Source organism: Thermobia domestica, chromosome 9, assembly GCF_964235325.1.
Source record: "Thermobia domestica chromosome 9, izTheDome1.hap1.1, whole genome shotgun sequence".
Lineage (NCBI taxonomy): Eukaryota > Metazoa > Arthropoda > Insecta > Zygentoma > Lepismatidae > Thermobia > Thermobia domestica.
The window spans coordinates 123,318,124-123,462,302 of NC_137462.1; the positions used below are offsets into that span (position 1 = coordinate 123,318,124).

Consider the following 144,179-nt stretch of genomic DNA (forward strand, 5'->3'; position numbering starts at 1 on the left):
AATGTGTCTACAAACTGAATATATGTGGTCTATGATCTATAAACATGTTCGCATGTGTGTACATTGAAAAAAAAAGGAACTGCGTGGACACCAAGAAGGTGTGTTCCTAATACTTGTGGTATTATAGCTCGTCTCAAAGTACGAGAGAGGACTCGTGGCATTAATTAATTTTTCTTTGCATATATGAGATACAGACTCATTATAACCCTCACTTCAAGATTTTTTGTTTCTCAGAATATTGTAGAATGTAACAATATTTACTGACTTACATCATATTTTACCAGAAGTTAATTATATATATATATATATATATATATATATATATATATATATATATATATATATATATATATATATATATATATATACTATCCCCGGAAAGTTTCCGTACAAAGTAGGTTTATGTATACTTTACGTGTATTCGAGAAAAAGCAAAGACATATCATTGGAATTTATTTTTATCTGGAACCTACCATATGTATTTGAAAGGAAAATACAGAAATTTAAAGAAATGGACCATTGTTTTATCAAAAAAAACTTAAAACTTTGATTCATCAAAGTAGCCTCTACGTGCTGTCATAACAGCTTTACAGACTTTGCGCATTCGGCGTATTAGTTTCTGTAGAGTTTCGTGCTTGATTGCTGTCCAGACTTTGCGAAGACACTCAAAGAAGTGTTTCTCGCTAGAGGGACGCATCTTTCGAACTGCCCTATCAAGCTCATCCCACAGTAGCTCAATTGGATTACAATCCGGTGATTTTGGGGGCCACACCATATTCTTGAGATCTCCCTGTTGGTATTTTGCTGACAAATACCCTCTACAAAGTCGGGATGTGTGTTTTGGGTCATTGTCTTGCTGCATGTTGAATCCATGACCAATAAGCCTCTTCCCAGATGACACTGCGTGTCTGATCAAAATCTGATGGTACTGTTCTTTCTGCATTGTACCCTGTATTTACAATAAATCACCCATTTGATTGTTACCAAAGCAACCACACACCATCACAGAACAACCTCCGTGCTTTACCGTTGGCAAAATACACGATGGGAGCAGTCTTTCGCCCTTGGAGCGACGCACGAAAACCCTGCGTCTATGACTGAAGAGTTCAAAGTTTGATTCATCAGTAAATAAGCAGTTGTTCCACTGCTCTGGCCCCCAGCTTGCAAATTTTCTTGCCCATAGCAATCTATCCTTTTTGTTTTGAGGGTGCGAAAGTGGTTTCCTAGTTGCCACGCGACCGTTTAGTTCCGCATTAACTAACCGCGTCCAGACAGTTTCATAGCTGATCTGCTTTTCGCGAGTTTTGTTAACTTCAGCTTGTATTTGGGGCACTATTTTCAACCTGTTGTGTTTGCTTGTCAGTATAGTGTACTTGTCCTCCTTTGTAGTAGTAGCTCTAGGACTTCCAGATCTTGCTAGAGAGCGATTTTTTTCTGTTTTAGCAAATCGTTTTAAGGTATCATGCACTGTAGTATGGGGAATTTTCACTTTTGCGGCTATTTCCCGTATTGTATAGCCTTCTTCACGTAAAGTAACTATTTTTGCTCTCGTTTCAATGCCCAATTCCCTTCTCGTACGGGGCATTATACTGACTAATAGGGAACACTTTACACCTCACTTCAACACACACACACAACAACAACAACTAGCGTGCAATAGACAACTCCCAACAGTGAGATCTGAGAGAGAAGTAGACAGAGCAGCTTCAGAGACACCTATGAGGCATTTATTGTGTGATCGACCTTCAATTTGCAGTGTAATGGCCGTTTTGTATCGCATGCGTACGTAATGCACTATCACAACGACCCGATATTTAAGTTTATTTTTCTTAATTCATCCACAACAGGCCAAGCGTTTTCTCCCGTCGGCTTCTAAAATGTTTCACCTTTCATTTGTGAGCAAATTATAATGCATTCTTATGCTATATTTTGAAAAAGTCTTTATTTCGTGTTTGTCCGGAAACTTTTCGGGGGAGTAGCATATATATATATATATATATATATATATATATATATATGTGTGTGTGTGTGTGTGTGTGTGTGTGTAACGTTAATATTTATATTTATTCTTACGCTACATCCCAGCCCACAGTTCGTGTAATTTTCAAAATATGTCAACACGGTCGAATTACATAAAATCAGACACACCAGATTGAATCACTATTACCTTTTTATTGTCAAGACCCATTAATTATCTTTCCTTTTTCGGTTATCATAGCAACGTTTTAATAAACATCTCTTTGCTGTTATGGTAACTATGAGTACCAATTATGCATATAAAATCAACATATATTTCCAGCTACTAAGATTAAATCTTATTTCTTTCTATTTTGAATCAACAACATATTATCTCTTTTCTTCTTTTTCTACTCAATAGATTGTGTACTTTTACGCACCGTTGCCCAAAACCAAGATATAAAAAATAGAAGAAATTTATCGCATAGATATACAATATCGTATATATGGCCCTCGGACGATGACTTCTTGAATTGGTTACAATTTAAGAAAGAATCCTGGACCGTTACCTATCTTTACATATATGGTTACATTACTTTCCGAATAGCCCTTATATATATTATAATACATACATATATATATATATATATATATATATATATATATATATATATATATATATATATATATATATATATATATATATTAATTTCATTTTATCTCATATTCATTTAACAATTAATTCCATTTTATTTCTATAAAGTTACCAACAAAGAAGACTTATTCAAAAGCGATTAACTTCTTTAAATATTCAGGTCCTGAGGTATATTCTTTAATTCAATATTATGGGAGCTCATCGACGAATCAACAAAGTATATGTTGATATACTATATAACTTATTTCTTCCATTTGGGCCAAGTACAATACTGATAATATTTGTATCGTTGCATAGATGTAAATTGCATAGAATTCAAAAGAAGTACAAGTTACAAAGGAATTATAACAATATTCGAAATGAAACAAAATAATCAATATCATAACAAGATATTTAATATCTAACGTGTTTTCGAATTCACGAATATCATAGACATGAAGCTGGAGCTGGCAAGGAGGAAATTTACTACCAAGAGTCTCATCTTAAGAGAATGTGTCTGGAAAGAGACCAGTTTCTTAACTGCACAAGAAAATTGTTGACTGCAATAGCCCTATGTCAGCTTCGAGGATATCTTCACGTTGAGACCATAGATGTAATTCTGAAAATAACACTTAACTTTGCCTGCAGAAATCTAGAAGAGTTTGCTGTTGATGTACCTTGTATAGATATTTATGGAATGAAAGCTTTGTACCATGCAGCAGGAAGCATAGGACAACGTGAGATATCAGAAACCGAATGCAGGCACTTCTTGCGAAGTGTATCGTTATATTTTACCTTATTGGAAAGTCAACCACGTTGCAGACTCAATTTGGAGATGTTGCTAAAATGGCAAGAAATTCAGTATGTATGCATCTGTGGTGAACCTTGTCCCAAAAGACCAACAACTTCAGCCACTGCCACCTCTGTCCTTGTTATTATTTATTTTTATGGTTTATTGTTTTCATGGTGATTTTGAAACAATTCTCCTAAATCGATTTGTTGTCTATTGTTTTCATTCGATTCTACTTTTATCAGAATGTTGTAATTTAGTTAGAATACATGATTCGATATGTTAAAAATAAATAATAATAAGTGCAAGAAATTTTACAAAAAGTGAGGGAGCAGGTTTTTTTGAATGTGTCGAATGTGACGCGAAGTATCTTTGAAGTCTTCGAGATCATTTTTGTGAAATCTGTTTTTAATTTGGTTAATCGGTTGAAATGTTTTAATCGAAAATGTAGAATTCGGTTAGTGTGCTAACGTTAAATTTTTCAAAACTCCAACAATGAGCATTCTTTCAACGAAATATCTGTACCTTTATTGTTTCATATGGAAAATAATACTGTGATCTTATTTTCTTAATTGAATATAAAAACACAATACGATCTAATGGAATCATTAAGTGACGGTTCAAGTGTTCCATCGTTTGAATCAACCAAATCAGATAAAACTAATACCACTAGGAATGATTCAGTTGCCAACATTAGCAGGCCTAGTAATGGCCATTCATCTACTACTACTAAATTTACGAATGTGTTACCATGTCCTCACTGTGGAAAACATTATGCGAATTCCAGAGGATTAGCTATACACATAGGTAAAAAGCATCAGGTTATAAATGGGGACGAAGACTGTTGTCATGTCGATAATAATAGTTATCCTGATCATAAAACTACTTGTACTAACATCTCTAACCGCAATAAAGGCACACACAAATTATCGTTGTCTAACCTGGGCAAAATGTTAATATCATTAAGGTCCTCAACGCATATTTTAAGGCGTGTACCTCGAGGTGCTCGAGCTGCAGTTGCTGATGCACTTGCCGATGTGTTACTTAACCTGGCATCCAACAAAGATCAAGAAATCTCTTCCAAAACAGAATGTTTCCAATCTTAAGATTGTAGAAAACAAACTTGCAGATGGTGACATCCGTGGAGCAGTCCGTCTACTAATGTCAGATAATACTGTTGCAACCGCCGACATTTCTGTGTTTGAGACGCTATTGGAGAAGCATCCAGCCCACCCTGGTGTATTTATTTTACCGAATCTTTCTGATGACCCAAAGAGCTGTCAAGGAGTTTCGATTAATGAAGCTGAGGTAGCTATTAATTCTTTTGCATCTGGTAGCGCGGGAGGTCTCAATGGTCTTTGCCCTTCGATTCTCAAAGATCTCCTGTCCTCTCCAGTACTTGAATCGAAGGAAAAGCTCTTAAAATCATTATGCGATCTGTTCAATTTAATTATTGCACGAAAAGTCCCCTTGGAAGTTCGAGCAGTGTTTTTCGGAGCCAAACTTACTGCTTTTAAAAAGAAATGTGGTGGAATTAGACCTATCACAGTCGGTAATGTCTAGCGCAGAACATCAGCCAAAATTATATGCTTCAGAACACGAGAGCATTTTAAGAACTTTTTGTCTCCCCACCAACTTAGTGTTTGTATTCCCAACGGAGCCAAGCAGCTGTACATGCAACCCGAGTTTATTTTTCCTCCATTCACAATGCTCCTAAAGCTATCTTAAAGCTGGATTTTCACAACACATTTAACGAGCTTCGCCGGGACTCCATGCTCACTACAGTGTTGAATGAATTTCCTTCAATCTATCCATATGTTTACCAATGTTACGCTCAACCCAGTGATCTATTCTTAGGTGAAGACACTATTTCATCCCAGAGAGAAGTACAACAAGGCGATCCCCTGGGTCCAGCACTGTTTGCTATAACCATTCATTCCTTAGTTAAATCAATCAACACTGAATTAGACATTTGGTACTTGGATGATGGGACTATCGCTGATGAACCTGATGTAGTTCTTTCAACTCTAGCACAAATAAATGAGAAGGCATCTGCAGTTGGTCTACATTTGAATTTTTCACAGTGTGAAGTTTGATTTCTTGGGTCAGATGAAGCCAAGTTCGACCTATTATTTAAAAAAAATTGACGAAGCTGCTCCAGGAATACGTCTTCTAACTAACCATAATGCTTGTCTTCTAGGCGCCGCTCTCACAAAGGAAGCATTTACGAATGTCCTGTTAAGCAAAATATCGAAGTTAGAATATTTTTTGTCTCGTCTCGCCTCGATTTCTGTCCATGCAGCTTTCTTTCTTCTACGTGCCTCTTTATCGATCCCTCGTTTAAACTACTTCTTAAGGTGCTTTCCATCTTGGAATGAGACTCCACTACTGGAAAAATATGATCTTATCCTTAAAATGGGTCTGGAGTCAATTTTGAACTGTTCCTTGAGTGACGACTCTTGGATGCAAGCAGGGCCGCCCACAGGGGAGATGTATGGCGCAAGCTGCGCCATTGAGAAAAATTTTGGGGGGGATTTTACTCTACTTTCGAACTAGCAATTTTACTGTCGGAATAGCATTAAAACACGATTTTGAGAAGCTAATTTTCAAAAAAATTCCGGGGTGAACCCCCGTACCTCCTGCTTCGATACAAGATGAATGAAGTACCGCGCAAGTAGCGCGCAAGTAGATTTCAGTTCTTTTTAAGGCCACTCGTACTTGGCATTTTCTTTTGGTATCAAACATTTTCTTTTGGTATCAAACTCAATAACTTGTAACTTGCGTCTTACTTTTCATGGATAAGGGAATTATATCAATATTTTGTAAAGAAAAAATAATACTACTAATTGTAAAAAAAAGAATACCTGTGCCATACATAGTGTGTAGAAGTTTTTATACCCTTCAATATCCATATAGAACATATTTAGTATTTTACACTACCAAGACTACTAATAAAAGTAATGCCATTTTTATAATTACTACTGCCCCTACTACTACTACAAGCATTCTATAATACTACTACAGGAAATAAAAACAACAACAAAAATAACAATTACTAGTACTATAAAAACTACTGCTTCACTGGGCAATTGTTTTTAGAGGACTTAAGTTTTGGGGACGGAAGAGATTATTAGTTTTGGGGGGGAGTGCGCCATCAGCTTTGGGGGGGATGGGCACCCCTGGATGCAAGCATCCTTACCTGTTGGATTAGGAGGTCTTGGTATTCGACGAACCGTTGATATGGCGATTCCTACCTTTTTAGCGTCCAACCACGGATCTCTTCGTTTAATCGAGACTCTCCTTCCACAAGGTTACCACCTGGACCCAGATGAAATAGTTCAAGAAGGCTCACGTAAATTGATAAATATAACAGATACGGACCTTCCAGAAATCAGCAAAAGAGGTTTTCAGGCATCTTGGTACACAGCATGTAACGTTCCTCTTTGAGCGTTACATTTTCTCAAAGAGATTATTTTGTAGAGATATTTAATCAGCTCTTAGTTAATGTTCTTTTCTTTTATATTTTCTCAATTCTCGACCTTCGTGAAGGATTCAAGATGGTCGACAATTGGACTAGTATGTGTAATCTAAATATGCTACTTTTCTTTGTATGTCTATGGCTCGCGTCGAGCGGATATCTCTGTCTCGGTAGATGGCATTGACTGCTTGAAATAATTTGAAATTTTGTGTTTCGTTTAAATTGAGAAATTTGTTATGAACGTACGTATATAAATACTAACTTGTGTAATTTTTACTTCCATTCTGATATATATATTTTATTATTAACATTGTCGCTTTAGTTTTACGCTCTGTTGCGCAAAAGGGAGCGGCCAATCAGAGAACGAGCGGGATTTGTAAGCGCGCTCTCCTTTGTCTTAGCTCTTCGAACCGAAAAAATATGGTGAAGATGGAGAGGGGTTAGTGCTACGCTCTGTCTTTAAATATGGATTTATTGCATATTATGCTGTAAGATGATTGGTTTTCTATTATAAGTTCTTCGATGGGGAATGCCATGACAGGACAGTGATAAGAAAGTCAGTGTAATGTGTAATGAACTATAATAACTCGCCTGCAACATTCAACTTGTGCTTACTCCGGTTACTGTTGGGATCAGTTTGCTATTCACTAACAGTTCGTGTGTCGTGAGTGGAAATATGATATTTACACTAAGAACCATCTCTGGGATTAAGTTTTGATCCGGTCTGCTACCTCTTTCTGGAATATATATTTTTTCCTACAACGTTATCAACGGATACTCTCCGTAGCGACTCCTCGTCTTCCTTTCCCTAATTGGGGACTTAATCCTTTGTTATTTTGCCGAGTGATTCCACCTGCTTCTGTGGGACCCAAGCTTATCACTCAGTGAAATCTTCGTCCGTGGTCGTCGTTGTGAGTATAGGTGCTACAACGACTAATACGGCAAAACTCTTGTCTATCTGGTGAACGTTGATGAAGTGTCTCTAGTTGCTGCTAACGAAGAAGAAGGTCGCCATTTGGTCAACCTGTACCTATGGCTAGAAATTGTGATTACTACGTATCAAGCTGCCTGGGAGGTCATCGGAGACTGGTCGCCGCCCCGAAGATGCTGTCCGAAGCTGAGCTCTTTACACTGGCTTGTGGTGCCGGTATTGTCCACCAGTAAGCGTCGAAAGGTTGGGTGAGCTTTAGTCACCGTTCCAGGTAACTCTGTCTTTATTATCTCTATCTCGATCTATGGAAGGAGTAATTTCGTTCTGGAAATTGTAAAGGAACTCGTCTACAGTTCATACAGTTCATATTTATCAGCCATGTCAATACGCTGTCCTGTATGTATATGTGTGCGCGTGAATGAATGACACATTTAGTTTTTAAGTGGTAGCATTTAATATTGATTTACTATAATAGTGTTTGTAATAAATATGTTATAGCATGATAAATGTATTAGTGTATGACGGAGGTCATGAAAGATAATTAATTCTAAAGTAGTTTAAATCGGCTCTGGGAGAAAAGCCAAAATAACAGGATGAGCCTGAATAACGACAGACCTTTTCAGAAATCTCAAAACTTCTAGTTGTGAAGAATATATACATTACCTTAAATTTTTTTCTTGCTGATTCAGATGTGTGTTCGATCTTCATTACAAAAAGTCAATTACTGGATACGGGTTATTTAACATTTCTAAATAATAGACAAACAATTAAATTAAAACTTCTCATAACCTGGGCTGGGTTAGGGCAACTCCCACTTGTGCAGTTGCCTGGATCCAGATTGGGATAGTATGAAGGAACATGTGTCTCTATGGGATCACTTCGGAATTGATCTTCGAGTAATAACTTTCAAATATGAACCAATTTTTAATAACTATTCAAGTTTCTTTACCATATTTCCATAATTATCCAGCAATTCTCTATTCTTAGTTCCTTTTTCCTGTCTCCTTTTTTCCTTTTTCCTTCTCTCTCCTACCTCCTCTTCTTTCTCACTCTTTATTTTCCTCTTTCTAATAAAACTGAAGAGGAGTCGTGACTGGGACTTGTCGCTATAGACGTAGTCATTATATTGCTTTGATGTTTCTCTTCGGAAGTCCGATAATGATTTACCAATAACGGAATATACATATAACCAACATAAAATTACAAAATTCATTTATTTTTATATCATATTTACTAAATTACCAAATTAAAGATTTAAAATATAGCGACTCCCCGTCCCCACTCACGATCTTTTTCTTTCTCTTCAGGAAGTGTGTACATATGCAATAAGAATACATACACAATGCATAACTTCGAGAGTTTTGATAATTTCATATATTGGCAGACTTGTTTGAAAGTTGTATTCACTGTAGGATACCAGAACACCACGTATGTTCAAAAGAACGTAGTGTAATCGCACAATAGCAAAATTATTCCTTTGAAATATTTTCTATTATACCATGAATCAACATATCATAAAACCTTCTTGGAGGATTTTTCAGTAACTGGGAATCTGTCGTAATATAACGAATGAGAAAAAGCAATTAGAATAATTTATATCACTTCTTTTCGGTAGAAAAATATAACTGAACATTGATATAAAGTCATGTTTGTATTTCCATGCAAATGTTTGATTATGTACCTTGTGCAAACTATAAAACACGTTTTTTTCTGCCGCTATTTGGTGGCTCAAGATGAAATTTTCAGTTTAAGTTGAACATAAAATAGGACACGTAAATACATTTTATTATCCGCCTAACTTGCAGTGTTGTTACGTAATAAGTAAAAGAATCGCGAGAAGGGACATTATTTAGGGAAATTTTCTTAAATATCCTTCAATTATTTTTCCTTCGTACACAGAAATGTAACGTTCATAACGCAAACTGAAAACCTACACTCTTACAATCGATTGTGGTATAACTTGTTCCAGTGTTGCACTTATGTCTGATCTACGGGCATTTAAAAAGATCCCACGGACACGACTGACAGAAAGTTTGACGCGCCAGAAAATGTACATTTTTAAAAAAGTTTTTCCAAATTCGAAGTCCACATTTATTCAGAAATAGTAACTATAAGATTATAAGCTAACTATAAAATAGTAGTAACTATCTGGGAGTGTCAAGACACCTTACAATCAGCACAACTAAGATTATAAACAGGAATTAACGTTTTCATAATAAGGTTGAGAAAGTTACTAATACAAAATAAAAGAAAGATGAGAAGAAAATGATGTATATTTTTTGATTACGTGTTGTTTGCCACTACTCGATTTTGGTGTCGTTTGCCACGGTAATGTTCTCTCTGATTTATCTTATATCATAAATCGTGAAGATTTATAGAAAATCGACTCAGAAGTTGAGGGTTGCCACATGACTATATTATTAAAATCAAATCTGTTATATTTATAAACAGAATACATACAATACAAACGGTCACAAACACGTTCTTCGGTTTTGGGGGCGCGGTGGCTCAGTGGTAGAGCGTTCACCTCCGGTACTTGGGGTCACTGGTTCGATCCCAGCTCGCACCGTGTGGACTTTGTGGTGGACAAACACCGTGCTTATGGGTTTTCTCGTGGTTCTCTCGTTTCCTCCCACTTTCTTCATTCCACCAGTTCACTCATTTCTCATTATCACCGTCTCCTTTAGTCTAACCGGCATATCCGTGGGACGTTAAAGATTTCATTTCATTTTTACGTTATTGGGTTACTGCCAAGGGCGCCGATCCTGGGGGCGGGGGGGCCGGGTCCCCCAAAGCTCATGTGAGCCCCCTATTGTATTTATGAATATACAATTTTTGGCATAATTTGAATGCAATTTATCTTAAAATCCTCATATATAGGCTATACCTTCTGCATCTGAATGGCCCCCCCTCTAAATTTACAGAGAAATCGGTGCCCTTGGTTACTGCTCTTATTCCTAACCCTAGTTTTGAGTATTCATTAAACATTTCTCTCGAAAGGGATTTTAGAAGTGTTTTAGTTTATTCTCAAATTTAAATTATACTGAATTTTCCATTTCTGACTTTGAGTGTAAGCTATTTTAATAAATTTATATTTTTGGTTGTTTGACAATAGACAGCACTGGATTGCTTATTAATTTATGTTTTAATGAGTTTGTATAGGCTGATTCTATCGATATATAATTATATTTATGCATAGTTTGAAGAAAATCAGAAGGATAGACTACTGTTACGCGTTTATAGTCATGCCAGGAAATATCTCCATTTCATCAGTTTGAAGTGTGTTCTTCCGTTTACATTTGTCTTTTATTGAGGTTTTCTACATATATTTTCTTGCCGTTGTTTCATACTATCAGGCTCTCTGGCCACATTTCAGCTCGCGTGAAGTGGGCTTTGTGGTGGGCAAACACCATGTGCGTGAATTTTCTGGAGGTTCTTCTGTTTTGCTCCCACTTTCTTCAATACATTTTTTTTATTCATTCTCATCATCATCATCATCATCATCATCATCATCATCATCATCATCATCATTATCATCATCATATTCTTTAGCTTACACGGCATGATCGTGATACGTAAAACGGAAATATTTCAGTTCATTTTTCTTAAGTATATAACATCCGGTGCTTTAGTCGCGTAGCATAACGAAAAACTTAACATTATGTAACAGGAGATGATATTAAGAAATCCGTTAAAAGAGAAAATGCATTTATAGAACTATCAATTTACTAAGCTATTGTGATATTAATGACGTTTTGTGTTCATTTGTTTGGAGCTTAATGTTCTCTTTCAGCAGCAAGTCTAATGAAACCTCTTTCGTTCCAAAGGCGAGAACACTTAGTTACTTACCACTAGTCCCAGGGAATTAGAAACGAAAATGTCTGGCAACTCTTCCTTTCACTCTAAGTGTGTGTGTGTATCTTCACGATAATCACATCTGATAAGATCAGAATGCAAAGATTGTGGCAAAATCGTGGCAAAGAACCTATTTTTCTTCATTCCCTTGATGTAACTTAAACACTTTATTTCTAGATCGATTAGTTTATATTTCTAGGAAATTACTTGCTGTTTTACGCATGACACATAAATATGTTATAAACACTGAATGTACGTCCAACACATGTACTGATTTCATATTTCAAATGTATTGTTATTAGGCCTAAAAGGACTTGGAATGGTGTAATGTCATGCCTTTTATTCTGAGAAATAACTATTTGACCCTGATCCCATACATTCCAGGAAAGGTTCCAATTTTTTGATTTGTGTATATAATATGTACTTGACAGGCATATTTAATGAGTTTTCTTGAATCTTCGAGAGCATTGTGAAACGTAACTGTAGAACACTTTCGAACGCCTTATAAGAAAGATATGTGAAGAGTTTTTTAAGTTTCCGAAATAATTTTGTATTAGGTTAAAAATGTCGTTCTTTGGCAGTACGGAAAAATAAGGAGTACATTTCACTGATGACCAAGTAACAACACTGACTACTGTGTTTTGGCGTGCATCTTCATAACCGATTCTTGTCCAGTACCGCTGTGTTAACCTTTGAAGTTCACGCCATACGAACATCTTTCGCATATTTATTAATGAACGATGTTTTCTCTTTTCACAACTTTTACTTCTACTGCTGCTGAGTTACACAGAAACAACTTCAAACTCATTAAAACTACATACCTGTGCATGTGACGTTGTAGTACATGGAATTAATTTCTTTCCGATGACTCAATACCAATTGCGTTACTAGTTTTCTTTCATTAGTTTAAAAAAAGAAAGAAAGAGAAATTAGGCGAATAAACACAGAAGAAGAAGGAAAACGCCAATTTTTAAAGGGTACCCTCTTGTTTTTTAGCCATAAAATTTCAATATTTATTCATACGCAATATATTAATTATAAAGCGGTAAATGAGAACTCTGTAGAAAGTGGAGGAAGTTGCTCAAGGGAGTTAAAACGACAATAATCATTGGGTATACTGAAGAGTAGGTCGCCTTATTAACAAATACGTACGATGGTTTTATGTTTGCATGTTATCGAACCAATAGGTCACACACAAAAAAAATCTGCATTGTTATTTGCCGGTCACTCTCTTCTTCATTTTTAAAAAATAATTTATGCGATATACATATTTTTGCGTGTACCAAAGTATCAAATTAGTAGACCTAAATTAACCTTCGTGTTTTTTTTTTTTTTTGATTTTTTTAGATAATGAAAATTTGCTTGCAACCATTGGCATATTTTCATGTTATTTAATTTATATTCTCAAGTTTTTACTTTCAAGGAACGATATGAACGAGATCTTGTAACTGTGAAAATGGTTTATTTTGAAATTTCAGCGCGTTTATTCAACTCTTTTAACCTACATGGTATAACCATGGAATGCAAAACAAGGATTTTATTTCAGGAAACGTACGAATATAATTAGAAAAGTGAATACTTATGCACATCTTTAACGAAATGACAATGTGGAAGAAAACGGGAGTACTATTGGATACGATATTGTTCACTACAAACTAACATAACCTGGGATCGAACCTGGGAGTTCTTGCACTTGACGTGAGAACTTTATCACTGAGCTATTTTACTTACTTTATAAGTTTCATGACTACTACATGTCAATAAAGTAGTTTGTGAACATCCATGAGTCATTATATCCAGAGCCTTTGACATAAGATTTTGTTTACTTGAGTATCTCAAGGTGCGGATTTCGCATTTTCTTCCTAACCCACAAAATACTGTTTATAGAGGAAGAAACCTGTAAAAATCAACATTTCCCTGGAAACACTTTTAATTCATATTTCATAAATAAATCTTCATTAATAACTCTGGAATACGGCAAGAAACAATCCCCTCCAAACAAAAAATTCAAAGAATGACACTACTGGCGAGGATAAATATTATTCGAACACGGAATTAGAAATCTGTAGTTAGATCCTGTAATGTAAGTCATATAGATCGAAATGATGTGCTCAAGAAGGGCCTGTATGAGAGATAATCTTGAATGATGGTCTAGTGACGTCTTGTAAGTACGAAAAATTTGGGCTGGCGTTATTAGGAGACTAAATTAAATGTAAGGTCCTACTTTGTACTGTCTCGGTGTTGCATAAAAACGTGAAAACCGAAACCAATCAAGTGAAAACAGATCTAATAATTTTGGTCACATTTCATATTCTGAATGTTTCATTAACAGCCCCATTGGAAATTTAGGGCTTACATCAGCGGCGGATCTAGAAGGTAAAAAACTGGGGGTGCAGCCAGAACTCAGACTAAGATAGGTAAATCATGAGTTTACTATAAACTTTCAAAAATATATAAATAATAGCTTAAATTATTTTTGTCTCTCAAAAAAACTGGGGGCCTAGGCCCCCTGCCCTGGCCTAGATCCGCCACTGCTTTACATAGGTTTTAAAACTAGCATCTACTCCTACATGTTACCGTGGACAATATTTGTTACTACGTCCTCTCTCTCTCTGACCCATTTCCTTTCATCTTCGATATTGAATACGAGCAGGAATAATTATTTAATGCCTCTGCCCACAGTATGAGAAAAAATGGAGAGAGAACCACCATTTCCTTCTAAGGGACCGTATTTCGCAGAAATCCGTCTCATCTCAGGGTACAAGGAAAACATACATACATTTTAAGGTCATTCACTTGACAGTTTCGGAGATCTGGAGAGTGACAAAAGATCATGCAAGCTCCCTAAAATGGGTCCGCTGATCCCGCAGTGCAGGAAATCCCCGACTCTTTAGAGCCCCTCAAATGATTAGCTTCTTACAATGCATATTAGAGAACTTTTGTTCACTCATAATTTCTTAAGTGATATAGGGCTAGATAGGACTTAAAACCTTTGTTTCCATATTAAAAGCAGAAAATTCTATGCACTGTTTTTTTTTTTTTCTACGTGCAAATAAATAAACGAAAGAAAATAATAATGAAACATGATTTGCATCGTAACCAGTTTTAAGGAGCTTCCTCGTGGTTATTTGGATTGCATACGCGTCTTTGGCACGGATCATACGAGTTCAATTCCCGGTGGAAGCTCATGCAATTCGAATTCAACGTTAAGCTGAGATTCACGTATCATATTATAGCCTTGCTGCTGAAAGGGACATTAAACTCAAATTAAAGTAATATCAAACAGTTTTAAAACAAGGCATACTCGCTCCCAGACATACACATAAACATATGTCAAACGATCCTAGGAACATTTTATTTCAAGTTCTTATTTAAACTAAGCCATTAACAATATTTACACATTACTCGTATTTGTAATAACAGCGACAGAATTGCTAACGGATTTATTACCTACATTATTCTTCGAAAACTTATTTTATGTTTTACGGAAAAGAAAAATATTTTACAAGTGGTACAGGGGTAAAAATACAGGGTGCGGTACGTAAAACCGGCCCGTCGTAATATTCTGGTATATTGTGTTTTTGGCAACACTTAAATAATCTACCTTCCTACCAAGAGATGACGTGTCGAGGTCGGGTCGACTTACGTGACCTGCAGCAGTCACGTGCAGCCGCAGCCAGTGAAACTTGTCATTGTCCCTTGTGCATGAGATGTTTACACCAGAGAGGACAATCAGCAAAGGCTTGTGGCCTCCTCGGTCACCAGACTTGTCCACGTGTGACTTTTACTTATGGGGACTGGTAAAGGGAAGAGTATACGAAACAAATTCACACACAATTGAAGAACTCAAGACCAGGATCCAGGATGTCACCAATAGCATTACAACACAAGAACTGACAAGGGTATATATGAATCTCCTCAATCGTGCTCACATGTGTGTTGAAGTGGGCGGAGAACACTTTCAGCACCTGCTGTGAAGGTGAGTAGTCATATTCAATACATTACATTTCATTTATGTGTTGTAGTTAATCATATTCAATACATTACATTTCATTTTATGTGTTCACTTTATGGCGGTTTTACGTGCCGCACCCTGTAGATCTGAACTGGTTGGAGGACGCACGACCTCACGCCGTTCCTCGTGCTTATCTTTGCTCATTGTATTCTTTTTTTTTTTTTTTTTTTAAGGAAGTAAGGGACACCATAGTTATTTTTTTTTAAGTGGAGTAACGGCGTCCCCCCACGTCCCCCTTACTTTTACCCCTAATGTGACGTATTAGAAAAGATTTTAAATCCACTATACACTATTAAAGCAAGTAAAGATAAATAATAAAATAAAACATATTAAAAAACATTCTTTTTTTAAAAAAATGAAACACATTGTACTAAAAAGTAATAAGTAAAATACATCATTCCAAAAAGTACAAAGTAAGTCTAGTTTTAAGAAAATTATCTTTAAAAAAATCTATTTATGCATTAGCAAAAAGAAAAGCATAGGGAGTATTCTCAAATATAATCAATATATAATATATGAGAGCGCTCCTCATTTATTTCTTTCTCTTGATACATAAATATAGATTTTTTTTTTTTTAAAAAAAGTAATTTTCTTGAAAACAGAATTACTTTGTACTTTCTGGAACGATGTATTTTATTTTTTTATTTTTTTAGCCATAATTAAATACATTTTCTGTTTACATTTTACTCTTTTTCGTACATTTATTACTTACATTTTATTTCTCATACGGTCTATCTCGTACAGTTCAAGTTCAACTAAAAAATTACTCTTACTTAAAAAATATATAACTAAAAAATGAAAGTAAAGTCGCTGCGCAAATATTCATCATTGCATGATGTCGCAAAGTGAATTAAATTATGGATTGAGGACATGATTGAATCGTTGTAAATTAAAGAAAAGCATATAAAGTGAAGCAGCAATTGTCTGTACTGCCGAAAAATTACATTTCCTCATTTTCCTTAAAACCCATTCGGACGTTTTTTGAAGCCCAAGAAAGCAGATATGTTCGGGTAAAAGAGGACCTCTAGTAATACTAATTGCGACCAATTTAGTAAAGAGAGTATCTTTGAACAAATGCTTGAGCCCTTGCATTGAACTATAATTATTTACATTCTGCTTCTTTGTGTGGAGAGAGACAAAAGTAGGAACATTTAGTGGAGAAAAAGAACAAGTATCAAAATTAGGATCAAAGTTTCAACATTTTACATAATTTATCCATTCTTGGTGTTACTTCTTCTAGACAATATTTGTATGCATTCAATTAACTTGGAATCAGAATACAATTCCTATCAATGTGGAGACAGTTGTACAGAGTTTTACCAACATCTGATTCTAAAGCGATAGAGATTTAATATGGACTAATAAAAATTCTATTAGCAGCTGCTTATGAACGTTTTAGTTAAAAAGAAAAAAGAAAAAAAATTAGAAGATACTGTTAAGTAAGGTCATAAGGGGACCAAATTCTTCTTCCTGGAGACAGCTGGAGAAATCAAATGTCCACAGTCGTTGTTATTGTTACGAGTCAGTTGTTGGTTCACACTTGGAGAAGAGGACCCATTACATGTGAGGAATTTTCTTGTTACATGAACAGCAAGACTTCCTGCTGTTAATGGTACCAGTTTCACTGCTGTACACTGTTGACCTACTACGCATTGGCCTTTGTAGGTCGGTCGATATCCCTTTCTTTAAATGGTTACATACAGTTTTCAACACACGTAAACATAGTGTGACTTTATGAGGAGTATTTACTGGGATGTTTAATCATATACAAAGAATGATACCCTGATATTTCTGATACCCTAAGAGTTTGACGAAATATATGGTTAACGATATTTTAATTGACCTTCAAATCAAAATGTAATGAATGTCAAAATTTAATTATTGGTGATGTACATAGCCTTCTTCAAAGTCTAGTATATCTAAATCCGAACCTCTTCACAGAACTTTAGTACTTATTTCTAATAGCATAGCAAGGAAAATAGATCTTTGCATTCAGAACACATTAAGAAATACTTTAACTCGAGTTGAATTTTATGCACAGTAGATTTTAAACATTGATTATCTATGTATTTGAAATGTTTCTACCAAAGAGAGTAGAAGTGTGAATGAATTGAACCAGTTAGTGCATTCGATAGTGCTAATAGAATTGTATAACATATTGTAAAAGAAAAATTCATCTCGATAGGATTTTTGAGAAAATTACGCAAATATTTTCCGCGACTGTGATAGGACATGGTTATATTCCATTTCAAATCAGTTGCTAACTTTGGATTTACTTTCCGCTATGAAAATTGTATTAACAGTAATATCATTGCATTCATCCAACGTGCTTGGTGCAAAGACCAATTTTGTTATTCTCGTTTTTTAACCAATAGAAAACGGTTCTTATTACTGCAAATATGATGATGAATAAGATAATTTGAGAATCTGATAATAAGTCAACTGCTTATTTCCAAACATAGTCTACGCCATTTTAAGTTCATTTATTGCATTAACCGTCAGACGAATAGCAATGAAATTTCTGAGATTTAGCAACAGTTATAAGTGTGTCATTATACAATGTTTGAAATGTGTTTCCAAATTCTAGTTTTCAAGATTTGCAGAAAATGTTTCAAGATTTGCCCTAGCATAAAAAATATCGGATGAATGCAATGATATTCCAATTAATACAGTTTTCATAGCCAGAATGAAATCAAAAAGTTAATAAGTGATTCGAACGAAATATTGTAACAGTTGCGGAAAATATTTGAAAGCTATTTTTTAAAAAAAGTCCAATCGAATTGAGTTTTTCTTTTGCAACATATTATAGGCCTAGAGCTCAATTAGCTCCAATCAGTGCAACTCAGCTTCATAGCGAACTCACCTACTGTACTTGTAAATTTCTTCCAGTTCGGAGCTATTGCGAAGTGTATTGTAACTTATATCTTAGATCCGACCCTTCACCAAGCGGTAGAATGTACACTCATGTTTAAAATTATTGTCGCGTGTCTATAAGTATGTTGTTGTAGGAATATAATTTGATAACGAATTCGCCCGGTATTTCTTATAATGTTAGTATGTATATAATTGGCAAAGATATGTATGTGGCAAATTTCATGTCAAATGAACAATAAATAAGAACAATAAAACGAAAATAAAACCTTCTTGTACATTTAGCAACATTTTGTTTTACTCACTCTAATTTTCGTATTTATAATTCTTTTCCTATGAAATTTACCACAAATATGCATTTCCCGCAGTATTAAAAGTATCCTGCGAAATCATTTTCAAATTATATTCTTACATGAAGACAATTATAGATATGCGACAATAATTTTGGACATGAGTGTACATATCTTAGCATAGCGAAGGGGTGAGATTTCGAAATTCTTTAATTTTATTTGCACATCGTTTGAACGTATTGGTACTTTGAATTCAATAGAAAAAAAATTATGTCGTGAATTAGATCAAATACAGATTCTTGTTTATTTATATTCCGAATGTCAGAGAAGCCAAGATCATGATAAAATAGAATTACCTACAAGATTCTTCTTCCATAATAGGCTTATCAGTAAATTTACTAGTGGAGGATCATGTAACTTTGACACAAACAAAATAGGAAAAATATATTTTTTCAAGGTAGTGACCCGGGAGTCTGTGACGCAATGATAGAGCACTTACCTCAGAGGTAAAGATCTTTTTTATTTGATCCACCCAAAAGGATGGGAGAAAACAAGATCAACTTCCTTGTGTTGGAGTTCTGAAAGTAGTACATATATGTAGGATTTCAAAAGTAGAATATATTAATTATTAAGATAATCTTGGGATTAAATGTATATTTGTCTTTTCCTGAAGCTTATATAAATATCACCTTGCCAGCATTGTGACATTCAAATTCAACTTTCATATCTATAAATATTCAACTACATTTAGATATGAAAGTGAAGAAAGTTTCGTATAATATATATGCGTACATATCATCAAGAGAATTAGGTAATTTATAGTTCAAATGTCTCATACTTCAAGATTGTAGAGGCTGCGGTGCTCAGTGGTAGAGGTTCACCTCTGGTGCATGGGGTTCATGGTTCGATCCCAGCTTGTGCCAAGTGAGCTTTGTTGTAGACAAACACCGTGTGCGTGGGTTTTCTCGGGGTTATCCCGTTTCCTCCCATTTTCTTCATTTCTTACCATCATCGTCTCCTTTACCAAAGCCGGCATAACTGTAGGACGTAAAACTCAAAAGACTTCATATACAAACGTAACAGTCTGTGTTTCACGTTAAAATGCTGATAAGAAATAGTCACGCTGATAAATGTCCCTACGTGCTCTTTTTTCTATTAAACTCTACAAGGATTTGGCGATTTAAAACTACTGTGATGGTTTGATTACAAATATTTCAATTTTATTATTTGAAATTAGGACAAGTGCCGTATTCGTGTTTAGGTTCTAGCATTAATATGGTATACTGTTTGGCGTCTTTGGTGGCCAATCTCAATAATAATAATAATAATAATAATAATAATAATAATAATAATAATAATAATAATAATAATAATGTACAGCGGGCCAAGGGCTCGAGCAGATCAACCAATTCTAATAATGAACAGAAAACGTTTCAATCTGTTTATCACGCATATTCCTAATAATAAACTTGAGCAAGGGCCAAGGGGGTGATAACTCCTCCTCCCCTTAATCTCCTGAGAATCAAAAAATATATGTTGGTCAACATATAAGTGCAATACCTGGGTCCTGGGGCCTATGCTCATAAAAGGGAACGAGTTCACCCCTAAAAAGTGTTCATAAAAGGGAACGAATCTTATGTATTATCTGCTCTCCTATGTAATTTCAATTAGGGGTGGAAAAATGGTCATCAAAGAGAATGAATGAATACACCCTCTAAAATGATTATCTGTAGACCGTGGGGTGTTCGATTGTAATCTTTGCTCGTTATGTTAAAATAAGGGTTGGAATGAGTTATGTATTCTTATGTCATTTCTGTTATGTTAAAATAAGGGTTGGAATGAGTTATCTGCTATGTTACGTATTCTTATGTCATTTCTGTTATGTTAAAATAGGGGTTGAAAAATGTGCTCATAAAAGGGAACGAGTCCACCCTTGCTATGTTACGTAGTCTCTTCTATGTGTTCATAGTCTCAGTGTAATTTCTGCTATGGTAAAATAGGGGTTGGAAAATAAGCCATGTTCTTTTATTAGCTGTGCTATGTATTATCTGTTCTGCTGTGTGTTCATAGTCTCAGTGTAATTTCTGCTATGTTAAAATAAGGGTTGAAAAATATGCTCATAAAAGGGAATGATATGTAGTCTTATGTTCTGCTATGTGTTCATAGTCTCAGTGTAATTTCTGCTATGTTAAAATAAGGGTTGGAAAATAAGCCATGCTCTTTTATTAGCTCTGCTATGTTAAAATAGGGGTTGAACGAGTTCACCCTTGTTATGTTAGGTACTCTTATGTGTTATCTGCTCTGCTGTGTGTTACGTAGTGTTATGTGTTCGTAGGGGTTGAAAAATATGCTCATAAAAGGGAACGAGTTCACCCCTAAAATAGAGGTCGTAAAAGAGAACTAGTACACCCTTTAAAAAGTGCTCATAAAAGAGAATGAATACACCCTTGTGTGTTATGTATTATCTGTTCTGTTGTGTGTGTTCATAGTCTCCATGTATTCTATGCTATGTTAAAATAAGGGTTGAAAAATATGCTCATAAAAGGGAACGAGTTCACCCCTAAAAAGTGCTCGTAAAAGAGAACGAATACACCCCCTAAAATGTGGTCATAAAAGGGAATAAATTCACCCCTAAAATGGAGGTCGTAAAAGACCGTGGGCTCACGGTGTACGGTGGACAATTTCCCAGGGGCTCGTGAGTTGTCCTAGTATGAGCTAGGTTGGCCCAGATCGATCCATTTTCTACTACTTATGCAGATTTGTGCCTATGTCCAGCGCACATAATTGAGGAGTACAATGTAGAAATGTCAAGTTCTATCCGGGAAAAATATCTGATGTATGTTCAAGAAGACTACCTAGGCAGTGTTAATCAGGAATGCAAAATGTGTGGATTCAAGAAGTTGCAGAAGCATTTCCCACGTGCACTACAGTTTGTTATTTTATCAATTCGTCGAGGTGAAATTGTTTATGCAAGAAACATACCTAAATATAAATTTGTTGAGGATGGACCCTGTGCAGGTATGTCGGTATGTGTCTTGGTTACTGAAGCATCTCAGTTCTTTCGTGGCTGACCATGGCAAAATGGCTACATTCTAAGACCTTAAACTTAACTCATCTCCTTATTTAGTTTATATCTATTCTTTTAGCTGCAAGTAATACAGAGGTTTCTTCAGCTGTTTCGGGTGTACCATGGTTGATGTCAAAACAGATACTTCTAAGTATAATAGTCAGATGACTCACAAGCTGTACAGAATTAATAACTCTGCTCAACTGTACGGCTCAACCGTAATGTATGATTGTATTGTCGAAATTGGTGATGACCCCCATCCATCAGTCTTAAAAGATTCACCTTTTGATGGGATAATTTCCAAGGATTTGCGCATCACTTCCAGTTCAAAGAGTAAATATAAACTGCATGAGAAAATGAGGTAAATCTGAGCTCATAGAATAGCATTCCCGCCGTGTATGGCTACGAAGAAACTCACACCTGTCGATGGCGATTAAGAACAGCTCACAGTAACAGTAAAGCTGCTTCAATAACCAAAACACTTACTGACATACCTGCACTGAGTGTGCTTTCAACGAATTGATCTTTCGATGTGTTTCTCCTATGAACAATTTCAGCTCGACGATCTGATACAAGTTCTTGTCCCTCATTTCGGCTGCTATGAGATCAACTTGAGTCTTGAACAGCAATGATTCATCTTCCTTTCGAATAGGTGTTCCTTTAATGGTACGTTCACAAATTCTAGTGACACATGTCACTAGAGTTTCCCATGAAACATCTTTTCCCTTTTTTCGTGATCCCCATTTTAGCTCTATTTCTGGCAAAATACGCACTGTTCCTCGTTAAACGGAATGTCTGCCATATTGGCATGCAGCAGTACGCTCTAAATATGGCGAATTATCCACTAAGAGTGTATACAATTTTCTGCCATACATTATTCAGCAGACTGGCTTAGCAATCATGGTAATTTTGTAAACTTTGGTAGTCTCAGCGATAGACCGTGTTTGTTTGTGTCATCTCCTGTAGAAATTTGGACTGAAATTAATGTAAAGCGGTGCAGTTCTGCAGTGTCACTCTCTCGCCGCAGTTCTTGACCTGAAAGTTTTTATGGAAGCTTTTTTCGAATAAAAATTTCTCGTCCTCATGTCAGTTTCGTTTTATGAGTAGTATATTACACAGATTTTTCGATTTTTCACAACAGCAATCCCCTTCCTTGTTGCAATTGTCGTCTGTCTGACTGGCTTCTTTTGGTTTGCCATTCTTCTTCAGAATAACTGAGAACCCATGGATTTCAGAGCGAATATGCTACAATTATCAACTTACACACAGACAAGAACGCAAAGAATATAACAGATTGTTTAATATTGCTTGAATTTTTTTTTTTAAAAAGCTATATTAAGTGCGATTATGTGTGTGCAGATGCAATAAGAATACATGTATTATCCAATAACTGCGAGAGTTTTTTTTTATTTTTATTATTATTATTATTATTTTTTTATAAATTCACAAACCAGCAGGCATGTTTGGAAGTTGAAGTTGTATTCATTGTAGACCACCAGAACAAGTATTTTCAAATGAACATAATGTAACCGCACGACAGTAAAATTATTGCTTTGAAATATTTTCTTCTATACTATGGACCAAGAAATCATAAAACCTTCCTGGGGGATTTCTCGTTACTGGGAATTTGTCATAATATAACGAATGAGAAAACCAACCAGAATAATTTGTAACTCTTGTTTTCAATAGAAAAATAAAACGGAACTTTCACACAAAGTCACACTCGTACTTCCATGAAAATCGATTATCATGAACCCTGTGAAAACTATAAAATACATATTTCCTCTGCTGCTATTTGAAGGATCAAGACGAAATCCAAGGGATAATAGGTTCATGGAAACTATTAGAACCTCTCCTTCCCTTAGGATACCATAGGGATGAATTTGAACTTGAACGGCTTGAGGGTGACATTATTTATTTAGGAATATGGACACTACTATCATTTGTTTTTGATTGCTTTTACATTTCACCTATTTTCAACCTCATTTCCGTACCGAAGTGGGACGAATTTGGACATAAAGGGCATAAAGGGCATTTGACACTATTCATCTCAACAATCTCGAAAAGTGTAGATTGGACACTAACATAGGTCATTTCCGATTTTTTTTACACGTCATCCCCCTCTCTGCTCCTTATCAAAAATGTGCTAAAACCTGAGTGAGGCGAGGGTTCACTAATGCCAAAATTGTTGCAACGTTCTAGGAGGAGTTAAATGTCAAAAATCGTTACAGACGCTTTTACTTATATATGGATTTCTATTTATATACATGTTCATATTAGTTTCCAATTCAGTCATCTTAAAGAGTATGGTTTTCCAAATTTACTTTATACAGCGTTCAATTTAAAAGCGGCATTATTATTATTATTATTATTATTATTATTATTATTATTATTATTATTATTATTATTATTATTATTATTATTATTATTATTATTAAATTTAATTTTTTTAAGGTTGTTTTCTTGTTCTCCCTTTTAACTTTCCCTCTCTTTTCCTATCATCTTTTTTCTTTTATCTTTGCTTTTTTTTGGGATACTACACTTCTTTTTATTATTATTATTATCTCGGTTATGAGTTTCACATGCCATATGCTTATTTTGTATTATTTGGTAAATTTATCTTATTTTTATTTCTGTCTTTGTATGAGTGTACTTTAATTAAGGTGTCAATTGATTTGAAAATCATGCTTAAATTATTTTATGATTTTCATGTATGTTCATTTGTAACTTTGACTATATGTATGTTCCTTTTAATATGTTATATACTTTTTTTTCTACTGTATACTCATATCAATATGTTATTTTAGTCTCATGACAGGGTGTACTTGTTTGAGATGTACTTAAGATGATATTTCTGCTTATTTGTTTTCTCATTATGCTTTTCATTGTATTTCTATCTGTAATACCCATTACATGTATTTTTTTTTGCATGTTTCATTTTTATGTTATTTAAATGTAAGCGCCCTATATTTGTATAATCCTTCTTGGGGGCACTTTGTGGCTGTAGCTGTTTGTCCCTAATAAACATTTAAACATTTAAACGTTATTATTATTATTATTATTATTATTATTATTATTATTATTATTATTATTATTATTATTATTATTATTATTATTATTATTATTAAGCATTCTGCCTTTTGGCAGATCCTCGAACTAATGAGTTTTTTCTTCTTGATTTTAATTTTGGAGGTGGAAGTGTTTCTTCCATGTTTCTCAATTTTCAGCTTCCTCTTTTAACTTTTAACAATATTTTCCTCTATTTTCAAATTATCGATCAGTTGTGTTCTTCTTCTTAGTATTCATCGCTTTCCTTCCATCTGTCCTTCTATTACGGTATGAAGAAGAAAATTTCTTTGCAAGATATGTCCAATCCAATTGGCCTTCCTGTAAAGGATGGTAGCTAGAAGCGTCATCTTCTCTCCTATCCATTCTAACACATTTTTGTTTGTTACTCTCTTTGTCTATATTATCTTCTTCAACTTCCTCCCACACCACATTTCGAAACTCTAATTATTTCTTTTCTAGCTTCCGTAATATCCAAGTCTCTTAAAAGCTGTGTGGAGCACAAATATACAATATCCTAGTTCCCCTCCCTTCCCTCCCATTCTGCTGCAACAAATTTTTCCTGTAACAATGGGCACAACAACAACAAGAACAAGACTCAAATATACCTTATGTACCGCTTGAACAACAACAAACACATGATTTAAATGTAACTTACGTACCGCTTTTAAATTGAACGCACGTTTAGCCAATACTCTAAGTGCAAGGATTTTTGAAACTTCAGTGAGAATGAGTTTACATTTTTTTTTGTTATCATAGATATAGCTGTTGTTTTCATACACTTGTTTCTTCAGAAGCAAACGAGTTAGTAAATTATCATCTGTGTATATGTATATACTTGATAAAAGAACAATAAATAACAGCAGCACAAATATATATCATATTCTTTAAGTAAGCAAAATTACTCTAAAGCAGGAAGGAAATTTCAACACTGATATTTCTTTTTCCCTTTTCTTTTCTATTAAAAAACCTTTTAAAGTAAAGAGCAAGATAATAAGTCTTTTTCAATCAGTAGGAAGGAAGAATGTTATATTTTGTATTTCATATGGTTCACATACTGCCTTGGTTGTGTTCCTACTTTTTTCTTTCCTTCCTTGACCTTGTTAGACCAGTACCAGGTATTTTGCGGCGTGAAGGATACTTAGTGGTACTGTATTTGTTTTTTTTTTCCTGGACTACTGCGGAATTTAGAAATAATTGGTCAAATAAGATAAATGACCATAGTTATTGCCATACTGGTTTAAAGAACCTTAATAGCAGTAGTAGAGCTGGAATATTGGAAAATTATAGTCAGCCATTCGCCATGCATTCCTTGAAACGTTATATAATATGGAGAGAAACATTTATAGTTAGATAACTAATACGGGTATACAAACTTTTATATTGGGGGCCTAAGCAGCTTAGACCAATGGTTCCCAACTGGTATTGCGATTTTTTAAAAAAGTGAAATCTTCAGGTTTTACGTCCCACGAATATGTCGGGTAGGCTAAAGGAGACGGTGATGGTGTGGAATGAATGAAATGGTGGAATAAAGAAAGTGAGAGAAAATGGGAGTACCTCAAGAAAACCTATGGACACGATGTTCGTCCACCACAAAGTTTACTTGGCGCGAGCTGGGATCGAACCAAGGACCCCATGCGCCAGAGAAGCAGGACCCCCCCAAGCTCTAACACTGAGCCACCGCGGCCAGCGAAATTTTAGTTTTAAAATACAAATATTTAATCAGTACCTAAACTCAATTTTGAGACAGACTTTGCCAATCCAGCGTTAACAGCAATGCTCAATACTTCACTTTATTATAATTTATATGATTATTATTTTAAAAATCTAACAAACGTCGCGCAATTTTCTGGTGTTCAGTAAGGTATGTATATCGACAATGTAGAAGGTTGAGAACCACTAGTTTAGATCCTTGTTTAATAGATATTAAAAAAAAAAGACTTGCACGGGTCTTGGTATTTTGCAAGTTATCTACCTATTTAAGTTGATTAATTTTCCGTGAAATCAGTGTAGACAGGTTTCATCCTATGATCTAAAAGAAGTTTTAATCGACTTGATATATGTACGATAACACAAATAACTTTAGTTGATTTTAGTTTAGCGTCCCTTTCAGCAGCGAGGATATATGAGACGTGGACCTACTGATTAACATGCAATCCGAACCACATGAGCTCCCGCCAGAACGTAAATAAGTAAATGAATCAATAAAAATAAAATAATAAATAAATAAAAAAGGTGTATTTAATTTGAGAATCTAACCTAGTATCATTTGATAATTACATGATCCTCTTTTAAAAAATGTTGACATATTCGAAACAGCTACCTTTTAGATCGCGTGCGTAAAGATGACATGTCTAATATCCAGTTCGCATTAGCATCAGATTGATTTCTATTCAGTCATTTTGAAGTAGTGTGGTTTACCAAATCTAGAATAGAAATCAACCATTTCCAACCAAGAGAAACCAATAGTAGAAATCAACCATTTCCAACCAACAGAAACCAGTAGTAGAAATCAACTATTTCCTACCAATAGAAACCAATAGTAGAAATTAACCATTTCCAACCAATAGAAACCAATAGTAGAAATCAACCATTTCCAACCAACAGAAACCAGTAATAGAAATCAACTATTTCCTACCAATAGAAACCAATAGTAGATATCAACCATTTTCAACGAACAGAAACCAATAGTAGAAATCAACCACTTTCTACCGATAGAAACCAAAGTAGAAGCCAACCATTTACAACCAATAGAAACCAATAGTAGAAATTAACCATTTCCAACCAATAGAAACCAATAGTAGAAATAAACTATTTCCAACCAATAGAAACCAATAGTAGAAATCAAACATTCTGAAACAATAGAAACCAACACAGGCGTACGCAACGTGGGTGCCGTGGGTGCCTTGGCACCCCCATTAGACAAACTTTATTTTATGTAGAATTATTACAAACTGAGAAGAGATTACGTGTAAATTATTTCCCGTCTGTATGTGTGCCGTGCGTCGCCGACGCAGCGTCGGGTGCAATGACGCTATCTTTTCTTAAGGGAAAGTGTGGGAGGACGACATTCCATATGGTGGTACTTTAAATCTGGCACCCACATTCCCAATGTCCCGCGCACGCTAGTGGAAACCAATAGTAGAAATCAAACATTCTGAATCAATAGAAACCAATAGTAGAAATCAACCACTTCCGATTTTTACGTTGATTACTATAGAACTAAAACGACAATAGATAGCAAGAAGCGGTTTCCTGTAGTCGATTAAGTGCTTCAAGAATCCATTTAATGTCTATCTCTTTACTAAAACCGGAAGTAATAGAAATACACTACAACTTACAGTTTCAATGCTTGATCTACGTGGAACACAAACGATAAATGATAGCGAGAAATGGGTTTTCTTGAATGTATTAAGATTCTTAGAATAGCAACCATATTCTTACTTACAAGTTAGCTATTTATTCAAGCTGGAAGTGGTAGAAATCAATCACTTTCGGTTCTAACGTTAATTGCTATGGAGTAAATATGGTAATGGAAGCATATGATGATATGGTAATGGAGTGACAAGCATTTTTTGCAATCAGTTAAGCTTTAGGAATATATTCCATCTCTTCTGTAATCTCTTTAGCTGTACTAAAGCCGAAAGTGCTGGAAATGTACTACCACTCAGGGTTTCAATATTAATGGAGAAAATATCACGTCATATGAACCAAGTTCCATCACGTGGTGTACACGTGACAGTGCTTCTTTTTATTTTTTGAAAAATAATAATATATTGCGACTTATATTAGACCATTGAGAAATCCCGTTTTTTAGCACGGGAAGAATAAGATATATTGAATGCAATTCCGGAAATTTGAATATTGTAAACATGTCTCCGTTTTCTTCCTTTAGAACTGGAATTTTCGAAAATGCTGAAACACGTTTTATCTGAGTTTCAAAAGCTTAGAGTTTATATTCCGAACTTAAGCAAATTCTTATATTGGTCATTTTCTAATATATATATATATATATATATATATATATATATATATATATATATATATATATATATATATATATATAACCTGTCCCCCCTTTAAAAACAGAGCTTTAGGAGACGTTGAAACAGTCTGCTTTGTTTACAGGTAGTATGTGCATAAAGGATATCGTTATGGAAGACAAAAAAAAAAAAAAAGTGCTATAGAGGAGTCAGCAAAAGAAGGTCTCTATCAGCTTGCAGCGGCGTTGCCACTACTCACGTGTCAAGATTTTTTCGGTCCATCTATAATGCCAGTTTTCTTAATGGTGTAAAAAGTAGAGTGACCATGGTTGGTAACACTAGCACTAAAGTAGAGGCTGCATTTTCCTTCCGCACGTGGTAAGAAACTTCAGGGACCATCCCCTGATGGTTCCTCTATAGTTGACAATGTATTTTGTTACATATGAAGTAAACAACAATTTCTTCCAGCAAAATAAAAACTGTTTATTATTGCTGGGAACGCGAACGACTGAGTTTTGAGCGATACAAAAGTTGATGGTTTCGATTTTTTCCGCAAGAAACTTCACGAGGATTTATTGTTAAGTATATCAATTTATTCGACTCGAATGTGATCTATTGATTCATTGGTAAAAGTAAGGGGGAACGCGGGGGGATGTCGTTACCTCACTTCCAAAAAATATCCAAGGCGTCCCCCACTCCCCCCCAAAAAAATTGCAATGGGCAAAAATAGGCACGGAGGACGGCGTGACGTCATGCGTTCCCATACCTTTTCAGATTCATTTTTACCCCTGTATCCACTATGTGTTATCTTTGGGTAATATTTTATGCAAAGAGAAATTAAAACTTAAGAGTTAATAATAATTTTGGACTGTATCTCGTTAGTCATACTATGTATTGATTTCTAGCTCATAATAGAGTAAAGAGCTTAATGACGGTATATTGTATTATCAGTTTCACCTAAATAGGTATCATGCTTTTTGTACAGGATATTTTTTTTAAAATTTTTTCTCCATTTTCTTGGAAACTCTGCATGAGCTTAGGCTATATCATCTTCTTCCGCTTAACAGGTCTTATCAAGTAGTATTTGTGTCATGCTGTGACTTCGTTTCTGGTTAAACGCTGATAAACTATTGTAGAATATCCAGTGTTTCATTTCCTTACTTTCAAGGATTCCTGAAGTAACTTTAATCATGACAAGAATTTTGAATCTATCCTTAGAGTACACATTTCCAAATATTATTCCCTATCCCTTCCTTTCGTACCCAAACAAACTTTCTAAGTTTCACGTTTCTACTTATACCTGTAGTACTATGGCTTGGCCGTTAATGCGTGAGTCATATTTTCTCTTTTCCTTTCACTATAAGCATACCTGGAGCTTATAGTTTCACTCGGGGTGTATGTGTTTGTGTGTTTGTGGAATTTTATTTTTCGGTCACTACTGGCTGCATCTATACCAAATTTTGTGGGCAAGTATCCCATCGTCTAAGGTAGTGATTCTCAACCGATGTGTTGCGTAGCCCCATTGTGCGTGACGTGAACTTTAAGAATTAAAAAAAAATGTCGTCCAGAAGACCTCTAGAGTAGGGTTTTTCACTGGTTTATCATCAAAGCATATTCATTATTACTATCACCATAAGTCGTATACGTACCCGCGAGAGAGGCTTGCGAACCACAAGTGCTACGCATACAACAGGTAAAGAAACTCTGCTCTAGACTTCATAGGAGACATTTCGTCGCTTGCTTCGAAAAAAAGACTAAGCGACAATTTCGTCGAGAGTTATGATATGAATATTATGATATGAACTACAATATGAACATTTATATTCCTATTGTTTTCTCGTAAGAAGGAAACAAAAATGACATTTGTTAATAATGTGAATGATAAGAAAGCATGATTTTTTGTTATTTCTTGAAAGTTCCCATTTCTGGAGCGGTTTTTTGAAGTGCAGTGACGATTTTATTTCTTATTTATTTTTTTATAATTTTAATATTCAGTTAAATCAATTACAAGATAAATTAAATTATCAATTAAATTAAATTAATAAAATTTAATTAATTTGAAGATAGATTAGGTTAAGAGACACTGTCACCAGCAACACACAACTTGCAGGTACTTAAATGCTATTATATATATATATATATATATATATATATATATATATATATATATATATATATATATATATATATATATATATATATATAGAGAGAGAGAGAGAGAAGTTACAATCTTATGCTATTATAACTTATATTACCATTAATAAAAATCTAATAATCATGAGGGTTCTGTAAAGTGTGTTGTCAGTGGAAAAAGGCTGTTATCTAACGAACAAAAATTGCTATATTAGATAAAGAGCTCGGCTCGGTTAGGTTCGCCTTCAATGCAGACTAATACTTTATTTCTCAGTAACTACTGGTCGGATGTGAATGAAGTTGTTCGGCATGCAACCAATCGTCTAATAATTAAAGATCTCTATGTTTGGTGGCCAAGCTCGGTCAAGGACAGGTTCAGCTCGGCTCGCCTTGTACGTGATACTTTATTCCCACTTTCTGTGGGAATTAATGTGTAAAAATGAATTTAAGGGACAACAGAGGTTTTTCATGTCAGGAGCTTCTGAGTTTGGTTCACCGACTATCTTTCCTCTTGCTATATAATAGTGTAGATTTGGTTTCTTTAGCACAGAATGAACTTCAGTACTATTTTGTGATATGAAAAATGTAGGGAAGTTATGTGTTTCGCACAAAGTACTTTGTTAAATAGGTCGATATTGTAACGAGAATTGTGATATATAATTGAAAAATATATGATGCGGTATTCGTTATTGGTGTAAGTAATAAATATCTCTGAGGAATTGGCATAATTTTCAGTCACATTGTTCCCGCGTGGCCTATGGGTCTTTGGAGAATACTTGTAACGATCTATTAAATTGGCATACGGCAAGAGTTGTTGAATAAACTTGTAATAAGATTACTCCTTAATTTATTGCACACTATTATCAATCATCATCCACTATTACCACCCTTAATAAATACTTCCATATTTATTGGTAGTCTGTAATTCACGTAAATTTCTATAATTCTTTAAATATCCCAACTGCATCAGGTATGTGACAAGAAATGTAGCATTCGTTTGTTTTCTAGGATTTCTAGTGTTTTCTTCTCCTTTTCTTGTTCCATCATTCAGTTACTTACATTTATAATCAATTTCCAATTGATTTACTCAGCACAAACGCGTAACATTAAAACAAAAAGATTTAAAGGAAAAGCAGGATATTGAACATAATTGTCCTTAGCACTTTCTTAATATGTGTTTACCTTAAAGTTTTCTTCGTTTAATTCATTGATTTTAATTTCTGTCGGTAGAAAGTGCACACATATTAAGTGCAAGGTCTATTGATACTAGTCACATTTAATATCTGGGAAGAAAACAAAGTTTGAGTTTTGATTAATATTGTAATTTGTGTGTGTGTGTGTGTGTGTGTGTGTATGTGTATGTATGTATGTGTGTATGTATGTATGTATGTATGTACTAATAAATCAAATAAATTATTATTAATTTATGGAGAATGCGATTACATAACTATTGTTTTCAATCTTGCCTTAACTGGAGTAAATACCTGATGTGTTATGCTCACAGGGTAGAAACAATGTTGTGACTTTATGCGTTAATTTACTGGTATGTGTAACGATAACGCATATCCAAGGTTTAGGATTTTTATTAGCATTTATGTATTCTAGTGTAACGTTTTGTGTGTACCTCATTCAGAAGTATTTGATTCATAATTTTCTTCTTTTCCTTTTGTGAAACAAATATTTGAACAAAAAGTAATCGAACTTACAGTGATCTCTTGGAAACTTAGTCATTAACTTTAATATTGATATATGTAAATAAAAAACAACATTTAACAACATTGCTTGTTAGAGCCAAATCTTTCAACACAAATATTATGCAATTCCATATTAATTAAAGCTCTGAAATTTGTTAAATATACATAAATTCGATGACAATATAATATTTTCACATAATATTCGGTCTAGCTTATCGTTTTTGTTATAAAATTAATTAAGTTATTTTAGCACCAACACGAACGGTGTTCAAATTTCTGAACTGAGAACGAAAAGCCAGTACCATTCGTGTAATAACTAGTAACTTAAGTATTGTAATACATTAATAGTGAAGGGCTTAGATTTCGGTTTGACGTGACATTAAAAGATAATATTACATTTGATTACATTTGTTCTACGAAAGATAACATTATATTTGATATTATACATGTTCTATGGACATTATTTCACTTTACAGTCATTTATTCCTCTGCTAGAAGATCTTTAGTACCAGCTGCCTCACCAAGGAAAGCAGAAAGCATTGCAACTAGAATTACTAGATACTGAAAAAAAAAAAAAATACCAACATAAGAAATCAATGTAACATTAACCACTGAATATAAAAGTAGCATATACAACATGCTGTTTATTTATTTTGTTTGTCGCAAAACACTGATAGGGGGAGGGGCTGTATCTATATTCTTAACTTTGAAATTTATTCTGTAGAATTAATCACTTTCTTATAGGTGGAACCAGGCACGTAGCCAAGGGGGTCCGCCCCGCCGTTCGAGTTCAGAAATAAAAAAAATAATGAAGGAAGAAACAAAATGAAATGAGAAAAAAAAAAGGATCAGCGTTAAAAATAAAATAATAAAGAAACTACAGGAAGCTTTTGATTACTCTTTCTTATGTGGAGATTTGTATTACTTGCAACACATGGTGGCGTGAGGGGCCAAATATCCTGGAAGAGCCATTGAATTGAAAATTTCTACAAAAGTTACTTAATTCTCAGAATTTCTGCTACTAGTCAGGGAGATTTTAAGCTTCCGAAAGCATAGTGCCGTTGTTTAACAGCGTGGACATTTTTTATCATAATTTTTCGTCATCGCATCCTTGCAGTATCAAACATGATATTTCAAAAACAATTTTCTACTGCAACTCTAACCTGTCATTTGGAATAGACAATAGTTGACGGATTAAAAAAAACAATATATATATATGGAAACAAAGTTCTGTTAACATTTAATTCAACAGAGAAAGGAACGCAGATATTGTAAAATATTTTACTAAACATTATTAAGTTATGTACTTTTTATAATAGTGAATATGTACTTTTTATAATAGATGAGGTCATAATGAAAGGAAAATTGTTATATTTGAATGCACAGAGAAAGAACCTAAATACATTGTAAAATCTTTTTCAATAGTTTTTTTTTATTATTTTACTCGAAATTTCTTCATAGTTAGTTATTAAAATACTTACCAACATATCCTCATTTTATTGTCCTAACAAACCAATATATGTTGATAGTGAAGCAGTTTAGACTGATCAAGCTTCTGGGCCTTCAGAATTTCTTGTGCCCCCCCCCCCCCGTTACGAAATCCTGGCTAAACAAATCAACATATGTTCCGATAAAATAGTTTTGAATGGTCGAGCCCCTGGTGTGATGACCACAGTATTTCATAACACGGATCCCCCTTCACGAAATCCTGGCTACATGCCTGGGTGGAACGTATTATTTTTGTGAAATTTAAAATTCAAATTTTGATGCACAGTTGAAGGTAAAATCACATTTCATGTGGATATTCTTTCGTGTAGTTACGGCATCGCATATTTTTCTAGTCACCATTAGAAATGAATGCATCTTTACTACATGTTTCTTCCTGAATAACTTTTCTACCAGCTTTCCAATCTTAATTTGGTTCCTCATACAGGAATATACTCCTCTGTACTATTCGGGAAACGCACTCCAATTGGTCAACTCGCTGTTAAAAGAAACGTAGTGTGTTTATACTCACTTTTGAGGGTAATGGCACATGTTATACAAAGCCAGATTCAAGAGGTGTAGCTTCTGCCTCTTAAGTTAGAAACTTACACTGGATAAAATTGAGTTTATAATACTTGATCAAAATTTATAATAGTCAAAATTGCACATGAGAGTATACAGCTCACCCCTGAACCAAATCCTGGATTCACCATTTGCATAAACGGAAAAATGAAATCTTTAATTTTACGTCCCACGATTATGCCGGTTAGGCTAAAGGAGATGAATGAAATGGTGGAATGAAGAAGGTGGGAGGAAACGGGAGAACCCCGAAAAAACCCACGAGCACGGTGTTTGTCCACCACAAAGTCCACACGGCGCGAGCTGGGATCGAACCAAGCACCGGATGTGAACGCTCTACCACTGAACCACCGCGCCCCCTTTGCATAAATGGGTACGAACCCAATCCATATAATTTTATAAAATATTTTAGTGTTTCCCTTTGATCAAGAATATAGAATAAAAACCATAAAAATGGCGTTATCATTTTTTAAGACGGGCCGCGGTGGCTCATTGGTAGAGCGTTCACCTCTGGTGCTTGGGGTCCCGGGTTCAATCCCAGCCCCTGCCAGGTGAACTTTGTGGTGGATAAACACCATGTGCGTGGGTTTTCTTAGCGTTCTCTCGTTTCCTCCCACTTTCTTCATTCCACCATTTCATTCATTTCTCATCATCACCGTCTCCTTTAGCCTAGCCGGCATAACCGTGGGACGTAAAACTTAAATATTTCATTTCATTTTTTCATTTTTTAAGTCACATACAGTAACACCCAACAGTGAACACAGAGTGCAAAAGAGAACAAAAGTAGTTTCTGAGCACAACACTCGGATATGACAAACACGCCAAAGTGCTATTGAGGTCGTGGAATTGTGGATATAGGTGTGTGTGTGCATTATACCCTGAAATATTGTTCGTAAGCCGAGGAAATTGTTCACAAAATTCGTTCGTAATCAATTTGTTTGCGAAGCAAGGTGTTTGTAAAACCAGAGGTCCGCTGTACATGACATACATGTTTCACATTTCTTTTTAAGAATATTTGAATGCATCTTCTATACAATGAGGACTAATAAACGAAGACAACTGAACATATATTATTAAATGTGAATTACAAATAAGAACAATTACTGTAATTTAAACAAGTAATACTCGAGTTATTTATTTTTTATCTCTAATTACTGACCATTAACATTAGAAAGTAGATTAGCAGAATTTCTAATGAGAAAAGTATACTATACTATTTTGCTTTGGGCATTGTGTTTATTTTCTTGTGTGAACGAAATTCATGTTCAGTAAATGAACATAGTTTCCTTAAATGCAATGCTACATATTTCAGAGTTGTTGCTATACATACATTAATTTACGGCGCTGTTGAAGCTGGCAACTATCGCAGAGACTTAAAATCTAACTTGCAGAAATTACTGAATATTTATATGCGTATGATAAACAGACACAAAATTATATAGACATATATTTACAATAGTTGATGGAGAATAAATAATTTTTAGCCAGTATGTTCTGCATTTGATATGCATAGAGCTGTAATGATATCATATGTTGGGCTTTAGTTCCAAGTCATTGTGTTTGGACTATAACTTCCTGCATTGATTTCAGAGGATGTAGACAATCTACCAATGATTTTTTTTTTTTTAAAAAAAGCAGTGATCACTTTCTACGTACGTGACTCTTTATTACAAATAAAAATATAGAGATACTTTACGTACCAAAATCTGCATGCTGTTGTCTCGGACTGAATTTGTCCTCTCAATAATACGGTATATTTACCTTGAGGGTATTTATACAATAATGTCAGCGTTGAGTAATTTCTTTAATGATACGGAAGTTTCAGTTACCTACATTAATAAGTATTCTTTTAGAAAAAGAAAAACAGATGATTCAAATCTGTTTCAAAAGTTTTGACCTTCGTGACGAAAGACATTGTCGCTGTTTTCTCTTTATGTGGAAGTTTTCACAAGAGTTAAGTGTAGCGTATTATATTTAATAATAATAATAATAATAATAATAATAATAATAATAATAATAATAATAATAATAATAATAATAATAATGTGCGTGTGGACAGAATTTCACGTAGAAATGAAATGAAATGAAATATTTCAGTTTAAGGTCCCACTATTATGCCCTTTAGCCTAAGGGACGATGACTAAGGCATGTGAATAATGATGGAGTAATAGGTGGAATGAGAATATGGGAAGAAACAGGAGTACCACGAGACAATCTATGGACACGATATTGTTCACCACAAACTTACTTGGCCGCGTATCGTACGAGCAGGGATTCCATGTACCAAAGGTAAGCACTCTGCCACTGAGTCATCGTGTCCCCCCCCAGGATTTCACATGGAAAGAAGTTACCTCACGAAATTTAGTACACACAGATAAATCTTTACCAATCTAATCGCGTATGAAGCCTTTTCCCCTAATTTTTGACTCGAGGGAGGGTTGGGGGCTCAAAATTTATTATTGAGTATCTAACTTCAAAAAAAAAAAAAAATGATCCCGTGAAGTTACGAAGGTGTAACTTGGTGTATGAACTCATTAACAATAACAAGAAAGACACATTTTACAGCATTGTTTTAAAAAAAATCCTACTTTGAGGAAGGAAGGGATAGGACGAGGTATGAGGGGATGATATGTAAAAATAACCAAAAACGACGGTTAGTAATGTCGAATCCATAGTTTACGGGTCGCTGAGGTGAATAGTAACACCTTCGAAACTAAGTTTAGCTCTTATCATCATGTGGGGGGCTGTAAATAACGTCCAAAATGACCGGTATTAGTTTTGAGTCCATAGTTTACAGGCTCGTTAACCTGTTTAGTGACAGTCGAGATATCATTAAAGCCTAGTTTAGGAATTCGGCGTTACTTTTCATTATTTATTTATTTATTTATTTATTTATTCCTATTGACAGGGACTATGCCGAATGCGTTGCTCTTCGTTATGTATTTACTCATACTGACAGGGACTATGCCAATGCGTTGCTCTTGGTTATTTATTTTTTCATTCATACTGACAGGGTCTATGCCGAATGCGTTGCTTTTCGTTATTTATTTATAGTAAAATCAAAATTACATCAAAAACGGGCCAAAATTAGACATTTAGAAGAAAAAGATGGAACCTCCTGGAATTTGTTCGTGATCTCTTCCTCATTAACCTCCAGAAAATCCCCCCCCAAAAAAATATCCACTTGCGGGTTTTCCGCCATTTTGAATAAGTAGACTGCCATCTTGAATTTCTCACATGCACTTAGTTTATGCCACATAACTTCTATAACTTCTAAACTTATTGAGGATCATTCTTTCTTTATTATACTTCTAATATATATATATATATATATATATATATATATATATATATATATATTATAGGCAATGTGACAGATTATTAACACTTTTCTCCGAGTAACCATTTTTGCATAACTTTAGGATAAAGTGAAAAAATTGGGATCTGTAGTAGAGGACATATTCTTTTCATTGCCTCATACAACTTAACAGAGTAGAAATATGAAAAAAGTGCTCGAATAAAAGTTGGAAATTTCATAAGTTTTAAAACGATGTGTATATATTGTCACTATATACGATGTCAGAGATGCGCACTGCACATAATTTCTGTAGAAACAAATATCATTTAACATGTAGAAAAACATAATTATTGAGTTGAGACGGCTTTTCATCGCAATTTCCGGTAAGTATCAACAGGTTTGGAAGTCCGGTTAGTTTAATAAATAGTTCGTAAACAGTGGCGTCGGCAGGGGTGCGCAAGAACTCTGAAAGTATATTTTCGCGCTATCTTTCTGTGTGTAGGCCTATGTGTCCATTGAAATTAGTGTTTAAGATAAACGTTTTAAAAAGAAGATGAAATCTATTGAAATATGTTTTACTGATGTTGTTATCCCGCAAAAAATCCAGTTTCGAGTTTTGTACCTTTTTGAATAAATAGGTAATTCCAGTGTGTTGGAATTGAAGAGTGGCACAAAGTGCTTATTAATATTGCACTGACCGTTGCTAAGTTAAGAGGCGTTAGTATGTAAAAATGAAAAAGAAGAATGGTTGCGATTAAGACGATTGATTAATTCGTAATCAAGATTTCAGGGCTTTGTACGAAATGGAGTTAATGAGATTAAGTTATTGAGTTAGATTACAATAGTGAGTTTTGTGTCCAGTAAGATATGTTTGGTATAATGTTTACTTGGACTCTGTGTTACATAGTTACACGTTTCTTGTGGGAAAGACAAATAAAATAATTTGATTAGCATATAATTTTCATTAACAGCAAACACACAAATTAAAAATACGCTCATATACTGTAACGTAGTGTAAAAATAACACTTATAAAGTATTAGTGAATGGTTTCACTCGTCTGTATCATGCTCATCAAGTTAAATTTGGCATGGACCTGGAAAACCGGCAGAAATACAGGGAAGGTCCAAACGAAAGTATGAGAAATGACTTGTTGAGGTCAGGGAGCACTCCAATATATCCGACTCTCTGGCGACAATACAGTTCTCAATCAGTTTCACCAGGGGAAACACGAGACAATGAAGTGCTAGAAGATATCAGAAGATAGACAAGGATAAAGAGACCTCCAGTTCTATGGGGTTACACGTAAAAAGAAATTAAGATTTTTTTTTTCGTAAAGGGGAGAGAGTTGTTGGAATTGAAGAGTGGCACAAAGTGCTTATTAATATTGCACTGACCGTTGCTAAGTTAAGAGGCGTTAGTATGTAAAAATGAAAAAGAAGAATGGTTGCGATTAAGACGATTGATTAATTCGTAATCAAGATTTCAGGGCTTTGTACGAAATGGAGTTAATGAGATTAAGTTATTGAGTTAGATTACAATAGTGAGTTTTGTGTCCAGTAAGATATGTTTGGTATAATGTTTACTTGGACTCTGTGTTACATAGTTACACGTTTCTTGTGGGAAAGACAAATAAAATAATTTGATTAGCATATAATTTTGATTAACACAGTGTAATTACGATAAAAATCGATCAAACTTAAAGATTAAACCTGTTATAATATGTTATATGTGATATTATACTAAAACAGTCCCAAAACTCTAGTTGTTGGTTTTCCATAACTGTTGTGGCCAATTATATGAGCAATATGTGAGGTTTACTACAAAACGCTGTGGTAAATAATGTGCTATATTTGATGGTTATGATGGCGGACCTAGTGTAAAGGATCAAAACACTGGACATTAACAAAGAAACGATGAATACGCGTAATCGTTTAGGATAATATCCACGTTGTTCGTTTATCTCAACAGGAATTTCTTTCTAACACAAAGAAGAAATCCGAATTTATATAACTTCTGACGAAATATCTGGATAAATCTGGTTGTACCGTACATCAATCACCTAGAGATGCAGACACATTAGTTGTGTTAATTGCACAAATCTTGCAAAGTCTGGCTCGTCAGTAATAGTGGGATAAGATTAAGATATTTTGGTTCTGATGGTAGCACCCGCAATAGCTGAGACTTAAATATTTATTCCTGGCTCGAAGCTACCACATAAGATATACAGCAGTACCAAACTTCAGAGAGCATTGGGAGATATGGTGAACTGTATTTGTTTCTGCATGCCTTCACTGGTTGTGATACAACGTCTGCTCCATACAGTAAAAGGGAAGGAAGTTGCGTACAAAATACTGGGAAAAAATGAAGAACTGCGTCGAGAAATGGATGTTTTCAACAACCCAATATCGTCTGCTGATGATGTGGCAGCTGCTGGAGAGAAAATGTTATTAGTGTTATCTAGATGTGCAGGGAGAGCAAATCTGGATTGGATAAGATTCTGCATGTAGACCCTAGAAAAAGATTGTATCTAAACAAAGCATTAGTGACACTTTCAACTTAGTTTTTTGTTTAAGCGTTTGTTTAAGCGTTAGAATATTTTGTTTAAACGTTTGTGCAGTCTTCTACTGCTTTATTTGTTCGATTCCTGTGACTGCTACAATTCGAACTTTCCGGAGAAAATTTGGATTTTCCAGCTATTGCTCCGTAAAGTAATCATTGAAGACTTCGACTCTTCGTCTAATCGGACAACCTCCATGTTGATCAAGAAACCATCAGAAATATACTCTATGGGTACTAGTGCCAGTGTTGCACACATCCGGACGTGACTGCGAATCTCTTTAATCTTGAGATAGTCATCGATTAACCCTAGACTTTTTAGTTTCCGCCAGATTTTTACAAAAAAAAAGTCATATAAAATAAATAAATAAAATAAAATGTAAATAAATAAAATAAAATAATGATGATGATACTGATATTGTGTTTCTGTATGACGTTCACTTTCCTTAAGACTATGGTTGCGTGAATGTGTCACTGATTGCTGAACGCGAACCCATCGGGCCCAGACGGGCAAGCTGTCAACACTCACTGACCCATCCACTACACCAATCATCTCCGGAAAGTAGAACTCAAATCGTCCCAAAATGTGAAGATTTCTAAGCCTCCCTCATTCTCACTCGCAGTCCAGCATCCCGATCCGCAGGTCATAGCCTGAATCCCATCAAGAGATAAGGTTACAAACCACAACCCGACAGAACAAGACACTGACCCAAGAGTGAAACTGACGGTGAATGCTTCGAAAATCTAAATGTTTGTGTTTACTAACCCAGATAAAAAAAATCTCGAATCAAATCTAAATCGCGCAACGGGATGGAATTTCGAAAAAAAAACTGAATGCCAAAGTGAATTTAGTTGATCCTATTAACGAAGTGAAATTTCCTGGCAGGTCTGTGATTCCAACCCCGGTCACACTAAGTGAAATCGATTCTGTGAGTTTTCAAGACGCTATATTTACTTTCGTTACGTACTGCTTTAAACACTTTACTTTCTGAGTACCAACAATACTATTGAAGTTACTTTACTACATAGTTTTAAAATAATTAGCTTTGCACTGGACAATGAAAGATTTTGTTTCGACTCGCACACTTTATTACACTAACTTTCTGTATGATAAGAAATAACAGAAGAATACATTAAAAAAAAAAATCGCAAAGGTTGGAAATTGAGGAAAATTCTTGACATAGCTGAATGGGTAAGTCCATCATTGCATTACATACTCTCTTCACATATCATGAACAATTCTACATACGTTTAGTTTAGTCAAAACAATTTGAAAATAAAGACATTTACTACTATAACCACATGAGCCTTGTACTACACAGGTACCACTTATTACGGCTGTGTGCTACATACTATACTTTCTTTTCTTAGTATTTTCTCTTTTAGATACCGTTGTGAAAGTAGGGTCAGCGCGGAGGATTTATACCAACAAGGTGACCTCCCTTGTATGAGCTCAGACCTCATCCACTTTGATTCCACAACAAAACATTTTCTTTGAGACAATACATACACTAAATAAATCTACATGAAAAGAAAGTACACTTAACCTAGTCCCTAGCCTAACTATCTAACTAACTTAACCTAAAACATATAAAAATCACTTTATTCAACGGATTAATAATATAGCACACACTCTGCCATTCTACCGAGGACGTATGGGACGTCGACCATTCAGCTTTAATTTTGAATTGGAAAAAAAAAGTCTTAAATTATGTGCTTAATATTCGAATTTCCGGTCTCAGGTGAAAGGAATTTAAAATACATAACGAACGTGTTGTCACTGACGAGTATCTCCCATTACCAATAGTTATCCAAGCACCCTTGTTATCAATGTGAGCCGAAACTTTGTATACATTTTGTCTCATCGTATTCAAACTACAGTGAAGGTAAGCACAAACCAAAGAATGGATTAATTTTGTAATATAGCAGTACGGAAAAAATAATAAATAAAAAAAATATATATATGAGATTACATATTCAAAATATAATTTTGGGGTGAAATGTATGTACTCGAAAGTATACACATTTCATGGACTGTTGGTAACAAACGTCCACACTGAAACTCCAAAGAACAATTTTCCCCCCATTGAACGACTGATTTATGTCACATTACTAAGTTTGCATACTGTATAACTTAGGGAAAACTACGCAGTGTTTAGCACATTTTATAAGGCATCACAACACCAATAACATAACACATTTTTCCAATCCGGAAGAGGTTAGAATTTAGAGGTTCTCACGTGGCCAAAACAACAGAAAATTTTGATGCTATCTTCTATAACTTACTTGGATTCCATGGGAAAAATATAGAATACTTCTCTCCCACGTCTGATGGTTGTTGTTATTTTACACCAGCTCTCGAGGATGGAGAGCCTACCTCAGTGCACAAAAAAAAAAATAAAATCATCGGATCTGACATCCATGAGTCGACAGTGAAGATGGCTTTTCCCCCAAACCACTTTCGGTCTGACGTGAAAGATTTGCTCTCACTGCAGAAAATCCTATGTCCGTTGAGCACAGCAACCTACTCACTGCCTTCCATATTATGTCCACAGATATCACAGGTATCAATTATTTTGTGTCGAAACCTTTAACTACTTCTCTTTCAGTTTTTTTTTTTTTTTTTTTATGGACGGAGATTATCGTACGTCCATAACTTAACACTGCTTCCGGTAAAGACAATGACAATGGGAAGAAGATCCCTAATTGGAGGTTCATTGTGACGTAACTATACGATGATAGGTGTATCTATCAAGATCAAAGAAGCCGAAAAATCTCAACCACACCTGTGATTGCGGAAGATCCAATCACAGATAATTTAGGTTAAACAAAGAGATGCTTCAAGAAGCTACTATGGCTGACTTTGCAAATATAAAATTTTAAAGAAGATTTTTTGAAATAAAATTTTTGAATTCTTTTGAAGATTCCCTAAGCCAAGATATGAATGAAAATTGATTGGAAAAGACTAAAAACGACCAGAAATTACCTTATTCCACAAAATAATATTATATTTTAGCTAAATATACAAATAATTGTTCAATGTAAATATATTACCATATATTTCCCTCTAAATATACTAAAATCATTAGTTCAAGGAACTTAACGCAAATTTTGCGGTCTACTTCAAATCAAGGCATTGATTAATTACATATTAAAAATAAAATTTTAATAAATATTAAATTCATATATACACTGGTTGCCCAAAACTTCCGGGCCATGTTACATTATACGATGTATAAGGTAACATCCTCCGGGAGCTTCGGAAAAAAAAATCTAACTTAGAAGTCCTAAGTTAAGCTCCTTTTTTTTCTCTATCCTAACATTTTAATCATAAAATACACTAATGCAATGCAATCAATATAGGAAATGTTTTGACAATTTTTCAGTGACCTTAATACTAACAAAGAATTTATAACTACTCTATACGGAAAAAGGGAAAATTGGACACAAAATAGACACAAAACAAACAAAATTACCTTAATCTAAATTTAACCTACGATTCTCTTTTTTTTCTTTCTCGACTATGTTTTGTTTCCGTTCAATCTCTCAACAGCTCTCTCCTCTTTTCTTCAGAGCATCGAAATAATTTGATATTATCGAAACTCTGAGTACCAATATTCTCTCCTTTTAAACTTTGTAATCTCGCTGAATTTCTAGTTATAGCGGAAACAATATATGGTCCCACATAGGTATCCATAAACTTGGCAAATATTTTCTTTGGTATGGATGACACGTGATGAGTTTTAACCATTACCAATGAGCCTTCTGTAATGGTATCCTGATGTTTCTGCTGTTTACGTTCTTTCTTGGGCACCATTGCTGGACTAGATATGACGAGTTTCTTGTCTTCACTGACAGGAAGTGACTCTTTTGGCCAGATAAAGTTCTCCTTGAAGCTCTTGGACGCAGAGTAGCATAGGAAACGCTCTGCCGGTGTGCATCCAAGTGCATCACACCAGGAATGGTTACACAAATCTTGGGCGGCTTTTAGAAAGGTACTCCATTTGGATTGATTCTCGCTACAATAAAGGCGGAGAATGCGGTGGAGGTCACGATGTCTGCGTTCGATAATGCCATGGGAGGAAGGATGGTATGGCGTGGTAAGTATGTGCTTGATTCGATGTTTTTGACAAAATTCTCGCCAGACGCGCGACAAGAATTGCGGACCTTGGTCACTCACCAAATACTTAGGATAAGGTAGTTGATAGTAATATCTTTTCTCGAGGACAGCCACAATCTCCCTCGTGTGAGCCGTCCTAAGGGGGAAGAAACACACGAAGCGACTGTAGACGTCCAAGATAGACAAGATATACTTATAACCCTGACTCCTAGGAAGGGGCCCGACCAGGTCGAGGCATTGTTTCTCGAAGGAAGCAGAGGCCTCAACATGGCAGGGTTCCTTTCTGATCACCCTGTACGAGTACTTAGTTCGTGCACAAGGAAGGCATTCTTGAATATACTTAGTAAAAGTCGCACGCATACTTTTCCAGTGAAACATGGCCTTAGCGAACGACAAACATCGCTTCACACCAAAATGGCCTTTGTTGTGAATCGCCGAAACAATATTTTCCACCAAGCTGGCAGGAATGACCAGCAGCCAAACAGAATTTTGAGAATTTCTAATATAAACTAAATGATTCTCCACACGTATCCTGTCATTGTCTCGAGAATCCTTCCAAATTGCGTGTAGCTTTCTACAATACGGATCTTTCCGCTGTTCTCGCCTCAGTTCCGTGACATCCAAGAGGTCAGCGTCCTCCGCGGTCAAAAAATTTATAAAATGATCCTCTTCTGCCTCAGGAATTTCTGGAGGATAACGACTCAATAGGTCAGCGATTTCATTGTCAGAGCCTTTGATGTGAACAAATTGCAGATCGAATCGTTGCAGTTTGAGCAGAAGACGAGTAGTTCGAGCATCGAGATTTCTCAAACTAAAAGCATATGTGACTGCAGCATTGTCACAGTGGACCGTAGTCCGTCGCCCCAAAATGAAGTAGGAAAACTTCTCGCAGAGAAAAAGAACAGCTGCCAACTCTAACTGGAAGACTGATAAGGAGGCCTCATGCGGCTTTATTCGCCGACTCGCGTACGCAATAACTTCCGGGTCATCCTGTCCCGGGGGAAATTGAGCCACGTAGCCAGCCAATGACTCCGCAGAGGCATCACTGAACAGATGAAAATCCAAATTGAAATCCGGTTGAGCAAGAGCAGGAGGACTACTTAGAAGTTCTTTTAGGTGATTGAACTTTTCTAACAACTCCGAAGAGTATTCTATCTTCCGGTCCTTCTTAAGAAGATCGTAAAACGGAGCAGTTAAACCCGCGAAGTTTGGAAAATGTCGCTTTCGCCATCCCACGAGACCAAGAAATCTCCGTAGAGCCTTCTTAGTTCGTGGAAGGGGAAAGTGACGGATGGCCTCATTACTTTTAGGATTTATTTTTACAGAAGATCCTGAAACAAGATGACCCAGAAAAGGAATTTCGAATTTGAAGAAGTTGCATTTCCGAAAATTGAGAGAAAGATTAGCCGAACGAAGAGTGTTGAAGACCTTTTCTAAATGCTGAAAATGTTCGTCTATGGAAGATGAAAAACAAAGTACGTCGTCCAGGTAAACTATAAGAAAATTTTTGAAGGTTTCTAATCCAAAGAAGGTGTGCATGGCAGACTGGAAAACCGCTGGTGATGATTTCAAACCCATTGTTAAACGAGTCATTTGATACTGACGTCCTTTGTAAACAAAACTAACATATTTGTAAGAGTCTGGATGGATCGGGACACTATGATATGATTGCGTACAGTCCAACGAGGTGAAAATGGTTGCACCACTGACTCGCGCGATTAGATCGGAGATCGGCTCGACCTGAATCTTTGGTGTAATCACACGCTCGTTGATACCACGCAGATCAATCACGGGTCTTAGCTCTCCAGACGCCTTACGCACAATATGTACAGGGCATCTGTAAGGTGAAGGACCTTCAACGATAATCCCAAGTTTTACCCACTTATCTAAGACTTCCTCAAACTCTTTTTGAAGATGAATGGGTACAGGATACAACTTTCCTACCACCGGGACGTCGTCGGAAAGCTGTATTCTATACGGCTCGACCTTTATGATACGGGGATTCTCTGTGAAGAGACACCTGAATCGAACTAATAAAGAAAATAACCTCTCCTGAGAATCTGAATCGAGATCGGTTCTCTGAGAAACAAAGTCTCGAAGTTACTCCTTCGTGACCGATGGCTGAAACAAAGAGTCGTCCTCTTTATCTGAAGTTAATTCGGCGACAGTAACCTGGCAACAATGCTGCTGTTCCATGTCAATAGAAATGATCTGTCCCGAGTCTGATTGAAGCAAAATTTCTTTAGATTTACAATTTAGAGAAAGGTTGTACCGAACGAAAAATGGGAATCCTAAAATACAGTGTGCTTTTAATTTCTGAACAACATAGACTGGGACTTCAAACACACAACCTTGGATAGTGAAGTTTAAGATCTGGAAACCTTTAACTTGGAATGATTCGTCTCCTGCAAAACCTTTTAAAGAGATATTAGTTTTCGGTCGAAGTTTGGCAGAAGGATAGATCTCTTTTATTCGTCTCCAAGCATCTCCCGAGAGCAAATTCGTATCCGCTCCAGAATCTAGGATACAAACCAAGGATAACTCTCCTACCGAACAAGTTAGAGTGGGTGAGGGATAGGATAAGAGAACACTCCTTTCCGCACTGGAGTCACACTCCCTCTCGTCTATCACGAAACGAACCGAGAACAGAGGCGTGCCCGATTTGTTTCCCCGAATTCCGGAAGTTACCAAAACATCTAATTTTGAATTTTGAGGTTCGAAATTAACTTCTGGACAGGTTGATGCCAAACAAAAATTTTGATGTTCCGTTATCGGACTTTCTTCCTTTTGGGGAGTCGAGGAATTCATATCGCAGTCCACAGTCTCCCCTAATGAGGGCTGCGACATGCATTTCCCGAACTATTCCCATTCGCTTCAGATGACTGCGCCATCGGCGGCATGAACGTCGTATACGGTGAAGGCCAACCAGTGGACATAGCCATGTTCACCGCTGGGGAAGGAGTGGATGTGGGAGTTGCCACGCCTCCTCCAGGAGGCAAATTCGGCATGTATCCCGGATAGGCTTGCGCTCCCGGTATGTGGTTCGAACTCGGCGCGCACTGTTGGGATGCACCTCGATGACATCCAAAGTTCATTGCTCCCGATTGGTAGTTAGGGTTGGAAACATATGGAGCATTCTGGTTTCCGTTCCCCCAGTTTTGCCTTCGGTTGTTGAACCAGGGTCTTCTGGCCTGAAAATTTCTTCTTCGACCTCGGTTCCCCAAGAATCGATTGCCATTTTCATTTTTCTTGGCATCACCATTCTTCTTTACTTCGTCCTCCTCCGTCTGCGACGAAGTGTCTTTAGTCTGTTGCGCCTTTCCGTTCTTTTCGGTCTTTTTTCCTATCTTCGCCTGCCGAATGTGCAGACGCTTGAATTTCTTATCTGTCACAGGTTCCACAGGTTCCGGATGACCTTCTATTTCGGCTATCTTAACAATCAGATGCTGAATATTCTTGGGCTCCACGGCTCGCAACAATTTTGCATCTCCAGCTGGCAGACAATCTAGGACTATTTCAATGAGTTCTGTCTCATCTGGATGTTGTGCCACAGCATAGTATTTCGGCTATGACCTTCCAGGCAAAGTCAGTTAGCCGGTTATACTTGGACCGGTCAAATTTCATTCCTTGGATAAATTTCTTCTGCAGGCGTTCCATCCTGGCCGAGAAATAGTGCTCCTTAAATAGACGCACAAAGTCCGCATAACTGCTGATGTCTTTGCAGACCGTTTGGTACCAAGTCTTGGCCCCAGCCGACAAACAACACGGTACCAAAACCATGCGTTCGTATTCCGACGCAGAGATTATCTTAAACGCCTGTTCTAAACTTTCAAGAAAAGACCTGGCCAAACCATATTCTCCAGTGAAGTTTGGTAAGTGATTTAGTTCCGACAGCCTAAGATTCAACGCTCTATTTCCAGAACATCCCTCATATCTGCTGGGATTCAGGGGAGAGTTGCAGCCAATCACAGGGCTCTTTGCATTATTATGATTTTGTCCAAAATTCGAATAAGAGGTATAATTTGGGCCAAAAGGTAAGTTGCCTGGCATCGATACCACTGTGTGACTACATACTCCCTCCGGAATTCCAACAAACGAAGAAGTCCTGTCTGCGGCACTACTGGACACTACATGACTTAAGCTACATACATTGGAAGTCGAGACCGAAGCCTGAGACCACGTCAATAATGGGTTTAAAGTCCTAGAGGCAACCTGACCACTCATGATATCCCCACAGGTGGGACTGGAATTGTTCGTGACCAACGAATGTGAATTTAAGTCAAACGGCCAGACATTCTTAGTGTGAACGTCGGTCGGCTGACAGACAGAGACTGTCACCGTTGGGACAGTACGAGTCTCCCCAACCGAAGAGACTGGTACATCCACTCGGGTGTCAGAGTCTGTTCCGTCAGAGTCAACCCCCTCACAACCAACAAAGTCACGTGACCGCTTGCGACCGACCCGACCTGGTTTACTTTGCTCCTGATCCTTCACCAAAGTTTGGATCTTAGCCTCGAGTACGTCATAAGATTTCTGGGTGCTCGACTCGAGATGCGATAGTTCTTTAGCGAGCTGATCACATCTTCGATTTTGCTTTTCTACTGACAACCGGAGATTCTCCTCAACGGTGTCTACCCGCGCTGTTATCGTATCCTGAAATTCCCCCACCGAAGTGTACAAATCGCGAACTTCGTTACGGAGGTCCGATACGTCCTTGTTTACATTTTCCACCTTTTCATTTACAATTTGCACCATTTCCGACTTTAACAAATCAAATTTTTGATTCATCGCGTACAAATTATTATCTACTTTCTCAAATCTTTGGTTCATAATACTGTCAACCTTTTCAAATTTTTGGTCCAAAGTTAAAGTTAAAGTTTGACTAAAACGTTCTAACATTTTCACAAGGTCTGTCACGGATGCAGGTGAACCTGCAGTTCCGACACTCTCTCCACCGTTGTGTAAGAGTTTCTCTCCCGTGTCGTGCGTCGCGGTGTTCTGTTCACTTCCCCTTTCCTGTGACTTGGAAAGCGATTGCACAGTCAGCTGTTTGGCCACACACGTTTTACAAAACCAGGGCTCACTACACTTATTCAATTCTTCTACCTGCTCGTCGGTTATACCATAGCACTGTGCATGCACCCATCCAGAGCAACCGTCACAATAAACACTAAAGCCCTGTATTTCTTCACTACAACATACATATTCATCCGGACTACGGGATTCAGTACTCGACCTGCTACCAGCAGACATCTCCATTTCATATAAATTGTTTTCCCCAAGTTACACATATACAAACTTAAGAGTGACTACACATCGTTCAAGGAGTCGTTTGTCACAACAGTCCCCATTACATTACACTGCTCTTTCAATATGATTCACTTAGCACTCGCGAAAGGTTGGAATAACAGATCCTGGCTGTGGAACGCCAATTTTACAAAAAAAAAAGTCATATAAAATAAATAAATAAAATAAAATGTAAATAAATAAAATAAAATAATGATGATGATACTGATATTGTGTTTCTGTATGACGTTCACTTTCCTTAAGACTATGGTTGCGTGAATGTGTCACTGATTGCTGAACGCGAACCCATCGGGCCCAGACGGGCAAGCTGTCAACACTCACTGACCCATCCACTACACCAATCATCTCCGGAAAGTAGAACTCAAATCGTCCCAAAATGTGAAGATTTCTAAGCCTCCCTCATTCTCACTCGCAGTCCAGCATCTCGATCCGCAGGTCATAGCCTGAATCCCATCAAGAGATAAGGTTACAAACCACAACCCGACAGAACAAGACACTGACCCAAGAGTGAAACTGACGGTGAATGCTTCGAAAATCTAAATGTTTGTGTTTACTAACCCAGATAAAAAAAAATCTCGAATCAAATCTAAATCGCGCAACGGGATGGAATTTCGAAAAAAAAACTGAATGCCAAAGTGAATTTAGTTGATCCTATTAACGAAGTGAAATTTCCTGGCAGGTCTGTGATTCCAACCCCGGTCACACTAAGTGAAATCGATTCTGTGAGTTTTCAAGACGCTATATTTACTTTCGTTACGTACTGCTTTAAACACTTTACTTTCTGAGTACCAACAATACTATTGAAGTTACTTTACTACATAGTTTTAAAATAATTAGCTTTGCACTGGACAATGAAAGATTTTGTTTCGACTCGCACACTTTATTACACTAACTTTCTGTATGATAAGAAATAACAGAAGAATACATTAAAAAAAAAATCGCAAAGGTTGGAAATTGAGGAAAATTCTTGACATAGCTGAATGGGTAAGTCCATCATTGCATTACATACTCTCTTCACATATCATGAACAATTCTACATACGTTTAGTTTAGTCAAAACAATTTGAAAATAAAGACATTTACTACTATAACCACATGAGCCTTGTACTACACAGGTACCACTTATTACGGCTGTGTGCTACATACTATACTTTCTTTACTTAGTATTTTCTCTTTTAGATACCGTTGTGAAAGTAGGGTCAGCGCGGAGGATTTATACCAACAAGGTGACCTCCCTTGTATGAGCTCAGACCTCATCCACTTTGATTCCACAACAAAACATTTTCTTTGAGACAATACATACACTAAATAAATCTACATGAAAAGAAAGTACACTTAACCTAGTCCCTAGCCTAACTATCTAACTAACTTAACCTAAAACATATAAAAATCACTTTATTCAACGGATTAATAATATAGCACACACTCTGCCATTCTACCGAGGACGTATGGGACGTCGACCATTCAGCTTTAATTTTGAATTGGAAAAAAAAAAGTCTTAAATTATGTGCTTAATATTCGAATTTCCGGTCTCAGGTGAAAGGAATTTAAAATACATAACGAACGTGTTGTCACTGACGAGTATCTCCCATTACCAATAGTTATCCAAGCACCCTTGTTATCAATGTGAGCCGAAACTTTGTATACATTTTGTCTCATCGTATTCAAACTACAGTGAAGGTAAGCACAAACCAAAGAATGGATTAATTTTGTAATATAGCAGTACGGAAAAAATAATAAATAAAAAAAATATATATATGAGATTACATATTCAAAATATAATTTTGGGGTGAAATGTATGTACTCGAAAGTATACACATTTCATGGACTGTTGGTAACAAACGTCCACACTGAAACTCCAAAGAACAATTTTCCCCCCATTGAACGACTGATTTATGTCACATTACTAAGTTTGCATACTGTATAACTTAGGGAAAACTACGCAGTGTTTAGCACATTTTATAAGGCATCACAACACCAATAACATAACACATTTTTCCAATCCGGAAGAGGTTAGAATTTAGAGGTTCTCACGTGGCCAAAACAACAGAAAATTTTGATGCTATCTTCTATAACTTACTTGGATTCCATGGGAAAAATATAGAATACTTCTCTCCCACGTCTGATGGTTGTTGTTATTTTACACCAGCTCTCGAGGATGGAGAGCCTACCTCAGTGCACAAAAAAAATAAAATCATCGGATCTGACATCCATGAGTCGACAGTGAAGATGGCTTTTCCCCCAAACCACTTTCGGTCTGACGTGAAAGATTTGCTCTCACTGCAGAAAATCCTATGTCCGTTGAGCACAGCAACCTACTCACTGCCTTCCATATTATGTCCACAGATATCACAGGTATCAATTATTTTGTGTCGAAACCTTTAACTACTTCTCTTTCAGTTTTTTTTTTTTTTTTTTTATGGACGGAGATTATCGTACGTCCATAACTTAACACTGCTTCCGGTAAAGACAATGACAATGGGAAGAAGATCCCTAATTGGAGGTTCATTGTGACGTAACTATACGATGATAGGTGTATCTATCAAGATCAAAGAAGCCGAAAAATCTCAACCACACCTGTGATTGCGGAAGATCCAATCACAGATAATTTAGGTTAAACAAAGAGATGCTTCAAGAAGCTACTATGGCTGACTTTGCAAATATAAAATTTTAAAGAAGATTTTTTGAAATAAAATTTTTGAATTCTTTTGAAGATTCCCTAAGCCAAGATATGAATGAAAATTGATTGGAAAAGACTAAAAACGACCAGAAATTACCTTATTCCACAAAATAATATTATATTTTAGCTAAATATACAAATAATTGTTCAATGTAAATATATTACCATATATTTCCCTCTAAATATACTAAAATCATTAGTTCAAGGAACTTAACGCAAATTTTGCGGTCTACTTCAAATCAAGGCATTGATTAATTACATATTAAAAATAAAATTTTAATAAATATTAAATTCATATATACACTGGTTGCCCAAAACTTCCGGGCCATGTTACATTATACGATGTATAAGGTAACAAGATGTTCTGGTTGAAATGGTAGTTGTAGCCTGAAATTACTGCATTTGGAAACGTAAAGTGTAATGTACTATTTGCTGCAGTTTAAAAATCCATCTTCACAACTCCAAGTTTTCACAAGTGAAAATAGATGTCTGTAACTGTTCAAAGTTGGAGAAATGTCATGCGTCTTAACAGGCGCGCAACCAGAAGTTTTTGTTGGGAAGGGGTTCAAAGTTTGGGAGATCCAATATTACAAGACAAAGTGTGGGGGGTCTATGTAGTATTGAACTGGTGTTGTTCTACACCCAAAAAATCTATATGCGATTGTTAAGTACTGCCACCTATATTCTCAGAAAAAAACAAACGAAGTAGATTCTCTTATAAGCAAAAAAGGAGTATAGATGAAATGTAAGATCAAATGTTTCTCCTACATCTATCATTTTTCTGTCAGAAAATTATATTTTTGTTTTATAAAAGTGTACAAATGTATGTTGAGTTACGAAGTTTGGGAGAGTCCGGACCCGGTGGATCCTCCACATGGGTACGCCCCTGTATCTTTACTTCTGATAGCCAATGCACAACCTGCATTGCCTATTTAGCTTTATATATTTTGCAGTTTTAGTTACTTCTGATGGGTTGTCTGGCTTCATGGGATGGCTATAGGCTTCATTGCCTCAATGTATAATTCGCCTTATTTCAGAAAGGCTATGGAAAGAAGAAATTCCCCACCAGTGTTTTGTATTTTAATAATATTTGTAATAACTATATAAAATAGCCAAATAATAATACAGGTCACTAAATTATTGTATTGTCAACGGACTAACCTTCATTCTTATCACCAAAGGTTTTTAAAAGATTCTTAAAACCATATATTTAGTTTCGTTTAATTTAACCTCTAGGAAAGTAATGAAAAATTAAAAGAAGATAGAATTTTTATCATGCCCCCTCCCGAAAGTCTGGGTCCCCGACACATACCGGGATTGCCACTCTCTCTCTCTCTCTTACAGATTGCCCTAGTGATATGCTTAGATTTAATGTTGGGTGCAGGGGTAGAACGCTTACCTCTGGCGGGATCCCTGGTTCGATCTTCGACCAAGTTTATGGTGGACAACATAGTGTCCGTGGATTTTCTCGAGGTACTCCTGCTTCCTCCCACTTTCTCATTCCACCAATTCTTTCATTACCATTCACTTGCTTTAATCATCATATTCCTTAGCCTAAGGGACATAATCATGGACGTTAAATTGAAAGATTTCATTACATTTTTCAACATTGGATGCACATTCAAACGCACACAAGTTGAACGTCATATGAGATTTGAAACGCTTTTGGCAGGTTTCTAACAAAAGTAATGATTATCTCAAGAGCTTCAATTTAATTGGCATTTATAGCCGATAGCTCAATAATCTAATAACGTACTTGAGACCATTTGCATGTATTCTGTTAATAAACATAATGGGGTTTTCATTGTTATATCTTCACCCTGGCAACCCTAAACTTACGAGTCGATTTATGTAAATCTTTACGATTGTGATATAAGATAAATCAGGAAAAACAATACTGTGGGAAACGACACCGAAATCGAGTCGTGGAAAACCGCACGTAAGCGTTGTTGTGGGCAAGCATTCGGCTAAAATTGAGCTTCATTAAAGTTTCAAATACTGTATATAATAAATTCAGTTCTTATTTGGTTATCTCTTGAGTTTACCTACCAACCAACATGCGGTTATACAAATATTAATGCTCAAATCTACGCAAATATGGTTACAGCCCTTGTCTAAAAGTAAATAGCAAAGTACGTTCATGTTCAGTGTCATCACTATCTATTTTGAAATATTCAAATTCATTAAATACAGCTTAAGTTACAATTAAATCATCACAATATATCACTGTAGAAATACACAGTTGTTAATGCATAAGTGTAAATATGATTACATTACTTGCTGTCGCCTTATTTTGAAATTAAATTGAAATAATACAGTTCTTGAGTTGCAGTTAAATCGTTACAAAAGTTCTAAATCGGCAAACTGCCTCATGCTACCGACATCTGTTAACAATAAACGATAATGGAAGTAGATAGTTATTAGCTTGACTGTTTACTATAGGAATTCGTGTGATGCACTGAGATATTTACTGTTTATAAATAAGATTAAATTGAAAAGAATGACCTCGACTTCTACCTGGGGTACGTAAAGCTAAATCATCTTCTAAAATATTAAAACTTACAGACCTCTTTCATTATTGATAACTTTACCCTTTGAAAATCACGCGTGCTTTGAAGACATTGTAGACTTCATTTACTTGCAGTGAATCGCATTCAATATTTAGGTAGAAAAAAAATCCAACAACTTCGTAGGTCTCTTAGTAGTGGAGTGCATCACTGAGAGAATTCATGTTCTTCCTGTACTGTTAAACTACATTTGTTTCCATTTATAACCAGGCCTGTAGCCAGCCCCAAAATGTACGGGGGGCCCGGCTGAAGTTAGGGGGGGACCGATGCAACCATATAATAGTTTATTACTATAGTATACTTCATTTGTCAGTCTATCGTAAAAATTTTAGGGGGGGCAGTCAAAATTTAGGGGGGCCCTAGACCCCTCTGGATATGGGCCTGTTTATAACGTTATCATGCCTTTTGAAGTTATAATGACTGAACAAAATTGATCTAAAACTCAGGATACAAATGCAGCAAAAATGTAGATTTTATTAAGAGGCTAATGAGAACAAATACTGAAGGAACATGAACTATCATTCATAATTTTTGCATGTTAAATATTTTATGAAAAAAATATAACATTTTGTTCTATTGTCCCTCAAATGCCCCCACTTACAGTCCTGAATGGATTGTTTGTAATCCTTTTTTCTCCTTCATGTTAGAATGTGATCTAACTTTTTTTAAACCTCACATTCAAAGTATTGAATATGGGAGTACTAGTTCCAATTTCGCCTCGAACTTTTACGAGGGCTGACAAGAAAGTAATGAGAATTGTTGAAAAAAAAATAACTTTACTTACATTAAAAAAAAAAAAAAAAAAAACACAATGTGATTACCATCAAAGTACTCCCCTTGTGCCTCCACACACTTGCTCCATCGGCGTTTCCATTGTTGGTAGCATCTCTGGAAGTCATCTTTTGGGATGCCTGCCAAAGCCCGTGCTACCGTTGTTTGAATGTCTGTTTCTGCTTCAAAATGGTGTTTTTTAAGAACTGCTTTCATCTTTCGAAACAGAAAAAGATCACACGGGGCGATGCCCGGTGAATAAACAGGGTGTGGTAGCACTGTAATGGATTTTGATGCCAAATACTGCCGAACAGACAATGCAATATGGGCTGGTGCATTTTCGTGATGGAGAATCCAGGTGTCAGCAATCTCTGGACGAACGCGACAACACGACGGATGCGTTTTTTTTTTAAGTCTTTCGAGAATTTCTGTGTGGAAATGTTGATTTACTGTCTACCCGGGAGGTACCCACTCTTTATGGACAATTTCCCTCAAGTCAAAAAAGCACACAAGCATGCATTTCACCTTGAACTTCGACATGCGGGCTTTCTTTGGTCGTGGCGAATCTTTCCAACACCATTGCGCAGTTTGACGTTTCGTTTCGGGGTCATATTGAAAACACCAACTTTTATCACTAGTGATAATTTTAGTAAATCCGGGTTAGATTCCATTTGGTGCAACAAATCAGCCGCCACAGTCCTCGGGTCATCTTTTTGTTGCTGTGTGAGATTTTTCGGAATCAGTTTGGCACACAGTTTTCGCATTCCCAAATTTTCAGTTAATATCAGAGGCACTGTTTCTCGATTCATGTTCAGTTCATTCGCAATCATTTTCACGGTTAATCGTCCATCCGCTCGTACAAGTTCCTCACCCTGTCTGTATTCTCTTCCGTTCGTGTTGTTGTGGGTCGCCCACTGCGGTGTTCATCTTTGATTTTTGTTCTGCATTCCGCAAACATTTTGTGCCAACGATACGCCTGTGCCATTTATAACACTTCATTTCCAAAGGACTGCTGAAGCTTCCGGTACGTTACCGCGGCAGTCTCACCAAGTTTTACGCAGAAGGAGATTGCGTAGCGCTGCTCAATATTACGTGGTTCCATTGTTGTGACGGGGGTCCAACACACGACTGCACTTTTCAACCTCTAGAGTGTCACGTGCTGTTCTACTGGAGGCAAGTATTTGGCTCTTCCAGCAACGTCAGTTCCCGCAGAAAGAGTGTTCTCAACAGCTGGAATCAGTGCAAGTTCGCGGAGAAGTAGAATCACACCTGGACACGTTAATATGTTGTTTTTTTTTTCTTTTAAACAGGAACATGAAGAATGAGTGAGGTCGAAAAGTAGATTTCATGAAATCTCAAGAGTAGTCCTTGTATGAGGTGTATACTATTGGGCTTACTATTTTCAAATTAAACGGCGTGACAAACATCTTGGCATTTGAAGGCGGCGCTCCAAGTTCCCTTTAAATGCTGCTAGCAAGTGAGAGGCCAGCGATATTAACACATTTACTTTGTACACATTCACGTCTATCCCCTGCCATCTGATCGCGCTGTAGTTTGTCTGCTTAGCCATAGCCACACCCCTTTACCACTTGGCAACTTGGCCCCAGAACTTGCGTTTTATTCGTTTAGCTGAAATGCCAAGATGTTTGTCACAGGCTTTAGTCCTTGATGAACAATAATATTAATAATTTTAATTAATAGTTTTAATTTTTGATGTATAATTCTTGAAATTTAATTTTTCCAGCCCCGGGGTATAAGAAACGTGGATAATAGGATAAAGTATGTTCCGCACCATTGTAATTCTTTCAATATTCTCTCACTGATGATTGAACCCGGGCCCACGAGCACCAAAGGCACATATGCTAATCACAAAGCCAGAGGAAAGGGTTGAATTTTAATTGTTATGTGCATCTATATCACAAGTCACTATTCAGTGAAATCACATTAAAACTATGTATATATTTTTATAATTGATTTAAATTTTGTTTTAATACTTATTAGTAATTATTTATGAACAAATGTTGGAAACAGCAAAATCACAGTTATAAGCTCCCGAAAATGATAAGTAACTTTGGATTTTATGTAGTTCAAAAACCATGAACCTATAAAAGGTTGTCCAAGGACTTCCTTAGAAAGTAAAGTATGTGCTATCCATTTATCAGAATCCTACAAAACATGTATAACGAATATGGTTGAGGAAGTCTACTTGTGAACACTGCATTCCCATTTCTTCATTTGTTGCATAAAATGCATGTGCACGTGATGCAAGATTGTAAAACATGTACATTTATATGGAGTCCATATTAATTTTTAAGCTTCTTATTAGTTTGTATCAAAGGCTCTCGAACTACTTCGATAGGTACACTCATGTCCAAATGATTGTCGCATATCTATAACTGTCTTCTTGTAAGAATATAATTTGATAATGATTTTGCAGGATACTTTTAATACTGATACTATGTGTATAATCGGGAGATGTGTATTTATGGTAAATTTCTAGGAAAAGAATAATAAATACGAAAATTAGAGTGAGTAAAACAAAATGTTGCTAAATGGACAAGAAAGTTATATTTTTCGTTTTATTGTTCTCAATTACTGCTCTTTTGACATGAAATTTGCCACATACATGTCTTTCCCGATTATACACATACTAACATTATAAGAAATTCCGGGGAATTCGTTATCAAATTATATTTCTACAACATATTTATAGACATGCGACAATAATTTTGGACATGAGTGTACATGGTTTTAGAGCTACAACAGATCAAATTAATAACAATAGTGGTATTTACGATGTTCGTATGAGCTTTTTCTGTTCTTTCATTCCAAGTATTTCACTTGTGATTTTTGTATAAAATTAACACCCTATGTACAGATGGTGATCAGAAAAATGGAAACACCTGTAGTTGGCAACACGTCAGATGTATGGGTTGGCAGTGGTGTTGTGGCTCCCGCAGCGCCGGACCGCTGGTGGTGGTGTGTTAGGTCGGTCTCCATACTACGTCAGACGCAGTGGAACAGCAGTGTCCAGTGGCTGCAGCAGACGGAGGTGGTGTAAAATGGGAGACCTCTCAGATTTTCAAAGAGGGCAAATTGTTGGTGCGCGGTTATGTGGAGTGAGTGTGACGGCAGTGGCTACTGTGTTAGGTGTGTCGCGTGGACAGTGTCGAAGGTGATGACGGCCTACACAACACACGGGAAAACCACATCGGGGAAGCGGAACAGTGGGCGGAAGAAAATAATGAGTGACCGGTCACGCCGTGTATTAAAGCGCATTATTCACGCAGAACCGTCGTGCCACTGCGGAGCAAGTGACGGAGGAACTCAATCAGCACCTCCCCCACCCTGTTTCGACAATCACACTCCGCCGCGAATTACATGACATGAACTTACGGGGTCGTGTTGCACGGGCCAAACCGCTCATCAGGGACCATAACGCTTTCGCACGCTACAAATGGCGCCGCGAGCATGTAACTTGGACCGTTGAGGACTGGAAACGTGTGATATGGTCGGATGAGTCATCCTTCACCCTATTCCCAACCACGGGCCGTGTTTATGTGTGAAGAACGCCCAAAGAAGCTTATGATCTGCAGTGTCTCCGCCCAACTGTGAAACATGGCGGCGGGTCGGTGATGCTGTGGGCCGCCATATCATGGTTTTCATTGGGTCCTGTGGTCACACTTAGCGGACGAATCACTGCCAACGATTATGTCGCAATTTTAGGAGACCACTTGCATCCTTTGCCCGGATGTTGTTCCCGGACAATGACGCCATCTTCCAGGATGATAATGCACCGATTCACACAGCTGGCGTAGTTGCAGCGTGGTTTGAGGAACATCGGGATGAAGTTCAACACCTTCCCTGGCCCGCCCAATCCCCAGATCTCAACATAATTGAACGTATGTGGTCCGTCTTGGAAACACGACTCCGGCGACGATTTCCACCTCCATCCTCTCTCACAGAACTGGCCGATGCCCTGCACGAGGAATGGTGTAAAATTCCACTTGCTACCATTCACGACCTCTATGCCTATCACACTCAGCAGAAACCCAGTTAGAAGTCGGTTAGAAACTTCTAAATATTGGAGGCTGTGCTACAAGAAAAAAATCACGAGCGCGGACCGGGCTACGCTAATAATTTAGTATTCTACCTAAGTAGATGCCTAGTAAACAGACCTAAAAAAAATTATGTTGATAGATAGAAAAATATATTTCGCAACTTCTGCCATCTCATTTTCTGATATCTGTGGGGTGAGATATATATTATGTTGTCTGTGAATTATATGTCTGTAGGCAGGGACGTACGGAAGGGGGAGACACGGGGGTCCGGACCCCCCCCGAAATTTCGACTTTTTAAAAATTTAGCCTAATTTTAGGGGCAATTTTAGCAATTTTAATATAAAATAGCTTCATATTTAGTTTGAACCCCCCCCGAAATAAATTCCTGGGTACGCTACTGTCTGTAGGGAATCCTTTGCGTACACATTTCACATTGCTGAAACATTCCTTTCTGGATAGCGTATGTGACTTCCTTTATGTTGTTACGGGTTGACATTCCACGATTCCTCATATTCGAAACAACGCATGTTGCAATATGTATGTTCAATGCATTTAGATGACCCTAGCCCTGAAACTACGCACTTTTCCCCACAGGTCCGTAAGAACTTTAATTTTTCTTATTTGGTATTAGGGATCACCTCTTACGATTTGTTGGTATATAGACTAGTTTTGAACTTTCATATTGAACATATAATTAACAACAACAACAAAAAATAACCAAGTATGTAAATCCGCAACGGTAACTTCATATACTAAAAAGTAAATGTACTGTAAAACAGTCTGTGCCTAAAACAAAACTGTCAAAGGTATACTGAAACTGTTTCATTAGTGAACAGCTTCTCATGGGATGGGTGAGGCGCCTTAGGCCATACATTGCTTAGAGCCATAAGATGCCTAAAGCCACCATTGCATAATTCTATTTACAAAATACAACTTTACTTAGAGTCAGTAACACTTAATCTCGTAGTATTTCGAGTAAATCAAACATGTATTTCTATGGATATTTGCATTATCAGCGATTTTTTACCTATTAGTTTAAAAATTACAGAGGCGTTCAAAGATGTGTTCCATCAGTATGTAAGTATGATTATTGTTTCTTTTAGCTTTATAGGCAATGAATTACATACTGAATACATTATTAAATTAATTTCCGTCTGCTTTCTACGTGGTATCAATTATTTTTTTGCTCTTAGCAGTTATAATTGGAGAAATCGACTCCTAAGACATCCTGGAAAGCAGAACAGTTTTCAAGAACAAACACTAGTATAAAAGACAGCTCGGTTACCAAATATTATCATTCGATCATAATCGATATTGATAACAAATTACTTAACAATCATGAAGGTTTTGGTAAGTTAAATATATCTTATTAATATATCGTATTTTTGAATTAATACATTCAGTAACATCAGGAAATTTGATTCTCTAACAGCGCTGAATTCATAGAAGAGTTTGTAATTTTTTACGAGTAACTGAGTAATCTTCTATTTTTTAAGACTTACGATTGTTATTATATACTGTAATTATGAGCAATGGATTTTACTCTTTAATCCTTTTGTATACGTTTCAATGGATATATACGATGTAATTTATCATGTTATTTTTCTGTTTTATAATGGAACATTTCAGTTGAGAACATCTAATATCCTAGATGCGTACCAGGTGGTACTTTCAATAGGGTAGCTCGACTCATGTTTTTCACATTTCTTTTAACTACCTCAAATGTAGAAATATTTCTAGCTATTAAGAAAAAACGAAGGTAAAAGGTTGGGGAGTAATGTGTTCTACAAACAAAATCAATTTTAATGCGGCTAAAAGAATCATAAAAAGTCATAGCACTTTCAATGTAAAATATTGTAGAATACTTTTATAAAGCAATTCTTTTCAACTAGCAAAACTAGTTGGACATTTCAAATATGTATATAATCAAATATAGTAAACTTTTGATTTAAGTGACCTCGAATCGACAGACATCGAATTTTATGGATGGATTTCGACTGTATTTTTAAAAGAAGCAGCAGCAAATTAGATAATTGGTTATTGTGAAGCAACATTCGAAGAGAAAGCAACTGAAGCTTGAGATTTATTTCACAGTTTTAATACGCAGTTGTAGGAAGTTTTCTGTTAGTAATACGATATGTAAAGTACATGAGCTACTTTACATTTATATTATACGGCACAGTTCAAATGTAATATATTTTAGATATTGTTTAAACACAATTCGTGTTTCAACAACATTGCGCTTTGACGTACACAATTTCGTTCCAATTAGTACGTTAAACTCGCTGCCTTACTGTATATTTTATAAATGCCTTCCATTCAAAAAGAGAAACAAATTCTAGGTTAACAAACAAGACAAAATTACGAAGCATTTGTACTGATTTTTTTTTCTGACTGCAAGCAGAATCCAAAAATATTTTAGATATTCGTTAACGCACATTTGAACATGTTCACTTGTTCTGAACAGTTTTAGAAGCGAGAACTTCTGTTTAGATTGAGACATCTAGTAATTTTAGGAACCAGTATTTTCTTTCTCTACACGAAAAATGACATTAAAGAAAATATTGCATCTGGAATGAATACTATGAACATTATACAAAAATAGCTATGAATTTATTTTCTATGAGTTAAACATATTCTGTTCTGTAAACATAGTTATACAGAATATGTGAAAATTTGCTATTTACTTCATGTAGGGTAAAGTAAGGTGCATTATTGGTGTAAACAACTTCGTGAAAAAACGTTACTACCCATCACAAAGACATCTAACCTTCTGATGTTCCCATTTGTACTATGATGGACCTTACACCTAACTTCTTTCCTAACTTGGAAGCGATTCTGATATATTTTGTTACAGACTTGAAAGAAAACAGAGATACTTATATGATTACGGTGTAGGGACCATTGTTTTACTTATTTATTTCGAACGATCTATTTCATAATTGATATATTACTCTAATTTTCTGCTGTAGAACTTGCCTCCGTATTTTTCTTTTTAAAAATGAGCTGCTTAAGAAAACATACAGATTTTTAAATGGATATAATCAATTTTGCGCAAGTTTTCTATTACCTCGACGTCAGTGGTTAATATCTCTTAGGAAGGCAAACATTTATAATTACCGTGCTACCAGATATTAATTTAATGAATATTGTATATGATTATTAGTCTGCTTCTTGCGCAGAAGCTTTCATGAAATTAACTTACTGTTATAAAATTACCTCTGCTAACAACAGAAAACGAGCCGAGATAAACCGAAGCCAGAAGTTTCCGGCGCGCAAAGATGCGGAACACAGCTTCTGTTACCAAGCCGAGCCTGTCCTTAGGAGAGCTCGGCTACCAAGTGTAGCGATTTATATTCCTTGGACGATGAGCTACTTGACCGCCAAATTTGGTTTAGATCCAGTCACTAGTTGCTGAGAAATAAAGTACCAGACACATATGCATACACATGCACCTGGAATGAAACTATAAGCTCCCGTATGATTACTCCGAGAGCTAATAATACATATAAAACTTCTATTCATATTAAAAGTAACTGCGAAATAGACTGGAAACTGTACTTACATTTACTCTGTGAATAGAGCCTCAAAAGAGATGAAAATATCGTGGAGTACTTTTGAAAAAAAATCATCAAGAGCTTAGATCTAACTAATATTGGAAAATTTAACAATACTTATATTTTTGTGCTGAGAATTGGAAGACGACCTCTTACATTAATATTTAAATGGAAATAAAACTGTTTCACTTCATTATCGATAAGCAGAAAGGTAATTTCTGTATTCTGACAATTGGAATTCACAACGTGAAATTTCAGTTTCTTACTAAAACGCACTGTTTTTACGTTACTAGTATGTTTATCCACTGCAATATTATACTCTACTATACGATTTCTCATTTCAATAATAATAATAATAATAAAACTCTCTCCTGTTAAAAAATATGATAACTAAAATTTTTCTCTTACAAAAACAATAGGAATATAAATATTTTTTAAATTATTATTTTAGGCTCTTCTCGCTCTCTTCGCCCTCGTAGCTGTTTCTTTTGCTGAAGAATCTGCTAGAGACAAGAGAGCTATTGGTCTTGGTCTAGGAGGCATTGGATTAGGATATGGAGGATATGGTCTAGGCTATGGAGGATACGGACTTGGAGGTATTGGATACGGAGGTATTGGTGGATACGGACTTGGACGTATTGGATACGGAGGTATCGGCGGTTATGGACTTGGTGGATTCTATGGTTAAACCTGAAAAAGAATGTCAACGTATAGTCTCAAAAAACCTGTATCCAAATTATAGTTGATTAAATATTATTTGCAATATCAATATTTGTGAACGTTATTGTGTTTGTTAGTTTTAGTATTATTCACTTAAATGATATCTGTCTTACATCAAATTAACTGAAATGAAACTTTTGGACGTCCACTTTTCTTGTGGCTTTTCTTCGTGCAGCTAATCGAACGCAAGAAATATATATTACTGCAAACTTGTATTTTATCAATTTCAATCCCACACAACGGAAGTAAATTATACTTCCAGGAAAGCCTGTGCCACTTATATTTCTGAGCTAGAGCCATTGTTCGATACATTTAATTTCTGAGCTACATAAATCAAGTTATGAACCTGTCTCGAGAGCACTGATACAGTAGGAAAGGCAAGATACAGTACTTGCGGGGGATGCTGATATCTTGATTCTTCATAAAGTGCTAAATGTCATGTTAAATCGTTATTTTCTTCTTCCCACACTTAATTTACTGGTGCTCATTCTTGCTACACATAGTATGTACTTTAGTAATATATTCTGAGTTCCTAAACCTAGGCCTTCAATAACCCAAAGTTCGCTCGTTTATTGATGTATTGGTTTCCTACTGACTTCAAACAGACTGCCATCTGCCATAGAGGCATAGTTATTTTCAACCCTGAAAGATTTCGTAGTGCGCATTATTAAATTGTGTATGTTGTTATGTATATATACATGGTCGATTTAGTGCCTTAGCTAAGTAGACTGGGGCTTGGGATGGCACATTTGGCTCCCTGTTCCCCACCTTATATTATATATATTCCAGAATAAACTAATTTACTGTACTTGAGATTTCCCACATCAGCGTTTCTGCATTACAGATTATAATATGGAGTTTCTTTTTTTGAGCTGTCCTACCGTATAAATGTGTCCGCAAAACTGAGTGCTGGATCCATTATCGATGACGAAGTTTAGTAGTTCGATCAGAATATACAATTTTCTTCATATATTAAAACAGACTGGGCAATGGCAACATCAGCACCTTCAAATTCGATAAGTAAAAATATATATTTTATTTTATTTTTGAGAGGGTCTGTTCTGAAAGTGTAGCCTAGGGCGTAAAAGCGTTAATCCGGCCCTGTAGGGTGGTCCAGAAACATATAGCCAAAAACGAAATTTGTGCAGGATACCGCGGCACCCTCTAATTTTTTTCCTTCCAATGTTAGTATTATTTTGGTAGAATTTCAGTTTCCTATTCCCACTGGAAGATGGTGCTCAACCACCCTTTTCCTTAGAAATACAGTAGGACCTCGACTATCTGATAGTTTTCGGGCTATTTCTCAGCGCCTATTCTACCGATTTGCACCAAATTTAAAGGGCCAGCTTCTATTGCTATCTGGTTTTGTTCCTTAAAATGTAAAACATATCAGTTGAATAGAAACTGAGAAATAGCTTGGAAACTGTCGGATAATCGAGGTTTTACTGTATTTTTATAGGTATATAGAAATTTTAATTGCAAAGAAAGTTAACTTTTTACATGCTAACATTTTTATTTAAAAACGACATAAGTTAGAGAAGCATGTACGTACATTGTACACACAATTACATTTGTACAATTTACATAATATATTTAGATACATTTATACCGGTGTATACACACATGGAAAGTATAGCAAACACAAGTGGCGTCCTCCATGGTGGATTACGGTACAGAAAGACAAGGTCGATAGAATGAACTCAAAAGTGCAAAATATAAGTAAATTCGCAAAGTAATAAACGACAAAGAAAACAAACAAATATTTTATCTCTATCTTATCCTGATAAAACAGTGAATGCTTAACAGCTCCATAGTGTCCAATTCACAATTGCAAAGCATCTATGGTGGACTTTTTAGTTGTCTGTGTCGAAACTGCTTTCCGATTTACCTCAACAACTTGCAGGAGAAACTGTTTACCTTCTTCGTCGTTTGTTAAGAGATTACTAAACTCCACGAAAAGTTTGATCCCTCTTTTTGTGGTGTCATTCACGACTCGAAGTTGTTTCACTTGCTCTCTGCCTTCCAGATATTCATGGTTCTTCTTCCATTCACCCGTCGGAAGGTTACGAAATTCATCTCCAATCTGTGAACTGGAGAGAATCTTTGCCGTTCGGCTGGTTGCAAAATCTCCGAGACTTATTCCTTCTTTAAGTAAGGTTACATCATCTCTCACGTTCCTCTCTCTGAACTCAGGTGTCATTCCTTGGATAATTTTGTTTTTCTCTTCTGAGAACTTTGTCTGAGAACAAAGCGAGACCTACCAATTCATCGGAAAGGTACCATAAATGACGTCCGAGGACTTTTCTTGTGGCTATGCTGATCTCATAATTGATATCTTAATATTTCTACAACTGGATCCAGAAGTTCGTATCTCCGCCAAGAGCTTCAGTTGCTAGTGGAGCTTGTATCCATACCTTGGTGTAGAGAAGGGTTCCAAATAGCACGAAACATACAACTTGGGTTCCCTCCTCCTTCGGCAGCTTAAACACATCACGGTGATCTTGAAAAAGGAAGATTTTCATTACATAGATTAACTTTTCCATCCACCGAGCGTGCTGAACTGGCCCTGGAGCTTTTCAATGAATCTTGTTAGAGGAAGATCCTAGAACAAGCATCGCCAGCTCGATGAGTTCTTGATAATCGTCTCTGGGTTGCAATTCCCTTTCGATAGTTTTCTTCAGGAAGTCTTTAGTTGAGACCATGCAAATTTCACTTTCCTTCTTGATTTCCAATGGCCGAAAATTGTTTCTCTGAACCCGGCCCCAAACCACCTCCATCTCTTGAAGATAGGAATATCAGGTGAATTCAAGCAACCATAGCATAGGGTGATGACTATTTCCGAAATCAATTCCTTCACCTGGTGACGACAAGCTAACCACAGAAACTCTCGGCCAATCCTGTGTTCAAGAAGAATGCACACCCCATTGATATGACCTGTGTTCACAGGGATAGTATCGAAATTCATAGCCTGCACTTCTGTCGATTAAGTTCCAATGTGTGATAAGGTCATGTACAATCTTGGCTTGATTCTACCCTGTCCCTGAATACAATTTTGGCATACTAAGAAGCTTCTCGTGACCATCGCCAGAAACAAGTATTGTCAGACGGTCAACTTTTCCCTCACCGAAAATTTCAGGTAGAATTTTCCCATCCAGTGGATCACGAGATGATATTCCGGAGAAAATTTTCTCTTCAGGGAATCTGCTCTCTTTTCTCTGAATTTCTCTCGCTCCCTAAGGACTGTGCTTCGTGAAAGTGGAAGGGATCTATTGTCGCAACCAAGAGCTGTTGCTATCGGGACCATTAACCGGACTGCTTGGCGATCAGATGTTTTGTTTCAATCCAGAGTCTGTTGCTAACTGGGTGAAAATCTCGGGTGTTGTGACTTTTTCCGCCCGTTTCTGTCGTTTCCGGCTTAGACATCAAGCTGGTTCAAATTCCTCATCCGAACTGGAAGAATTTTCGGAGTTTTCTTCTTCATCTGTAAAGCAACAGTGGAAGCTGCTGCTGATGATGATGTTAAAGCAATTGCTCTTTTTCTGCGTTCTTCTTTGTTTCGTCGCTGAAGAGGTCTTTCCTGCTTTCGTACAAGGGCCTTGTCTCCTGCAGCCATAAACATCTTACGATTTCCCCTTTGGTCTAGGAGAAAATCACAAGCTTACTTTCTTTTCATAACCGTCAAGGCATGAGCGTGGGTGATGTTAGAGTGGTTCCAATAACTTTACAAACTCCAACTCCCAACTGCGCTGGGTTTCAGGAGTGTGCCCCTTGTTTTTTCAGCATCAACCAATTGCAATGGATTTTTTCTATTTTTACCTATATGTTTCCTCAGAGTTGTAAGAATTGCAGCCTTAGACCACAACATCATCAATTCCTCGGTTGTCACCTGGCTCGCATTTCGCACCAAATTATAGTGTGATACTTTTAGGTAATAACGAAACCGTGGTAAGAAATGCTTCGTAGTTGGGAGCTGTTTCAACCTTAATAGCGGCAGTAAGTCACGGACACCAAACAGGAAAACTTCGTTACTCAAGCGAGTTGATGCAATTTTGTGACAAGTTCAGAACGAAACACCATTAAAATCACTTCGAAACCTAGGTTGAATCGTACTTACAGTTTTGTCCCGAACTCAGTTTAACTTACTATAACTCATTTAATAATTACTAATAATAAAGCCTATACTTAAATATTGAACACTTGAGTAAAAAACAGTAATCTTAGCCATGTCTCAGTAATTGTATGTGTATACCTTGTAATAGAATAAATAAGGAATGTCTCACGTTTATGATATGCTTTTAAAAATGCTATATATACAAAGCAAAATAATGGGGAAAATATGATCTTTTATGGGGTCGTTGAGCACCATCTTCCCTTTGATTTAGAAATACAAAATTTTACCCTAAAGTTACTATGTATGAATGTAAAAAACTTAGAGGGTGCCCCAGGTTGTAGCACAAAAATGAATTTTTTGGACCACCCTAGGCCCTGAATATATATAACTTTTGTTAATTGTACTGTTGATGGGGTATACTCTGTTTTCATTGTATTTGACTTGAATTGATTTTGAGTTTAGCGTCCCGTTCATCAGCGAAGCTATATGATACGATGATTTACAGTTTAACATGTAATCCGAACCACATGAGCTCCCACCGGAAATCGAATACGGGTCTCCCATGCCAAAGACGAATATGCTAACCGCTGAGCCATGAGGTAGCTATACTATTTTATATGTTACCTATTACTGCTTCAGTGTAAAATGGCTGGCGTACTGCATCTAGAACTATATATATATATATATATATATATATATATATATATATATATATATATATATATATATATATATATATATATTTATTTATTTATTTATATCTACCTGCTGAATACGATCGTTTTCTCTCTGAAAGCGGTTAATCCAGGAAGTATCTTACTTTATTTACGAAACCGTAGTTCTTCCAACGGACTTTTTTGTAGAAAGAATCAAACGTATTGCTAGGTATATATGAAGAAGGTAGAGGACACGGTGGTTCAGTGATAATCCATCGAGGCATTGAATCCCTCTGAAAAATGTATGGACGTTTTTTTAACTATCCTCGATGTTCCTGTGTTCGTATCCCTGTCGAGTTTGGTAGTCATGAAAAATGCAAGAAACTGAAACAAGATTTCCAAATGTGGTAGTCGAATGGTCGAAGACTAGTGATCGTGAGGCGAAATTTCCTGAAAGTTCGAGTCCCTCTGTAGAGTATTGTCGGATTTTTAACTATCGTGTAAGTTTCTGTCTACGTTTTCTTGCCAAGTTGAATAGTCCTGAAAGTGTAAATAATAATAATAATAATAATAATAATAATAATAATAATAATAATAATAATAATAATAATAATAATAATAATAATAATAATAATAATAAATGGTGGTGCGCTCGCTTCTGGTACGAGGAGCCCGTGGTTCAATCCTAGGCTGTGTGAATTCTTTGTGGACAATATCGTGTTCATAGGTTTTCTCTGGCTTCTGTTTCCTCCTACATTATTATTCTAACAATTCCTTCATAATGATTTATCTTCTTTACCCATCTTCTTAATTTTATACATGGGACGTAAAACAAAAATAGAAAGAAAATAGTGGAGGATAATTAAATGTATATGTTATGCTATATTGTCAGTGAGTGTAAGTCAAAAATTTCGAAGCTGAAGAGGATACTTACTACTGTTTTTACAAAATATTTATACTATTAGTATGTTGAAACATTTAGTAACCAAACCGGGAAATAATATTCAACTATAGTGCGTGAAATTAATTCTTTGTAGAGCTTTGTAAATTAAAGTGTGATCTGATTTCAGTTAAGCATTTTATTTGTCTCCATTCCATATTGATCAATACAAATTAAACAATGTTATAGGTATAACTAGCAGCGTTCACCCCGCTTCGCTGCGGTCACCCCGGAACGCAATAAACTTTGTTACTTAGATAATTTTTACTTTTTCGCTTTCAAGTGATATGACAGCGTTCACCCCGCTTAGCAGCGTTCACCCCGCTTCGCTGCGGTCACCCCGGAACGCAATAAACTTTGTTACTTAGATAATTTTTACTTTTTCGCTTTCAAGTGATATGACAGCGTTCACCCCGCTTCGCTGCGGTCACCCCGGAACGCAATAAACTTTGTTACTTAGATAATTTTTACTTTTTCGCTTTCAAGTGATATGATAAAAACCATAGAAGATTGCATTAAATGTTAACATTATATCGCCTGTCATTTATGTTAACCCGCCCCGCTTCGCTGCGGTCACCCCGGAAGTTGTCGCTTTCATTTATGTTAAGCCGCCGAGTGACACGGTCATGCGGGTTGCATATAAATACGTTTATATTTACCTATGATGAATAACTAACAAAGGATTTGTACGTTATGGACACTTGAATGGTCAATTATCTCAAGACACTGGTAATTAAAAATTAAAGTGATATGATAAAAACCATCTAGGGTCCAAATCCTAATAACCCCCCAAAAATAAAAGAAATTGGTTCAGCCGTATTAGCGTGATGAGGGAACAAAGGATTTTGTACGTTCTCTTTTATATATAAGATACTAGCAGCGTTCACCCCGCTTCGCTGCGGTCACCCCGGAACGCAATAAACTTTGTTACTTAGATAATTTTTACTTTTTCGCTTTCAAGTGATATGATAAAAACCATAGAAGATTGCAGTAAATGTTAACATTATATCGCCTGTCATTTATGTTAACCCGCCCCGCTTCGCTGCGGTCACCCCGGAACGCAATAAACTTTGTTACTTAGATAATTTTTACTTTTTCGCTTTCAAGTGATATGATAAAAACCATAGTAGATTGCAGTAAATGTTAACATTATATCGCCTGTCATTTATGTTAACCCGCCGAGTGACACGGTCATGCGGGTTGCATATAAATACGTTTATTTTTACCTATGATGAACTAACAAAGGATTTGTACGTTATGGACACTTGAATGGTCAATTATCTCAAGACACTGGTAATTAAAAATTAAAGTGATATGATAAAAACCATCTAGGGTCCAAATCCTAATAACCCCCCAAAAATAAAAGAAATTGGTTCAGCCGTATTAGCGTGATGAGGTAACAAAGGATTTGTGCGTTCTCTTTTATATATAAGATATACCAGAATATTTTCTTATGAGGAAGCAAAATAAATAATAAATAACATAAAGGATAACATAAACAAATTAATGTTAAATTAACTCTTGGTTCTTATTTTTGTAGTAATTGTTTTCATTTATAAACTTGCTAAAAGCTTCCTGCTACCCATATACGCAATTATCAGTTTTGTGTTTTTAAGTGAGCTATCACTTAAAGTAATAAACATTAATATACTTTGTTAATGACTATTTATTTACTTATCTGCAACTCATGTTTCTTTCTACTTACGAATAAGCGCTTACGAATAAAATGTAAAAGAAATGGTGACATAGTTATCTAACTTTTTTTTTTTTTTTTTTTCAAACATTGGCTATCACTTTTATGCTGACATCTGCAAAGGACTTCTAGATTTCTTTTTTTTTTTTTTTAAATCGCCCATTAAACGAGGTAAACAAGTGTGTCATAAAATTAATCAGGCAAATTATACCGGTATTCTGCTAAGTGAGCGTAAAATAATAGTAATAATAACAAAGTAATCATGCTTGTTACTAGAAGTCAAGAACATTGCTCAAGAAAACTAGTCTCTTTGGCTGTTTTCCATACAAACAAGATTTTTATGAACATAAATTCATTGTTTCACGGCACTAAAATTTAAATTCATAAAAAAAAAAAAAACTCCTGATCTGGTGACAAACACGTCCATCCAGCGCCAGCTTTATGAGGTGCGGAATCAAATTGGGAACAGTTTTGGTCGGACCGACGTTCCCAACTAACTTGCAATGTGTTATGATTTGTTAACTTGCAATCGAGAGTATATTGCACTCTACCGTGCGGTATCCTCAAGCGTGAAGCCGAATTGGAAGGAATCAGTCCAGTCACCTTAAGGCCGGCTCTACGGACCAGAGTTGGCGGGTGAATGAAAACTTGACCTACGACCCACTGACCCACCACCCACCGTGACCCACAACCCACCGTGACCCACTCTAACCCACCGTGACCCACCACCCACGGTGACCCACTCTGACCCACCACCCACCATGAATCACTCTCATCCACTATGACCTATTCTGACTAACGAAAATCCATCGTCATCAACTCTGAACACGATCCACGGACTCTTCTGTACTGACTAAAGAGTTTACACTTGAAATAAAACAAGACTGTGAAATTGTCACTAATCGGAGTTTGAATTTCTAGTCAATCGCTCAAGCACCACTCTGTTAGAATAACGATGGATTTGACCTTTATTATATAAAATGGTAAAGTATTTGTCAGTGAGAAAATTGAAACAGTTTTAGGTGGGGGGAAATTAGTGTGTGCCTAAAATATACTTGTACTAAGAGAGTATTCTTGCAAGTGTTAATTTCTGAACGCATTCCCCAAGAAACTTCTATTCGCAGGAAAATATCCCTGTACTATATGGAAAAGGTTATGGTTTCTCAGTTCACAGTATTTTTCTCACAAAAAACTTGAAAAATCAGTTTTTCATAGTTTATAAAGGTGCTCAGGTACCCTATGTGAGAGCATCTCCATAAAGTATGCTCATAATTGCAATTTGTGTAATCACTAAAACACCACGTTAAATTTAAGTTAGAAATATGCATAATTGGAATTATTATGAATATTTAGTCAAAGTAGTTTACTTAAAGCATAGAAGAGACTTACTAAAAAATAGGTACAAAGTTGATTAACACAAATAAGCCATTAGTAATACAAGTGTACATTTTCTATAACTCGTAATTTTCCACTTTAAAACAAATCTGAAATCGGGTTTATTTCCTGTTGGTAACTTTTTCGTGGTAAATCATCCACAGCGGAATGATGTCCATCCTTCAGCCAAGAAATAACTAGCTCGTGTACTTTGAGCTTGTCTAGCGGTGGGCCATTAACATTGATGAACAACAAGTTAGACAATGTTTGAGCACTTAGTCTATCTCTAATATCAGTCATCTGTAAATTCATAAGGGGGAAATCCCCTTCGCACTCTGTCGTGGAAATTGATAATATTTCTACCCGATTTCTGCAACTCCTCATCGATGATCTGCTTGTTAGACTTAAGTCTGATAACGATTTTTCTTGGTCAGGTTTGAAATACTCAGCAAGAAGTATCATCTCTCTATCACCATACAACATCTTTTCCATATCAACCATGTCAGTTGGCAATGTCGACTCATGTAGAACAGAAATTTCATCTACCACGCCTTCGATAGGGAATCTTGTGAATAAATTATCAATTAAAGCCTGATAAACTGATAATTTCTTATTTGTTTATAAATTTAATTTTTGTAATTACACATGAAGGTTTGATGCTATTACCAAGTTCCCTCCCCCGTCTAGAAAGCGAAAGGGAACGAGGTTCCTGCAAAGTGTTCAGAGGTGAATGGGAATTTCCCTCCTTCTTCCCCTTCAATTACCACACTGCTGTTTGCCATGGCCAAATTACGATGAATTTAAATTAAATTATCATAGTATAATTATTTCCTTGTTGAATTATCAATACTTTTCAGTGCAAAAAAGGATGAAATTTGAGAGTTCCAAATCAAGGTAAGTAGACCAACGTAAAAGGAAAAAAGTGTAAAATTTTCCATATAATTATGCGTACAATCCAAACTTAAAATTTCCGTGTAATTAAGCTTACAGTACAAATTTTATGCCTATTTTAGTCACACGTTTTTGGGTTGATTGCCCTGTGCTGTAAGCGCTCCATATAATACACGTAAGCTTCAGCAATTATTATAGTAGAAAGCAATGGATATATGAAGCCAAGCATTGTATTTTTTGTTTCTGATTTTTTTCTTAAAATAACATCGATCGTTTTCGATCATTTTTACAAACCAACTCACTACCAATTTTCCATATATAGAAATTGCCCCCCTCCCACATAAAGGAGAATTTAAAAAAAATGCTAGGACACATTCTGTTTATTTTCAATAAAGAGTTAATACACTGAATTTCAGCTCCGTAAGTTTAACGGTTTGCGAGATACTAATTTTTTTCCCGCAAAAATTCGGATCCTCTCTATCTCCTTAGGATATTATGCATTATAATAAAAGCAATATAACATCCCAGTTTGGATTAAGGCCTAACTATATACCAAAAGTAATTTCATTTGACTTTGAAATTTGACCGTGATGATCAGCCACACATAGTTACATTCAATTTTTATATAATAATTTATATATTACAGTGATTCAAAAATGTATTTTTTCCACTAGTTAGCTCCTCTAAAAACTCACAGATCTCGAAAGCGAAGTAGTAGTATAAGTCCTATTGCTATTATTACAATTAAAAATATCAATATCCAAAAGTCCTGAAGTTCTTTTTTCACTTGGTTAGATATACTTACCTCAGGTAAGTAGACAGAAACAAGTGGAAAAGGAAGGGAAATGAAGGTCTTGTAGTAAAACGAAGACAAATTTACCAGTCTTCAGAAGATACTGTCTACCATGCAGTGAGCAGAGAGGGTCGCTAGATCATACTAAGTCGGTGGGTCGCAGTGGGTCACGGTGGGTGGTGGGTCACAGTGGGTCATGGTGGGTGGTGGGTCGCAGTGGTCACGGTGGGTGGTGGGTCACATGTTGTTGACCCACGACCCACCGACCCACTCAGAAAACTTGACTCACTTGGGTGGTGGGTCGCAGTGGTCACGGTGGGTGTTGGGTCACAGTGGGTCACATGTTGTTGACCCACGACCCACCGACCCACTCAGAAAACTTGACTCACTTGACCCACCGACCCACTCCATCTCTGCTACGGACTATCTCTCTAATGTTCCAGAATCGAATCCAGACACACTTTTTCAAAATTTTAACCAATCTGGCTGTGTGTTCATGCTCTGGTTTACAATTTGTGCCTTGTTTTACTGATTCAGATCCCTTTAAGTTTTTACCACATTTCACCTGGTAGATGCTGGGATGATACCTATACTTTCATAGAAACACTTCTACAATTCTGCTCATGTTTTAGTAGGACCGAGGTTTCGCACGGAAATTGTGAGAAATTGGCCTAAAGTTTAACGTACTATTGTGTTTGCATTTAAAATCCTACACCAACATACTTACGTTCTCTCTCTTGGATTCCGTCCCAGTTGATTTAGTGATTAATGCGTGCCCCTTTTAGGACGTGGTCCTGGATTCGATTTCAGTTGGCTTGAATGCTTTAGACTGGTTCGGATTCCATCGTAAACTGTAGGTACACGCAAGGGTACCGATGCTGCGGGGGGGAGAGGCGAGGCCCCCCGAAAGCTGATGTGGCCCCCTTATTATTTTTAAGAATATATAATATTTAGCATAATTTCAATGCAATTTGTCTTAAAATCCTCATATATGTCTTCTGCATCTTAATGCCCCCCCCCCAAATTTACAGAGAAATCGGGTACCCTTGAGTACCCGTCTCATATAGCCTCGGTACTTAAAATTCACGCTAAACTTTAACAAGTTGACATTCTATTTCTTGAATACTACACAGTCACTATTTAATATACATTTTTAGTAACAACTACTCACGCACGATCACTATATCTTCATGAATATAAAACCTAGCAAATTCGTAGAGAATTAAAACAGAAAAAGGCTCATGTCCTTAACTTATAATTTAAAAGTAACAATAAAACAAGATCATTTCTACAAAATATTACAACAATAAAACAAGATCATTTCTACAAACTTTTACAACAAACTGCGGTAGAGACTCGTAAGAGAAATTATGTGATTAAAAATTAGCGTATTATTGCTTCAAATTAAGGAAAGAAAACTTACCTAATGGACTAATAACATTAATGCATTAATGCATTAGGTAACTTTTGTTTCCTTAGTTTGAATCTGTATATGTTTGATTTATTACCAACATGACTTCCCACATGAGCTGTCCATGCAATAGAGACATGCCAATTCAGCACATTCATGAGATCAGATACGTTATTTTACATCATTTTCTTCAAATTTTGATTGTTAGAATATCATGTTTAAAAAGGAAGCAGTTCAAAATTTCCAAAATTTGAAGTGAGCAATGTACTTCTGTTGCACATGAGACGAGTCGAGGCGAGAAACACCTGTGTAAATTCGAAACGAGAAATTTCACTAGTTCTTCCATGTTTTAGATTTCAGACACTATTTTAGTGTTACATAATCTATAGTATAGAAACTATAAATTGGTAAAGTGGGTGTACGAACATAATGGATAGCATTTATACAAGATACATTAGTTATTAGACAATATACGCCAGTAATAAATATGGTTTAAATGTTGTTCTATTACACCCTTCGTTGGCCTCTTGTGTCACAGAAGGATTCTGGTAACTTTCAGATGAAAAATTACGGCATAAATTTCCAAAACGAAATGAGATACCCTTAATTCTCGTCTCGTAGCGTGGGAACACTAATTAAGACTTAAAAATTCTTTTCAATAAAAATTAGAAGGATATAAGGACCATAAAACTCGAGCTGCAACTAAACACTAACATTTCCATGATTTTATCATTTTACTGCAAAAATATCTGTTTTTTTCCTGTTTACTGTTTTACGACTAAATTTCCGTACATTAGAAAAAAACTGCATGGATTTTTCTCAACCTCCAAACACTGCATGGACTTCCAACGATATTACTACAATCATAATTAAATTAGTAGATTATTTTCTCCATCTTTTCGATTTTGATGGAATACGTCGTTTATACTTTTTGAGGTTACCCAGTAATCCTTACTCTGTGGGGTTGAAATCTTACCATAACTAGGAAGTAAGTTTAACGGAATCCAACCCGACTTATAATTTAAATATTTACAAGATATATTTCGTTCAAATTACTCGGTATTTGATACAATATTCTTACTATGAATTCAAACAAACATGAAGGCATGGAGCTGAAATCAGTCAAGGATAAGGATTCATTCATACCCCAAAAATAAGTTCCACGATAACTATCATTTAAGAAATGTACTCCCATGCGCAAAAAAAAATTGCGCATATACTGTAACTCACGATTTTTCTCAATTATTTCATTTTCCTTATGTTTATGGGTAAAATTCAGTTATTAGTATGTGGAGATAATAGAAAGCAATCCATCTAAGGAGATATTTCCAAAAAATATAATAAAATAATAAAAATATAAGCAAAAAACAAAACTATGTTCGGTTTTGTGTATACTGGCAATAATGTTTTCGAGGGAATTTTTGGAGCAGCACAGCACGATTGTAGAGGGAATTACAGAATTGGTAACAAAACAGTTGAATCAAGGAACACGAAAGTGGAGTAAAATATTGCATTTATTGGCTTAAATCTAGGGTGTAAATTGACTGCCAAATATAAATTAGCTTCTATAACCAATATGTTGTACGGAAATATATAAACAAAGAGAAAAACTGTTGTCTTAAGTTTGGAAGTGACATGCTCTATAGCCATGAGCATTTATTTCTTAAGAAAAAGACAGGCAACAAAAGAAAGTATGTGTGGTCAAGTGGGTAGAGTGACGGACTAGTAATTCTTATACTGTTTTGACCCCAGATCGAATCTCATCCGATCCTGTTCAATTTTTTTTACGAAATATTATAGAAGTGTATAATTTGTATGTTAATAAAAACTGAAACAATACAATAAAGAAATAACTTTTTGTTTTCTCTGATGACGTATTTATTTAGAATTAGCTTACTATTTATTACTAATAGCGATTGTTTTTAGTTTATGGTATGGTATGCTTAATCATTCCCTCTGCGTTTTTTTTAACACAGCAGAAGTAACTTCAACTCACTGCGAGTGTGTCTGTAAAAAACAAAACAAGCGCGACCTGCAGCTTTACACACAGCGTGACGAACACAATCACAGCCATAGCTCGTTGTCTGTTCTAGTGTTTCTGTGTGTGTGTGTTCCTTTTTAGAGTATTGACTCTCTCTCTCTCTCTCTCTCTCCTTTTGTTTCATATCAACAAGTGCAACAAATGCAAGTCTGTGTAAAAAAAATCAAGAATGCTTTCTTTAAACAAAAATAAATTTTACAGCTCTCTTTGTGAATAACATGAATGCTTCCGGCGAATTATACAGTAGCGTGAAAAACTGATAATAAAATGATCTAACATGCATAAGCTTCTTTTTCTAGCGTGACAACACATTAAACATAACAAATTAAATTTTTGGGATTACAAATTATCACATTACGTGTCGGTGTAGGCCTATTCGTTTTCACATTCGAGCGACGAAAGAAGAAAGTGTGGTTAGTTATAAAAACCGAATACCAGATTTCAATGAATTCAAGTTACATGGCTCCTACATATCGAAAAAATGATTTTTCGATGTCTGTCCATCTATTCGTCTCTCGGTTCGTCACGCTTTTACACGCACTCAAATAGAGGCCATACTGTTCAACGTATATGGACCGAATTCTAGACATAACGTTTTAATAACATACTATCTTTCGAATTTTATGTCCTTCGACATCTAAAAGTAAGGGTAATTTACTGGAGGATTAAAATTTAAAACAATTCAATTTTCTCAAGTAAAAAAAGCAGTGACGATTTTATTTACTTTTTATAAATATATATTTTATTAACGAATCTCCACCGCATATGAATATTTTTTCTGAAAAAATATATATGGTGTAATTTACTGTATGGTATGCGTTCTTTTTGCAGAATTTTCTCAACCACATTTCATAAATAAACGTATCATTAATAGCCTAACAAACAACTCGTTCGAAGGAGTAGCTTAATCTTAGGGTGAGCTTTACCCCGATAGTTTTCCCATTAACGCCTCAGGCAATTTTGTTCATATTTTCGTAAAGAAATGTTTCATTAATAAACTAACATACAGCATAAATCGTTTATTCCGATAACATACAGAAGAAGTGGTTTTCTCAAGGGTTGAATTTTTTTTGGACAATTTTCTCAGTAATAACTGAGACAAATTTGTTCTAATTTCAGTAAAATATTCTCTGTAATAATCTTACAATATGGTATAACTCGCTTGTTTTGAAAAGAAAAATCCAAAAGAGATACTTTGACAGTGAATTTTTTCCCGACGATCTGCTTAAAAATTACTCGATATACTGTCAAAATTACAGATAGAAGAGTTTACCTTTGGGGGTAAGCTTTTCCCGATGACCTTCCTAAAAACACCCAGGAGATGTTTGTTGTTCATATTTTATAAATACATGTAACATAAATAACCTAGCTATATGGTATAATTCCCTCATCCGGAAAAACTAGAAAAGGTATATTACTTTTGACAGTAAGTTTTACCCTGCAATTTTCTCAAGAACGACTCAGGCGATTGTGTTCGTATTTCATAAATAAATGTTTTACGAAAACACTAACAATATAGCATAGCTCGTTTGTCCTGAAAAGTTCCACAAGGGATAATTTATTCTTGGGGGTGACTTTTTTCATGATTTTCTCAGAAATTATTCAGACGCTTTTGTTTATAGTTCACATACAATTATATCCTTAATAATTCTAATATTAGGTCTATCTATTATTTCTAACGAAAATATGACCAATGGGTACTTTACTTTTGGGCCTGAAGTTTCTTCTAGCAAAGTTTTCCAAAACATTATTTTATTCGCAATTTCCCAAATAAATGTTTCAATAATATTTACAGCCTAACATAAGTCAGTGTAAAAAATTCGAGCGAGAAAGTACAGTACGTTTGCTCCGTATCCTTTCTTAAATATATTTTTTAATGTTACACCTAATCACAATTTTCCGAACAAAATCGAAACTTCTTTTTAAATGTGCCTTGTTGTGGTCAAATGGTTCAAGTGCATTGGTTCTGGATTTGATTTCCAGTGAGAGCTAGTGTATTTTCATCCAAGAGATGTGACACGTCGGTGCAAAGAAAAAAGTGTTTAAATAAGCCTAACCAAGCTAATCAACAAAAGAAACAATACAATGTTACGAAATTATCGTAGAAATGTTGTTAATATTAGGTAGGTGCGACTGAAATGTCCAAACGATTATTGTCAATTCCAAAGGCCTTTGTTTTCGTCCGGCGGGAGCTAATGTGGTTCGGATTCTACGTTAATCAGTAGGTCCACGTCTCATATAGCCTCGCTGCTGAAAGGGACGTTAAACTCAAAATCACATCACACATCTTTGTTTTCGCCTTTGTTTTAAATGTCTCTGTTCATGAGCTCCTTAATGGCTAAGCGGTTAGCGTACGCGCCTTTGGCGTGGAAGACCCGGCGAGAGTTCACGTGCTTCGGAGTCCACGTTAATCAGTAGGCCGACGTCTCATATAGCTTCGTTGCTGAGCGAGACGTTAAACTCAAACTCAATGTCTTTGTTCATAAATGTCTTTGTGTATGGTTTTGCATATACGTGGCATGGACATTAAATTTTGATTTCTACGCCATATGTATCTAAATACATACACAGCTATAGAACGAACACAACAAACTTGGAATATCTACATTGTTTGCGTATGGAAAATAATCACGCTCTGCTGCACAGGAGAGCCGTGTGTATGGAATTCCATACACATGGCAATCAACGTAATAAGAAATGTATAATAATAAGAATTAATATTATTAATAATAATAATAATAATAATAATAATAATAATAATAATAATAATTAATAAACAGAAAACGATACGATCACTTACATAATTTATAAATATAAGTTAACATTTAATAAGCATATAACTGCAATGGAATTAAGTTGTTTCTCTCTCTCCCTGAACGCAACAGCCCTAATTGCGCTAAGGCGTAGAAGGGAACTTGTGGCACTCACGATTTGGGGCGGTGTGTGGTCACAACTTCGGATCCCTTTGTTGTTAGTCCTAGCTTTCTAGACGGATGCAGTTATTCCCGGTAGAATATACAAGCAAATAGATTTTGTATTACTATTAAAGTAAATAATTATACTCATTCCCTCAATGTGATACTTGTGGTTGCTTAACCGTATACAGACATCTGATCCATGGAAGAATCGTTAATAATAATAATAATAATAATAATAATAATAATAATAATAATAATAATAATAATAATAATAATAATAATAAATAACAGAAGCTCGACAAATATTCTTGCAAATAATAGGAAAAAGTTTTCGTCACACAGTTCACTTTGCTGGACACACCAGTGTGCCGCGTTATACCGATTGTGGCACACTGGAATATAGGGTATGTTTTGTTTTATTTTTTTCCAACTATTCCAACTGCTTCAATTGAAATGGATCTATAATAATAAGAGAGTGAATTTAGTCTTCTTACCCTTCGATTTAGAAATAAGTTTCGCGAGAATTTCATAAAAGAATAATATACTCAGAATTGTATATAGTAGTTTGTTTAATTCGAAATTACATACTTCCTGCAAGTGTTTTTTGATTGAAATGATTGAAATGAAATCATTAAGTTTTACGTCCCACGATTATGCCGGATAGGCTAAAGGAGACAGTGATGATAAGAAATGAATGAAATGATCGAGTGAAGAAAGTGGGATAAAACGGGAGAACCTCGAGAAAACCCACGCACAGTGTTTGTCCAGCACAAGGTTCACTTGGCGCGAGCATAGATCGAACCAAGGACTCCATGCACCAGAGGTGAACGCCCTACCACTGAAACACCGTGGGCTCTGAAATTACTTAAAGGAGAAAGGGACTACTTTATGAAAACTTGATGACGAACACATTTGTTAAAAAATACCAGCTTTTCGTGAAATATTGCTTATAGACAGGGGCGGATTAAGGCTTTTGGGGACCTAGAACCGACTGTTTTAAGGGGGCCCTATGTTAAGAATAGTTCCAGTGCATAAATTTTCTTTTCTGCCTTCCACAGCCTCATAGGCTTATGGAACTACCGAGAACTATGCTGTAATATTTGAATGTGCTCCAAGTTTAGAATAATTAGTTTAGTTAAATTCATTATTAACAATTAAATAATTGCATTCATTATTAACAGGTAAATGCTGCTGATAGAAAGACTTAAATCTAGCGATACCGCGAGCGTAACGAGCGGGAAAAAAAATAGCATCGGTCTGAAGCCTATAATATAATAAGTTGATTACTATATTTTAGTATTAAACAGAGGGATTTTAAAGGCCCCCCCCTGAGCTTGGGGCCCCGAAGCCTGGGCTCCATTGGCTCCGCCCTTAATCCGCTAATGCCTATAGATTATAAATTAAAGGGGACCGTTCTAAAAATTCCGGCCCGTGCAGACCTCTAGCCCCTGTGTATATGCTATCTTTGAAAATACAGTAGAGTTTCGCTTATCCGACATGAAACAGGCAGGCAGAACGCCGGATAATATGGATGTATTAAGGAAAGACCTATTAAAGTCAAACTATGATATAATTTTACATATTACGCATCTAATTATCATGTTTTGCAAGAAATAAATACAATGCATTGACTCAGTGACGTATCCAGCGTGAGGTCCTGGAAGCTGTCCCTTACCAAACCTCAAACAGTTTTTAATAAACCTACTTTTTCCCTTTTGAGGTTCTTTTATGTCAGATTACTTTGAGTCAGTGTCCAAACTGTGGACAATGCGTTGTTGTTATAATTCTAACAAGTAACACTTCCCAAGTGTAACACTCCAATTTTGATAAAATTTGGCAGGTAGATACTACACATAAAATAAACAAATAAGTGCTTCTTTATTTTCTGCTAAAAAACGGTTTTAGGGGGCAAAAGCCCTCACCCAAAATTTTGAAAGTTGACGCCCGAAAGGCAAAAACAAGTGGACCAAAGTGAACGAAATTGTGAACAGATATTGCGGACATAAAATTAGGAAATACGTGTTTTGTATTTTCCTGGAAAAAACGGCTAGGTGGGCCACAGACCCCTCCAAACCTTTGATCATGAAATATCAAAAGTGCTAATAACAGTATGCCAGAAGTGCCTAAATTTTCACGAAGAATTGGAACAATACTTTGTGTTAGTACAATAAGCAAAAAAATAAACAAATACGGCTTTTTTATTTCCTGCGAAAAATCGGTTTTAGGGGCAAAAGGTCCCACCCAGAATTTTGAAATTGGACGCAAGAAAGGCAAGAAGAAATGGACCGAACTGAATGAAATTGTTCACAAATGTTGTAGAGGTAAGATGAGAGAATACGTGCTTCGTATTTTCCTGAAACGAAAAAAAAAAAAAAAAAACTTGAGTGGACCGAGGCGTTGAGTGTCGGAAGGAGAGGACCGAAGCGAATGAAATTGTCTGTAGATATTGGATATGAAAAATAAAGCCTCTCGTGTTTCACAAGCGTCTCCATCAGATTTCTTCAAAGTTGACAGATCAACAACAAGCACAAACAGTTAGCGTATTTTGTAGTATATCACGAGGCAACTTTAACCCTTATAATGTTTTTCCGCATAAATAAAAACACGTGCCGATTAATTTCCTGTTTGTTGTTGATGTGCCAAAATTGATAGGGACATCTTAATAACACGAAAATCCTTATTTTACATACAGTCTATACAATATCTACACACAATTTCATTTGCTTCGGTCCATTCCTTCCTGCACTTTTACGGTAATATTTATTTATTTATTTATTTGGAGGGGCTCTAGGTCCCAACACTGTTTTGTCGTACAAATTAAAACGCATTTCATTTATTGTTTTGCAAATTGTCCCTATACGAAGTTTCGTTGCAATTCTCCATACTCTTTAGGAACTTCTAACGTATACTTATTTGCACTTTTAATATTTCGTAATCAACAGCTTAGAAGGTCCGCTCCCCACTCAACCGCTTTTTTTTTCCAGGAAAATACGAAACACAATTACCTCAATTTACGTCTAGAATATCTATGCACGATTTCAAAATTTTGGGTGGGGAATTCTGCCCCCTAAAACCATTTTTTCCCAGAAAATAAACCCGTATTCGTTTGTTTTTTGCGTATTGTCCCTACACAATGTGTCGTTCAAATTCAAGTCCTTTAAGCACTTCTGACATACTATTATTAGCACTTTTGATATTTCACGATCAAAGTTTTGGAGGGGTCTGTGTCCCACCCAAACGTTTTTTTTCTTTTTTTTTCAGGAAAATACGAAACCCGTATGCCCTCATTTTTCGTCTGCAATATCTTTCCACAATTTCATTCATTTCGGTTCACTTCTTCTTGCCTTTCGGGCGTAAACTTTCAATATTTTGGAGGGGTTCTTTTGTCCCCTAAAACCATTTTTCCGCAGAAAATAAAAACAGGTATTCGTTTAGTTTTTGCGTATTGTCCATACACAAAGTGTCGTTGGAATTCTTCTTTCTTTACACACATCAGACATATTGTTACTAGCACTTTTGATATTTCATGATCAAAGGTTTGGAGGGGTCTGTGCCCCACCTAACCGTTTTTCCAGGAAAATACAAAACACTTATTCCTTCATTTTACGTCTGCCATATCTGTGCACAATTTCGTTCACTTTGGTCCACCTTTTTTGTCTTTCGGGCGTTAACTTTCAAAATTTTGGGTGAGGGCTTTTGCCCTCTAAAACCGTTTTTCCGCAGAAAATAAAAAAAAAAAACATGTATTCGTTTATTTTATGTGTAGTATCTGCCTGTCAAATTTTATCAAAATCGGAGTGTTACACTTGGGAAGTGTTACTTGTAAGAATATACCGTAATGCCATTGATACCAGGTGGAATTAAAGAACACTTTTAAATGGGATTACAATTTCGTTTCCGTTCTGTTTATAACATTACTGTATTAGAACGATACACTCATTGCCATTTGCTATTTTTGTTATGTGATATACGTAGCAGATAGTTTTCCTTACATGTCTCTAGAAAATATTTTTTTGATTTCGTTTGTGTTAGAATGCAGTTTGACCGGTTCATAAATAAAAAGTAAGAAATGTTTAAGAGAAATACAGAACTGTTGCATTATTATTATTATTATTATTATTATTATTATTATTATTATTATTATTATTATTATTATTATTATTATTATTATTATTATTATTATTGATATTTTTGAAACATTAGAATTACGTGCTTACGAGCTTTCGTGTCGGGCCCCCTCCGAAAAGTAAAGCTGGATATGTGCCTGCACTGAATGATAGACGTATGAGTCAAGGTATAGACGGGCGTGCTAGGCGATCGAGTCCGGAGCACCAAAAACAGACTAAGACCACAACTTGCAGTTTTTCTTGCCGATTGATGCTGCTTTTTACTTGCTATGATATGTCGGATAATAATGTGAAATAAACGAAGGTCAAGACCATGGTGTTTTGGTGTTTCATGCACCTAGACCTGTAAAATATATGTGCCGAAAACATCTTTCACCCACTAGCTAAATTTGTGGGTATGATCGCACATCTTGCCTTATAAAGTATAGTCTTATAAAGAATATATATAGCATGCTAAAAACCTAAGACCAAATTTAATGATTTTCTATAGTTTTCTTTTTTAATAACGGGAAACTTGTTTATTTCATCACGATAAATCACGTTTGATACTAAGATGTCTGTTTCTGTCTATATATATTTTTCATACTTTATTGGAAACAAATTTGTTTTTTTTTAAGAAAAGAGCATGATAAAAGAAGCTATACAACAGCATAAACTGAAAGCAATGGCTATTACTAATAGTACACTAATTCTAAATAAATACGTCATCAGAGGAAACAAAAAGTTATCTCTTTATTGTATTGTTTCAGTTGTTATTAACATACAAATTATACACTTCTATAATATTTCGTAAAAAAAATTGAACAGGATCGGATGAGATTCGATCTGGGGTCAAAACAGTATAAGAATTACTAGTCCGTCACTCTACCCACTTGACCACACATACTTTCTTTTGTTGCCTGTCTTTTTCTTAAGAAATAAATGCTCATGGCTATAGAGCATGTCACTTCCAAACTTAAGACAACAGTTTTTCTCTTTGTTTATATATTTCCGTACAACATATTGGTTACAGAAGCTAATTTATATTTGGCAGACAATTTACACCCTAGATTTAAGCCAATAAATACAATATTTTACTCCACTTTCGTGTTCCTTGATTCAACTGTTCTGTTACCAATTCTGTAATTCCCTCTACAATCGTGCTGTGCTGCTCCAAAAATTCCCTCGAAAACATTATTGCCAGTATACACAAAACCGAACATAATTTTTTTTTGCTTATATTTTTATTATTTTATTATATTTTTTGGAAATATCTTCTTTGGTGGATTGCTTTCTATTATCTCCGCATACTAATAACTGAATTTTACCCATAAACATAAGGAAAATGAAATAATTGAGAAAAATCGTGGGTTACAGTATACGCGCAATTTTTTTTGCGCATGGGAGTACAATATGGTATATTTTTCCTGAGGATTTTAAATCATTTCAAATGATTGAAATTGAACCTTCAGTCAATAAGTATGAAACCAATTTAGCTCATCTTTAAATTAAAATAAAAAGAAAGAAAAATCGCAAAAATTCATCGATTTTTCTTTTCTTTCTTTCTTTTTCTTTTGGTCATACAGTGATCTTCTTTGAGAGTGTAGCCTTACTCTTATAATTTTGAGGTTGAAACTAGTGCGAGGGTGAATTTACCCCATCGTTTAAAGATATGTAAATGATAACTTTCTCCAAGAGTTACCCGATTTCAGTGAAATACTGCGTATACTTTCTTTTAGACTTTCTAATAGGGCCCATTTCTAATGGTTCACGTAACTGAAGCAGAAGGGAAAAAATACACTCTAGCTTTAAAAACATGTGTCAGGCAAACTTTCGTTTAAACTAAATAAACGAATATAATGATTTCCATAATGTAAATAAATGAATATAATGATTTCCATAATTTATCTTTTCTTGGAAGCTTAATTTACTTTTGTTGCTTGTTATTGAAGTTGTTGTAATAGGAGCTTACAATCATACACATTTCTTGCGTTCGATTAGCTACGTGAAGAGAATTCACAAGAGAAGGGGTAAACGCTCGAAAATTTTCATTTCAGTTAATTTGACGTAAGACAGATATCATTTAAGCGAATAATACTAAAACTAACAAATACAATAACGTACACAAGTATTGATATTGCAAATAATATTTAATCAACTATAATTTGGATACAGTTTTTTCGAAGACTATGCGTTGACATTCTTTTTTAGGTTTAACCATAGAATCCACCAAGTCCATAACCGCCGATACCTCCGTATCCAATACGTCCAAGTCCGTATCCACCAATACCTCCGTATCCAATACCTCCAAGTCCGTATCCTCCATAGCCTAGACCATATCCTCCATATCCTAATCCAATGCCTCCTAGACCAAGACCAATAGCTCTCTTGTCTCTGACAGATTCTTCAGCAAAAGAAATAGCCACGAGGGCGAAGAGGGCGAGAAGAGCCTAAAATAATAGTAAAAAAAATATTTATATTCCTATTGTTTTTGTAAGAGAAAATTTTTAGTTATCACAATTTTTAACAGGAGAGAGAATTTTTATTTTTATTATTATTTTTGAAATGAGAAGTGGTGTAGTAGAGCTTAATATCGTGGTAGATAAACAGACTTGTAACGTGATAACAGTGTGTTTAGTAAAAAAGTGACTTTCAATTCGTCAGAGAACAGAAACTACCAATAAGAGGAGTGCACAATAGAATATCATGAATATATGTTTCAAATAGATCATTATATATATATATATATATATATATATATATATATATATATATATATATATATATATATATATGTGCGTGTGTGTGTGTGTGTGTGTGTGTGTGCGTATGTATGTATGTGTGTGTGTGGATGATATTGGCTGGAAATCAGTGATTGACCGAGAGGATGTCGAGGATAATTCTTCCACCAGAAATTAAAATTCATGTTTAAAGATTATACGAATTACATTTCTTTTTTGTATTCTGTAGGTCTGCTTTTGTGTAGGGAAAGGTAAGTTTTGTGATAATTTGTAATGAATTCTATATAGGTACTAAAGATTAAAATCTAAGCGAGAAGCAAGATTGTATAAATATAGTCCACACTTAGTCTATACTGTTCTGCTATATTATTTACTCTGTATAAAATTTGTGGTGGTGTATAACGTGAGTTTATAAAATGAAATAATATAAGATGATTCCAGGTTGGTAATGTAAGTTTGTAATAGTAGGTTGGTATATTCGTGATAACGCCGTAATTGTTAAAAAGGATCACAAATCCAAAAGAAGAAAAAATAGCAGTACTATTGAACTGAAGAATCAAATAAAAATTTTGAAAATTGCTAATCTCATTTTTGAAGCTTCTGATGCGAGAAATAAACTAAATCTAGTTTATTGGTTTAGGTGTATTTTCATTTTCAGTTTCATTATTATTGAAAATGTTGCCCCTTCCTACTGTTTGATCGATCTTGTATGTGAAATTCTTTATTTTCTTCACTGTATGGTCAAAACTAGCTTTTTTCATATCGATAATGAAGTGATAGTCTTTTATTTCCAGTTGGAATGTTAATGTAATGCATCGTCTTCCCATTTTCAGCACAGGAATATACATATCTTCTTATGCATTTCCCATATTAGGTAGCCCTAGTCTCTTGAGGAATTTTCTTTTTCAAAAGTATCCCACGATATTTCTATCTCTTTTGAGGCTCTATTCACAGAGCAAATGTAAATACAATCTTAACTGATTTCGCAGTTATTTTTAATGTGACATTTATCATTATCTCTCGGCGTAAGCTTACGGAAACTTTATCTCTCGTCGTGTATGTGTTTGTGGTACTTTATCTCTCGGCATTGGATGTGAATCGAATGGTTGAATTTGAACCGAATTTCGAGTTCAAGTAGTCCATCGTCCAAGGAATAAACGCGACACTGGTTGTCGAGCTCGGCCAAAGACAGGTTCGACTTGGCAACAGAGACTGTGTTCCGCAGCTTTGTGCGCCGGAAGCCTTTGGTTTCGGTTTATCTCGGCTTGTTTTTATTGTTACCAGCCACCGGTAAGAAGCAAACGCTTACGTGCCGGTCACACTGGAGTCTGTTGGACCCCAAATACACTTCACAACCGTCTTGTATAGCAGACTGTTCGCAATTGACGCAGTTTACAAGCCATAACAACAGGCAGTGTTACCAATTGAATTTACATGGATGGAAAAGTTTTCAAAAAACAACAGAAAAACATCAGATCAAAAATTAAATTATTTGGAATCTGTCAGACCCCAGAGTGACCACGAAGGATTACATATTCATGGGAATGTACGCGGAGGCTAAAATGGTTCAAGAATAAATTCGATTGTTCATAATTACAGTACATACAAGGCTGTAGCGACGGGGGAAGAGGGGGCGAGCGGGGCTGTCACCCCGGTCGTTGATAGTAAGAGTGCGCCGAACGAGCTAGAAGGAAAAATTTAAAAAAAAATGGAAAAGAGTAAACGACGCGGCGTCCCGTAAAAGTATTGGCGCCCTATTAAAACAATATTGTTGGTTTACAAAGAAATACATTTGGTAATAATTTTCATGCTTGCTCCGCTCGCAACCCAATCTTTCAATTAGAATCACAACAAGTTTTTTAATTATTACTTAAAAAAAAAGTTATTGTATTTGATTTGTTAATGACGATGTGATATACAAGGTGCCGAGAAATGATTAATAAAGAACGCGGAGGCTTTTTAAAGATCAGAAACGGTCTAAGTCAGAAATACGTGGTCGACGTTTTGATGGTGATAAGTTTAATTAGTTAATTTCGTTTTCCTGCCGAATCGGATTAATCACGACGGTGAGAATATAGGTGTGAAAATAAGGGGAGTTAAAAGACACACAGAATCTATTTTTTGCGCAGAAATATTAAAAATTAAGGGAAATTCAAGGAATAACAACGTTTACGAGCTTGAAGCATCTATAGAAATAGAGGCTTAAGGGATCAGAACTTAACCCAATGAATTTTGCCTTTTTGAAAGACTAACCACTATCAATGATTCTTTTTATTCCGTTGACATATGAAATGCTTCCAATCTGAAGGAATTTATTGGCATCATTTCTCCATCAACTACTTTTATCGCCAGGATATCTATATACAAAATTATATAGGGTGTTAATGAAGTATACCGACAAACTTCAAGAGATGATTCCTTACATCAAAATAAGAGAAGTTTATATGGACCTATGGCGAAAAGTGCATAGTTTCAGAGGCTGTCCAAAATCGTGAAAAGGCAAATTTCTAGAGGCCCTATTTCGAATTTGAGAGACTGTGGATGGTGGTCCTTATCGACCTAAAGTAAGTCACCCATACGCAATCCAAAAATGCATATTTCTTTAATGTTCAATGGATGTATAGATTATTCCCTGCAGGGTGAAATTCTCAGACATGCCATCAGAATTCTCTGAATTTTGAGATACGCTCTGATTTTATGATTGGTCCAAAGTAGGCAAACGATAAGTCTTGATAGCAGTGAACACGGAATTCTTTAGGGCGATGTTGGAAGTGTTAAGGATCGTCAGCAACACGGTCTCTCGTACTCGGGAAAACGCATGCTGCGATGTTTGCTTTCACGCTTATAAGTGAAGAAAACGTGAAATATACCGTGACGAAATACATATCATCACACGTTATTCCGAACACGAAGGAAACATGGAACTGACGGTTCCTAACACTTCCGCCTTCCTTCCGAAGTATTAGATGTCCATTGTTGTCAAGGTCTACTTTGAACCCTTCTTGAAATCAGGGTATATCCATTGAAAACATATATAAGAATTATACCCTGTAGGGAATACCCTATATACATATTGAAAATGGATGAAATATACACCTTTAGATTGTTTATGCTTGACTTCCTTTAGACTGATAAGGACCACCATCCACAGTCTCTCGAATTGGAATCAGGGCCTCTTGAAATTTGGCTTTTTCGCGATTTTGGACAATCCTAGCTCTGAAACTAGGCACTTTTCGCCATAGGTCTATATTAACTTTTTCTCTTATTTTGATGTGAGGAATCACCTCTTACAGTTTGTCTGTATATTTCATTAACACCCTGTATATATATATGTTCAGTGACGGATCCAGGATATGATGAAGGGAGGGGCTAAACCATAGTTTGCCGCTTTATCCAGTGTAAAGCAGGATTGAAGCCCATTTTATCCAGTGTATACCTGACTATCACGGGGCGGCTGTAACCCCTATAGCTCCCCTTGGATCCGCGCCTGTATAAGTTTATTTTTAATATTTTAATTAATAATAAGTAACCTTAAATTCAGAACTTTAATTCATTAAGAAAAGTAATTACTGCAGCTTCAATAATATATAGTAGCCAAATTATATTTTGGATTTGAAATACAGACATTAAATATATTATTCAGCTCCATTAATCAATATTGAGAAATTCGTAAAGAAGGCTCCTACTGAATTTCCGTTACATTTCCGTTACATTTCTTTTTTTACCGTAAAAGAACCGAAATTTAAACGCTATTTGTGGTCAATACAGAATAAAATTTCAAAAGTTTACCGTTACTACTGGAAATTAATGCTGTCACCCATTTCGTACATTTTAAAATCACACAGTTTCTAATTTAATTTCTTATCGATAGTATGAAACGTTGTACATAGTTGTAAATTTCCATAAACTATTCTCCAAGTAGATCTGTATACCATTCCAAGGTAGGTTTGTCAAGTTTAGCAAAAAGTTCAAAATAAGCCTCTTGAAAACAATTCTTATTTGTAAAAGAATACATAATGATCTCTTTTGGCTGTTGCAATGATCTGTCTAAGCAGCTTGATAAAACTTCAGCGTAGTATAACAAAAACTGCTTTTCTTTAAGTAAATAATAATAATAATAATAATAATAATAATAATAATAATAATAATAATAATAATAATAATAATAATGAGTGTAAAATGCACCTAATACTCCTTCGCCCCAGACGCCGAAATCTCTAGCTACGGCTCTGTGTACATAATAACAATCGTAAATCTTAAAAAAAAAAAAAAAAAAAATAGAGGATTACTTATGTCCTTAACAGTTACTCCAATAAAATCACAAATTCTCTCAGTTCAGCACTGCTAGAGGATCAAATTTCCTGATGTTATTCAATTATTAATGTGAAACTAAATTAAACTTATAATAAGAAGAAATATTTAACTTACCAAAACCTTCATGATTGTTAAGTAATTTGTTATCAATATCGATTATGATCGAATGATAATATTTGGTGACCGAGCTGTCTTTTATACTAGTGTTTGTTCTTGAAAACTGTTCTGCTTTCCAGGATGTCTTGTGAGTCGATTTCTCCAATTATAACTGCTAAGAGCAAAAAATAATTGATACCCACAGAAAACAGACGGGAATAAGTTTAATAATGCATTCAGGATGTAATTCATTTCCTGTGAAGCTAAAAGAAATAATAAACATACTTACATACTGGTGGAACACATCTTTGAACGCCTCTGTAATTTTTAAACTAATAGGTAAAAATTGCTGATGATGCAAATATCGACAGGAAGTCATTGATCTACTTGCAATACCACGAGATTAAGTGTTTCCAACTCTACAATGCTTGTAGAATAGTTCGTTTCGGTTTAAGAACTGTTGTGTCCTGTTTGAGGACTGTTTTGTTTGGTTTCAATGCAACATACGAAATCGCCTACCACATACTCGATGGGGATCTTGTTTACCAAAACTAGAGGTACTCAATGAGCAGAAGGATGTACAGTCTCGTTTCCTAGCTCAGAGACACGCAAATCTGATTTTAGACTTGAGATATTAAGTTGGCTGAAACGTTAGCAGAAGCTTACAAGCCATTGCAATAAATGGGTGAGGCAATATCTTCCGAAAACCACGTCACAGCCTCAGGTATATGGCCCATGTTGTGTCAGCTGACGGAAGATATAGTTCAATAAATAAAGCTCAAATTTTAATGAAAAAAGGAACAAATTATTAACAAGCTGAACATTGATACAGATGTTGGGAGTGATGTTTTAAACAACATATTAAAAGTTTCCTGAAATCCCACGTGGCCTTCGCCCGCCATATTGGAAAATGGCCGCTGCAAATGTCAAATGAACAATACCAATATCTTCGTTAGGGTTGAACGTAAAGAGATAAATCTAGTGTCGTGTTGTAGAACATAGATAACACAATATTTTTATAGAGAAGATTTTTCATAAAAAGTATAGCTCTAGAAATGTTTGGCTCTTAATTCTAAAATTCCGAAAACTACTGTCAAACTGATTTAAAATTTTATTGGACCATAGGGAGTAATTATTAACAAGTTGAAATTTGACATAGATGTTGGTAAAGATTATTTAAATGACATACTAAAATCCACAACTTCTTCGTTCACCATATTGGAAAATGTCCAAATTTCCGAAGTAATTGAAAGATGATATTTTTAAAGTGAAATACAAAGTCTGGATCGGGCTAAATATTTGAGAAACTGCAAAGGCAATCGATCCTAAGTCAATAGGGATCAAAGTTGGTGGGAGGGGGGAAACATTATGACGTGGTTAAGGTTGTCGTCCGCCATCTTGGAATCAACTTGTTTATGTTAAGTAGTAACGTGGTCGTATGACGATTAAACATCCTCGTTCAAAGAGAAATCCAAAGGTAAGGTTATTTTTCCAAAACATGCAACGGTTTTGAAGTTTGAATATATTTAGGATAAGTTATGCGTGAAATGCTATAAAATGGGCTGTGCGAAGTTTCGAATTGAAGGATAAAGTGAAAAATAAACTTTGTAACATCTCACATTTACATGAGACAATTACAATCACATGGCTTGTTCAACATGTCCACCATTCTGTTGTATGCACATCCTTAAGCGGGCGACCCAGTGCATGTGCACTCTGCGAAGCATAGTCGGTGATATTTGTTCATAGGCCGTAATTATTCTTCTTTTCAGGTGGCCAATGTTATTAATTTTACATTGGTAGACAATAGTTTTAAGGTGCCCTCAAAGATAAAATCCGACGGAGTTGGGTTGGGGGACCTTGCTGGCCACTCAACTTGTCCACGCTGACCTATCCGGCAATCTGGTAACTGTTCATTGAGCTGTCGATTACATTATAACCATAATGAGTCGGTGCCCCATCTTGTTCCCAATATTGAGGAAATATCCCTTGCTCGTTCAACACAAGTGGCATAACAGTGTTTTCAAGCATATGTCCATATTGTGGAGCATCCAAGATCCCATCAATGAAAACAGGTCCAATTTTTTTTTTCACTCCATATCCACACCACACCATTACTATACTTGCACCTTGCATTTTTAATGCATCTACCCAATTAAGAATTTTATTTATCGAATACCGAACATTTTGGTTGTTAACCTCATCTGTTACATAGAAATTTGCCTTATCACTAAAAACAATGTTATGAGGAAATACTGGGTCATGAGCTGTCTGGGCCAACGTCTATTCGCAAAACTCCATTCGTCTATCAGGATCAGTCTCTGACAGTTTTTATTCCAACTGTAATTTGTAAGGGTGCCACTTCTCCGTTTTTAAGAATCTTTGGACACTTTTGACACTAACATTATGTTCACTTGATAGACATCGCACACTCTTTGTAGGACTTTTCACCAATACCTCAACACAGCTGCTGATGTGTCTGGAGAGTTGCACTTCGTGGTCGTCCTGGTCGTGGTAAATTATCAACATTTACTGTTGCCCTAAATTTACGGATTAGTTTTCGTACAGCACTCTCTGTCACCGGCTTACGATTAGGATGCCGCTCATTGAAGATGGCTGCTATTATTGTTGTACTGCGTCCTCCATCAAAAAGGATAATTTTGATTTTTCCTCTCAAGGTAGCATCCCGTTCTACCTACAAGAAAAAATAGAGAGACAGACAGTTTCCGTCCATACAATGCTACTAGACATATAACAAAATTTAAGTCTAAAAGATAGCATACTCTATCCTAAATCCATTCACAACTTCAAAGCCGTTGAAGATTTTTTAAAAAAAAAGTTACCGTACGATTTCTTGGTACTGGGCAAAATATTCGGTATTGGGCTAATACAATTCTTAATTAGATAGATGCATCAAAGCAGTCACGTAGCCAAGGGATGGGTCCGGGGGGTCCGGACCCCCCCTTCGAAACCATAAATGAAAAAATTAAGGAACGATTAAACAAAAAGAAACGAGAAAAAGAAGAATCAACCTTAAAATATAAAAGTACAGCAAACGTTTGGTTACTCTTTTTTTATGAGGAGCTTTGTTTGGAGGAAACCGGAAGAGGTTCAAGTTTAAAATGGACATTATCGGAACGGAGCATTCCGAATTCGATCTAACTCCATCCTAATCCTATAGACTACAAGTGACAATAGATAAACCGGTTCGATCAGACAGACTCTCAGGTAGAACTTAAGAAATGCCCCAATCACCAATAATATGAGCCTGGCAACATAGATTCCAATTACACGTGTTAAAGAAATTTTCAATTTCGCAGCAACACTAATCCATTTTATAGGATGTCTTTACTGCCAAAGAGATCTCATTGCTATCATTGACGGCAATAAACGAAGATAAGAAAAAGAAGAAAGAAGACAAGACGAACAGAGTTCGAATGTCCTCGAAAGACTATATCTTTTTCGATATTTTAAAATATTCTTTTACTGCAGATTTCTTTATAGTTTGTTATTAAAATTACTTACTAATATATCCTCATTTTATTGTCTTAATAAACTAATATAGGTATGTTGCCAGTAAAATAGTTTAGATTTATCGAGCCTCTGGTGTGAAACCACAATATTTCATGTCACTACCCCCCCCTGGCTAAACGAACTAATATATGTTGCCGGTAAAATAGTTTAGAACGATCCAGCCCCTGGTGTGATAACCGCAGTGTTTCGTCACGGACCCCCCTATTACGAAACCCTGGCTACGTGCCTGATCAAAGATGCAAGATGCAGGTAAGGTAATAGTGTATAGTGGAATATAGAATTCAGAATAGCGTAGTTTTCGGAATTTTAGAATCTAGAACTAGATATTTCTAAACGTATATTTTTTTAATGAAAAATTGTTTCTCTCTCTCTCTCTCTCTCTCTCTCTCTCTCTCTCTCTCTCTCTATATATATATATATATATATATATATATATATATATATATATATATATATATAAATTATCTGTTCTATAAAACGACACTAGATTTATCTCTTTATGTTCAACCCTAACGTAGATATTGCTATTTTAGCTGGGTATTGTTCATTTGACATTTGCAGCGGCCATTTTCCAATATGGCGGGCGAAGGTCAGGTGGGATTTCAGGAAACTTTTAGTATGTTGTTTAAAACATCATTTCCAACATCTGTATCAACTTTCAGCTTGTTACTAATTTGTTCCGTACTTTTCGGTAATTTGACTGCACTAATATGCAATTCACCGAATAAGACAAAACAGTGAAGCAAGCAAAAGCACTGAAGAGGACAAGGCATTGAAGAAATCCAGGGTACCGAAGAAATACAAAAACAAACATTCGATGTAAGTATAGAGGTTTTCTGGGAATATTATGAAAATGACCACCATTTTCTAGATTGAGCAGTAGAAGACGTAGTAAAGGAAGTACAGAAACAAATCATACATTCTTTTGCACAGAGATATCTACGAGAGTCAACCAAGATCATGATTCAAAAGCGCTGCTTTCTGGATCCTCGATTTAAAAGTTTCTTTGTTAATAGTGAGGATAAGATCAAGATATAATCGTTAGTGCAGGAAGAATTGATGTTAACACCACCAACTATAGTAAATGTTGCTCAAACATTCAAATATTCATGTCTACCTGGAAAAGTAGCTAATAAAAAGGTTTTGCCTCTTTCCTTCGTGGAAAATATTAAGTGTAGCAAAGGAAAAGGAATGGAGAAGTATTACTCATTACCACATTGTGATTTTGAATTTAACCCATTAGAGTGGTGTCACCGATGTAGTAAGGAGCTTCCAAAAAATGGCAAAGTTAGCAAGGAAATACATTTCGGTGGAAGCTACGAGTGTTCCCAGTGAACGAGTGTTTAGCTTGGGATCTAACGTTGTTAGTGAGGTCAGAATGTCTGTATCGCCTGAGCACACGGAGCAATTACTTTTTGTTTCGAAGAATTCATAAGTTGTGTATCTTATGCTAGTCTTTCCCATAATTTCCCCCCTAGCTTTCCGTTTCGAGACCCCTGATGTGGATGAAATGCACACGATTGGAAAGTTTCATCCTTCCGGAAGAGATAGACACCTAAATCATCTCTCTACGTTAATTGATAGTCGAGCTACGGAGGTTTTAAACTGCTGGCTCAGCGCTTTAGCCGTTGGTCCTGAAAAGGTTAACGCTTTGGTAATTGTACTTTAAGAAAATACTAAAATCTTCTATACCATTGTCACCATCATTATTGGCAAGCAAAAGTTCAAGTTTTTCATCTTCTTTTAACTTACTCTGAGACATATTTCATAAATAGAAATGTCAGAAATAAAGGAAAATAGGTTGAATTAAAAAGCGAACAAAAGAAGCAAACGCTTACGTGCCGGTAACACTGGGGTCTGTTGGACCCCAAATACACTTCACAACCGTCTTGTATAGCAGACAGTTCGCAATTGACGCAGTTTACAAGCCATAAAAACAGGCAGTGTTACCAATTGAATTTATATGGATGGAAAAGTTTTCAAAAAAACAACAGAAAAGAAATAAGAACAAAAATTAATTGATCTGGGGTCTGTCAGACTCCAGAGTGACCACGGAGGGTTAATACTATTTGGGGTTTCAATCTGTAAATTATGAGATAATAAGTTAAGCTTCCCTTCCACCATTTTAAAAAGAGTATCTTTTATGTTAATTTTCTAAAACAAACCTAGTGAAATACTTGTATGATATATACATTTATGTGAGGACTTCCAATCATCTCCCCTGCTTGGAGTTGAAATTGGTTAATAATGAGGAAATGAATGAAAATTTCTACAATATATTTTTAAAATATACTCCGTGAAAATTTCGAAAAATTTTTGTATTTGATGGAACATAATGTGCGCTTTGTTTAATATTAGAGGCTTATTCATGTTATTTGGGGTTGAAAGCGATCAAACAGAAGTTAATGAATTCACCCCATCTTTGAAACCATGTTAACCATATTTCTCCTCACTAGATTTAACACAACACCCAATCTATTATTGTACACAAGCTAATCAAGTATCCAGATTTTCTTTCTTTAAATCGGCTCTGACAATCGAAAAGTGGGGGTAAACTGATTTAGGATCTAAATGGCCCTATTGCTGATTAATTTATAGCTCTGTAATTTAACTGATAGTTGTAATTGAACTATTTATGAGGAAGAAGAACAGAGAAATGAGGGGTCCCCTTCCTGAAGGGAAGAGAATCCCTAAGATATGACGATTTAACCCATTCTTAACGGAAGCCGGTACTCATTCCGGGAGTAAGCGGGAGACCCTGTCTAAGTTTACTCAGACATTATTGAAACTAATCTAACTTCCAAAAACACCAAAACTACCGCCATGTTACTAATGAAAGAACAATGTTACACTAACTATAAGTATGTATTCTAACAAGGCTATATCCAGCTAGGCCCCCCGTGACTCTAACATATAGGACAAACGTTACAGGTAATGGGGATATCTGGGAAAACACGAATCCTCACACTGTCTTCAAAATGATAAAAATCACAAGCTAGGCCTGAATCATGTTCATGGTTATCACTTAGCTTCAAACGTGGCGTTACTTAAGCAGTTTGCTGCATCTCACTAATTTTCACTGTTTGTAGTCTATTTTCACTTGCTATTTAGTACATTATTTGCTCCCACGGCTTCCAAACGGTTTAATTTATACTTAAGCTATTTTACCTTCTTATTGCAGCTTTCAGTTCGTAAAAACCTTAAATTCTCTGGAGCCAGAAACAATGTGTCTTCTCTCGAAGCAGTCGCCCGCGTAGTGCTACGAAAGTGCGGTTGTTTCGCTAGTATCAGAAAGTAGTACCAATCATAGCAAGGAAATTTGGCGGCGGAGAATATAATACAAATAGAAAATTGGTAAAATCTGGATACAACTAGATTTTGGGAGGATCAGGGTATGTCAAACGAGGCGGAGGGGTCTAAAGTATTCTGCCAAATTTAGATTGGTGATTAATGCCAAGAGATTTTCACCCAATAGCGGGCCTATATTTTCGAATAACAATAAAATAATAATTTCCATATCTATTCGTTTTAAAATACCCTTAACTCTGAAATTATCATGAAATAATGTGTAAATAAAAGTATTAGTCGTGAAAGTATAATTTCTACTAACTTGTATTAAACTTAAATATTAATTTTGAGTATGACGATAAACGAATAATTATATTATATGAATCGAAACATATTTTGAAAAATTTTCATAGTACAGAATCTGTAAAAAGTTAGACCCTTTCCAATAAAAAAATCCATTATAAAGACTGTAACAGTACGTTACAGGTTTCAAAATGATTTTGCATTATCTCAAATCTAAGATCATGTTTCACGATAACTTTCATAAATAAATAAATAAATATTTTTGATGAGATAAAATTTATATTTTCTTGGAAGCTTAAGAACCACTCGCGTTAATTGTGATTGGAATTAGTAACGGATAAGTTGAAAATCTCCATTAAATAAATGAATAAATAACATTACAATCTTTCGCGTCGATTCTCCAGTCCAATGCATCATTTAGCTAATTTTATTGACGTAAGTTTAAGTGAGCTTCTACCATTCGATTCAAGCAGTATTTATGTACTCCATTTGTAAGTAAGTTTGTTTCTATACTTAATGTAATAACAAAAAAGTTTTCCAGTGTAAGTTAGGTAAAAGTTATTATATTTTGACACATAGTGTATATTTTGTTTTGGGATTTCAGATCATCTCCATTGTTTAAAGTTGAATTTGGTCAATCAATGATAATAGATAATAATTGGATAATAGATAGTAAGTTCCCCGGAATCCCAAAATTTCCTTATTCACAAGACATGATAATGAATTAATTTTCCTTAGTAACTTTTCCCAAACGTGTTAAATTTTGGTAGAATCGTCGTATAAATTATTTGGGGCTTCCCAATCTTCCCTACTCTATTAAGGTAAAACCTGACAAGAACATGCCAGTGAGTTTAACTCTCCTTCCCATGACTTCTTTTTAAAAATGTATGTTTCACGATATCTTTCGTTAAAATTATTCGATTTTGATACAACATTCTTTGAGGGATTCCTATAATATTCAATGTTTGTGGTTGAATGAAGTAGTGAACTTGATCTGCTCAATTTGAAGAATATGTCCATGATAACTCTTCGAAATTGATCAATAATGATGGAGCTCATTTAGGTCTCAGCCCCAGATTACAAAAATCCTTCGAGAGAATTTCGTCAAGATTCTCCAATTTTTATGGCTCATAATGCGTTCTATTTCTAATAACAGATACTTCTAAAGTTTCGGGATTGAAATTAAATCTAAGGATGACTTTACACTATATTATGAAAGCTTATTGACGATAAATTAAAGAAAACATTTCTATGAAACACTGCGTATACTTTCCTTCAGGCTTTCCAATAAAACCTATGTGAATGGTTGACACGATTCAAACGCAAGGGGCAAAATCACTTCAGCTCTCGAATCACGTTTCATGAAAACTTTAATAAAAAAGAAGATAAAAATGTTTTCATAAAACAAAGCATGTCTTTTCATAAAAGCTTAAAGATAATTACTCCTGTTTGTTGAGATTGAAAATTTTGAAGGTTAAGATGATGAAAATTTGAGAAAAACAATCTTCCGTTTGCTTCTACAATGCACAGTATCACTAGTCACAAATAACCTAAGAAATAAATGAATTGAGCGATGCATCGTTGTAGAGTTCAATTGATTGAAAAAAAAAAAAAAAAAACGAAGACGTTTGAACATTTGCATTTCACGCCATTTTAGTCATACGCATAATTAGAGCGGACTGTGGTTATCATGCCCTACTTTTGAACCCCTAAAATACCATTCGACCAAACACTGAAACTAAAATCATTGAGGAAGTAAGTATCCATGCCTCCCTAACGAAATATTTACGCCAATGACTTTAATGTAAGATAATGATCATTTAAATGAATAACACTAATGGGAACAATAACAATTACAAGTATTGTATTGCCGATAAGATATATTTAACTACAATTTGGATACAGGTTCTTCGAGACTATGCGTTGACATTCTTTTTTAGGTTTAACCATAGAATCCACCAAGTCCATAACCGCCGATACCTCCGTATCCAATACGTCCAAGTCCGTATCCACCAATACCTCCGTATCCAATACCTCCAAGTCCGTATCCTCCATAGCCTAGACCATATCCTCCATATCCTAATCCAATACCTCCTAGACCAAGACCAATAGCTCTCTTGTCTCTGGCAGATTCTTCAGCAAAAGAAGTAGCCACGAGGGCGAAGAGGGCGAGAAGAGCCTAAAATAATAAAAGACAGTGATGTAATGCTCAACTTAATTGTGGGTATATACTAAATTCTTTTGAAAATTATAGCATATACTCAGCACCATATTCGTTTGTTCTTTCGTAAATTTAAGATGAGTACACAGTTAACTATAAAAATATTAGTTAAGCATACGCTTTAGTCCCGTATATACCTCATTACATTCCTGGCAACGGAAAATATTATACGTGTAAAGAGAATTAGAACATATTATATTGTTAACGAATTAGAAGAACGTATTATAATACTATTCTGTCAAGTTGAGAAATTTGCAGCGAGTAGAGTCTAATAACGTGCTAGATAAACATACTCAGGAACGTGAAAACAATGGGCCTTATGCAGAGTTGTTTTGACATATGATTAGCGTCATACTAAAGGTCTGACTACTGCAATTACCATAGGTTAATCGAACTCTTTAGTATGGCACTAATCATGCGTCAGAACGACTCTGCATAAGACCCAATATGTTTACTAAACAAACCTTTTTTCTTAAATGTTCTGCTTATCAAGAAATCAAAATTTCACATTGCGAATGCCGATTGTATCAGAATACAGAAACTACTTGTAAATGAGTAAACAAATTAATATCATAAATACACGTTTGAGATTCATTTATATGTGTGTTATAAATACAACCATCAAGAACCGTAGAGAACATTCGAAAATCAATTCAGTAAACCTCTGAATATAAGAGTGCTAGAAAATTAAATTTGTTGTTGTTATTCAGAGTATTCATATCAAAATAAATCCCCTTTATAGCAGCAAAAAATATTTTTACGTACTTACCAAAACCTTCATGATGTTAAATATTGTTACCAGTGTCGATTACGATCAAATGATAATGCTTGGTTAACGAGCTGTTCCTTTTATACCAAGCTGCTCATTCCTAGAAAGGTTTTCTGCTTTCCGGGATGTCTTATGAGTCGGTTTTCAATAATTTATCCAATTATAACTGATAAAAGCGAAAAGTAACCTTGCCACCCCGTAGAAAACATCCGAGAATCAATTTAATAATACACTCAGGATGTAGTCCATTACCGTAGATAAACGTGATAATAATTAAAGATACACACGTGTATATGGGGCTCCTGGGTACGTAAGGTATTTAAGAACTGTGATTGTGCGGCTAAAGTTATACGCGTATTAATTGTTGGCGATTTACTTTCTCAGAGTGTCAGTAGCAGATCCTCAGTTAACACAATTAACAAAATAATTTAAAAGATACAAAGTGAAGAGATGAACTATGATTATTGCAATATACGCAAAAGACAACTGTTCTGGGATTGCAAGATTTTTAAAAGTCACCGGGTCATTCTTGCACAAAGTTTGTAATTAATTGAAAGTTTTTGATGTAACTGGATTTCACCTATAGCCAAATATAAAAAGCGCACACAGCATTCGAATAGTATGGGTCATACAACAGGTGCAGAACATTATTGATGCGAGCCCATAAAGTCCATGAGAGTCATTGTCATTAATCTGAAGAAACATAGTCACTTTCAATTTGAATCTGAAGTTTTTTTGTTCACAGACACCGCTATTAATATATAGATGCGATTAACGGTATATTATAAATAGCCCCTGTTAAATAGTTTTAAGAATCATCTTAGGTGGCACATACAATTTTTTACTTTGGATATTATAAAACTGTGGAACAAACTAACGTTCTCTATCTTTCAAATTCTCAAAAGTAGATTATTTTATGAATTTGTTTAAATTATTCATCTAAAGTGAGAGTGTCATTACGAGAAAAGAAAATATTGTGAGTTTAAAATGTAGGTATTTTTGTAGATATCTATTCAAGAGATTATGGATAAATTTGTTCTTCGCCGAACGAGAGAATCAAATGGTTAAAGCAATGATCCGCAAGTTACCAGCATGAATAGTCACAGTCAAATACCTGGTGTTGGGGGATTTTTATAAATATTTTCCATGATAAATTTCTTAAAATGTTAAACCGATATTTAGTTTCAATTTAATATCAGGTAGCTGCAGTATATTTCTTTGATGCTTTCCCAGAACCCGGAGTGCTTGGAATTCACATCAGTCAAGAATGAGCGAAGAATTTAGCCCCGTTTATGTGGAGTGGATTACTCCTACCCTAAATTTAAAAACAATATTCTATTGTAACTTTCGGTAAGAAAAAAAAAGAAAAAAAAAAGGATATTGTGCTAGGTAGTGGAGTAAGGTGCACATTTTTAGAGGCTTCACAATTATTCTTACTACTTGGACTTAAAATAAATCGAGAATGAGGAAATGAACTTATTTCCTTCCCCCCTCCAGTTTAACTGCTACAATTTTCGTAAGAATTATTCGATTTTGACACAATGCCTGTATAGTGTATAGTATATTCATTAAGGTTTTCGTACAATTGTTACTGCTTTTCTGATTTTCCATCATTCTCCTGTTTGAAATTGAAATGGGTCGATAAAGAGGCACCCCCGTCTCCTGATTTTAAATTAAAATGTTCAGTGAAATTTCGTAAAAGTACTTTATTTTTTATATAAAACATAGTGTGTGTTTTGTTGAATATCAGATACTTGTATAGTTTGCAGTTCTAATTAAGGAGAGGAAAGAGGGAGTGGCCAATTACGAACTATTTAGAATTACACCACTGATAGCAAAACTATCAAATATTCTGGGGCGGATCCAGAACTTTCTTGAGCCGAGGTTGCAGAACTGAAAATAGAAATAATTATCCCTTCATACTATATGTATTTATAATTTAGAATGACTTTTCAGTGTTCCAAAATTGAAGTTAAGAAATGGAGTAAAAATAAGTTTTATTTTTTTAGGACTTCAAGAATAGAAAGGGACTATGCACACTACCCCATTTAGGATTTATGGTAACTTTTGTTACCACGGAGTAGTGTTGCTTTTGATCGCTTATTTAGGTCCTATAATAGATATTTAAGCCGTTTTTTATTAGTCAGGTCAAGCATGGACCAGAAAACATCCCAGATGCATATTGGAACCGGATGGTCAACTTGGCGGCGCCAAATGGGGGCGGAGGGTGTGACTTTGTTTTCCTTAAGGCAAATTTCACCAAAAAATTCACGCCCTTAGTTTTCAAGATACAAGATTGAAAATTTGCACACGCATTGTATGCGAAACTACGTATTTTTCACAAAATTTTCAGATTCCTACGCGAACCCAGGCCCAAGACAGAGGTGCGCAAAAATTTTTAAAAAATCGAAAAACTCCCGATTTTTCCGTTTCTGGTGTTTAATACGAACAAGCGAGTGGTACCGTTGAAAGATGTTTTATTCTAATAAAAAACGAGATATGAATCATTATCCTACGATAAATAGTAAGGAAACAGTAGCTGTTTGACTGAAAGTGTAAAATTTATCTCAAAAAGTGGAAATCCTAAAAGAGTTATCAGACATATCTTGTTTGTTGTTCCCTCGTAAATTCTGCTCTATAAATGAAAAAAGAATGTGACAAGCTTCAAATCAGTTAGTTTAGTTTGCAGTCTTCCTTTCAGGCATAGAACCTGGGAGTTTCTCGGACCTATCATAACAAAAACCTTCTCGAATAACTCATATATATATATATATATATATATATATATATATATATATATATATATATATATATATATATATATATATATATACAGGGTGGTAGGTAACTCCACCGAAAAACTTCCGGAGGTGATTCCTTATATGAAATGGAAGAAAAAAAAGCTCTTATAAACATGGGTCGGAAAACGTCTCCTTTCAAAGTTATGAAACGTCGAAAATTCGAAAAATCACGTCTCAAAACACCTTGATTTAGAAACTATAGGATTTATCTCAGGCGATTTAAGGAATTACCCAGGAACTAGTATGCGCTCTATCTAAATATCCATGTTTTACCATCCTCCGTTATCCGCGAAACGAATTGTAAAAAGGAAGTTGAAGTGTAGGGATACTCCTTTAAGGATAAAGGTGCGTTGGATTCGCTGGTACCGGTGAATTCTGAAATAATGGATATTTAGACAGAATGCATAATACACTCTGTAAAGAAAAAATAGCGACACTTGCTCTAATATGGTTTTCTCAACATACTTTAATCAATATGAATTTTTACATGAATTCCTGATAATATTACAAGGCATATTCCTAATGAGCAGTTCATTCTTAATACTTGCGCCAGAGTTTCAGGCTTTTGACATGAATTTAGTGAATTTATATGCATATATAAGTAGCTATGTGTGTTTTGAGCAAAATCGTTTGTAGGAAGAGTAATTCATAAAACTGAAAAAGATCAACAACAATAGCAGAAAACAAGAAATGGAATTTCTTTAGGGTAAGACATATTGTGTGCAAACATCGAGAAGTACGATACACCAAACTAGTATTTTGTATGTGCACCATGGGCTTCCCGCATTGGCTATTGCAAAATGCAACCTCGATATCACGGAATAAAACCCGGATTATCTGTTCCTTGAATTCCATTCTATTTGAGATAGTCGTCTATTGAAATTTCTACTCATATTGATCCACAAATTTTCAACTGGATTCATGTCGGGTGAGTTTGTAGGCCACACGAGTCTCTAAATAGTCATATTCTTGAACCACGTATTAACAATTTTGGCTCGGTGACATGAAGCATTATCGTCCTGGGAAAGGAAGTAGTCCATATCTTCTTCAGAAAAGTCATCTTTAGCTGTTGTAAGAACTTTACGTGCCAGAATTTGAAGATATTTTCGTGCATCAAACGATCCTTCACATATATCCGTCGTTCTGACGTCTTTAACGGTGAACCATGCCCATATCATCACTCAGTAACTGAATATTTGAATCTCTTAAACAAAATCCTTGTCAAGTTCCTTGCTTGTTGTATCCACAACTTCACACCACTATCGTTTCCCACTATTCTAAACTTCTTTTCAATGAAGAAAACGACATGCTTTCAGTTGTCATAAGTCCAAGTTGCATATCGACTCACAAAACTACATGTTGAAGTCCTCTGTGTTTTGTCAGTTTCGACTTTCTACGCGGTTTTTTCTTTGTAATATCCTCTTCATACAATCAAGACAATACAGTTGTACAAGTAACTGCAGTTCCAAGATCATGTCAAACTACAAAAGCGATTTTGGGGGAAATCACTCATTAAATCTGCGGTGCTATTGATTTCATTTAGCAATCTGCTCTGGGTGATGCTTTCTTTTTTCTTTGACACTGTTGACGAAGGGACGATTTGTTATGCTGTTTGCACTTGTGAATTACTCTTCCTGCCGTAGAATGATGGATTTTCAGAATTCCATCTATTCCTTTAGAGATTTGCCACAACTCACATTTCTTACCCATCTTATTTGTTTACAGTCCACATGTAGCAACAATATCACACACAAACAACACTGCACAACAAAAATTTTGCCACTTGACACACTGTCCAAACAATGAGAAAGCAAAGAACAATCATAAAATGCTATTTACCTCAGCCTACACATCACAAATGCAATGCAGAATTCTTACTACAATAATTTACGAGACGAACTCAGTGCCATCTATCGAAAATACTACTGATACACAAACAATTGACAAGCGATGTCCTACACCACAGGTGTCACAGATAACGCAAATGAACTATCCCACTCTTCATTTCCTTCTATTCCTCTTCTAACGGGCTGCAACTATGGTTTTCTGTGTGAGTTAGTTTGAGAATTGAGGTGTCGCTATTTTTTCTTTACAGAGTGTAGTTCCTGTGTAATTCCTTAAACCGCTTGGGATAGACCCTATAGTTTCTAAGCCAGGCCGTTTTGAAACTTGATTTTTCGAATATTCGGCGTTTTATAACTCTGAAAGGAGACTTTTTTTCGACCCATGTTTATTAGAACTTTTTCTTCCATTTCATATAAGGAATCACCTCCCAAAGTTTTTCGTTTGATTTACCTACCACCCTGTATACGAGGTCCAGCAATAAAGTAATATTTTTTATCAGCTGATGCTGGCAATCCTGCAGACTAAAACCGCCGCCAGCGTGTGACCTTGGGCCTGCTCCACTAGCAAAGCATGTGGCACTTACGAAATGCTATATATTGTGGAGTTAGAGGTTGAAGAGCGCGGTCGTGTGTTGGACCTCTGTCACAACAATGGAAGCACGTAATATTGAGCAGCGCTACGCAATCTTCTTCTGTGTGAAACTTCTGGAGCTGCCGCGGTAACGTACCGAAAGCTTCAGCAGGCCATTGGAAATGAAGCGTTATCAGTGGCACAAGTGTATCGTTGGCACAAAATGTTTGCTGAAGACAGAACAAAAATTGAAGATGAACAGCGCAGTGGGTGACCCACAGCAACACGAACGGAAGAGAACACAGACAGGGTGAGGGAACTTTTGCAAGCGGATAGACGTTTAATCGTGAAAATGATTGCGAATGAACTGAACATGAATCAAGAAACAGTGCGTCTGATATTAACTGAAAATTTGTGACTGTGAAAAGCGTGTCAAACTGGTTCCAAAAAAATTCACACAGCAACAAAAAGATGGCCAGAGGACTGTGACGGCTGCATTGTCTGTTCCCAGTATTCGGCATCAAAACCTATTACAGTGCTATCACACCTTCCTTATTCGCCGGACATCGCCTCGTATGATTTTCTTCTGTTCCCAAAGATGAAAACAGTTATTAAAGGAAACAATTTTGAAGCAGAAGCAGACATTCAAACAGCTGTAACACGGGCTTTGCCAGGCATCCCAAAATATGACTTTCACAGATGTTATCAGCAATGGAAACGTCGATGGAGTAAGTGTGTGCAGGCACAAACGGAATATTTTGAAGGTGATCACATTGATGTTGGTTAAAAATGTAAGTAAAGTTGTTTTTTCCAACAATTATCATTACTTTATTACTACCCTCGTATATATATATATATATATATATATATATATATATATATATATATATATATATATATATATATATATATATACAGGTGGCCCATTTTAATCTTTGGGAAAATGATTGAAGATAAATGAAAAACTCAAACAAGAAATGCCATGAGGTATAACGAATGGTATTGTCGCTGTCCCCCAGGGTTGTTCTTCGTGGGAATCCAGGGTCCAACTTCAAAATTTATATGGAAATATGGGACAAGTGATATTTTGTTCGATAGATCTTGAAAAACTAAAGAGCACTGTAGCAAAATATTTTTCATATATGTCACCGTTTTCAAAATGACCGCCAAGACATAGCGCCTGAATCAGATAAACCTTTAAGTACCACTAATATGAAAACGGTTGGAGATAAATGTATAAAACAAAAAGTAAAACAGATAAATGGCATGGGGCACGTCGAATGATGTCTCGGTGTTCCCCAGGGCCGTCTATTATTGGGTCCTAGGGCCCACCTTCAAAAGGTTAAATAGAAACATGAGTCGAGTGATGTCTTGTTCGATAGATCTTTAAAAACTAAAGAGCACTGTGGCAAAAGATTTTTCATATCGGTCACCATTTTGAAACTGGGCGCCAAGATATGGTGCCTTTATCAGATAAAACGTCTAGTACCACTAATATGAAAATTAATAGTTAACATAACCAGCATAATAATTAATAATGTATTATCAAAGTTTTGCTTCGCATTTCAGTTGCTTCTTTTTTCCTATCAAATCACACTTTGCAATACAAGTGGGTGTTACCCTTCAAACCGAATGTCACATCATTTTTTAAATTACAGTACCAGTTACTTGTACATAACAAGGTTTCACACAAACCATAACTATAGCAAGTAAAAGTAGGGTTCTAATTTGAAATTTTACCATTCATTCCGGCTTCACCCGCTACGGAGAGAGGTCGGAAAGAATTACCTAAGAATTATATTTCCTCCTTTCCATTAAGTCACTTTTACTTTAATCATCTTTTCCTTTGTTGCATCGTTCTCGAGTCGCGGAATCATAAATACCTCTGTGATTTCCTATACAAGCTTTATTCTGTTCATTTATCTCCAACCGTTTTCATGTTAGTGGTACTAGACGTTTTATATGATACAGGCACCATGTCTTGGCGGCCATTTTGAAAACGGTGACCGAAATGAAAAATCTTTTGCCACATCGTTGTTTAATGTTTGATCTATCGAACGAGGTATCAATCAAGTACTGGACGCATGTTTCCATTTAAAATTTCGAAGTTTGACCCTGGGCCCAATGAAAGGCAACCCTGGGGAGCACCGAGACAAGATCATTTGACGTGCCACATGCCATTTTCCTGTTTCACTTTTTGTTCTGTTCATTATTTTGTAACCCCTGTTCTCTCATGTCATCTCTATTGCAACGGTAGCCAAAAACTGTAGCGACCTAGTAGTGAAACCAAAATAAATATATTAACCGTGTTTTGGATAAGGCAGTCTCTAGATTAAAGATGACATGAGGTGAATGGTTACACTGTGGAAAGAAAGAAAGACATAACAAGAAAGAAGAAAAGTACAAGAAAAAAAGAAAAGATATTAAACTTATCCGCATAAAAGTATAACCTAGAAAGAAAACATTCACAATCCAGTTCTGTAATGAATTTATTTCACTATTTTTGACTATTCGCTGTTTCAGCGATTACTCTATCTTCTGCTGTGCTATGCAGCAATAAATATAGGGCCTATCTAGATCGTATTTAAATGATATGATAATAATAATAATCAGATATTACTTCATAAGTTCGATTGACATTGTTTTAAGTGTATGCCTAAGCCGGGTATTGATTCTACTTTCATATATAAAAGGGAGGGCTTCTAAGATGTTAGTTTAAAACATTCACTATCGAAATACTCTGTATGAACAAAACATAGTAAATCCACACCACCACATCAACCTAAAATATACACACAAATCAAATAAATAAAATATTACTATACGAAATAGCGTCATTTGCCCAAGTGTCTATTTCCTCAAGTCTCTAAACCAGAGTCATTTCCTACAGTGGTTATCTTTTTTCTTAATCTGATGATCATCATCCGAAACAGAAGGGACACCTGCTGCATTCTTAGCAAATATCAGAAAGGGAATGGGTGATATTTCGCTGCAGGCTATTATGAAATATCTCCGATAGACAGGGTTGCAGAGTGTCAGATAAAATTGTGTTGTTTTTAAAAATATGGTAAACTAACCACAGTTGTTTCAGTGTTTAAAAGCGGGGTTATGAGTGAAATAACAACATAGTTTCCCACAGACATACAGCTTTACTAATATACAGTACATATGAATCTATTCATAATCAACATGCACGGCAGTGCATGGCAGCCAAGTTCCACGGAGAAAATGAAAACTGGCCTGCACTGCCGTAAGCATATTATACACGAACAAGAGTTTTGGGTAAAATCGCCGATTTCGAGGCTTTGTAAAAACGATTCTATTAAGGGTAGAAACATGAAATTTAGAATGTAAGGAGATATCCGAGAGATGTACTCATATGCCAAATCTCACATTCCTACCTTCAACCATATTTGAGTACTGGACCCCCAAAATATGCAGTTTTCAGGCTCACTGACTCACTGACTCACTCATCAAATTGATTAGGTACTTCCCAATGAGATAGAAACGTGAAACTTTGCATAAAGGTACCCTAAAATATCTCGAGTATGGAAAAAGTCTGAAATCTGAGAAATATGCTATGGGAATTTTTTTATGGGCAAAAAACTGTCCTTAGCCAGGAAAAAAATCGTTTCAGTCATTCACTCATCAAATTGATTAGGTACTTCCCAATGAGACAGAGACGTGAAACTAAGTACAAAGGTACCTCATAATGACTTGAGTACGGAAAAAGTCCGAAATTTGAGGAATGTCCTATGGGAAAGTTTTTATAGGCAAAAAACTGTCCTTAGCCAAGCAAGAAATCGATTCACTCACTCACTCATCAAATTGATTAGGTACTTCCCAATGAGATAGAAAAATGAAACTTTGCATAAAGGTACCCTATAACGACTTGAGTATAGAAAAAGTCCGAAATCTGAGAAACGTGCTATGGGAAATTTTTATGGGCAAAAAACTGTCCTTAGGAAAAAAATCGTTTCATTCACTCACTCATCAAATTGATTAGGTACTTGCCAATGAGATAGAACCTTAAAACTTTGCATAAAGGTACCCTAAAATCACTTGAGTATGGAAAAAGTCCGAAATCTGAGAAATGTGCTATGGGAAATTTTTTATGGGCAAAAAACTGTCCTTAGTCAGGAAAAAAATCGTTTCAGTCACTCACTCATCAAATTAATTAGGTACTTCCCAATGAGATAGAAAAATGAAACTTTGCATAAAGGTACCCTATAACGACTTGAGTATGGAAAAAGTCCGAAATCTGAGAAACGTGCTATGGGAAATTTTTTATGGGCAAAAAACTGTCCTTAGTCAGGAAAAAAATCGTTTCATTCACTCACTCATCAAATTGATTAGGTACTTCCCAATAAGATAGAAACTTGAAACTTTGCATAAAGGTACCCTAAAATAACTTGAATATGGAAAAAGTCCGAAATTTGAGGAATGTTCTATGGGAAAGTTTTTATAGGCAAAAAACTGTCCTTAGCCAAGCAAGAAATCGATTCACTCACTCACTCATCAAATTGATTAGGTACTTCCCAATGAGATAGAAAAATGAAACTTTGCATAAAGGTACCCTATAACGACTTGAGTATGGAAAAAGTCCGAAATCTGAGAAACGTGATATGGGAAATTTTTTATGGGCAAAAAACTGTCCTTAGTCAGGAAAAAAATCATTTCAGTCACTCTCTCATCAAATTGATTAGGTACTTCTCAATGAGATAGAAACCTGAAACTTTGCATAAAGGTACCCTAAAATATCTCGAGTATGGAAAAAGTCTGAAATCTGAGAAATATGCTATGGGAATTTTTTTATGGGCAAAAAACTGTCCTTAGCCAGGAAAAAAATCGTTTCAGTCACTCACTCATCAAATTAATTAGGTACTTCCCAATGAGACAGAGACGTGAAACTGAGCACAAAGATACCTTATAATGACTTGAGTACGGAAAAAGTCCGAAAGTTGACGAATGTCTTATGGGAAAATTTTTATAGGCAAAAAACTGTCCTTAGCCAAGCAAGAAATCGATTCACTCACTCACTCATGAAATTGATTAGGTACTTCCCAATGAGACAGAAACGTGAAACTTTGCATAAAGGTACCCTATAACGACTTGAGTATGGAAAAAGTCCGAAATCTGAGGAATGTGCTATGGGAAACTTTTTATGGGCAAAAAACTGTTCTTAGTCAGGAAAAAAATCGTTTCACTCACTCACTCATTAAATTGATTAGGTACTTCCCAATGAGACAGAAACCTGAAACTTTGCATAAAGGTACCCTAAAATCACTTGAGTATGGAAAAAGTCCGAAATCTGAGGAATGTGCTATGGGAAATTTTTATGAGTGAAAACTGTCCTTAGTCAAGCGGAAATCGGTTCACTCACTCGCTCATCACATTGATTTCGTACTTGCCAATGAGATAAGACGTGAAACTCTGCATAAAGAGTATCTTATAATGACCTGAGAATGGAAAAAGTCGGAAATGTGACCGATGTGCTATGGGAAATTTTTTATAGGCGAAAAATTGTCCGCAGGCATTAGGTACTTCCCAATGAGATGAAGATGTGAATGTCTACACGAAGGTAGCTTATAATGGCTTGAATATGAAAAATATCCGAAATTTAAGGAATGTGCTATGGAATTTTCTATGGGCGAAAATCTGTCCTTACTCAAACAGAGATCGGTTCATTTACTCTCTCATCATTGATTAGGTGTTTCCAAATGAGATAGAGAATTGAAACTCTGCATAATGGTACCCACCTTACACTGAGAAAAAAAATTGTAGGTGGCGTACTTAAAAAGATAGGTTACATGCGTAATTCCTGTAGTTTTTGGACTTAACGTACAACAGACGTATAACTGAAACCGCATGTTTTATAATACTTTCCGTATAAGTGTTCCATTTATACGTACTTTCCATATGAAACAATACAGGCGGTCAGGATCTCTCATACAAATGGATGTATATAACATATAGCTGGCGAAGGTAACATAAGTATAAGCATGTGATATACGGAAAACTGTTAGATGCCATACATCCTGCAACGGCATGATATAACATCTAAGGGCAGTGCCTATATTGCATACGGATAACGTATGCTCCGTACTGATTTCTATAGTAAGCAAGAGGATACCGTATGTTTGTACAATATACCGCTGTCCGGAGAACGGATTTTTCTCTGTGTATGTAATGACTTGTGTAAGTAAAGGTTCAAAATTTAAGGAATGTACTATGGGAATTTTTATGGGTGAAAAACTGTCAATAGCCATGAGGTACTTCTTAATGAGATAAAGATGCGAAACTCTGCATGAAGGTATCTTATAACGGCTTGAAAATGAAATTTGAGGAATTTGCTATGGAAATGTTTTCATTAGCAAAAAAAAAAAACTGTCCTTACAATCAGAAATCGGGAACGATTCCGCTATTGAACACATCATGTGCATAGTGATAATGTTGTCAATCATCTGAGTGGTCGAGTTGGTGCCCTCCTCGCTGGTCTATTGGCTACCACGTGCGCCTTTGGTGTATGGGGTCCTCAGTTCGATTCCCGGTGGAAGAGCCTTTGGAATCTTAACTCTCCTCGATGTTTCTGTGTTCGTGTCCCTGTCGTTCTAGGTTAATAGAAAAAAAGCTAAGGTCACTGAGAAAAATCCGTTATCCGGACAGCGGTATAGTGTACAAATATACGGGATCCTTATGTTTACTACATAAATCAATACTAAATATACGTTATCCATATGCTATATACGTACTGCTCTCTTTCCCGCTTAGATGTTACACAATGTCGTTGCAGGATGTCTGACATCTAAGAATCTTCCGTACATTACGTACGTCAGCTATGTTACATACGGCCATCTGTATGTGAGATCCTGACTGCCTACATACAGGCTTTTCGTTCGTGCGGAAAGTACGTTTATTCGGAACACTTATACGGAAAGTACGTTCAAATATACTTTTTCAGTTATACGTTTAGTGTACTGTACGTTAAGTCCAACAACTACAGGATTTACACATGTAACAAACGTTTTTACGTACACCACATTTTTTCTCAGTGTGCGAGTAAAATAAGTGAAAGCTAGTAATAAGTAGTTAAGCAAGTTAATGAGGCACGTTCTGTGAATCAGTTAACTTTTAAAAACGTGGGCTAAGACACACACATACTGCCGTAAATTTCGTGGTTGGAAACCCAGAAAAGAAAAGTCAATATTTTGTCTTTTTTCGGTGAAGATTTTTTCCTTTATTGCAGTCATTGGTATTAAATAGATATTGAAATTAATTTGATAAGTAAGATACTGTAGAGGTGAGAATATTTAAAATTAATGAAGTTTTCGAAGAAATGAGAAATTCAATTGTTCGAATGTGAGACTAGCAACAAAATGTAACCGATTTCGTAAATATACTGGTACCACGAGTTATATTATAGTTACCGGTACCACAGTCGTTATGTAAAAATTGTCTTGATACTTCGTGTCTATCTGTGAACAGTGTGAGAATCTCTTATGTATCAGTATTTTCATCAACAGTGAATTTCGTGCCTTTGCTCTTCATATTTTCTGAATTTGCCTTCCTGGGGGTTCTCCCCCACACCCTCGCCTTTGCTTGGCCTACTTCCTCACACCTCTTAAGCTTACAATTCCCGAATTACAAGTTTCTTTTCCTATTTCAACTAAAGATAAGATTTTGTATTCCACGAAAACGCCTATTTAAATAACATGATGATTTCTTCATCTCTCTTTAGACTCCTTAAAAATTAAAAATATTCAATTTTAGCAATTTTTCTGTAGATTAGTCCCGGGAGGCTACAATCGTGCCAAATTTCATCATTCTAATCCAGCCGGAAGTGCCTAAACATTTTGGGGTTTAGGAGACGTCCAATATAAATAACATGGAAAAGGTTTTTCAGTTCCCCATAAAACCACTCTGAAGTTGGAAATTTTCATTTTTACTGACTTACTTAGGTAATACTAACGAAAACGTTGAAGCATACCGAATTTCACGTTTGTATTCCAATTTCAAGTACCTAAAATATGTGATTATAAGTCCAAAAAAGGCCTATTTAAATAGCATGGGGAATTTCTTCCTCTCCCCTTTAGACTCCCTAAAACTTAAAAATATTCACTTTTGGCAATTTTTCTGTCGGTTAATTTCGGAAAACTACAATCATGTCAAATTTAATCATTGTAGCCCTACAGCAAGTGCCCTATAATTTTGGGGTGTAAAAGGTGCCCCCTTATAAATACGTACCGTACCATGGGAAAGATTTTTCAGTTCCCCATAAAACCACTCTAAAGTTGGAATTGTTAGTTTTACTGATTTACTTAGGTAATACTAATGAAAACGTACAAGCATACTGAATTTCAATTTTTTTTATTCCAATTCCAAGTTCCTAAAACATGAGATTATATCAAAAAAGACCCATTTAAATAACATGGGAAAATTCTTCATCCAGACCCATTTAAATAGCATGGGAAATTTGTTCATCATTTCAACCTTCCACGTCAACCGGAAGCACCCCTTTAATTTATGTTAGTTCATGTAGTTTTATATACAGTTAGGATATGTTGGTGGCAAATATTATTAAGTTTACAAGTTATTTGAAAGGTGTATATCATTGGAAGGAAAACCCGAGGCAGTATGAAACTGCGCGACATGAACTCCGTAATTTCGCAATGTGGAAGGGTAGAGAACAACTAAGTATATTGAAACACCAGCCATGTCTAGTGATGTAGCAGCGAGGATTCAGCATCAAGGGTTTTGGGCCCTGTTGATACTCTTCGTATTTAGGTAATGAAAAATAAGATATTAGGGATCGTGATTTTGTAGTTCGGGTAAATGATATAGAATCTCGTTTGGATATAACTCTCTGACAGATATTTAATAGAATAAATCCTCCCTGCTGTTCTAGTGGCCAGCATGTGCGCCTTTCTTGTACAGGGTTTTGGGTTCGATTCCCGGTGGGAGATCCCTTGGGAACTAATGTTGCATGTAACACATGACTCCTTTAAAAATGTGTCCTTTAATGACTCCTTTAATGACTCCTTTAAATTAATGACTCCTTTAATTTTAAATTTAAACCAGCAATACGCCACAATTGAGAATCCCAATATACGATATTGACATAGTGAATTACAAAAAGAAATGAAATATGAACAAAAACACCAGAGGTGCAAAAAGTGCAGCCAAGTTCGTCAGCCTCAAAAAGTGTTGAGATGAGGATGGATGAGCCAAGTTCCTCGGCCACTGCATCTGAAACAAACACTGGAACTTGGCGCGAGGTGTCAAGGAAAATTATTTTAAGGAACCTTAGGGATAGTGGTGGTGGGTTTAGGACCACCACCAACTTATAAATATCAACTTTGCTAAGGCGCTAAGGCACATATACATTATACTGCAGTAAGATTTGATGGTTCGAAACCCAGACAAGGAAACCTTATATTCCTCCACGAAGTGTCAAGGTAAATGAAGTTAACAAGCCTTAAGGATGGTGTTTGTGAGCGTGGTGAATTTGGGGGTCACCACTAGCCTTAGGGCTGAAATGTCCCGGCCGTAAAACTGGGAACAGACATCTTAATGTATTCGAATATGTTAGACACCTCGCGCCAAGTTAAAGTGTTTGTTTCAGATGCAGTGGCCGAGGAACTTGGCTCATCCATCCTCATCTCAACACTTTTTGAGGCTGACGAACTTGGCTGCACTTTTTGCACCTCTGGTGTTTTTGTTCATATTCAATTTGTCCCAAAATGGCATATAATCCTTTTTAACAATGACTAATTCAATTTCTACAATTCAGTATTAAATTAGCCACGCAGCATATCTGAACATTGAAATAATCAATAACATGCATAATTTTTACGTACGTTAAGTATTATTTGTATTATACTATTTCAATTTAGATTTATTAATTGTAACTAACATTCTTTCTCGTAACTTGAATAAGGTTCATACTTGCGCTTCGTGCTCGCATGTCACTAGCGTCCAACGTAGATAAACCAAAAGGTACAGGTCAACAACAACAAAGGGATTTAGTATCATTTTTCGAAATAATTAAGCTTATTTCAAATACTACTTCTAGATTGAAACAATACACGGATACGACCCACTCAGAACTGTTCTAGTGCACACATTCATTTATTCCTCGGCAAAGGAAAAAAATGGTATTTCTTTTTTTCTCTTAATAAGTATAATATATTTTGATTATACCTAGTTTGTTAACTAGTTGAAAGGAAATGGAAAGACCAATATTCATAATTAGGAATTCTGAAGGGGAAAAAGTAGACTCTTGCAAAATACAATTCTCCGCGGCTTTACCACCAGCAAAAGGGCAATAGTTTTCTGTGTCGCTACATCATTATGTATTTGTATTATTCAGAAATAGTGATATGCGCTCATGTTCAAGAAACTCAGACATTTACTTTCGGAAATTCTATATTGGAGGGATTTCAGAAAACATAGGCACATGTTCTTCATTCTTTTCAAGTTTTTCGTGCATCAGTATCTATCTCAACATTATAGAGTGAGTAAAGAAATTTCTGAAAAGAAAAGAATTACTGTACATAATATATATGCATTTCTTCCTTGAATTTTGGTTGAAATTCCTTTAGTAACAGTATATCAGGGGCGTATCTAAGGGGGGTTGATCGGGGTTGTAACCCATTGCATTGAACTTTCATGTACTACTTAAATAGAGTGGATTTCAGATTACTTAAAGTTTGGAAAAGTGAGATCTTAATGTGTGGAGGAGGGTTAATTTATAGGCATTACATTACATCGCTTCCAAATGTCTAGAAAATTTTTAATAGGCTGAGGTATATAATTATCCAGGGAAATGAGATTAAGAGTTATTTTAACCAAACCGTGAAGGAAATGTAGAGACGATTTCTTCAAGCACCACGCCATAACTGCATTGGACAGGAGACTTGGATGAGATCCCCGGCAGATAAGATAAAATTCCAAATATTTTATTATTTGTAAATAAAGAAGGAAAATCAAGTTTACTATTTTAGTTAAATAAACAAATAATGGGGAGAGGGAATATCGGGATTTGGTATTTGGAACCTGAATATCAAGGAGTGGAGAAAACATATGAAGAGTACGCGGGAAGAATGATGAATGTCAATTTTCCTATGTAAAACAGTTTTTAAAATATCTGGTATCTCAGATATGTGAAAATATGACTTTCATCGTTCGTCCCACGTACTCTTCATACTTATGTGGAGAGGGGGAGTATTAGGAACAGAAATGAACATACACTCTACGAAACACAACAGGAAGATATTATTGTTATCATAGTTATTATATATCCCCTCCCATCGAATATTTCTGCATAAGCCTATGTAGTATATACATATTTAAATTTAACATATCCCAATTACGCTCAAAGGCTATGGGAGACTTTGATGAATGAAAGAACTTAATGATAATGGAAGATTCGATGAAATTAAGAATATTCCCAAGAGAGACCATCCCCACGAGATTTGTTTACCACAAAATATAACTTTCACTTGCCGGGATTAAACAGTCCTCATCAGAAGTGAGCTATGTATCACAAGTGTTGCTTGGATACAAGATTTGGTTGTATCTCATTTAGAAAAGATGTACTTGTTACTTGATCTTTTCTTTCTTTTTATTGTCTCTGTATTCACTTGAAATCCACAGGTAGGTTTTAGGGTATAAACTTTAATTGTACCATAATAATACTGTTAAGAATGAAAAAAAAATCCTGAAATTGAATAAAAGTTATTTTACATAGCAAGTTATCAGGGTTTGATCAAAAACAACTCCCGTCTCAACTATTACTTTTGGAAGGCGAAAATTGTTATTTTTCGAGGGCGTTGCATCCATGGTAAACTGGGAATCTAAAATAATAATAATAATAATAATAATAATAATAATAATAATAATAATAATAATAATAATAATAATAATAATAAAAATAATAATAATAATAATAATAAAATAAACACACTGCTGAACAAGACTGCACTTATTTAATATAAAAACACATTTACACGTGACGTTTCGATCTTCTAGCCAAGATCCTCATCAGACGTACACTTGGCTAGAAGATCGAAACGTCACGTGTAAATGTGTTTTTATATTAAATAAGTGCAGTCTTGTTCAGCAGTGTGTTTATTTTTCTGATTTTATTCGCAAGACATTGACTATGATTGTGTGTCAGTTTGGGAATCTCAGTGAAGCCAAGATATGAAATTATTAGAACTGAACACTTTAAAGTTGTAAATTTCACAGGTAGCAAAGGAAAATGTTCCTCAAAATATAGAACATCTCGTCACGTTTTGGCAGAATTTATTAGACAAATCAATGCTATTGCAACTTTCCCTTACACTTTATCTATGCTTGGAACTAGCTATTTTCTACATGAGATACAGAAAATAGACTGCTTAAAAGTTGCAGGGTATTGTTTTTGTCAAAAAACTACAATTACAAGATTTGCAAGCTATTTCCTTTGTCAAATAAATTATGTACACGTGAAACAGTCCTCAAAAATTTTCACTAATTTACTGTAGTTTCTGATAAATTATTTACATGTGAAGCAGTCCTCAAGAAATTTCACTGGCTTTACTCTAGTTTTTGAATGTAAGCCATCTTTTTCTGAAACTTCCTAATATCTTTGTCAAATTCATATTCTGCGCACATCTTTCTAATATTCTAATCTGATTTTACATATTTTGTCTTCCTCTTCTTTCCTCCTATTCTTCTTCTCAATTTCAGGCTAGAGACTTGAAATTTGGTGTTTGTCTTTCTCATTTAAACTAATGTGAGATATGTTTAAGCGTTTTCTGATATTTTAGTAAAAAGAGAAATGAAAATGGTGGGAAAAAGGTAGGGACTGCAGTTATTATAGTAAGATACCACACTATATATGTATTTTTTTTTATATCTGGCTTAGAAGGAAAGAAAAAAAAGGTGAGTATCACAATTACAATAAGACGTTCATTTTTGGATCCCTGAAGATTAGAGGCATGAAACTTGGTATGTGAACTGAAATTCAGTACTCTGTAGGTTCATGGGATGTGAATCCCTAGGCCGATCGAACGTGGGTTTGGGGGCGAATTCCCTGGTGATTGAAATGTTCAGTGTATCTGGGCATTCAGGACGGTTAGTATTTGAACTGAAATTCGGTATGCTTGTAGGTTTATAAGGTGCGAGGCAATATCTAAACAAATGCAAGAGTCTGAGGGCGAAGCACCCAGCTAGTCGAAGTATTACAATTATTAGGATCACGTACTGGTACTTATAAGATTATAATGTTAGTCCTTCCGTCCGTACGTCCGTTACTCCGCACGATAACTTTTGAACGGATGCGAATTTTTAAATTGTTTTTCTTTTGCTATAGATAGATAGAGTTATTATCTCGAGGGAGTTCGTTGATGGAGGTGATTCGCCCACCGGAGGTAGTAGAAATAAGTCATTTCCAGTTAACATATTTATCACCGTAAAGGAAAAACGATAACAGACAGAGATAAACGATTTTCGGAAATGGATTACACGTTTCAAGGACAACTTTCATCTCCATCCTTAACACTCTAGTATAGCCGGAAGTAGAAATTACTCACTTCCGGTTATAATATTGATCACTATAAATTAAAAACGGTAACAGATAGCGATAAGCGATTTTCTTTAATCAATTAAGTGTCCCAAGAATATATTCCATCTCAACACCAATCTATCTACTAAAACCGGAATTGAAAGAACCATACAACTTCCATAATCCATATTAAATGATAAAATATTACGTATTCCTCTTTACGGTCTTTGAGTTTATTATAATAATACATTCATATCTGAGGATCCTGAAAGTTAGAAACATGAAACTTGATGTTTGAAGTGAAATTCAGTATGCTTGCAGGTATATGAGATGTGAGGCCGTAGACCGAGAAAACACCGCGGTTTCTGGGCGAAGTCCCCAGCTAACAGAAGGCTAGTTATTAAATATATATTTTATTGTATTCTGATCATACATACAGTAGCAGAAGTTTCCGTTCTCCTCTTGGGAAGATAAGGTGTAATGAATATAAAACCTGAAATTTAAGTTGTCACACTCGGCACTTTATGTATAAATAAAAAGAAATTTCAATATAATAAAAAAAGACCTTATTTCTTCTCTTGAAAACGTGATCCCTTATTTTTAATTAAGAATCTATGCACCGAATTCCACACCTCTATCTTAAGCGAATCTTGACATTCGACAGCCTCTGAAGAAAGGAAGAGAAGTTTGAATATTATAGAAATGTCTCCGTTAGAAACGGGATTTTTGAAAGCGCTGAAATACGTATTCCCTCATTTTAAAGAAGAGTTTATGTGCTGAGTTTCATCTCTCTAATTTCAGGAATGTGTGAGATACTAAATTCTTTAAAAAAAAACTTTAAAATATCTCTTTATTTCCCTTGGAATACATGCTCCAAAAAATCCTTTATTTCTTGCCTCCATAATAAAAGGAATAGACCTAGGCCGGGAGCGCACAAACAAGGGCCTATGTGCGATCAACATAAATAGCAAACCTCGAGTGCACAAAATATGATGCTATGATAGTCCATTGTGTCAAACAGTTTTTGGCAATAGTGATTTTTTTTTTTTCAAAATCACCATCCACAACTCTCGAAACAAATATTGCATTATCATTTGGTACAAGATTAGTTCATTTATTTCGCGCAGGAGAAGAAAACAGAATTTGGAGATAGGTCAAATATTACGTATCATGTCTTTATACTTTCATATTGTCAGCATATATTTAAAAAATGTAAATTGCTGTTCTCTATTAACATAATGTAATCATTTTAAACAGCATGGATAATTGTCTATAAATGAAATTCAAGAGTCCTATTTTAAATTGTCTAAAACTGATACACAAACTTAAATCTTCCCCTTGACGAAAGTTACACATTTAGCGGCACTTATATTGTGGTGGTAGCTGGTACTTATATTGGTGCTCACTTTTTTCTTTTTTATAAGTGCGAACTAAAAATGGGTAAATGTCAATTAAAGACAAATCATGGATATAAAATTTACTACATAATAATATTATGTACGTATATGTTATACTTCTTGCTATTTACCCTTTCTTACAAAAACATCTTCCCATATTTTTCAAAATTCAAAATGTAGCAATTACTCGTGTTATAATAAACGTCTAATTTCTTGATTTTTGCCTCTCCATGTAACAGAAACAATCTCTTATATAATTTGTAAAACAAATCCACACATGACAACGCAGCATCGAATATTATGTGCTCGCGATACCATAAGCACTTTCTTTCGTTTATTTGTGAGCTAGTGGAGTACCCCAAGGAATATCCTGTCCAAATTTCACATTTCTTTTTACCTAAAGAAGTATGATCTAGGCGATGATGAGCGAATCACTTCCACTCTTTTATATAGATTATGGTATTAGTGTTACCCAACATAATGTAGAGGTAGAATTTTCGAGATGACACCGAACTCTTCCAATAAACACGTCTTTAAAGACAACACTTTCACGCCTCCTTTTCAAGACGAAACAGCCATAAATCTCGTCCCCTGGCTAACACTATCTTCGTTACACTCTACGCATAAAACATTTTGTTTCAAATAATGGAAAATTTAATATAATTTCCTTCAATACAGCTCTAACCCATTTGAATGGTGTCTTCCCGTTTCGCCTACGGACCTTCCACCAACTTCTATCATTATCTTAATCTCATCTTATCTGTAAGTGAAACAGGTATTCCCGTTTCGCCTATTCATGTTTCGCCTACACTCGCTTGACGAGGGATATTTATAGTTTGGGGGAAGTTTTGACTGTTTGAGGTTGAAACGCAATATAGAGATAATTAAAATAATAATATAATCGACTAAATGCAGTCATGTGATTTTTCACTCAAGTTAAATCGATGGAAATTAATTAATCTAGGGAATAATAAATTAAACCAATTAACTTGAATTTTTTAGAAAAGAATTCCAGAACTAACACTGCATAGTAATCCTTTTATAGTCTAAAATTCTCATACTAATTAATAAATGCTATAGTAAGTTTGACTTCTCTCTTATGGGTTACTAAGTTTTTGTGCTTAAATTTCTCAACTTTATTTTTTAATTTATTTTTTAAGGTTACGATTGAGGTAAATTGAATGTGTTAGTCCCCATAATATTTTTAAATGTGATTCAGCAACGTTCAAATCTAGATGTTTTCTAGTATCACTACATTCACTTTAAACGTTATGCCTTGACTGAAGACTTATTCTGGCCCACTAACCCTATAAAACTAATAGCTTCGTTATGAGAAATTTGGTATAAAAATAATTTAGCTAAAATAAGTTTAAAGAAATTCAGATTTGGAGTGCAATTAGCTTCCATTCGAGGTATTCCGCCCGTTACTCCAGAGCCGCGTTAAATATTATCAAAGCAAAACAGCTACATCACTTCGTTTAGAGAAACTCGTATTCAATTTATTCAAACAGGAAGAACGAGGGAGAGAATTGACTCCGTTCACTTCACCTCTGCTACCTTTGGTTCGATACGCGTCCACCACTCTGGACATGAATCAAACATTCAAAATTGAATTTAAAAACCAGCATTCATGCTATCCTGAGCCTTCACTCCGGGCCTCAGTTTTACTCTACTTGCAATATTACGAGTATTTCTGCATTTAGGCAGAAAAACTACAAAGTTACTTCTACCCACCACTAAGGATGAAAAATTACATTAAGAAATTTTACTAGCATAGCAGTTGGAAGGTATAATGGTTCATCTCTCACAGTCAGAATCACCGGAGTACCGACCAGCCTTGTAAAGTTCGAGAAACTGATCTTGAATAGCTAATCACTCGCCGTTTTAAATTGTTCTGTGAGCCCATAAAAAATTAGAACGTATATCTGTTTTGAAATGATGACCTTTTGAACTACTAGTGGCACGACACTCACTTGGTTAGAATCAGTCAATCACGTCAAAACTGTTGCTGACGTTGAAAACTAAACTTATTCATAAATCTTTGTAAAAAAAAAAAAAAAAAAGTCACACACTAAATATCCCTCGTCGATTGAGTGTAGGAGAAACGGGAATGCCTACGATGGGATTGAGATAATGGTATATATTGCTGGAAGGTCCGTAGGCCAAACGGGAATAGGCCCAACGGGAATGAACCATTTGAATTATACTGACATAACCTAAGAAATGAATGTGATTTATTGAAGAATTCGTACATACGGTGTAAAAGGACAGTTTGGTTTAAATACATGTCGTCTGTAATTAATTGTTCTCTTTTTCTTAAGTCTTTTAATCAATGAAGAAATCTAGTTGGTATCTTGAATTGCTCCGATACAGTGTTTTACCTTCGTAATATGGAAAATATAATACTGAGAACGTGATAACTGCTAGGATTGAGTCCTAAACTGCAAGCGCATGCACATACTTCAGGAATATTCAGATCTTTGACAAATGATTCATGAAAAACATTCAATATTATTAATAAAAAATCATAGTAAAATTTTTATCTAATTTGTGGCAACCCTGCGTATATTTTATCATAGATGAAAATCTCAACCCTCCGTTTTGGCCATTACTCAAGATTTTCGTGCCTGTCATGGATTTCCAGTTCATGATCAATAGCAAGATAAGGTAGTTGAGCAAATGTCCAACATTTTAACGCTTGGGCAAAACATACTTGAGGAAATGACCTGATCCCTTACTATACTACCCTCATTTGCTAGGATGCATTTATCTATATTTTATAGGAAATAAAGAAACATTTTCCAGCTGGAATTTATATTTACACTTAATAATTCGGCATATTCAAATTTTAAGAAAATATAATAAATTTTGCGAAATAAACACATTAATATTTTTCAAAACGGAAATACCTCCATCCACAACGGAAGTAAACAGTAATATGGTTTCAGCAATATTTTGCATAAGATTCGTAATATCAGGTAATTTTCAAAACAGTCAATGCTTAAAAGATATCTTCTTATGGCTTTACTTGTCACAGGAAGTTTCATGAAATTTTTAATAACATTACGCAGAATTGCACCATTAAAAAAGTAGAACAAATATTCTGAATTTTAGTTCTCTGGGAAATGTTCCATAGCATTAAGTAAATTGTGATTGTTCGTAATTTTTGCAGAAGTATTTCAGAACTATATATATATATATATATATATATATATATATATATATATATATATATATATATATGTGTGTGTGTGTGTGTGTGTGTGCACAACACGTGTTGCGGTTGCCGATCGTTTTTTTGTTTTTGATGTGTTATGTGGACCTTCGTCTTCCGTCAGCAGTAACCCGTTCACCTGTGAGTGTCGTGGTGTGAAAGTGGTGAGGTAAAATGAGCGACCTGACAGACTTCCAAAGAGGCATCATCGTTGGTGCCCGTCTGGTTGGAGCTTCAGTGGCAACAATGGCGAACATTGTGGGGGTATCGAAAGGCAATGTATCCAATGTCACGAGAGCATACACAATTCATGGACAAACGACGTCTGCAAAGCACAACACTGGTCGAAACACAATCCTGTCAGATAAGGACCGGAGTTCATTAAAACGGATTGTAGCAGCTAAGAAGAAGACCACTGCAATGAAAATTACGTCTGAACTCAATTCCGCCCTACAGAACCCGGTTTCATCGAAAACAGTGCGACGGGAACTTCATAAAATGAAAATTCATGGCAGAAAAGCTATCGCCAAACCTCTGGCCACAGCAGTAAATGCGAAGAGGCGTATCCAGTGGTGCAAGGACCACAAGGCGTGGACTCATGAGCAGTGGAAACACATAATGTTGTACGATGAATCGACCTTCACCTTGTTTCCAACAACCGGCCGTGTTTACGTATGGAGAACACCGTCGCAGGCCTATGATACAGACTGTCTGCTCCCAATTGTAAAGCATGGGGGTGGTTCTCTTACAGTATGGGCAGTGATATCGTGGTTTTCTGCAGGTCCCATCATAGCCTTGCATGGAATGATGAATGTTAAAGCGTATGAGGCCATTTTGGGGGACCAGGTTCTACCCATTGCCCAAATAGTGTTCCCTGATGGTGATGGTATCTACCAAGATGATTTGGCACCCTGTCACGCTGCAAAAACGGTGAAATTATGGTTTGAGAAGCATGACCAGGAGCTATCACACATCCCCTGCGTCTCACAAGGACCAGATCTGAACATCATTGAGCCATTGTGGTCTGAGTTAGAAAGGCGTGTTCGGTCTCATTACCCTCCACTCCCTTAAGGAACTGGAAAATGTTTTGGAGGAACAATGGTACAAAATTCCACACACAACGATTTAGGAGCTGCATACATCCATTCCACGTCGGATCCAAGCTGTTTTGGACGCGAAAGGAGGCCTCACACCATACTAGGTATGATTTTCACACTTTTGCAAACTTTTAGATTTTTTTTTATCCAATCCCTGTATGTCTTTAAGCACATTATCTGTTTGTGAAGAAGACGGTGTATATAGGAATAAAATTTAGTAAATCATAGTTCTGGTAAATTAATAATTCCTTTTAGTTAAACTGTTTCACTGTAATTTGGACATGTTCGAAATCATGGTAATTCATAACCTATGTATCTTCTCGGTACATTATTCCTGTTTATCCAAATTATGTGGTAATAGATTTCTGAAATTTCTTTTGATTCAGACATACTTTAATATCTGCGCTTACCTGTCACTATTTGCTCTTCTAGAAAGATATGAATCGGATGTGATTTCGCTCTATGGCAGCTCCAAACAAGTGATTGTGGAAACACTGTTTTATAACGGTGAACCCAGTAAATTAATACCAGTTAAACTTTCACTTTGGTTGTTTGGTATTTTGGGGTAGAATGATTGCTACGGACTCTTCACTGTTTACGAAAAATTTGCATAGTTCACAGAGATACTCTCGCCCGTACAGAGAAATCATATACAGAAATATTGAATTTACATGGGAACATTGAATACAAACGTTAGTATTTTATCTTTTCTATCAATTTATTTCGATCAATGGTTAAAAATTTGGAACATAGCTGCAGTTCCAGAAAATGTCGTCAGTATACTCATCGCAGACTAAGGAAGACGGCGCAGAAAATTGAAATTGATATGCAAAAACAAGCAATTTACAAAAGATTTTCGTATTTAAACGTAAGACCCAGGAGTCTTAAACATCGGTATTACGGTATGAAACAGACTTTCGGATAACTACATTCACTTACAGGCATTGCCGTACAGTCCCGGTCTAGGAAAAGAATATACCAAATTAATTATAAAGATATTAAAATACATATTTAAACTCGTAATACCGAAAAGTTTATACATACGGACAATAGTATTGTCGCGAAAACATCAATTATTAAAATCAAAATAATACTTAACAAAATAATCAGTCAATCTTCAACCAGGATTTAAATTAATAAACGAGCTCCTTTTAAACCATCAAGATATTTTACAAAATGAAAATATTGTAAATTGTGTACGCATGTAATTAATATTCCTGTTTATTTGTGGTTAGCTAGGCCTAGCTGATGTTAATGATACTATTTGACAATGACTGACAAAGATACAGTCTGTCAAACTATCGCGAATATCGGATCACATGTATATCTAGCGGAAAATAATTCCTCAGCAAAATGAACAACTCTAAGATCACGAAACCATTATAGAACTAAAATCCCTAGAATATTTATATATATATATATATATAAAATAAAATAAAATGCAAACTGTTGCATATTAATAAATAGGATATATTGATAGCCCCCGAAATCCCGACATTTCTATAATTTTTGTCTAATTTTAGGGGCGGTATTACAAATTTTAATGAAATTAGTAATCATATTGAATTTGGACACCCCTTCCCTCTGAAATAAATTCCTGATCACGTCTCTAGCTGTAACTATTAAACAAGTTAATAAAAGAGCTCCTTCGTGGCTAAGCGGTTAGCATACGCGCCTTTGGCGTGGGAGACCCGGGTTCGATTCTCGGCGGGAGCTCATGTGATTCGGATTCCACATTAATCAATAGGTCCCGTCTCATATAGCCTCGCTGCTGAAAGGGACGTTAAACTCAAAATTACTGAACTCAAGTTTAATAAACACATAAAAAGCGAACCTCACTTGGTAGGATATGGTTTAGAAGGTCTGCTCCCCATTCCACTCCCCGGCTACCCCTGTATATAACGCTATTGTAAGTTCCTTGTTCCTATGTTTTTTTTAACAGGTTCGCTACCGAAGCAAAAAATATATTTGGGACGCATTGGTTTTTACCAAGGACCAGCGTCCCATATGTGAGACGCTCGGGCTCGTTCTGGTAGATGGTCTGTGGGTAAGGTAATTTTCTTATGACCAGTCTATAGTGGCGGTTTATGTCTATGAATCGGTCCCTCGTAAAATCCGCTGTGTCCCATATATGGGACGTTTGTAGCCAACGTGTCAATGTAAGCTTTACCAAATAAAACTGACCTCCCTTTGGGTTGTGGAAAAGTTTATTCTTCTTCTTTCCCTACCTAAGTATAGTCCTACACTTTTTGCTTGAAATTTTTTGCACACTAATGAAGATTGGGCTCAGATTGTTTGATGGTTGGGAAGTTTTGTGAGTCGGAGTTCCTGCAAATTTTTTTTTTCTTTATGCAATAAATGAAACATGATTATGAGAACTACCATTTTGATTTGTCCTTTTCCTTTACATATAAGTAGTAAGCATCAACAATAATTTTTTTCACTCTTCAAAACTTTTCTGCACTCCTCATCTGGATTCAGTTGTTTTCGAGGAGTTGCAATTCTATTTCTGTACACATAATAAACGATTATCATTGAGGTCAAAACAAATAAAGTACGTGTAATGTGGATAGTGTCAAAAGTAATTCTACGGTTTTTATATACAACGAAAGAAAAAAATAAATCTTTTAAAGAGAGATGAAAAATGACAAAGTTAATTTGAGAGCGTGGAAGCTGATTCGAAGCAAGCTGTATATTTGCTCAAGCAGGGCTACCAATAGATGAATATTATTGTAAAGCGAAATGGGAATTTGTTTTGCCTTACGATAACAAATCATTAAGTACCAATTTTTTTATTGACGTTTCCTTTAATAAGAATCATAAGTCAAAACGGGAAAAGGCGAACAGTGAAGACACGGATAAGAAAATGATTTTCCCCATAAAACTTGTTTGATTTAAATGGAATTTGGCGCATGTGTATTTTTAAGGCTTCTAAGTCGTCCGTACTGCGTGGAGTTGAAATTTGACAATAATTTGGAAGTTAGTTTAACTCTACCCCTCCATTCGGTTTGAAAAATGTGTTTCACGATATGTTTTGTTAAAATTATTCACTATTCTAGAGACATTCCCACAGTCCCTAATGTTTTGGGTTGAAATCATTCAAAAACGAGCGAGTTAACTCACCCAACCTCAATTAAAAGCCATGTTCCACGACAACTTCCATTAAAAAATAAAGATTTTGGTGCAAAATGGCATGGATTTCCAACTATTAACATGTTCTAAATTGAAATTGAAAAATATTGATTGAGCCAATTTAGCTAATTTCTCGTAGATTTAAAGAGTTCCCTCGTCGCTAAGCGGTTAGCACGCCCTTTTACGTAGGAGACCTGGGTTCGGTTGCCGGCGGGAGTTCATGTTGTTCGGATCCCACTTTAAGCTGTATGTCCACGTCTCGTATAGTCTTGGTTCTAAAAGAGACGCTAAAACAAAACATAGGATCAAATCCTTAGATTTATAAAATGTCGTAAAAATATTCCGGATTTTATGGAATATAATGTGCGTTTTGTTTAAAATTATAGACTTGTTCCTATTGTTTGGGAGTTGGAATTAATCAGAACGAAGAGGGAGAATTTACCTCATCTTGTGGTAGCAAACTTCAATAAATATTATTCGAATTTCACAAGACATTGAACATAGTATCTTTTATAGATTCCAAAGACGTGTATTGCTCACAGTTAACACGTTTCAAGATCAAGGAACAATTCACTTTAGCCAGGGGCCGGGAAATTATTGAAAAAGAAAGAGAGAGGAAAAAAGTTCATGAAACAATGCTTTTTCTGAAGCTTAAAAAACACTGGGATAGGTTGGGATTCAAATTGATGAAGGATAATGTGGTGGAAGATGTAGAAAAATAAACTTTCGCTCACTTCTAGAATGAATAATAACTTCAGAGATAAAAGCTTCGAACAATCTACCTTCTTTGTTTTCAGTTTGTTTCTAGAAGAAAAGCGACATGAGAAGTGTGGACGTTCAAATATATTCATTGAAGGAAATTTCGTTGGAAGACAGACATTATGTAAACGGATAATACTAACACTAAAAAACACAATAACATGACAAGTATTGATATTGCCAATAATATTTAATCAACTATAATTTGGATACAGGTTTTTCGAGACTATGCGTTGACATTCTTTTTCAGGTTTAACCATAGAATCCACCAAGTCCATAACCGCCGATACCTCCGTATCCAATACGTCCAAGCCCGTATCCACCAATACCTCCGTATCCAATACCTCCAAGTCCGTATCCTCCATAGCCTAGGCCATATCCTCCATATCCTAATCCAATACCTCCTAGACCAATAGCTCTCTTGTCTCTGGCAGATTCTTCAGCAAAAGAAACAGCCACGAGGGCGAAGAGGGCGAGAAGAGCCTAAATAGATAACATAAAATATTATTTTTGTTTCTATTATTCTAGCAAATGAGAAATCATCTTAATCTAGTATAAAAAAATGTTAAGGAAAGTATGTTCGAACACAACATTTTAATCATGGTTGCGTTTCTTGTTCCATGACTTGTAATTCTGACTAAAACGATGTGTATCATACAATATGAATTTTTAGTGTAGCTATCACGACAATCCTCTTAAAAAATATATGCTTTTCAGGTGAAATATAAGCATATTAAGATTGTCTCGGAAACGTTTTGTTTCGCAGTGAACAGATAAATTCATAAAATAATACATATGATATTTTATTTGCTTTACAAAGTATTTAAATATTTTCCCTTAATCTCTTAGCTCTTACCGGAACACCGGAGCAGTTAGTATTCATAGAATTTAGTTTGGGAACTTGGTTGCATTAATTTACTATTATAATGCGAGACGTTGTCAAATTATGTAATCTGGGTTTTCCATGCAATGTATACTAATTTTATATTATATATTTATTTATTAATTATAGGTATTTTATATAATTACAAATTTCAACACAGCCTTATATTATCCAGTTTGACGAGTTATTAACATCAACATTAAATAAGAGTTTAAGCTGTACTGCAAAATATATGTATATGCGAAATGTAATATCCAAACTAGACAAACTCTACTTAGTACGGTAACTTAAACACGGTATGTTTCCTTAGAAAGTAAATTTCTTGTTTGCGTTCCGTTCATCAATAAATTAAAATCTCACGTTGTGAGGATGTCTGTTGTATCAGAATACAGAAAATGCCGATAACGTGAATCCGCAAATAAATATCATAAATGTACATTTGAGATATACAATATGTGTATGAGTATTGGACATTAGGATAGGTTGAATCCAGAGGATGACCCAGCAGCAATCCTGACCCGGAGATATAAATTTAATCCTGGAACATTACATTCTGTTTGTCTTTTAATTTTCTATAGTTTGTTTGTGCATACATTAGAGAAGTATTTTCATAAAGAACAAATTTGTAACTATTGTTACGAAATATTCATTGTATTTTTCGATAAACGTGTTCGTTCTCTATGACTATTATGACTATGTAGGGAAACAGATTACAATATTATCCCCTAACATTACTAGACTCCTGATATATACAGAACGATGGTCCTTACTTTCGAATTCTGTATAGCACAAGTGAACATGTTTAAATGTATGTTAAATTTTACCGTACGGCTTTACATTTATTAGAATAGTAGTCGGTGTTATTATTACATTAAAAATGTGGCATTTTTAAATTTCCTTGCATGGAACTTAATTCAGTTTAATAGCATAGGCGACGTAAGCAGATAACTAAATTTATAAACCACATGTTAACGATTGTGAATTTTGCAGGCACACTGAATGATTATTTTTCTTTTATATATATAGCCGCTAAAAACCACAAAGTTCCTTCTGAACTCAGCATTGTTAGAGAATAAAATTGTCTAAATAATAAGAAAAAATGTTACTTACCAAAACCTTCATGATTGTTAAGTAGTTGGTTATCAATATCGATTATGATCGAATGATAATGTTTGGTTGACGAGCTGTCTTTTATAGTAGTGCTTGTTCCTGAAAACGTTTTCTGCTTTCCAGGATGTCTTACATATATGAGTCGATTTCTCCAATTATAACTAAAAACAGAGAAAGGCAACCTTGGTACCCCGTAGAAAACAGACGGCAATCAATTTAATAATGCACTCAGGATGTAATGCATTACTTGTACAGCAAAACGAAACAGTAATTGTAATTTATATATATATATATATATATATGCATGTGTGTGTGTAATTTTTTTAATTGTGTAATTTAGTAACTTTAAATACACAATATTTGAATTATATATAGTATTTCATCTTGGAAAGAACTACATTAATACAGAAAATTGTTTATAGTACCGAAATTAGGCAGATGAGATGTGCATCAACTTAGTGTCAGTCCAACTTTAAGGATTTATTTGATACGCTTTCTGAGAATAATGAAAGTTTTATTTTAATTTAAGAAGAATTGAGGCGTCTAGTATCAAAAGCCGCCAAATCCATTTTTTTTAAACGAAAATTGAATTATATATTGCTTATTGTATGTTTGATCTAAAGGAATTCCATGGAAACAGAATTTTGTTTAAAAGTTTAATATTTCATACTTAAAAAAAAAAACTCGTTCAAATATGGGACTTTGTACGCGTGTATATGGAGCTTCATTGCACGTCTTGCGAGATTACTCGAAACTAAGCGAAATGGATGTAGCGGATTTTGATACTCGGCTCCTCAATTGAACTATTTTCTACAGCTTGATTCCTTGTTTGAGGCAAGTGATCAACAGGGAAAATGCTATCATTACAGTTAAGGGCCAGCGACAAGACAGTTTTAATAAAAATAAAATTGTAGACTTTTTAATGAAGATTGGGGGATGATGAAGATTAGGGCAAGATAAACACAGTAAATAGACTCGGCTAGTTACAAGTATACTATTTTAGATATATAGTACATACACAAATAAGCAACGCTCTCTGATGAAGCCAATATGTTCAATCAATTGCCGAAACTGGAACACAGTTATTATTATTTTAAAATAAACATTGTTATGGTCAGTGATCTGTTTCTCTAGTTCAAGTTATTTAAGATAGCAAAGCTCATATGAACCACTTAGTTAACAAATGAGCAATTTGTTTAAACAGAATCAAAAGCATCAGTTAAAATATTGACAGCAACTGATGTAAATATTAGCGTCATGAAAGTTCATTTTTTCGAAATATACCCATGACAATTTACTCTCAAGCATGCCATTTTGTTCATATCGATATGATCTATCAATTGATATATGTCTCAGCTTTAACCAATATTATAATTAAACAAAAATTGAAGTTTAAAAGTTAATAACAATTTTGTTCTATATATCATTAACCTAAGTATGTACTGTTTGTTACCTTAGTAAAGTCATAATGAAATATTTGATGAGAGTATACTTCATTGATTACCTTTGTTTCAAGAGCGTGGTTATCATACATCAATTTTTAGGTTTAAAAAAGAGTGTTTGATAAAAGAAATTAAATAATCAATCAAGAGGATTTATTATATAAACTTACGTTAACTAACATGTTTAATTCAAATATCTTAGTTACAACATTTCTAAAAGTTTTTATTAAGTAATTTGAAATGTATTTAAATATAGATTCCATATTTGCAACACCTCTTTTCTCATCAATGGTCAGGTCCGTATCCTTCATAAATCTATACCGTATCTTTTATATCCCAATCCAGACTAAGGGCAATAGGCCTTTTGTCTCTTGGTGGCTGACTATTTAGCAAAAGAAACAGACACGCGGGCGTACAAGCACTTTTAAAAGAAATAAAGAAGTTTCGTTATCTAATGAGATCCAGTGTTATTAAATACACATTATTTTAAAAATAAACATTTTGTAAAATACATAATACATTACTAAATTTTAGGGTTATTCAGAGAGCAAAGCAAAATACACATGACACCAAGTGGATATCACTATTACGCTTACTCTTATGCTCTGGTGCTTGGTTCATGGCTTCTTTACGGCAATAGCATAAAGGTCATACATGGATACCCTCCCCTTTTACCGGAGGATGCTCATTACTCAGCCCTCCTAATTGAATATAAATATATTAACTTTAGAAGTGCTAATTGCACAAACAAAAGCGAAGTAAGAAATATATATATATATATATATATATATATATATATATATATATATATATATATATATATATATGAAATGAAATGAAATCTTTAAGTTTTACATTCCACGGTTATATATATATATATATATATATATATATATATATATATATTAAAGCTGACTGATAAACTGTACCGCAAAATATCACTTAACGAATTGGGAACTTATTACAGATATTTTGGCTGTGAATGGCTCTGTGGATTCTTTCTATAATATACTCTATTCTATTTTTGACCGGTGCATCTCGAGAGAAAGAGCTAAATTTAATTATCCTATTTGGTTTTCAAGTGGCATAATTAGATTAATAAAGAGCAATCACCATATCACCATAAGAAATGGAAGCAGGGTTCTCGGGACGCACTTTATCACTACAATATATTTAAAGGATTGAGAGCTCTTTCTAAAAAGAATTTCTAATGCATACAATATATATTTAAACAACTGTGAGGCCAATATTATAAATAATCCTAAGACTTTCTGGGCGCATGTTAAGAATGAAAATGAGTAATTCGGGAAGTAATATCTTTCATCATGATAGTCAAACTTTGAGTGACGATGCTGCTATTGCAAACGCGTTTATGGCAAAAGTTCAAGTGACACACAATAAATCGAGCTACAATCTTATTCTTATGGAGCAACACAATAATTCGGAAATCCTGGATAAATTAAATATTTACTTTATAGAAATCAAAGATATTAAGAATGCTATTTAAAATCTTAAACCACGGTCATCTTGTGGACAGGACAAAATACCATCATATATCATTAAAGGCCACTCAGAAATACTGAAACATCCCCAACAAGCACGGGCGCAAATCCCGGGGGGGACGAGGGGGACATGTCCCCCCCAATCTTGAACCTGGGGGGACTGTCCCCCCCAATAATCTGATTTAAAAAGTGCTTTTTCGGAGAAGTGTCATGATTTGTGTCCGACTGCCCCAAAGGAATGTAAGATGAAATTGATTTCTCTTGGCTTTTCCATTTTATTTTTTTTTAAGAATCGTATTCTGTAGTATTTCAAACTGAACTTCGTGCTGTAGTGAGTTTAGTAGTCTCATCAATATGTATTAATTCCACTTCCGCTATTTGGGCATAAATTGCAATAATGCCAGAGGAGGATATGCCCCTCTCCTCATGCTTGAAAGTTGTCTCAGCTGAAGGTACGGGCACAAATTCCGGGGAAATGGAGAGACATGTCCCCCCCAACATTGGAACTGGAGGCTCTCCCAATAATCCGATTTGAAAAGTGCTTTTTGCAGATAACTGTGATGAGTTGTGTCCGACTGCCACAAAGGAAAGTGAGATGAAATTTGTTTCTCTTGGCTTTTCCATTTTTAATGAAAATGAAGGCGTGCGACTGAGCGTGACGTAACCTGATATGAAATCTTATCTCCTGCTCTCCCCTAGGCCCTAGCACACGAAGAGTATATAGACTATCCAATTTCAGTAGAACCCATCTTTTCAGTAAATGCCCATTTATCTATTTGTAGTATCAGCCTAGGCATCTACTCATGCTTCGTAAGCTAACTAACTCTATAGCCTATGGAACCCGGAGGTTCAATGCCGCGTTCACAAAAGCTCTCCACTGACTTCTATTCTTAGCCAACTGGATCCAATTTCTACTTTGTATTCCTATCTCTGCGAGATCCATCTTAATATTGTCTTCCCATCTGCGCCTAGGTCTTCTTAATAGTCGTTTTCCGATTGGTTTTACCGCTAACACTTTGAAAGCGTTCCTACTTTCTTCCATCCTGGCTACATGTCCTGCCCACCTAAGCCTCCTAGACTTGATGACCTTAACAATGTTTGGTAAGCCGTATAATTTACGTAGTTCGTCGTTATGAAGTTTCCACTATTCCCCATTTCCGTTCCTCTTGGTCCGAATATTTCTCTCGGGATCTTGTTCTCAAATACTTTCGGTCTATGCTCTGCACTCAGTAAGCGACCATGTTTCGAAACCATACAGAACAACAGGTACGATTATCAATTTATACATTTTAAGCTTCAAATCCCTCGACAGAATTCGCGACGACAAGAGGTTTTGAACTGAATAATAACACGAATTCCCTGTTTTTAGTCGACATTTAATTTCTTCGTGAATATGATTTTCGTCTGTTAATATTGATCCTAGATATTTGAAAGTATCCACTTTATCAAAAGTATTATTTAATATTTTAACACATACATAATTTGCCGTATTACAGTCCCGACGCACTTCCATGTATTTAGTTTTCTCTGCATTTACTTCTAAACCCATGTCCATGCAAGCGCGTCTAATAAGACCTCTGCATTTCTTTCTGTTTTTCTCCGATCATCCCCTACTAAATTTACATATTCAGCGTACGCATAACCTGGTGAACACCGTTCAGCTCTAGGCCCTGGTTGCTATCTTTGATTTTCCTTATAGCGTATTCCAGGACAAAGTTGAATAATAATGGCGACAACGCATCTTCTTGTTTCAGGCCATTCTTAACGTGAAAGCTCGTGGCCAAAAATTTTCCTACCCGGACTTTACTTTGGGATTCATTTAAACATGCCTTAATTGATCTAATTAGCTTTTTCGGTATTCCAAATTCTGTAAGAACGTTGTAAAATGTTTCTCTCCTAACAGAGTTATAAGCCTTTCTAAAATCAATAAATAGTTTATGTACCGGGATATTGTATTCCCACTTTTTTCGAGTATTTGGCAAATGGTAAATATTTGGTCGATAGTTGATCGATTTCGTCTAAATCCACACTGATAATCTCCAAAAATTTCATCTGCGTATGGGGTCAATCTTGCTAATAGAATGTTTGAAAGGATTTTATAGGATGTTAACAGAAGAGAGATGCCTCGATAATTATTACAGTCAGTTTTGTCGCCTTTCTTGTGGATTGGAACAATGATTGATTCTTCCCACTTTTGTGGCAATTTTTCCTTGTTGTAGATAAGGAGAATGAGTTTGTGTATCTTGTTCCACAATTTTTTGCCTCCAGCTAAAATTAACTCAGGCGGAATTTCGTTTACACCCGAGATTTGTGTTTCTTTAATTTCTTTATAGCGATTTTTACTTCTATTCGATTGGGTTCTGGAATATATGGTTCTGCGGTGTGTATCTTCCTTTCTCCACGCACATTAGTTTTTGGCTGCGTGTTAAGCAAATCGTCAAAGAAATCTTTCCATCTATTTAAAATGCTATCTGTATCAGTGAGAACTATTCCATCAGCTTTCTTTCATATATAAGAACGAGGTTGATAGCCTTTCTTAAATTCGTTGATCCCTTTATACATGTCCCGAATGTTTTTATTTTTACTATTATCTTCAAGTTCCTAAATTTTAGCTTTCAAAATATCGCGTTTCTTTGTTCTAAAAGTTTTGGAAGTTCCTCGCCTGATGTCTACGAAATTTTGTGTAGTTATTTCATTCGGATTTTGTAGCCACCGTAATTTTGCCTGTTTTCTCTTCTCTGCTAGTTTGAACCATGGTTTGTTCCTACATATTTCCGTGTGTCCCAATTTTTCTTTTGACAGAGGGTGTTTCGTAACCAAAGAAAAGAATTCAATTGCTGGAATATTTTTCTCTATAATCTTAAGGTTACATCTGTTAAGTAAAGAGTATGACATGCGTCAGACTTCTGAAACGATTCCTGTAATGTTATTGAGATTATAATCATTTTGCTCAAAGAGTATTGTTGCGTCATACATAATTGATATTCTTTCTTCATAGTTTTGGGGAAGTCGTCATTTATATTATTATATTACTATAAAACAATTTTAACGTGGATCTTTGTGGATGCCTAATTAGAAACATACCAATTATAAATATGCATGTATTCAAATTTCAGAATGGGCCGCGGTGGCTCAGTGGTAGAGCGTTCACCTCTGGTGCTAGGGGTCTCGAGTTCAAACCCTGCTCCCGCCAAGTGAACTTTGTGGTGGACAAACACCGTGTGCGTGGGTTTTCTCGGTTTTCTCCCGTTTCCTCCCACTTTCTTCATTCCACCATTTCATTCATTACTCATCATCACCGTCTCCTTTAGCCTAACCGGCATAACCGTGGGACGTAAAACTCAAAATTTCATTTCATTTCATTTTCAAATTTCACAATGTTTTCACGGCAGTGATTTGTAATACTGATATGTACTACTACTTCATCTATATCACCTACTATATAGATAATATACTCTACAACAGTTGATCAGATTCATCTACCGTAATATGAGTTTCATCTCCCTTATCTAGAATAAGCCTCAAATCTGACCACCTTCCAATGTTGAAGACAACCAATGGCGTATTTAGGATTTTCTTTCGAGGGCTATGCCCAACACAAGGAAGGAAGTGGGCAATTGCCCACCTGAGTTTGAGAATTAAATATATTTTAATTTATGCATAAATTGAAGTTATAATGGCAAGAATTACAAATCGATAAATCCTATATGATATGATACAAAAATTTAGAAGTGAATCTAACCCTTTATTCTATTCATACAAGAAAAAGAAAGCATCCTCTTGGCCGTCCTAATTTCCCGGGCTAATTATTCCCCCGTTTTGATTTTCTTTAATTCAAACATTTCCTTCTTTTAAAAATAACTAAACGATATCATTGTTCCTTTGTTATAATAACTAAAGTCCTGTCATGTTGATATCCGCGCATGTTGGTGTGAAACACTAGTTTCGCTTATCAACTCATCTTAGTTTTGGTGTTACTGATGACGACCAACTTGAATCACAACTGACAACGGTCGATAAAGTATGAGAGGCGAAATGAAAGTAGTAAAGTCAAGAAAAAGAAACAGATAAATAGAAAGGATGACAGAAAGAACAATTAAGGACGCAGTTCTTACATGAAATGAAATTTGACAAATACAGTATTATTTCTGAACAGAAAGCATAAGAAAATGGAAAGTCAATGACATTCTTAGAAATGGTAATAAGAATTATTGTTGTACGTGGAATGCGTAAAACTAACAAATTATTTCGAGGGGAGAATGAGCCCGATAGCCTCCTAAATACGTCACTGAAGACAATTCTGCTCCCCTGATCCTTCACAGCATTGTTTTTCAACTTCATAAATATTTTGACTATCGCTTATATATATATATATATATATATATATATATATATATATATATATATATATATATATATATATATATATATATATATATATATATATATGGGAACGTCTTACCCGTCCCCCCCAATGTTGAAGACAGATTTGCGCCTATGCCAACAAGTTATTTTTAACAAGTCAATAGTCCTCTACATTTCCTACGAAATGGAAGATTGGTGACGTCTGTCCCATTCCCAAAACGGGCTGTCCTACTGACCAAATAAAATCTTATCGACCGGTAACCCTACTATCTGCCCCATCTAAGGTATCTGAAATTATTATATACGAAAAAATTTACTCACATGTCAATAATATCTGCCTTTCAACATGGCTTCAGGAGATTGTTGTCCCTTCTTTTGACCTGTATTCCCAAGTCAGTGAACACTTACTCGCTGTAAACACTGACTGCGGAATAAAGATCAAACGAAAGGACGACAATCTCCTGCAAGAGTTGACAGTTAAAACAAGAATAAATAGGTTTGGATATTATTTATATAGCAAACAGCAAGAGCAATGAGTACTTACGGACTTTTTGTCAAGTGTGCATGTTGACTTTCTCGCCTTTTGCTGATAGCGGCATTCTTCGCCAGTGCTGCTGTGGGTGTTACCACTAGAGGAAATAAACGAGTTTTAGAGCCTTGATTGGACTAACCTTTCATCCCACTTTATTTTACTTCATAACAATGAATTTCCAGTTGAACTTGTGAAAAACACCTCCTCGATAGAGTATAACGTCACTCCAAAATATTTTGACCACCTTCTGCTCAAAAACACAAAATGCGCTTTGTTGTGTTATGGTATACTAAAGGATAACTATTGCGAAAATTTCAGTTATTTTTATCCAGGCCCGTTGGAGATATTGGACAGTGAAACATGCTAAATTGGCATAATTCCCCACCTTTACGATTTTTCCAGGCCTTTGGGAGCAACTACAAGTCTGTAAATTTTTGTGTATTAACTTATGACTCAGGACTACATGCACACACAAATTCAGACTTCTACGTCAGTTGTTTCCTCTTCCCAAACATGTCTTCAATGTCCAAAAATGTTGCTACTGCAGGCCCTGATTTCACGCTCTTCAAGTGGTTTTAGCCAAAAATGTTAAGAGATCAAAGTTTTAGCTCTGTACGAGTTGGAGACGTCCAGCAATTTTCAATTTGGTAGGACAAATACATGCTGAGATATTCAAAACAACGTAACCGACTAAAACCGAAAAAACACAAAATGGCGGTAGTCGCTGCGTCGCCATGGGATATTGTAAAAATAATTAATTGTGGTTTTGAAGTACTCTGATATAGGATAAACATTCAAAAAAAAAAAAAAAAAAAAAAATTTGAAGATGATCGAGCGCCACATGCTTGATCACTTAGAATGGGTTGAGTCACATGTATCTACTGTAACATTTTTGAAGAAAATATTCTTTGCTTTTCTGTTAATAAAAATAAAACTCTTTTGTGCTACATGTTGATCTTTATTAATAATTATAAGTTAATAATATGTATTAACTTCTGGAGGAACCGGTGGCTCAGGCGGTGGCCAGCAAATAGTCGAGTAGTCAATCCTTCGTACTTTCGAAATAAAAGTGAATTTGTTAGTTTAACATTGCACGCTTACGCTCGTTAGGCTAAAGAAGACGCATAATTCATGAAATTGAATTAATATGAAAGAATTGGTGGGTGGAAAATGGAGGAGAAAACGAAAATACCTCAGAAAAATGCACGGACACGATGTTGCCTACTACAAACTCACATGACCTGGTACCGAACCAGAAAACCGTCGCACCAGAGTGAACATTTTACAACTGAGGAACCGTGCCATGTCTATTCTAACATTTTGTAAAAAAAATATTCGTTGCTTTCCTGTTACTAATAAAAATAAAGCGGGCCGAAATAATTGTTCTACATATAATTTTAAAGAAAACCCGTATTAAATTCTGGAGGAAGGGAAGTTCAGTAACTCAATGGTATATAGTTTTAATCTCTGGTGCGAGAGGTCCGTGATGCAATCCGAGACCAATGTTAGTTTTTGGCGTACAATATCATTTATGTTGGATAATCATTCACTTTTATTAATTAATCATGTTCTGTTGCGTAACGGGACGTTAAATTAAGATTCATTTTATAATAACTTTTGCTTGTGTCTTGTTGCTATTTTGTGGTACTAATTAGCAATATGTAATTGACAAAGAGGGGCTGATTATGAAAGTAAATTAGTCCGTTTACAACCCAAATAGTTCAAGTAATACCTTTAACTCTAGTTACATCGGTCTAAGTTTACTGTTCGCCGTCCTTGGTTTGATAGTACGTACAAAGCACTGAATGTATTTGGGGCAAATATGATCAAGTTTGTTGTAATTTTGTAACACTATACGGAAATTTAATTGATTTTGAGATTTCAGTAATAATTAGTATAATTTCTCTTCACTTCCTTTTAAGTTATTATGTATTCTGGTGTGTATGTATATATATCTCGATAGTCCTTCAATTAATAATCTCGAGGAAGAGATGTAGTAATTGATGATTCATTTTTTCCTTTCATTCTTTCTCTTTTTTTGTTTCTTAATTGCTTCTGCGTGCTGTCATGTGGTAGTTATTGGTATTTGTATTGTTAGCTGATTGGTTGTAAGAACTCTCTTGATTAACTCGAAAAGTACCATAGTGTTAAAGTATTTATCGAGGACGAAAATGGATGTATTTTTCTCTATACTGTCTATTAATACTGTCTACTGATATAAAATATATTTTGCTATTGTAAACAATGGGCTTTCCATAGAAACGGATTCATACAAAGAAGTAATAACATGTTAATATATCACTTCCAAATAGTATATGCATATATAATAAACTCCAAATACAAATATGACTTAATATATGTGTGGTATACTTCTTGATGTATGATTTACTTATGTAAACATACCAAACGTAACTTCCCCCCAAAAGACGGTCATTTACCTTATAATCGACAACATTCTCAAGTTACAGTATACAAACGATGCACTCAAAGCTAGTGTTTCTTTCAAAAGTACTTCTCACCAACAGTGCCATAATTTCTCTTCTCCCGCCATTTCAATATTAATGAACATAAATAAATGATATTTAGAAAGTCACTTTTTAAAAGAAAAAAAAATCACTTTGGTTTATTAATTCCATATTCCGCAAAAGTGTTGCGTTTGTAGTTCCATTTTTCCCTTAAAGAAACATATTTTATTACTTTTTCATTGAAAAGAACGAATTAGTCCGGTAGACTTAATGATGGACTCCACGTTATTTTGCAATATGCATTATGTATTACAGAGGAATACGGGTAGTGGAATTCTTTTCAGGTCAGAAAGTTATATATTGTGTGATGAAATTTTCAAACCTATAAATAGTTGGCGTGTTTTTTTTTTTTGCGAGAAAGACCAAGAGTTAATTCTTAGTCAAAGCTCATAATGTTTGGATTTCATGTTAAATGAAGCATTCAGCGCACAAGGGAATCGAGTCCATTTTGTTTTGTCATTTTGCATATATTTCGTCTTTATGATCTCTATCTAGGGCTCCTTTCAGAGCTTAAAATATTCATGTCCTGATATTGTAAATAAATATTATGATGTAAAAAACAATGTTAAGTTTTCTTTGTGCTTAATCTTACCATAGAAACTTTGTTTCTTTTCTGCCCAGCTTTGGTAATGTCACTTGATTCCCATATGCTATGAATGCCCGAAATGCTCGTAGATCCACTACATTTACTATGGCTCGGCTAAACAAGAACAATGATTTTCAGCTCAACAAATTTATAGGTACGCATTGGTTCTGTTTCCAGTTTAGAAGAAGAAGAAATCACACTCGTTA

The 144,179-nt window shown here is 35.5% G+C and overlaps 4 long non-coding RNA genes across 5 annotated transcripts; 1 reads left to right on the forward strand and 3 right to left on the reverse strand.

The window, feature by feature from the left end:
• Positions 1–7,288: 7,288 nt before the first annotated feature.
• On the forward strand, positions 7,289–64,513 carry LOC145694076 (uncharacterized). 2 transcript variants are annotated; one of them, XR_014132910.1, is made up of 2 exons: positions 7,289–8,060; positions 64,196–64,513. It is a non-coding gene; the product is annotated as an uncharacterized LOC145694076 (long non-coding RNA). The 2 variants fall into 2 exon arrangements; XR_014132909.1 differs by lacking the exon at positions 7,289–8,060 and adding an exon at positions 61,459–61,537.
• A 23,029-nt stretch (positions 64,514–87,542) lies between these two features.
• Positions 87,543–92,605, reverse strand: LOC145694077 (uncharacterized). The gene is made up of 2 exons (XR_014132911.1): positions 92,568–92,605; positions 87,543–87,848 (listed from the first exon to the last, which is right to left on the reverse strand). It is a non-coding gene; the product is annotated as an uncharacterized LOC145694077 (long non-coding RNA).
• An 8,918-nt stretch (positions 92,606–101,523) lies between these two features.
• LOC145694078 (uncharacterized) lies at positions 101,524–102,681 on the reverse strand. Its single transcript, XR_014132912.1, has 2 exons — positions 102,665–102,681; positions 101,524–101,853 (listed from the first exon to the last, which is right to left on the reverse strand). It is a non-coding gene; the product is annotated as an uncharacterized LOC145694078 (long non-coding RNA).
• Positions 102,682–131,199: 28,518 nt separating this feature from the next.
• LOC145694079 (uncharacterized) lies at positions 131,200–133,179 on the reverse strand. The gene is made up of 2 exons (XR_014132913.1): positions 133,022–133,179; positions 131,200–131,511 (listed from the first exon to the last, which is right to left on the reverse strand). It is a non-coding gene; the product is annotated as an uncharacterized LOC145694079 (long non-coding RNA).
• Positions 133,180–144,179: the final 11,000 nt, after the last annotated feature.